Below are 121896 nucleotides of genomic sequence, written 5' to 3'. Positions count from 1 at the left end.
TATGGTATCAAAGCCATTTCGAACCTATCATAGCGAGTATTTGTTGGCCTTATCAGGCCAGCCGCTATCGGACCACCCAAAATATATAGTCCCACGCACGAGCTTCTATCTATCACTCTCGGCATGAGGGGGTTGAGTTAGACTTAAAATCCACTTCGTAATAAATTTATGATAAATTATATTTCGTAAGTTGTCAATAAGAAACTTTGTCGATACCAATGGTAAAAAGTGTTGTAGCAGATAAAAGTCTACTACAATTTGTCATTATCGATTTATTATTGAGAATAAAAAAAAAGTTAAGATCAAACCTTGATAATTTAAAGATAAAATAACGAAACTTTTAAATATTTTATGCAATTTACCAATAGCTAGTTAGCAAGACAACTCTCGATAATCTCAGAAAATAATGTTTTAAATTTGATTTTTTTAATAATGTGATTTTGATTTGGTAAAATATGTAATTAATTTATTAAACTTTATGATATAAATTTTCAATTATCGTAGTTTTATTTTACTATTGAAATTCTTTTAAGACACTTAACTTCTTCTTTTTTTATGACTTCTCTGTTCTATCTTTCTTAAAAAATAAGATTAAAAAATGACTTATTCTCTTATGTTCCCTCTGTCTCATATTGTCATGACAGAAAGAGTTTACTCTTTTGAGCTTAACTTATATTATACACATTGTACAAGTTATTTAACTTATTATCCACATTGTACTAATTATTTTGTTATTTAGTGCATTCAGTTTTGTTTCAGAGTATAAGTTTTTTCATTAAAATTAATTGAATATAGTCAATACAAATTTACTCTTGCAAAATAAATTAGTTTTATGTTTTTTTTTTCAGCCTAGATAGATCATTTAGTATATTTATTATTTGACAACCAAATAAAAAAAATCACATTTTTTGGTTTTATCGACCTATATCAATTATAAAATAAATATAATAAACCTTATTTAGTTGACATATAAAATCTTCCTCACAATTAGGATAAAAGTATTCATGATTTTTTTTTATCTCTTCTTCATTGGAGTTATATTTGTATATGCTCATTTAATGTTCTAAATATTAATCAAATGATTTTTTTTATAAAAATAAAATATACCAAAAAGATAAATATTTTATTTTTCTAATATTAAATATTAAGAAAGAAATTATAATTATATAGAAATCAAATAACAAAAAGTTAAATAATTATAAACAAAATAAAAATGACAAACATAACATATAAATAAGTTACTAAATTAAAAATAAAAGAATCACAATTATCAAAATTTGAAAATGTAATTTTATATTTTGTTGGAAGGATTTAAATGTTTTTAGCATGATGCCAATGTGACGTGTGTATGTTGTTTTATTGGAATTTATTATGATAAATTATTATTATTACTATTGTGTGTAATTATTGTGATAAATTATTTACTATTGATATCTCGATCAAAAGAGTTAATTATTAATTAAGTAAAAGAGATTTATGATCCTCTTCTTAGTATATGCCAGATTTTGTTGCGGATAAAATAATTAAAACGGGTAGTGGTGTATGATTAATGAAAAAGTATTAGTTAGATGTCCAAACTATTTAAATGTACATAAATTAAAACTTAACAAGAAATATACAAAAATATTTTTATAAATATTTAAAAATAAGGTAATATTTTATTTTATTTTTAATAAAATACTCTTTGCAACCAAATATGTTAAAAAATATTATTTTTACACAAACTTAGTATATAAAAATGTAGTACTATATATCACCAGTGACAATTTATTTGTTCAACAAAATAAGAGAGTACTTAAAAGAAAACAAAATCATTCAAAATTAATTAGTAATGAAAACTTATAATATTTTTTTTAGAAAAAGAGAGAAGTGATAACAAAAATAAGAAATAAGTAAAGTGTGTTAAAAAAATTCAATTACATATATTAGATTTTTCTTTATATTAGAAAAAAATACGCATATACAATTGTAAAGAAAACACACGCGGAGGGAGAAGTTGAAATGTATGTTAAAACAAAATATTTAAATAAAATATTAAATATTTCATTTATTTAAAGGGAATATGAAATATTATATCTTCTTATATAAAAACACAATCATCATATATATATATATATAGAAAACAAACACAATACAAACAACATAGTAATCTAGTTATTTTTAAATTTTTTAATATAAATGTAATTTTAAATAACAATTATCAATTGTCATAATATTTTTTTTCAAAATAATCAAATATCTATAATAATTCATAATTCATATTTTTTTATGTCAAACTTCTATTGACCAACATACATAAACATTTTACTCTTTACCTCTAGAAGACTTGTATTGACATAGATTTAAGAATTTAAGGATGAACTTCAATCGTTAATTTGATGAAAGAGGGGTGAGAGAAAAAAACATGTAAAGAAAAATAAAAACTAGAGAGATGATGATTACTTTAAAATGAAACTTAAATAAATATTTTTTTTTATTTATATATTTTTTTCACTTTAATAATAAAATATTCATATATAATTTAAAATATATCACTGGTACTCTAAAGCTATTTTTTAATCTTTACAAAATGTCATTTTAAACTATATTTTAACAAGATTATAAAAAAATAAAATAAGTTTTTCCTAAATTAAAATTAGATTATATACAAATTAATCTATAAAAAAGATTGTATAACTTTCTACATTCTTATTTCTGATCTTATAATGTATAAATTAATTTAAATTTTAAATAATTTTTTTAAATCATTATAAAGAAGTTTGTTAAATAATATTCTTAATCTTAATATAACAAAAGGGATGATACTTTAACACTATGTACAAGTAAAAAAGAACATACTCTAAAATATTAACATTTTACTTATATTTATTTTTTAACTTAAAATATTATAATATTATAATTTGGAGTGTAAAAGGAAAATTTTCCTATAACAAAATAGCTTTCTCCTCTATATAGTGTAACATAATAACTAATTTGACATTCCCTTGCGGTAGACACATTTACAATACCATTACTTATTGAGTTGGAATATTTTTCACATTAATTAATTTACGCGCGTTTATAGTGTGTGTATATATAGTAATTAATTCGAAGATTACTTTTAAATTATAAATGATTTTTTTAAGTTAAATTTGTTCTTTATTTTCTTAATCTACTAATTAAAAATGGGATACTTCTGACAATAATAACACAATAATAATGATGATAATAATAAAATAATAAATAGATTCACGTACACTGTGTCCACATGATTATGATAATTACCAAAACAGATACTTTTACATATAAAACAAAGTAGGTGAGGTGATAAAAGAAAAATTAAAAGTTGAGAAAAAAGAAACATTAAAGAAGAAAACCGTGATGCAGTTACCCAACTTTTTTATTAATTTCCCCGAATCTGAACCTTTGAAAAGTCCCCTCTCTCTCTCTCCATCACTCACACACACACTCTCTCTCCCTCTCTTCCATTCCAAAGTTAGCGCAAAGAATTTGACTTTCATCATTATCTCTATTTATATACAGACACACACTCTCTTCTCCATCTCAAGGTGTTCACATTCCCCTCGCCAAGTAGTGCGCCGAACCCAAACGCAGCGTTTCAACGCCCACCAACCATGTCGCTGCAAACTTGTTCGGCGGACCAACTAGCCCAGCTCTTTGGCTCAAACACAACCGACCCCCACGCCGCCGCCACGCTGATATGCGACCAGTTCGCCGCCGTCAGTAGGAACTTCACTGACACGGGCTACGCCATCGACAGCACCTACCTCCTCTTCTCCGCGTACCTCGTGTTCTCGATGCAGCTCGGCTTCGCCATGCTCTGCGCGGGTTCAGTCCGCGCCAAAAACACCATGAACATCATGCTCACCAACGTACTCGACGCCGCCGCCGGCGGCCTCTTCTACTACCTCTTTGGTTTCGCCTTCGCCTTCGGCTCCCCTTCAAACGGCTTCATCGGGAAACACTACTTCGGCCTCACAGACATCCACGCCCAGAATTTAGACTACAGCAACTTCCTTTACCAGTGGGCCTTCGCCATCGCCGCCGCCGGCATCACCAGCGGCTCCATCGCCGAGCGAACGCAGTTCGTCGCGTACCTAGTCTACTCTTCCTTCCTCACCGGGTTTGTGTATCCGGTAGTCTCTCACTGGTTCTGGTCCCCTGACGGTTGGGCATCCGCGTTCAACCTACACAATCTTTTATTCTCCACCGGCGTAATCGACTTCGCCGGCTCCGGCGTTGTCCATATGGTCGGCGGCGTGGCGGGACTCTGGGGCGCGCTTATCGAGGGTCCCCGAATCGGGCGATTCGATCACACGGGACGCGCGGTGGCCTTACGTGGCCACAGCGCCTCGTTAGTCGTGCTCGGAACCTTCATGCTGTGGTTCGGTTGGTACGGTTTTAACCCTGGTTCGTTCAACAAAATCTTGGTCCCTTATAACCCAGGGTCTAAGTACGGTCAATGGAGCGCGGTTGGGAGAACCGCGGTTACCACAACTCTGGCAGGCTCAACGGCGGCGTTGACCACGCTCTTCGGGAAACGGGTGCTGTCTGGTCACTGGAACGTCACCGATGTCTGCAACGGTTTGTTGGGCGGATTCGCCGCCATCACAGCCGGTTGTGCTGTGGTAGAGCCGTGGGCAGCTATCGTGTGTGGTTTTGTGGCGTCCGTTGTCTTGATCGCGTGTAACAAACTGGCGGAGAGGGTTAGGTTTGACGATCCGTTAGAGGCGGCGCAGCTGCATGGAGGGTGCGGCGCGTGGGGGGTGATTTTCACGGCGCTGTTCGCGAAGAAGGAGTACGTATTTGAGGCTTACGGGGGAGATGCGTCGAGGCCGCACGGGTTGTTCATGGGGGGTGGAGGGCGGTTGTTGGCGGCGCACGTGATTCAGATTTTGGTCATTGTTGGGTGGGTTAGTGCCACCATGGGACCTCTCTTCTGGCTGCTAAAAAAATTGAATCTTTTGAGGATTTCCTCCGAAGATGAACTCGCGGGTATGGATATGACCCGGCATGGAGGGTTTGCGTACGCCTATGAGGATGATGAGACGCAGAAGCATGGGATTCAGTTGAGAAAGGTTGAACCCAACTCCTCCACTCCCACCACTGATGAGTGATTATGATGAAGAAGACCATGGTAGCTTTTTGTTTGGATTTCGTTATTCTTGTTGCCTTCTTCTAGATTTTTCCTTCTACCCTTGTTAATGGTCCTACATTGAACTCCAACTGAAAAGATTAGCCTATTCCCTACGTTTCTGTGTTGGGTTGGTTTTCACTGCCCTTACAATTAGCTGTATAAATATTTTATTTTATTTATGCCTTTTATAATCTATTTTACTCTTTTTTATATGTAAAAAATATGTTTTTTTTATTATCTTCCGCAAAAATGCTATATTTCTAACCACTTTCCCATATTCAATTTTCATTTCTTCTGGCATAGTAGCCACTTTCTTTGACCTTTACCATGACCATCATGATAACCAGTTCCCATTATCCTTATGTTTGCAACATATAAAGCTTGTATCAAAACATAAATAATAATTATATTTAATATAGTGGGTTAACAACTATTTTCATTTAAAATTTATTGTTATAAAAATAAATATTTGTAAGATTAAGTATATAATTTTAGATTATCGAAAGTTGTTTGAACATAAAATAAATTTAAACTTAAAAATAATTCTTTAACGATGTATATGTAGAAGATTGAGCCAAACGTGTCTTCCACCTCCATCACACATGCATGACGATTATTTAGGACTTTTTTTGTTCGTCTCTTATAGATTTTTTAGTAGATTTTTCTCTGTCTGTACTATGGGAATTCTCATTTTTTATTGGTCCTGCTGATAAGAGTAAAGATTCTGATATTAAAAAAAAAGTAAGAGATTCTCTTAAAAGGTTTACGTTACTGTATTTGGTTCTCCACATGACAGGGAGTAAAATTATTTTATTTATGGGGTTTGTTTTCGTAGTTTTCTCAATTTAGTCACTTAACTGTTGGTATCTCTACACAATTTATAAAGAAAAAAAAGTTATATGTGAATACTATTTTATAACTTCAAATACTCATAAAATTATATAATATAGACATAAACTATTTAAGAGAAAATATATAATTGTTCAAACTTCAAAGACCAACTTAAGAGTTGACTTGTTTTTCGAAAAATAAACAAATAAAGAAAATTTCGTGTATATATACAGCCAAATTAAACACAGTATCTAGGATCTTGTCATCAATTATGAATTTTAGTTTTATAAGTAAAAATTCATTAAATTGATTCCTATATATAAACGTTATCAATTTAGTATATCTTTTCGTTTACTTCTTTTTATGTATTCTCTTAGTTTATTTTTATATTATTTATTTGGTTTTTTATATGAGCATTTGGTTATTGAATATAGGAAAAAAATTAAGAATATATATAAATAAATTAAAAATGGATTACATGTATGACATAAAATGTAAAATAATTATATATATATAAGGAATCAAATTAAAAACATTAAAGACTAAATCAATATTATTTGGTTGTAAATGAATCTATTTTTGAGAATTTTAATGTACAAGGACCACTGAGATCTGTAAAATAATTCTGATACTTTCACACTAAAAACATTCACTTAAGACTTTAATAAATTAAAAGAACTCTGACATTACAAACACTAAAAAAATTTCATTTCATAACTTTTTACAATAGTATAATAATATTTTACATATCTATGTCATGATGAAAATTTACAAACCATTAAAGTCAAATTTTTTAAAATAAAACAAGGTTAAATACACAGATCTCAGTGGTCCCAGTACATTAAAATTTTCAAAAATAGATTCCTTTACAACCAAATAATATTGATTTAGTATTTAATATTTTACATTCAGATTAACTCCTTTACGTATTTTAAATTAAAAATATTATTATAGTATTATATAGAAATAGTATTTGGTGAGTTTATTTCACAGAATGTGTTAAATGGGCATGTGATTACGTGAGTAAGGGTGGGTGGTACTGTTGCCTGTCATATTCCATGATTTTTGTTTTAACATCAAAACAAGTATTTGGGGGTTAAAGTTGCTTTCATTTCCAAAACTATTGTACCTTCTTCTTTATAAGCTAAATTGTTTTATGCTAAACAATGCAAATTCAAAGGTTTTGAGGTAATTAATGAAGATGGCTCCTTCATCATGCCACTTTACCAATATCTATGAGCTTCAAATGAAAGTCACTTCTTCTCAAAACCTTTCACATTCAAAATTCAAACTGATGTCTTATTCAACCACCCATAACCAAACATGTCCAAATTTTCTGTTAATTATGAAAATAACTAAAATTTTAAAAAACTACAGAATAAGTAAATAGTAATAATATGAACAAGTCATATAAAAAATATAAAAAATGAAGTCGTATTATATCATTTAAATTATAATCACTATCTTTCACTCCACACTTTCATACATTATTCTCTTTATTACGCATGTCACATTTCATAATTTTTAATTAAATATGTTTTTCCTGTGAATATGATTTTACCTATATGTTTTTAAGTCATTGCTGATTTAAGGCTGAAAATCAAATATATTAATTAATACAATTAGATAAAAAAAAAACCTATTTCAAATTAAGATGATTAAATTTTTACATTTGATACAAACTTATACTGATCATCCTTAAAATTATGTGAAATGACACAACCATTTTTCATGTTAAAAATTTTAAGGTCACCTTTCCTATAGGAATATACATCGTTTTGAATACGAGGTCTTTAAACAATTAATAGAGATAAATATAGGACAGAAAAAAAAAAATATTTGTATAATTTTACAGAACTTTTAGAATGATTAATATAACATGCGCATAGTTTTTGTATATAATAATTTAGAATTAAATAATAAGTAAAACATTCCACTCTATCAGTAATTAAATTCATTAAACAGACGTGAGTGCGTATAATCAATATTTCCATTAATTAGCAAGGCATTTGCTGTTTTCTCTTTTCTCTCAATCTTATTTTTTTATACAATCATTTTACAATCATTAATATTATTATTTTAATATTTTTCATATATTTAATTATAAATTTATCTTTTATTTTATATATATGTATATATATATATATTTATATCTAAATCCATCACATAAAAATTATATACACTAGTTATCAAAATATCATTTCTCTTTACCAATAATGTAATATATATTAAAAAAATGTTTCTTTGAGATTTTCTAATACTTTCACTTTACAACTCATTTCATAAATAAAATCCTATATTTAATTAATAAAAATAAATATAAAAAGAAATATTTTGAATTAAAAAAATAAAGATGAACTTATATCATGGTACCCTACACCGAATATAATTGGGGTATGTAGGCACAGAAAGAAGAGAAAAAAATAAATGAGTCATAAACTTACCCTTCCCTTAAAAAAGGAATATTTTATGAAGTACCTAAGCTAGATCACGTGCAAGACTTAGCAAGGTACGAAACTAGGTGCTTATTATTAAATTAAAGGACGCTTGGCCTTAAAGTTTAACAAGGTCTTCGTGGACAATTATTTATTAGTTTAGGATCAGAAATTAATTTAATTTTTTTAAAACCCTAACAAGACGTGTATCCCTAAATCTTGATTGTTTTTGGATCAAATCTGTGAATAAGTAAACTATGGGAAGAGTTTAGGTTAGACGAGTTTAGGGTTGAGATGTTTATTGAGTTGAGTTACTCAATCCAATTTAATCTAATTTAATCAAATATTGTTTTTTAATATATATTAAAAATAACTAAAAAGTTATTTCTAATTACACGAGAAACTAAAACGTTTATTTTTAAATAAATAAATATTTTATTAAATAAGTCAATGTAGGCGGCGGCATAGTCTATAAGGTTATTATTCAATATTTGAAAACATGGGTTCAAACATAAAGCAACTTTCCGTCACAAAACCAACCAGCAACAACTTTTGATAAGTTTAATAAAACGTACAAAGTACAACCATAAATAAGACATATATATATCTTTTGTTCTCAAAATAGTTTTATAATTAATTATAGAGATATGATTAAGTTTGCAAGTTAAAAATTATTTTCAAATATATAAATAATTTATTTTTTAAAAGTATTAAATATTTTAATTAATTAATAAAAATATAAAAAATTATATAAAATACAAATCTATCTAAATATTTCGGTTTATAAAATTATAAAAATTAATATTTCATTTCGACTACTAATTAACATTTTTATTTGGATTATTAGTCAATTTAAAAAATTTGAAAACCGAAAATAATTTTTTTTTTGACATGAGGTGATTTAACCTTTTAGCAATTAAGTGTATTTAGTCAGTTTAATCAAACAAAACTTACCACCTAATTAATACTGAATGGTCAATAAATACTGATTTTCATATATAAATTTATAACCAATTATTTTCATATTGATATGGATGAGTGATATCTAATATTAATATTAATTTTCGAAATATTATATGTGTGGTAGTTCATTACGTTAATGATAAATAGTTGGATAAAAGATTATCAAAAGAGGAGTTTTTAGTAGTGAAGTAAAAGAAAAAAAAACTATAAGTGTATCCAGCTAATACCAATTGTATAAATTGTTTTTATCTTATGTAAAACACATTAAAAATTAAAAGACGTTTAAAGTATGATGATAATATTTTGCTCTATCCAAAACTTAAACGAAGTCACTGTATAATCGTATTTTTTAAATAAAAAACAATATAATTGTTCATTTGATTTAATTAAAATTATTTAATTAAGTTTAGTATATTTTATATAAAAAATATAAAGTTGGGTTGTTATAGAAAAAGTTAGAAGTTAGTTGGGTTTAGTTTTCAAAAACTTACGGTTGAATTTTGTCCTACTATCTTTTCTTTAAAAATAAGTCGTTTAATGATAAAATCTATTTAATAATAAGATCTATTCACTGTTTTTTATCGACACTATATACTCACTAAATGCGTTTATTATTGTATGTGTTTCATATCTTCTTTTATTCACAATTTATTTATCTCTCCTTATGTATTATTTTGTGTTCAATAGACTAATGTTGAACTAGTTTCTATAAATTTGCATTAGATATTCAATTATGATCTATTAAGGATGAGTAGGTGGTTATCTATGATCAAGAACCTTTCTTTTGTTGTAAAGAAAATCTTTAAGGGAATGTTCAAGAAGATCGCCAACACAATCACGATTGAGAACTTTACGAAAAATAATAACTTTGGTCTGCGATGCATCAAGATGTTTTTTGTTGTTGAAAGAACATGACTTTTAATCACTCATTTCTAGTATAACGATACATATCTTTTAGCTTTTTTAGATTCATTTTTTCTTGTTTTGGATGCTTATCTCAGACTAAATGGAGGCCCAAAGTTGACCTAAATTTTGAAGCACAATTATGTCTAAAAAATCCAAAAAAAAAATCATAAACAAATTTGTACACCTAGACAATTTTTACAACACTAAGAATAAGAAGAAATTTCTATTATTCTACTCTACAAAGTAGTAGTCTTTTTCCTTGAAGTGTTATTTTCTTTTATCGTCTTAGCCATAAACCTTGTTATCATGTTATTTGTTAGTTAGTTACTTGAGGAGCTCAACATTAACATTATCTTGGTTAAGCAAGTATTGGAGTTATATATTTTTTTTTTCTTGCATAAAGTCTCAAAATTCTTATATTTTTTCTCAATCTTTTGAGTTTTTACAAAGAATTTTTGCTTCCTTTAGCTTGCGGCTCGATTAAAAAAGGCAATTCCATTTTTCACCTCTTCTTCAAAGTCAAATGGTAATTGTCTCCTATCATGGTTGAAATCTTATAAATCATGTTATTAAACTCATTTTGTCTTGATGAATTTTGATTACTGTGTTAAGAGGAGTGAAATAGAGAAGTAATTTAAACTCATTGATAACATTGTTGAGCTCCAAAGTCAGTTTAGATTGCTTGGGTTCTTTAATAGCAGCCCGATAACGGGTGATCTGATAAGACCAATAAACTTTCATTAGGATAAATTATAAATGACTCTGATACCGTATCAAGAAGTGGACTTTAAGCATAACTCAATCTTATGAAACCAACTCATAAGATGAGGTTTATATATTATGAAAACTCTTTATTTATAGTACACATGCAAATCTCCAACAATAAAAACAATAAAATAATTTTGTTAATGTTACTTGATTTGGACATGGTTGAATTTTAAAATGGCCATATGCATGTTTCAATTATCGAGCCCATTTTAGATGAGTTAAAGAATTAGCAAAAGCAAAAAAAGTACAAGGAAAGGCAGGTAAAGTTTTTTAACAATATTTTTCTAAATTGATTTTTCTCTGGGGATTTTGAATTTTGAAAGAACTTCGATTCTTTTCAATTTTTTCCAAAGAGAAAAAGTTGTAAGTTTTCCTGTTTCGTAAATACTTAAGAGGTTATGACATTTTTTATAAAAAAAAGTTCTCTAACTTAGTAATTTGAGAGCAGTGAGACATTGTACCTTTCCCTAATTTTGCTTTGTATTCTGCACAGTTAATTAATAACGAAGTAGTTAGTCTAAAAATTGTAGATAATATATCTTAGTAATGTGAAAAGAACTAATTATCCCACAATAGAAGAAGTCTTGAATGCAAACTTAAAAGAAAATGGATAAACTTTCATCTTCTTTTTTGGGAGAACAACATTGGGCTATGCTTAGAGAGTACTTTCAGTCTTGAAACAACCCATTATGTGTTAGAAATCAAAATATGTTAGAAATATCAATTCAATTATTTATGGCAAGTTCTTCCTTCACCATATCAATTTCAACATACACCCTATCATCTTTCAAAAGTTTCAAAAGTATATTCTATTCTAGATTTAAAAATTCAGAATTTAAGAAAATATAATTAAAAAATCAAAATTTTGTTTTAAAAATTCGAAATGCAAAAATACATTCTAGAAAAGAAAACTTGGAACACAAAATTTGAAAATATATTCTGAAATCTATTCTGGAAATCCAAATCCAGAAATAAAATTTCAAAATACAAAATCTGAAAATGTATTTCAATTTTTTTTTTTCGAAATTCAAAAATGTGTTTCAGAAATCTAAATCTAAAATATTTCCAAAAGAAAGAATTTCAGAAGTATTTTTTATCCATACTCACTTTCATTTAAAGTTATTTTCGTTATTTCGTAGGATATTTTTATATTTTAATGACATGCAGATTGAAATTGAAATGATGCAGTTAGAATTTTCCATTAGTTATACAATCAAAATATAATATAATAGATGCAAACATTACTTTAAAAATTGATTTTATAGAATTTAATTAGGCACAAAATCGGCTTATGGTATAAAGTTTATCTCAATAATTTTTATTAGGTGTATCATTTTATTTATTATCCAATCTTTTTGACTATTTGCAAATATTTTATTTATGTTTCAGATGTTCGCTTGTCGATTTAAAAAATATATTAAAAATTTCATATCGATTAAGTATATTAAATTAAACATAACCTCAAAGTTCTAAAAAAATGTGACATAGAGGGAATAAGAGAAGAAGAAAAATTGTTTCAGCATACCAGTGTTGTAGATTTTTCGGTATGCTAAAGTTACTCATTTCTAATGTTTAGCAGCAATATGAAAAGGTATTTTAAAGTTGCATTTTATTATGGTATGAAACTTCACACCTTCAGGTGCCAAATTTCTCATAACAAATTACATTAGAGTAAGTGTGCGTGATTCAAAACTCTGCAAGTGAAGAACGAAGCAATGTATTGGGCAATGTTAGTAGTATCAGCAAAAAATGTTAAACACAATACAACAGCATTCGGGTCAGCAGAACTTTTGAAAATGGGAGTAAATAATTTATACAATAATACACCACAAGAGATGAAAAGGAATTCCTCAGCAGATTGCAGCAGTTAAGTGCATCATGGCTGGTATGCTAGCATCCTCTTCTCATTTCTATGGCACCATTGTTCAACATCTCACATCTCATACTTCCCCACTTTCTATTAGCCTTGTGCACGTTTTCCTTCAGCCAAACTCACACGCATAGCCCGTCCTTCTAGTTCCTGTGGTGCACAATTTAAATAGAATCAATAAGCAAAATAACATTGATTTTGTGTATCTTATGTACCAAGTTCATATGTTAAGAAAAAATCTATACGTGTTGTTGAATAAAGATAAGAACATTTCATAGCATACAAATAGTTGCAAACCTTGTCTTATAAGCTGGTTTGATAAACCTTGAGTTAGAAGTTAATAAATGTAAATAATTTTACATTATGAGTCAATCACAAGCCAACCTACACAATGAGTTTGGTAACTTCTATAATAATTAGTCATATTAATGATGGTTTGTGTTTGAATGACCTTGTAAAACTGTTTTACTGGTTTTACTGAGTGCATGACCACAGAACTCTAACTTACTAGTCTTTAGATACACCCTTTATAGTGTCTTTTGTATTGGCAATACAAAAAATGTATGCTTTCACAATAAAAATCTCTCTATTGTATCCCTTAACCTCTGAACATGGAACATAAGAAAGAAAAAACTTAGATGTAGTTGCTCAAATGTTGTGTTTTAGGTGTTATTATTCCTGATGACCTATGTTGATCTTACTTGTATTATGTGGATTACAAGGAAAAATTTCAATTCTGATTGAAAAAAATAGCACTAAAATCACTTCTGTCTAATGTTTTGTCTATAGAAAAGCCATAAAATAGTTCTGAGTTTACGAATGCACAACCAGTACAAGAGTGAAGAAACGGGGAGTAAAATACCACATCATTCAAGGCTCCAAGGGCAGCTTCCATCTCTTCTTTTGTTGAAAAGCAAACAAAGCCATAGCCACGTGACCTTCCAGTTTCTCCATCATATAGGACCCTAGCTCCAACCACTGTTCCATATTCTTGAAAGGCTTGTGTCAAAATCTCATTAGTTACTGACCATGACAGATTCCCAACAAAGAGCTTATGTTCAGTTTCAGGGTACAAGGGTTCTTTTGCTTTTGGTTTGTTAGAGAAGTTCACCCTCAAGGTTCTGCCCAGGTATTCCTGAGAAGTTACATTCACACAATTCAGCATGCAAAAGGGTACGACCAGAACAAACCAATTGAACATAGCATGTGAGCTAATGCTTCAGAAAGAGCAGTAATCCTTACTTTTCCGTCAAGATTTTCTATTACTGCATTACAGTCTTCAATGCAACTCATTGTCACAAATGCAAAGCCTCTACTTTTTCCAGTGTCCCTGTCGTAAAGAACCTAAATATATATGTATATACATAAATCATCATCATCACTGAATCGTTACATGCAAGTTGGATGAATGAGTTGCAAGTTTGAGGGATGTATGCTACCAATGAATTGCTCTATGAAGTGACAACATACAACCAATTATGGAGGATTCTCATTTGGCTTTTCTTCTTTTACATCACTAAGATTTCTCTTGCTCTTGCAAATATCTTATCCATAAAAATGATCAAAACTTCAGTTCAAAAACACCCTGCCTAAATTGCAAATTTAGTTGCATGATTACATGTTTCACTTATCATTATTATGCACATGCTACACATTATAAGAATGGAGTGCAAATTTGATTAATAGAAGCTCACAGGAAAAAAAATGACCTAATAGATAAGGAGAATGAGACTGGTGAGACAAATAATTATTCAGAAACTGGAAATATCCACCAGATGAAGGAAAATCAAGACAGAACACTGTGAAGGCTTATCTAGAGCAGGGAGGAGAGGACAAGAACTTAAATTTTAAATCAAGAGTTATATAATAGATTAACACATTAATGAATTTAATGAATAGTAATTTAAATCAAAGAAATTTATAAATTTACTCCCAGTATATACAATCATATGGATCTCATGCATCCAATTTCAAGCTGCAGAATTTGCTCAGGCAGATAAAATTTTGAAAGTGTAAGAACAAGTATATAGTTTATGCCCTCTTTACTCTATCTTGCAATCATAGTGTAAATTTGCTGACAAATATAATAGACATCTTTAAAATCAATGGATAGCATAAATACCTCAATTAGTTCTGCACTACCATAGTCCTGAATTAGCCCTGCAAGTTTGGCACTATCAACACTATAAGGCAAATTCCCAAAATAAAGCTTGGTGCTAGCAAAGGATTCATCTGAGTCTTGTTCTGCCACCACTTCCTCCCCTTCATTCTCCTCCACTTTCTCTTCTTCAACCAAACCAGCATCATCCACAACAACCACCTCTTCTTGTGCAACAGCAGCAGAAATTCTAGGCCCCCACAACCTATGCGATGTGGTACCTCCGATGGACAAAGGTTCCACCACCAAGTGTGACACAGGTGCAAAGATACGGTTTGACAGCATTGCTGTCATAAGGGGATCCATCATGGAGCAGTGCTTGGAACGAAGACATTTGACACTGTTAATGGAAGAAGAAAACAATGAAGCTATGCCTGCAGCAGTAGCAGCCATGTTGTGATGATGAAACTCAAAAATGTTACATTAAAAGATGATTATTTGAGTGTTTATGACATGATGAGAGAGAAAAGGTGGATGGTGTGTGCATTGTGGTTATGCTTGCGTGGCATGATTGTGTCCACTGTCTAGTGTTGTAGGTAAGAATGGGATATGTGAAGATAAGATGAGTTCATATCCAATAGCATATGCCCAGATGTATATTTTCTGTGTGAAAGATTATTTTTCTTTCTATAAGATCAAATGTGTATAACTTGCTATATGCCTCTTATTTTAACTACAATATTTTGACTTCCTTGTATTTTCATTTGGAAAATATTCATTTCACAATTGCACACTAAAAAAATACTAATTTATAACTATGATACAACACAACAATGTAATTTCAAAATTATTATATCTTTTTACATAAGTTTACATTTAAAAAAATATATTTCTTTCAATATTTATAATATAAATGCAAGAATGTCAACATATCATAACTAGTTCATTTTAAAGATTCTCATAGATAACTTATCCATTTGTTCATTTTATTTTATTCTGGAATATTCATCTGTTATGGTAGATATTTTAAATGTATGGTAGATATTGTTGTTGTGTGGAATTAGAGAAAATTAAAAATAATTTGTATTGTTAGTTTATTAGTTTTAAGGTCAGGGTGAGAACTTTCAAAATCAGTGTGTGCTTCAAATTAAATATTAAACTCTAAATTCTAAATTTTAAATTTTAAATCCTAAATTCTAAATATTAAATTACTTTTACCTAATCAGATTTATTAATAATTATTTTTATTATATTAGACTTATTATTATATGTTATTATCCACTTTTCACCTATGATATATTTACATAGGCATATCATTCCAATTATTACTACTATTAGAATTGAATTCACCATTATGTTACTTAATAGCTTTGATCAATTGAATGAAGCATAAAGAGTGCAATTATAAAAAAGTGCATATATTTTTTTTTCTTCCGCATTATTTACAAAGATCCAAAAGTTTACAAGTATAAGTATTAACTAGAGGGTTTTTTACATCAGTCATTTTCTATATTCGCGTATTACTATTTCCAAATTAATTTTCTTTATTCACATAATGATATTATTATTATTAAATTTTTACGTTGGAGAGTTTTTATACATAGAGTAATTTCACAATCACCTAGCAACAAAGTGAAAAAATAATTGAAGTTTACTTTACTCAAATTTGGGCTTATTTACAAATAATAGACGAATTTTCACAACAACTCAACAAACTCCAAAGAATACATGATTAATACTATAGTAAACACTAAATTTTAAATGATTGACATATTAGTTTATGACAACCATCAAATACTGAAAACAATCAATAATAATGGTTATTTTCACATGAAGCATATTGTTGAATCATATCATATGTTAAAAAAAATGTTCAAAAAAAAAAACATCTTACTAAACATATCAAACTTCCAAGAAAAGGAATCCAAACAATAACACACATTCTTTTTCTCAACCAAAAAATTCACTTCCCATCTTGAACTTATTTCAATTAATGTTTAGGTTTTCTTGTAAATCAAAAGGAAACATGAAAAAACATTTTGAAAGCAATTTTAGCACATTAAATAACAAAAACACCAAATCTTCATCCAAGTTGAGGAAAACTTTATCAAGTCTTCATCTTCAAAGAGGTTGGAGGCATAAAATCCTATCTTTAAATCTATCACATGAAGGTTGTAACTAGAACATGTCTCCCCATCTTTGAAAGGCATCCCATATATATGTCTTTACACCTTTCAAAGGTCATCTATGTGTAAAACTAAGATTAGAAAATTAACTTTGCATTAAACATAAAATTATTAACATATCAAGTATAATTGTTAGCTTAATCATCATCATTAGGCTTGCGTTCAAACTAAATGTAATCATTATTTTTTGTGTTTCATACTTAAAATTTATCTTGTGTTAACCTTACTTGAAACACACTTGGAATTTCTTAAAAATATTGACCCAATGAACCACAAAGAATACAACTTTCACTAGATTTTTAAAAAATTATTATTATTATTGAAATTGTATTAAAAAATACAATTTTTTCTTTTAGAAAATTAAAAAATTAAATTTTTCTATAAGCACAATTTGTTTATTTTTTTAACTTATTCAATTATTCTCTTTTTTGTAATTTTTAAAAAAATCACTAGTTGGAAACGTCTTATTACTCCAAATCATGTAGTTATTTTTGTTTATGTGTGTGTATATAATTTTATCCTTCATAAAAGTTACTTCTATTTTTGAAAATCTTCACGAACAAGCTTTTCAAATTTTTTAGAACATGATTCCCAAAAAAATAATTTTTGGAATACACTTTTTTGAAGACATGAATCCGAAACAAACTTTCTAGATAGAATTTCTAAGGCAATTTCTCCCTGCACCATATAATGCACCCAATGCAAAATTTAAAACCTAACATTGGTCTTAATTTCATTTTTCTTACAGAGTCGATGCACAAATTCGAAATTGATTTTTATATATTTTGGATTTTGAAATCTGAAAGGTCATTTTTGTATTTCATTTAAATTTCTGAATAGTCATATCTGGAAGTGAGTTATGAGTTCCAGATTTTCATATACAGAATGGTGTGATGTAAATGGTGTTGATGATTGAGATCCAGAACTCATTTATGTTTGCTTACGGATCTTAACATCCGAAAGGTCATTTATGTTATCCTGATAAACTTTCGGATGATAAAATCTAGAAATGACATATTAGTTCCAAATTTGTATATCCAGAATTTTGTAATTTGACTCATGGACATGAATATCTGAAAAACAAAAACTTTAAATAATTAAGAACAAAACCAACATTTCACATAATCAGCCCTTTTCTAAAACAAACTTTTTAGAACATACATAATATACCTTTCTGAACAAGGTTTCCAAAAAACATGAAATGCGTCCAAAATCATATATGATAACTTTTTTTTCTGAATGAACTCTCTCTCCTTTTTCTTCCTGAGAGTGCAGACATCGTGCAGCAACATTGACAAAAGTGGTATGGTACACTGAGGTAGGGTATTTTTATATTGTTTTGTAAGTATGGGAATGCAGCTAGTAATAATGGGGTGCAAGAAGAAAAAACTTAAACATGGGGTGCAAGAAGAAAAAATTTAAAAGAACATACTTCGGGTAAAAACCGAAAAGAATATAATTCGGGTAAAAAAACCCAGAATCTAAAACCCTGTCAGTCACAGTTCTACCTCATTTGGCGCAGAGCCAGAGCCGATTACGGTTACTTCCGCCGTTTCTCGACGGTGGTGCGGCTGCGCTCGATGGACGGAGGTGACTGGCTCTAATTCTTCGAGTGGTGGGGCTCCGACCTCAGCGACGTTCACATCGTTCTCTGATCAACTTCCGGCTAGGGAAACGGCGTTGTTTCCGTCGTTGCGTATCCCCCTTAAAGTCCCTATCAATTACTGTTCTACCTCATGTGGTGCAGAGCCAGAGCCGGTTACGGTTACATCCGCCGTATCTCAACGGTAGTGCGGCGGCGCTCGGAGGACGAAGGTGACTGGCTCTACTCCTCCGAGTGGTGGGGTTCCGACTCCGACGACGGTCACACCGTTCTTCGATCAACTTCCGGCAAGGGAAACGGCGTCGTTTCCGTCGTTGCGCATCACTCTTCAAGACCCGTTAGTTTCCTCCCTTTCTCGACGTTTTTGTTTCCTTCAGGTTCTGTTTGCACGAAGCAATTTATGAGTTTCCAAATGAACTTAAAATTTCAGACACTAAAGTACTTACACTTCATTTGATTTCATTTTACTGTGTGACAAATTGTTCGATTTTATGTTTCGTTTTTTAAAAACACGGTCTTTTCAAGTTTTTTCTTTTTCTTTTCAGAACCCATTTGCATTTTTTGCAAGATTTTGACGATGAAATTTTGGGTGTTTGCATGGTTTCTAGAGCAGAATGCATTGGTCAGGAATGGAAAGATGGCTGCAGAAAAGGTGTGAGGAGGTGCATCCTGGATATGGGGATGGAGGGAAACTGAGGATACTTGGATACCAATGGAGGGTGCTTCGTTTCAATGACGTTACTCGCCAGAGCACGGCAAAAGTGATGGCAACTTACCGCGAAAACATGCCAGGAGTTGTCTACCTCATGCAGCAACCACGTTGTTTGGCTGTTCCATGTATATTTCCTAACCATTTAAAATGTGAATAGAAATGTGTGGTGGAGTTATGTCTCCTAGGGTTGGTTAGTTTGGTGTTTCAACGAGTGAAGTTTTACTTGAAAAACTTTATGTATGGAAACTTGTAGGGATAGTGTTTGTTTTTAGTTAGTGATTGCTATTATGTAATGTTGTAAGATTGTTAAGATTAGAGCTTCTGCTAACCTGCTAGAAGTGATACCTGTTCGATGATATATGTAATTAAATTAACTATTAATTTGAGCATCTTTGCTTGATTTGGGATGGATTTTGAGAACAAAAATAAGCTTTTTGTTATGCTTGATCATTGAATTCAAACAAAGAGGTCTTCTTCTGATAGCCTATTTTGTTGGGTCAAGGTCTTTGCACGGGATTGAAACCACCTATCCTCTTTGTATGTTCCCTTCTCTGTTTGTCCCATTAAAAGTGAAAGATAATACAAAATAAAAAATCTCCTATGTAAGGGTAGTTTCCTTGGTATTTTGTATTTGCGGTTAATTTGGAGGCTCCCCGCATGCCATTTGACGACAATTGCTTTGTTGGCTGCCTAGTTAAATCTTGAGCATATTGCTAACATTTTGCACTCTTAGGTAACTTATTTGTTTTATTACTCCTTAAAAATATTTGTTTTGTGCTCACCACCACTCCTTTACTTTGGACCATTTACACTGGTTGCTATGACATTGTGGATTTGAATTTTGATATTCTTATTTTGGCCACGGTCATGATTATAGTATTTATTAATGAAGTTCTTGGGGTAATTTTTGGTCATGATTCTTGATATGTAATTTTCGGAACATATCTATCCTTAATACGATTTTCAGTTCATGTTCAATTAATTCCAGGTATATATTTTTATTTGTTTAATGCCATCTTGCAGATGTGAAAAGTATGATATCAGCTGGGTTGACTACTATAGCCTCATGTAATTTTGATATTATCAGTGCACTACAAGGAAAGAAAAATATGCACATTTTATGCATTGGACATGGTGGAGGAAGTTTACCACTGTTTTTGGCAAGTCAAATCCAAGGTGAAAATAGTTCTACCTTTATGGGTTTTTTCTGGTTTTAACTGGTAGCTTGAAACATCCATATTAAAAGTTATTATTTTTTAGTGGAAAAATGAAAAAAATATCCATCATGGAAATGTATTATTTTGTTTCTTGTTATAGACATACTCATATCTTGCACTAGGGATAAGGCATCGAACCTTGGACATTGTTATTGTCACTGGCAACCAGCTGTAATGTCAACAGATATGAACCGAACCAAGATATTCATATGACTTGTGCCCTGATTTACGTGGATACATATTAACACGGACCATCATCAATTTATTCCTTTCTCCATCCCCTTTATGCATAGTCTAGTTCTTGGTCTGGAGATGCTTAGTGACATAAAGCATGCTACTTCTACTCCATTCTTTTTTTTATGATGTAGATTTTGGGATTTGTTAATGATTTTCTCCCTTGTTCACTTGACAAATTTATTTTTGCAATTAATCCTCATACACCTTGCTTAATTTTCTGTGCACTTTCCAGGTGCCATTGTTCATATAGTTGAAATTGATCCCCTTGTTATCTCAGCCTCAATTCGAGCTATGGGTTTCCCAGCTTGCTCACTCAAGACACAATCAGGTGACCAGGATGTTTCGAAACCTGAAACCATTGATGAAATTATGTGGAAAGGCACCCATGAAAGGATTTGCCTCTACGAAGCAGATGCTGAGGAATTTGTCGTTAATAGCACAAATATATATGATATGATCTTTGTTGATGCTTATGATGGTGATGATATATTTCCCCACAAGTTATGGCGCCCAGATTCAACATTCCTTAAAGCCCTGAGTAATCGACTCCATCCCAAACATGGCACTGTTGTGGTGAACCTGCATTCTGACTCTGATGTCTTGAATCTTGATACTGTTCCATCGGCACTTGAGCAGATTTTACCAATGGGAAAGTATGTATCTCAAGTTTGCGGAGCATACAAAGATTTGCTTGTAGGAAAAGGAGGTTCTGGTCTTGCTTTTACTGTTGCAGTTCCTTGGGTGTGTAATACTTCCCTGGTTGTGTGTAGAGGTTTTGATAAAGACAGCGAGTATTTTAACAGGGATTTTGTGATTAACACCCTCATTACCAAGTCCCTTGAACTGGAATATGTTATGGACTTGCCATTCTCATGCTTGGAATACTTAAAAAGAGGTTTTATTCTTGTCTAGTTTATCACAATCTTGTTGGTCGTCTACATTCAGCAAATTCTTAGCCAGTCTCTATTACTATATGAAACATGTTCTCTACTATGATCTGGTATTAATGGATAAACATAGTACCACTGGGTTCACTTGACGAAAGGAGTTCAGTGGCAATTTTTGGATAATGTTTTGAAAGACTAAACGTAGCAGTATGTTTTTGTTTTCTATTCTTTTCTCTTTAACAAAATTTCTTTTAACATCAAAAGAAAAAGGACATCACTTTGGAAACTTCCAAACCTACTGACTCAAAGGTTTCGTAGAGTGTTTGTAGTTTTTTGCTTGGGTTTCATCTGAAGCTAATGTAGGGACAGATGTAATAATGCATGGATACCAACTTAAACCATGTCCTAAATTTCATATAAAAAGAATAAATAAAAATATCTAAAAAATTCAATATTCCAAAATTTTCACATACTGCTATATCTAGATCTATATTCTAGATTGAATAATTCACAATAAAGCTTCAAATTACATAATTCTAAATATAACTCTAAACAATATAATTATTCTACATTTTATACTCTAATAGAGTTATAGATTGTATAATTCAAAAATATAATTTCTTGTTACATAATCCAAGTTATGGATTAAATTCAGAAATATTCAAATTAATATAATTTTGAATTGGTTATGTAGATATTATCTAGAATATTTTAGTTATTTAGTCGTTTTCTATATTATTAGAATTGTAGAAGAAAATATCCGGGGTGAAAGAAGAATGTGAACAGTAGAAGGAACATACATGAATGTAACATTTACTCAACTTATGCCTACCCTTTCTGCCTTTGTCTCGTGTATATATATATTCTTTGCAAATGCTTTTCAAAAGTCCCGTACTATCTCATTTTAACTCACTCAATAACCCTTCATTTCCACCATTTTCTTGTTTACAAAACTTGTATCAACTTTCATCACAAATCAATCAATAAAATACACATAATTTTCTTTACAAGTATAATCTCTCATAAAAAGGAGGACAATTTTGTCAATTTGTAATAGAAAACAGCAATGCCCCTAGTATTCAAAACTCTTAATGTACTTCCAGATTTACCATATGGAAACAAATGAGAGCTAAATGTACTTGCAGATTAACATTGAGCTGAATTATTATCCATTGAACGTGTTGTAGTCATGATACATAAACAGTACAATGTGAAAAAATGATCCTCCTTGGTTGAATACTAAAGATATGATTGAAAGTTAGAATAATGACGTACTCTAGACATAGTGTGAATTATGAGGCTTCATTTGTCAAAATAGAAAAATGCTTCAAAAAAAAGTAAGTGACAAGGAAGCATGATGAACGCACATGTTTGTGACGGAAGAGGTTAAGGGTTTTACAATGTGTATGAACAGTTACTAAAGCAGTGACACACCACCTGAAACAATTATTAAAGAAGGAGCCAAAATGACCGGTGAAGTCATGAGCTAGAGATAATCACATTCACACCGAAAAGCTAGGATAAACAAGATGGGATAATACAAGATAGTAGAACAAAAAAATCAAAAATACAAAAAAAATTGAATGCCACTATCTACTGTTCATTACGGGATTGCAAATTGAAGCACGTACACTTATCTTTTATGGCTTCACCCTCACTTCCAAACTCTTTAAATCTGTACTCTTCCTGCTTAAATGAAGAAGGCACCTTTCCCTCACTGTAGCATTGGTTACACACACTAAAATGAGATTTTATCTCCTTAAACCGAGAACCAATAACTGGGTAGCGGCAAACCGAGCAGACGGAGTTACCATGCCGGTTTCTATCCCCTGTCTCAAGCTTTGCTAGAGTAGGCATGATACCAAAACCCCAATCTGGATCATCAAACATTACAAGAAACTCGGAGAAAGACACCATTGAAGTGTCTGAGTCTCCACGAACTTCCATTAATTCACTAACTCCTTGGCTAGGAAGATATATGGCCCTTAACAGTTTGATGTATGCAGTGGCATCAACTTTCCTAATATTAGCACCATCTTCATTCATAGGACGCCACAAAAGGGCATCGAAGGCAACCCTTTTGCGTCTATCCGGAGGACCACCACAAATAGGAGCAAGAATTGCATAGAACATTCCCAGGTCTAGCCTGCCTGAACCATTTTCATCTAAAACAGAAAGAATCCTCTCATTTATGGCTTTCACAGCCCCTTGAAAAGTCTCTGGCTTCAGAAAACTCAGTAATCTGTGAAGGATTTCTTCCAAATTCGGCTTCCGGATGGACTTTTCAGGAACTCCACTACCAGAATAGGATACTGCCACATCACGTTCACTCATCTCCTTCTTCAAAAGCTCTACACTGCAACGGCTCAACCTAGTAACCCTCTGAAGCGCTCTGATTTGCAGAGCAGTGGCTAGCTCTTGCCTCCCAGTAGTCCGCTCTCCAACTACCTTAAACTTGGATGCTTCAACTATAACAAAAGAAGCCTCCCCGGGAACACCTCCATTACTAGCTTTGGTTTTCTTTTTCTGCAGCTGCTTCAAATGGGATATTGCATCATGCAACTCAACCCTATTCGTCATTTTCAACGCTTCCTTCAAAGCTTTTTTGGCCTCTTCAGTCTCTCCAGCTCCCAGCAGTGACACCGCCTTGTTCAGCTGTGCTCGCCAATGATTCGGCCACACAGCCAATACTCTAGTATACATCTCAGATGCCCTCTGAAACCTACCCAGGTCCATATAAAGCCCGCCTAAATTATAAAGCGCATCCACATGACCAGGCTTCAAATCAATAGCCTTCTGAAACACCTCAATTGCCCTCTCATCCTCACCCATGGCATGTAAAGCCGAGGCCAAATCGCAATGCGCGTCAGCATAATCCGGCTTCATGAAAATTGCCTCCTCCAACGCCTTCACTGCCGCTCTATACTCCCCCACGCCAAAAAGTGCACTACCTAAGAGCTTCAGAGCTCTAAAATGTGTGGGACAAAGAATCGCTGCCTCCCTATAATACTCACAGGCACTCAAAACCATCCCTTCACCCTCAAGAGCGATGCCAAGGTTCACATAAATCTGGGGGAGCAAGTAAGCCCATTGGTTGCCACCAGCCTCAGCCGACTCAAGAGCCAAGAGAAACTCCTCCTTGGCATCCTTGTACCTGCCAAGAACATACAAACAATTCCCAGCTCTAAAATGAGGCCTCACATCCACAGGTTGCAACTCACAAGCCCTCTTGAAACTAACTAATGACTCCTTAAACAACTGATGCTCATACAAAACTCTCCCAATTGCCATGTGTCCATCAAATGCCTCTTCTCTTGACCTAGCACCATCAGCCCTCCCTCTCAACCCTCCCAATTCCTTCAAAAACACTGCATAATCATGCCCTGACTCCTCCCAAAACACTCTCTTCTCCGAAATCTCGGCCGAGGGCCCCAATTCGCGCGACCACCCGGCATCTGAATATGCGTCGAAGTTGTCATTCTTCAATTTCCCACCTTCTTTGGACTGCTTCATCTTCAGCCTCTTCACAAGAAGCTCCAAATCATCCACAATCTTCCAGGTCTCGTCAAACACGATCCCGTGGTTTGGCGACACCGCCCAGGCCGCCGTCCGCTGCTTCTTCTGTGTCTCCACCGCGATTCTCTCGTCGACGATCGACGAGGATGATGCCTCAGACGCTGCAAGGGGCTCCTTCACGGCGTCTGCGACGAGGTCAAGGCCAAGCGCGTCGAAATCACGGTCGACGTCGCCGGCACCGTCGTCGTACGTGCGCAACAGACCCTCGTACGTGAGACCCTTGTCGCCATCGATGAATTCGCCGTAGGTCCGAAACACCTCGTCAAGGATCGCGTTGAGTTGTTCGTCGCTGAATTTCACCCTAGGGTTCACTGCACCCACTAGCGACGCCATTTCCTCGCGGTTGAGACCCCCATCACGGTTCGCGTCGAATTGGTTGAAAATTCGCCTGACCTTCTCCGATCTGGTGCCCCTCGTCGCCATTTTCGGAGTCAAAATCGAAGCTTGGTGGCGGCAGGTGTGATGGGTCGGTGCCGGTGAGGTTGTATTTAAGAAAATTAAAATAGAATAAAATAAAACAAAAACAAAACCTAATTTTTTTTATAAGGGCTTGAAATTGGAACCCCAATGAGTTGTTTTGGGGTCATTAGGATTTGGGATTGGAGTCAGAAGGCGTTACTTGTGGTTGATGATAATGATGATAGGTTGTTGGTTGTGTTGTGGGGTTGGGGTTACCAGTCAGAGGGACCATTTCAAAGGGGGCATGATTTTTCAATTTGGAACCCTAATTTTTTGTTTCAAATCTTTTGTTGAGATTTGGGGTTCTGCTAGGGTAGGACTTGATTATTGGTGATGATGATGATGATGGATGGAGGAGTGTGTGGGTTGAAGCAAAAGGGATGAATGATGGGACCAATTCTAAAGGCAGTGATTTTTTTAGGGTTTGAAAATTGAAACCCTAATTTGCTTTTTGATATCATTAGGTGTTGATTTGGGATTTAGCTTCCACCCATTAGCTGTGTTTATGGTTATTTTGGCTTTTGATTTGTCAATTTGGACTCAAGCTGTAAAGGGGGTGATTATTGAAGAAGAAACACAACTCTCTCACTTTCTCTATTTCAATCTTAATTCTTTTTTTCTTTTTTTAGTTCTTATGATGTGAGTATATTGGTAGGTCTTATTTAGTTATTTTAAGTTAAATAATGATGATTATGGGTAGGTAATGAATAAATACTACATCTGTCAACCAAACTTTCCTCTAAATTATTTATTTTATGCCAATCATTGCATTATTTCAATTAATGGGTTTTATTCTATAGAATATATAGAATATAAAGGTAATAGCTTTTGTCATTGTATGCAGAAAAGTTATTTATTGTTCTTTAAACTGCTTAATTTTATAATCAAAACTTATGTCTCATTCATAAATGACTGCATAACCCTCATTGTTCATAATTTATTAAGGTCAAATAACATTTCAAACGATAAATGTTAGAAAGAAAAATATAATAATAAATAAATGATGGGTTAAATCATTTTTTATTTTTATAATTAAACAAACTTTATCGTTTAGTCATGGATCACGACAACATGGTATGTTAAACCTTCAACTTTTATAATTCTATAAATAATTCTATTTAAATACCTTAATCGTTTATTATTCTTTACAATTTATTGAGTAGAAATTTCTTTCTTTATCCAAATTATCTTGTACTTAAATTAGTTTGTTAATAGAGATTTTTATATTTATTTCAAATCATTTTGTTTCTTTTTTTGCATTTCTGTCAAAGTGTATAAAGGGAAGGATAATTACAAATGATTTCTTTATGATGTTTACATAATTGAATTGGCTTTTGATAGTATAATAGATTCTTTTGAAGGTATTTTATATTAAAGTGGGCAAACAGAAAAATTAAGAAAATAAAGAAGTTATTTGTAACAACTTTAGATGGATCTCGAAACCGATGTAGTATAATATTAAAAACCAATATTTATTATTATTATTATTATATATATATACATACAATTTTTTATATCACATTAAATAATTAATAGTTGATTTTTTCTACATAACTTTATACATATTATATTCACACTAAATTTAATTCATAAATATAAATCGAAAAGAAAATTACATATAAGTTAGATATTAAAGCATTGTAAAGGAAGATTAACAATTAAGTATAAGATATAAAATAAATAAGTCTCAAATATAAAAGAAAAATGGAACATGCAGAACTTTTTTAATTTTACTTTATTTATACTTTTAATTTTTCAAGAATTTAACTCAAATTTAAAGGATTTTTTTCAAAACATAAAGTAAAAATGAGTAAGATGGACAACATATAAGTAGAAGAACCCATAAACTTATTGTCTTAAGGTTTTGCATTTGTTCGCAACCAATTGACAATAAATTTCAAGTTAAAATGATTGCTCTTCAACTGCTTAATCAATATCCATTTTGACAAATCAAGATATAACTGAGTAGTTCCTATACGATTTATGTGAATAAATAACTTTCTGTTAAAGTCCATATAATACTACACATTTGATAAATAAAAACTACAAAACCATAAATAGAAAACAAGCTTGACCTTTATTAGGTGAGCAAACCATCTAATCAACATTAACATTTTAAATGTCATCCAATAAAAGATGAAAAGATCATGGTGAAGCTTACTACAAAACACAAATTTAATTTGAATTTGTTGCATCATCTTAAGAATCCATCTACATGTAAATGCATACATTTAACCTTTAACCTTTGCTACGAGAACAAAATATTTGTATGCAAGTAATAATGATCTTATTCAAGATGCCTACAAATAAAAGTTTCGCCATGAAAAACAAACCGACGATGTCATGCAAAATAACAACTTATTTTTCATGCATTATTTGTTTCAAGTTATTAAATAATAGATCACAGACGGTCTACTGACTATCATCTTATGAAAATCTTTAAAATTATTTTTAAGATCTACTCAGCCACCTTTCTAGAGCTAACATATTTTTGGTAAAGGTTGTTTTTCCTTAGATAACATCAATAAAGACTTGTAATCTCATCATATTGTTGAGATTCTTTCCCCTTAGTGTCAATCATAGTGAGTTGTTTTATATGGTGCTCAATATTTTTCTTAGTAATATCAATACGATGTTTGACTTGTTTGATTCATGATTTGACTACATGATAAGATCAATGATGATTAGGTTGAACAAAAATCTTCAATTCATTGCATATAACTTGTAGCTCAACTCAATATAGGTTATTTTGTAAGTTGTAGTCAAACTTCCTCCCCTTTTAAAGCAAACATGTTATTTTTAAAGGTTGTTCTTCCTTAGATGACATCAATAAACACTACATAATTGCAGTTTGTTGTTGAAACTATTTCTCAGTGTCAATCATTGTAGGTAATTTTGTATGGTGCTTGATATTTTGCTTAGTAATATCAACATGATGGTTGACTTACTTGATACGATATTTCACCGAAGAGAGGATTTATGACGATCAAGTAAAAACAAAATCTTTAATTCATTGCATATAACTTGTAGTTTGACCCAATGTTGTTGTAGGAAAAACTCTAATTCGTTGGTTGTCTTTTATTATAATGTTGATAATTGGTGTTCATATGTTATTCTCACTTTATTATTGTATAGTTTTGAGTCTAGTTTGTATGGTTTCATCATTATTTTACAAAATTTTATTTCATGTGTGTTTTGAGGTTGCTAGATATGAAACTAAGGTGTCTCGAGGAATATGAGGTGATAGTCTAACTTTCCGTACAAACTATAAATTAGGGTGACTTGAAAAAAAATTTACTCAAACCCCATAGGAAACAAATGTTCTTACACGAAAAAAAAAAATCTTTGAAGAAATTTTGAAAAAGTGAAAACTTTGTATCAAGCTATTAAGTTCAAGAAAATGAAAGTGTCAAAAAGATCCATGTGCAAATAACTCTTTAATGTTATAATAAAAAAATTAAAAATAAATATATGTGGATCATCCAAAACACATTAGCATGACGTACTTCTCGTGTTTGAACCAGAGTTTGAAACCAAACTTAAGTGTCATTCACCCTATCATCAATAAAATATAAAAATAAAAGAAGTATGAGTAATAAGATAATACTACTTTTAATAAATACTCCTATCTATATTTTTTGTGTTTCCTAGATAAAAATAAATACAACAAAAATAACAAAAAATAATTAAATTATTTACTACAAATGTATAATAAAATAATAATTGAATTGTTATTCTTGACATAATTATTAAAATAGCTTATTAAATTACTAACTAATTTATAAATATTTCCAGAATTGTCAAATTAAGATTGCCACAATTGTAAAATGTTGCAATTAATACTTGTTATCACTCAGTACACACTACCTAAATATTTTCAATTGACATTATAAGACCATATATGTATAATTAAAATTATATGGACATTAAAAATGTAGAAGTAAAAGTAAGTTAATTTATCACATTTTCATAAAGCAGTAACGTAATAAAAATAGAGAAAAAAAAAATAGTGAAGAAGTCCTACCATTATAATCTTAAAGAATTATTTAGCTACTTTAAACTTGTTTTCCTTCATAACCAAATTAGATCAAGTTTTATTTTTCAACGACCAAATTGAATATTTAATTTTTTTCAAATAAATAAATAATTGATTTATTAGATCATGTGTGAAATATTGCATTTGTAATGTAAAAGAACAGAAATAACAGTACTATAGAACAGTTTTACCTTGTTATCCAAATGTAACATATTATCTATAGTAAATTTTTTCACTTTTACTTCAATCATTGATATTTCAATAACATTAATTTAGAAAAAAGAAAACTTAATATAAAAGTATATGAGGGAGGGTTGCAACTTGCAACTTTTTAGAAAGCATAAAGTGAATGAACAATTAAAAAGAGAAACGTGAACAGTGTAGAAAATAGAAAAAAAGAGAAATTTCTCACATGGCTAAAGGTAAAGTCCAAAATTTTCATCCACTGGGGTGCAAACAGTCATTCAGTTGGGTAATTTACAGTTACACCCTCGTGAAAAAAATATAACTTTCATGTTCTAATCACATTGCTCTTCCCAACAACAAAATATTATCTTACCAACAACAATTTCAGTGAAGCATTCTGTATTGTTTCTGTATGAAGCACCATCTATTTACCACAAAATTTTCACCCTTCATCCATCAACCAAACATGCAAAAACAATGCATCAAAAAGAATAGTTTTGCCTTCTCAGAAATCATATTCTTCTGTCAATAATCTGTTCAAAAGAATAGTAATGCAAAATGAGTAAATGAGAGAATCAATACACAAATATCAGTAAGAGCAGAAAGTATGTATAACAATAAAAGTAACAGATAATATATAATATAACTCATACCTTCATGTTTCTTCTTCAAACTTCTTGCAAATAACAAACATATAACCAGAAAAGTCACCCCAGCTACTCCTCCTAATATTATAGCAGCAGTTTTCCCTGGATTTTGCCCTGCATCACCAACAGGCAACATATCACAATAGCAGATCTAAAGATGATCATACTAGCAGGTATCTTTGAACCCTGGAACAACTAATTCAGTGCAGATTTAGGTAAGTGTTTGCAAAATTGATCATAAATCAAACAGAAGTAACTATGATTAGAATTGATTTTGAAGTGAAATAAATTCATGTTAAGTACTCAATAACTTTATGGTTGAAGCCAAATAAGTGAATGTTTATGTAATATATTCCAATACTTCAGCATGAATTTGACAGATAATTAAATTAAAAATGCACAGAGCATTTCAAAGTGAACTTAAGTTTATAAAACAAACAATGAAAATGACAGATTGTTCAAATTTTAGAATGATGTTAAAACTTAAAAATTGAGGCTTCTCTTTTGCCTTTACATTCATATCTGTTTGGTCCGGTGTGTGCGAGTGTGTAAGTAGGTAGCTTAGGGGTTTGACATGAATAGTGACGTCATCTAGTACCTGAAGAAGATGAAGAGAATGAAGGTGATGATGAAGATGATCTAGAAGGAATCCCATTTGGGTAATAGCTATAACTGATGAAACACTTGTGAAGAAAGACTTGTCCTGAAATAGAGCTGCCACATTCAACCTGAGCTCTCTGGACAGCATTTTTCACACACTCCCCACAATCTGAGTCACCAACATCCCCTTCACATTGCCCCATCACATACAAAGACTGGTAGCTGGTGGTGTAGAAGCCATGGCCACTGACCACCCCATTTTCCATCACAGATAATGCAGTGTCCCTCCTCTCCTCAAACCCTCTCCCAGCAGCATTTGTTGTCCCACAAGTCTTGTACAGCATCTGCATACCTGAGATTTGGGAGAACCCTGCAACCTCATAGAGAGCGTAGCATCCCAGTAGTTGGACCCTTGCAGCGGTGGTTTTGCCACAAAGTTTGTCACACAAAACTGGGAGCCTGCTGACACAGTTGTAGCAGTCAGAGTTGGTGAGATCCCCTCTGCATTGGAAGAGACCAGTTATGGTGTTCTGGCCAGAGCCAGAAGTGGTCTTGTAGAACTTGGTTTTGGTGGATTGTGAAACCAATGAGCCAAAGAGTGCAGAGAGTGCCTGGGAGTACACCCCACTTGGATCTGTGAAAGAATCCTTAGAGCAACCCTTGTAGACCAAAGTGGAGTAATCAGAAGCAGATTCTGCAACATGGGGTGACTCAAAACATGTGAACACAACCAACAAAAATGAAAATAACATGAGTTTAGTAGAAAACCCCATTTTATAACTCTGGAGTTGAGGAATCAAAACATGGCAATTTGAGGAAAACCCTCCAATGCTCAAAGGGTATGAGAGAGATCAAGATTTGGTGTAGATTCTTTGGCCTTTTTCTGCTGCTTTTTGCTTCATCTAGAGCTCAAAGGATTTGGCCTTTTTCCTTTATTGAGTGACTCAAAATTCTGGTTTTGTGGTTGTCGATAGAGTTGGGATTCACTTTCGATTGGATATCCTACAACCTCAGTAGATATGGAGATGAGTGAGCTGCATCTACCATCTTTATCTCTCTCTACAATCAGTACAATGTACAATTAAAAAGAAAAATAAAAGACTGTATAGTGTCTACTTTTCAAAACCAAAAACAAAATGTTTTACATGGCTTACTAGTTTTCATTTTCTTTTTATTATTATTTAAAGATAATGAAAATTGAAGTGTTTGAATTATTTAAATATTTTGTAAATTTAGATCCATACTTCTACTTTTAAATAAATATAATTCATCGAATTAAAAAGAACGATTTTGGTAAGTCCAATTAAATAAACATTTAGATTTAGGTAGATCATATATTACGTTAAATCCTTTAAAAAATTAAAATCTATAATTATGAACAGATATGTTTCTCTAATCTCAAAGAAAATAAAAATTAATTTATATTACTTCTTTAAAATTTAAAGATTTAATAATTTTGTAAGTATTTAGAATTTATATCACTAAAATCTATCTCATCACGAGAAGAGCAAATGGACAATATGTTTATCATGAGATTAATATGAGCTTTTTTTCATCTTCTATTTCAGAAATTTCAAGATCTTTTTATGTTAATATGAAACTTTTCTTCATGAAAAGCTTTTTCTCATTTTCTTGCTATGGCACACTAATTTAAAATATTGAAGTTTCTCGCATGGTTGTAAATGACATTTTTTTTTCCTTCAATTCCTTTGAATTATTATTTTTTTCTTTTTTCAAATCGTCCATTTTAAACTTGTACATGAAGAAGTAGAAGACATCTTCATCATTTGACTCTTTGGTGTTTGATAAGTGGTCTACTGCTTCTAAAGTCTGAACTTCTTTTCACATATGTTGTCTCTTAATGGAATTATATTTATAATTGGTCCTAATTGAAGCCTATAATGTATGGCCAATTGATGATAGAAGTTACTTGTTATTCATGGAATAATGAAATGAGTATTTTTTGGAATTGACTTTGCATGGAGAGCTTAGTCAAACAATGTTGAGACTTACTTTTGTTTGCAAACTTAGAGATGCACCTCGTGCACTCTTAAGATTCTAAGAAGTCCATTCACATGAACTTTTCCAAATCTCTAACATTATTAATGTATGTTGTTTTGGGATCTTGAACTTTTGTCATGTCATCCAACAACTTCAAGTTGATTTGAACCTTGAGAAACTTTGTCTTAGAGCTTCTAACCTATTTAGAAGAATCTACAATTTCATATCCTTCATGATGAAAGATTCTATTTAACGTGTGAGAGTTGCAACTTTTCTTATTTGCAGGTCTTCATTATCCCCGTACTTGATCTTTAAGGAGTCTCAAATCTCCTTGACCAATTTTAATGTGCAAATTATTCATATTTAAACAATGCACAAATTAGAATGTACCTTGCCTTTTTGAGTTATATCTCATCAAACAATTTTTGCATCGATCTTGATATCTCCTCTGGTCTTAATCTGTCATAGTTGATATTGTGTGGACTTAACATACATCCCGAATGATCTTTCTAGTAAGGAAAGTCTTCTCCCATAAAAGCTAAAGACCTTGTAAGGGATGCACCTACGCCTATTAGTTGTTGTTACATGTTTGTCATTATTTGGATATTTCCTCTAATCGTGGTGAAACGCTAAACCCTTTAGAGGTTGAGAGGTTGAGCTCTGATACCAATTGGGAAAAATAGGTCAAAACACAAGAAGGAAAGGTTAATCATGTTTCAAATCTTTTTTTAAAATATTGGAAGAAGTTAACTGATGATGTGCAGTCTGACAATGGCTTCTCTTGACAAACACATTATCAAGTCAAACACAACTTCAAATTTAATAGTTTGATTATCTAAAAAGCTTTTCAAAAGTAAATATCATAAAATTTAAAGAAACAAGAGATAAGAAGGATTATATTTTTAGATTGATTCTTCTATTAATGAAGACATTATCCAATTCTCAGTCAATAAATTGAGTTTCGCTAGACAACTATCGCTATAAAAAAACAAATGAGTATTATTTGGACCTTGATCATTTATTACTAAAATTAAGTATTATTTGGATCACAACAAACCTTCACAAGAAAAATACAACACTAATACATAATCTTTGTATTTCTTTTAATTAAGATGAAGTTGGAAGAAACTTTTATAAATCTTGTTAAAATAACTCATAAATATCTCTATTAACCCTTCAAAGTAATATTATACGTATAAAATAAAGAATAAGGGTTCTATTTATATAGTTTCTAAAATACTCATCAAAATCATTTAATCAATTATTTTAAGTTGATAATCAATTACTTTAGTAAAATATAAAAATCAGTTAAAAATTTGTAGATTATTTTGGCTTTTCATTAATTTTGAAAAATAATCTAAAACAATGTTAATTGATTATTAAATATTAATCGATTATTTTCTAAGAGCAGTTACAAATACAATTTTATGATGTACATAAACATTTTAATCAATTACATAAAATCCTAACAATTAGAACATTTTTCACATTTTAATCTTTTAAGAATATTTTTTTATTTTTACTTTTTAGTATTAAGTTTAGGTTGGGTACTAAAAGTGATACTCTGATAAAATTTGTGTTTATATTACCTTATGAAAGCTATAGTTATAGCATACAATATATTTTCAACATCAACATGGAGTCACTTTAGGCACGTCTTCTAAAAGATTTTAGATGTTGATATGAACTTTTAAGATACTTATGTGAGCCGAAGACGTTTTTTACAAATACATAAAATATATGTGTTTGTATGGTCTAAATCTGACGGGAAAAGTTTAGTCATAATCAATATGTGCCAGAAGTTGATACAACTGATGTTTCATTGACTTCTTTCAAGGATGTTCCAAAAGCAATCCTACAGAAGGACAATAATTACACAAACAAGGTCTAAAATTTTGCTTGCCATTCCAGTTACAGTACTAAATCAAAATAGGTCCAATGTACCATTCCATGTATAATGCTGATCAATAGGAAGAGAAGACCTAGAAGCAGGGAAATTCATAAACCAAAAGGTAGATGGGAATAATAAAATGCTTCTGTTATTGGCTATATAGTATACATCAATCTTATTATACTTTACACGAGTTAATTACCTAAACATCAATCTGAACTCTGGAGGTAAACATAAAAAAAATAGTGCATAAAATTTATAGTTAATTTGACTGCAAAATCAATAACCAAAATATCATCGTTATTATACAAAAGCCATTTATGTCAAGTTTCTACAACAAAAATACTTTATTTGTAGTTGTCCAAATAAACCTGCACTTCAAAATTTGGTTAACAAAGAATTAGAGCAAGGAAAATAAGACAATGTATCAATGCCGTGAATCACAGGAAGAAAACCCAAACGACATAGCATAAAGGTATAAAAAAGATAAAACAAATTACTTCAATTCTTTTCGAAACTACAAAACTTTGAACATGTCCTTGACAAAAAACATTGAATACAAGAAAAACAAGGCACTTGCTTATATAAATCACTGCTCCATGTATAGCTTTTCAAGCAACAGGGACCTCAATATCAGTGGCCAAAACTGGAGCTGGCCGGATGTATTCCTCTTCCTCTTTTGGAGGATGGATTGTGACAATATCAGGGAGGGGAGTTTTAGGACCCTGCTTCCCTTTAGGATCCCAATCAAGCATAATCTTCACCTTAATGCCAAGAACACCCTAAGGAGACACCAAGGAAAAAAAATAGTATCATGACAAAATACTTAAGTGAATCAACAACAAAAAAGATAAACTTTATCAAGAATCTATTAAAGATTGAAATAAAATAACCTGTCTGAGGAGAACGTGTCTGACTGCAGAGTCAATATAATCCTTGACAGGTTGCCCAGAAGAAATCATATAGCCATCCTTGAACTTCATGGATTTTGCCCTCTGGGCTCTCAATTTCCCACTCACAATCACCTGCTCAAATCAAACAAGCAAACCATCAGACAAAGCAACACCACAATATCAATACCTCAAATAAAAACACATGGATAACAAACCTCGCATCCTTTAGCACCACTCTCCATGACAAACCTCAAAACACCATAGCAAGCCCTGAAAGACAAAGTTCAAGAGTAAGCAGCATTACAACAAATCCAGTACAAAATTGCATTTGTTCAAACAAGTAAAAATGACATTCCGAGCATAGCAAAATAACAAAATTATCAACTAATCAAATTTATGTTTTTACAGACACAAATAGGTCTAAATGACAATTTTTTACTTATAAAAATAAATGGATCTCCATACATTCTTTAAAGAATAAGAATCCACATAGATACACTACAGTAAATAACAAAAGATTAATTTCTCCTAATAGTAAATTGTCAAACCAAATAAAATCAAGGTAGCTAATAAAATTCACATTTATCAATAACATTACGAAGCAATCAAGATTTTTAAAAACAATCCCCAACAGCAATTCCACAACAACAACCTTCTTGAACTGCAACTGGCATTGCATCTGTATCTTTAAAGCTCACAATACTAATTAGGACAGGATGCAATCAACTCTGAAAAAGCAGTACACAATTGCAATTCCAACAACAACATCAACGATCCTAAGATCTCCACAACTGGGATTACAACAGCACCATCTTCTACAACAATCCTTAATATCAAGGACTGCAATAAATCTACATGTTTGTAATAAGGGAAAAAGGTTTGGCAAAGAAGAGGAATCCCCAGTGGTACAGGGGAAACTTCAGACCAGTGTCATAATTGTGCGAAATATTGAGGATCACCATGTATCTATAAATGTTATAACGACAACAAAAATAATTGATAGAAATTACTATTTATACCTGCGTACGGCAAGTCCACCGAGGAGCTTGTAGCGGAGAGACTCAGCCTGAGCAATAGCGCAAAGTCCCCTGTTGTTGACTTTCTCGGCGTAGAGTTCAACGCCGTTCTCTGGAAACTTGAACCTCTTCTGAACCACCGAGGTAAGTTCCCTGATTCTCCTTCCCTTCTCACCTACACATACACAAAGACAAAACCTTCAATACCCAAATCGAACAAAAAACATAATACAACGTTCCAGAACTAAACAGAGGCACACTCACCGAGTACAGCTTGAGTTCTAGTAGCTCTGATGATGATTTCGGTGCGCATTGGTGTAACCCTCACTTCCACACCGGAGTAACCGTCCTCCGCCAGCTCCCGCGTCAGAACCTCATTCAGTTCCGCGAAAAACACTCCATCAGCCACGAACTGCAATGCGCATACGCAAATCGTTTAATTATCGACTATTGAATTTTTTTAAAAGCGAATCTTTAAATGAGAAACTAACCTTTCTCTTCTTGCTCATTTGAGTCGCCATTGTCAACAATCCAGGTGATGTCGAAAACAAAAGCAAGTGATGCAGAAACGAAAGTGCGGCTAGGGTTGGGATATGGCAATAAACCCTAGTTTCTGGGTAGGTAGTGGAATATATAGGTAGAGGCAGAATGGAAACCCTAATTTGTGTAGAAAAGATACAAATACAAATTAAACTGAAAATAATTGTAAATTATATATATTAGCTATAACTATTTCATTTTGAATTCTAAACCAATAAATGAATTTTTTTTTCTTATTGAAAGAAATAATATGAATGAAAATTAATTATAAAATGAATGCATTTTGTTTAATATAAAAATAGGGGAAAAAAGTAGAAAAAAAAAATTAAAATATTTTTATATTTCAAATTATGGATTTAATTTAATTTTAAGTTTAAATGTTTTACCTTAACCAATTTTACTTTAACATCTCAAATTTAGAATTTTATCATTTTTATTATTTTTTCTATATTATTTTCAATCAAAATAACACAACTAAATATTTTTTAAATTATCATCATTTAAAAATAAATAACATTTTTTCAAAACAAACAATATACTTTATTAACAGTTAATTATATTTTCAATATAATATAACTGTTGTACATGATCAGTCAGTTCAGTTATACAATTTTTTTCCATAAATTATTTAACACAATTAACACATGTGCGAGTTTAATTAATTGCTAATTATTATTTTAAAAAAAATACAAATACAAATTCTTTACAAATGTTTGACACAAGCAATTTATATAAAACTTATTTAGGAAATATTAACAAACTCGTGAATAGAATTAACTATTTCACTATGATTGAATCTTACCTTCTTACCCGATTTTATAATAAAAAATCAATTTGTCATTTGTGGAAATTTAGAATAAAATTATACTATTTTAAGAAAAGAAAAAAGAAAGAGCAAAAATATTCCTCACACTTCTCCGAACATTTGTTGAGGGTTTTTTAAATTGTTTTAGAATTGCACCTATTTAATAGTTAATATAATAACTAAACTTGTTGGTTAAAAACTGAATATAGCCTTCAATTCAGCTGAATCAATATAAAAATATGTGTGCAATTTGTTTTGTTATTTATGGTTTGAAGTCTGATTTAATTATTTTGAAAAATAATTTTATAAACTATTGTTTGTTTGTTTTCATTAAAAGATTTTCAAAGTAGATCTTGAATGTCGTTACTCTGTAAAATAACAGGTTGCAAACAATCTATTCACTTCAATTTTAAAAAACTTATAAATTCTTCAATGACGGTGAATAAACTAATGCAGAGTTTTGATCATTTGGTAAAATTATTCTCACGCTAGACAAAACACATATTTGTCCTATACTTTAGTTTTAATTTTAATTTGAAACTTATTGAGTTGAACATACCGAATTAGTAAGTGTTAAAGGTAATTTTTTAAATAAAAAATATAAAAAGTAAAAATCAAGGGACTAATATTTTAAAAAAATTAAAGACTAAAATTACTAATTTTTTGAAATATAGAGTAAGTCTGTTTTTTTTTTTATAAAAGAGGAAAATCTTATTCCCATAAACTTTTTAATAAAAAATTCTGGGAGAAAAAATAATAATAAATAATTTGTAAAAAATCTCTTATTTTTTTAAATTATTTTATTTTATAAATGATTTAAACTTAGTTTAGAGGAAAAACTTATTTTATATTTGTTTCATATTTTTAAAAAATAAAAAAGTTAATTCTTGAAATAATACAATTAAAAGAAAGCCTATTAAGTTTGCTTTATAACATAAATAATTATACTTTTCAAAAGAAATTATATTCAATCATTTTTGTTTGATTTGAGATGTGAGTGGAAAAAGAATAAAATAAAAGGAAGAAAAAAAAGAATAAAGAGTAATGTTACTTGGATTCAGCAAAAATAATAGAAAAGTTAAAGAAAAAAAGTAAAAAGTGTTTAGAAAATTTGACTGATGCAATAGAAAAGAGTAAATAAATAGATTAAGTGATATTGAAATATAAAAATATTCTTGATATAGTTTTAATAAGAATTAATATAAAATAATTTATGAAATTGAAATACTAAAATTTATTTTGTTAATAAAATTTCATAAAAATAAATTTGTAGTATAGCATTATATTTGTATATACTTTTAATTTATCTTATCAATATTTATTTGAAAAAAAAATAAAAAAATTACTAATATCAAATTAATATTCAATAAAAACTTAACTTTTTTTGAATTCAAATAAAAAACAAGGATGATTAAAAATTGTAAGATCAGTCTAAATTAATATTAAATAAAAAAATTATATCAATGTGGGACATTTTTTTTATTATATTTAATTTTATGATACTTCCTAAATTCGCTAATCTTTCCTTTTTTTATTTATGTAAAATTACTTAATTTACTTTACCTGTGAAATACTCATATTTGAAAAAATTATCCCAAATCTTATTTTATTTATTTGAAAAAGTTGTTAAGGTAAATAAAGAGTGTTAGTGTTGGTGTAGAATGGAATTGGGCTGGTTACAAAGAGGCCCAATGATATTAAAAAGAGGCCCAATAATGCCCAATGATTTAAAACAGACCCAATGATGCGGATAACATTGATAGAAAACCCTAATTAGGTGTGTATAGCTGTTGTCGTTGTTGTCGTCGTCATCATCGTCTTTGACAGGGAGAAGGAGCTGAAGAAGAAAAATGGGGCGTGTAAGGACGAAGACAGTGAAGAAGTCGTCGAGGCAAGTGATAGAGAGGTACTACTCTCGGATGACGCTCGACTTCCACACTAACAAGAAGGTTCTCGAAGAGGTCGCTCTCATCCCCTCAAAGAGGCTCCGGAACAAAATCGCCGGCTTCTCCACCCATCTCATGAAGCGCATTCAGAAGGGTGCCGTGCGCGGCATCTCCCTCAAACTGCAGGAGGAGGAGCGCGAGCGCCGCATGGACTTCGTGCCCGAGGTCTCTGCCATCCGGACCGAGCAGATCGAGGTCGACGGTGAAACCCTCGACATGCTCGCCGCCCTCGGAATGTCCGAAATCCCCGGCGTTGTCAAGGTCGATCCTGTCCCCGTACAGGCGCCGCTTGCCTTCGGCCGTGGCGCCGGTGGAAGGAGGTTTTAATCCCGACCGCATTCTTTTCGGGTTTTTTTTTCGGTTTTTGATAGTTTTGGTCATGTTGTTAATGAGATAACTAATTGTTATGCTTTGTGATTTGGATTATTATATATTTTAGGGTTTACGCTTCTGTAGCTGAGTTGTTTTGGATGGTTGGATTCATTAAACTTTTAATGAAGTTTGGTGTTGCTTATGATTTGTATGTTTATAGTGTTTTTATTGTTTGAACTGGTTGGCTAATAACTTAGTTTGATTTATGTCCTAAAATTATGGTAGAGTTGTACCATAGAGTTGATCGTAGTCGGATTTGGGTTCTCATTTGATCTTCATGTCATTGCTAGACAAGGTTTTGATCTGTAGCTGGCTTCTCCAAAATTCACTCAGTAGAGAATTTCTAGTTTTTTTCTTGCCTAACAGCGTGTAACGTGGTTACTGTGAGAATTGGGCTGCTGCAATAAACCAAGGGGGAATGGAACCACAGCCTTTGATTATAAGTGTTCTACCATGAAACCAAAATTGTTGTAGCATGAGTGATTATACAACACCTACCTCTAATTTAGCCGTAGCCAAAATTGTCAGATTTCGTATTGTGTTCATTTGTCTCTGATTTGCCTCATTCGAAGTCTTCTATTTGCCGCTCTCTTGTAAATTACCTCTGCCATTTGTCGTTACATTTAAGCATCCTTGACTTGCAGAAAACAACTTTTAATCTGTAAGCAGGATAATGCATGCAAAAATAGTAAAACTGGAAGTTTTTTTTTTCTTTCGCTTGTCAAACAATAGTGCCAATGGCTTGAAAATTTTCATAATACATCTTGGTGTTTGGAAAATTGATATGATTATATATAATTTGGTTGGATTAAGGTTTTTTTATCTTGACCTAAACTGATTTGAAGAAAAAGGTTGGGTTGTTATCAAAGTGCACTTCAATGATTATCTATTTGAGGCCATGAATTGAAACAGAGGTACAAGACAGAGTGATCTTCTGTCTCCCCATTTATTTGTTTTATAGATACTTTTGTTTGATAAACTTTGCAGATCCAATTTTTCTGTCTTTTTTTGTTGTCTTAATTTCATATTTGGTGGCGTGCTGATGGTTTTCTTATTTAAGATATTTTCGCACAGCCGCTTCATGCTTGGATAAATTTAGGTTTAATAATTTTTTTCCTAGCTAAGATAATTTTCTTTTATTTTGTTTCACTATTTTAAATATTTCTAATTTAGACATCATGTTTTTAAAATGTTAGTATAGGTTTATTTTTGTAATATATGATTATATGATCAATTATTAAACTTTTATATTTTAATTTGAGTATATGTAAATTAACTGACTATGTGAACTAAAGTTATTTTGACCGATTTCGTGATTCATGGCAAAATAATAAGTAAACAAGTAAAGTTTTAAAATATTAAAATTAGTTTTTAGAAAAAATGAAGGTGTTATCACAGTTTAAATTAACACTAAGTATGTTTTAAGAAAATATACAATTTTTAAAAAATATCAAAAAGCTAACATTTTTATACTATTTTTTCGATTCATACGTCTAATGCTAAGCGTTTCACTAATGATAAATGTAGGATTAACTTTCACCTCCTTTATTTGAGAGCATGAAAATGGACATTAAATTAATTTTATATCTCCTATGCGTTAGATAAAGGTGTGTTAATTTTAAGCCTTTTAAAAATGTTCATTAAACTAATGATTTGGACACTTTCTCAATAAATCTTTTGTGTCAAGCTTCTATCATTCATCTACCTCTTGAATAAATAATTCACATTTATATCACAGAAATTTCATATAATATGTCTAACTCTCTCATAAGAGTGTAATAAACACTTGGCACCACCACCAATGCCCACCACAATTAATTTATTTTCATAAGGGTAATATTGGAATTTAATTTTACGGGGCTGTAGCTTAAAAATAAGGGGGATGCAGGAAAACAGGCCTCATCGAGATTTGGCCTGTTATTGAAATGGGCCTTAGCCCATATTGAAATTCTGCTGTTTGTATATTTTTGGGCGCAGAAGAATATCTTCCTTTAACTACAAAAAGTAAGTGAATTCAACGATGGCGTGGTTGTATCCGCCGACGGCGAGGCAAGTGGTTGTGAGTGGCGGCGTATTCATCGTCGGCGGTTTGTTCTTCGGCGTGGGAGCTTATTTGTCGTTTGTTAACGTGGCTCCTCAACAGGAGCGGTTGAAGGCTCGCAGGGAAGTCATGAGAAATTATCTGAAGAAGCGATACGGAGATTGACGCCGATGCAGGGTTTCAGACTCCAATTATTGGCGTTAGGGTTCTTTCTTTGTTATGCATTCTGGGTAGGGATAGTTTTGCGTTTTGCTCAATTTTGATGATTCCTGTACAAATTCTTTTGTTGGAAAACAATTTTAAAACTTTCAATTTAAATAAATGAAAATTATATTACAAATTAGATGAAGTGATAAATTTTTGTATAATAATAATACCGTATTTAACAGCTTAATGTTAATGATTTTAAGGATGACTTTGTTTTCGCAATTGAATGTGTATAAATGAAATTTACACGTCTTTAATTACTTTTATTATAACTTTTGAATAATTTAAGGTAATGTAATTCAAAAGAAATTCTAAAAATGTTTTGAAGGAAACTTTCTTGAAAATTAAGGAAAAATTTAAACATGAATTGTATTCATAATATCTTACATCAACACAAATTAATCTATTGAAAAGAAGGAGATACGGTGAATTATTAGTTTGAAACTCTTTTTATTATTTAACGAACCTTGAAAACTTCTATTTAAGGCAATTAATTCAATGAACGTGATTTTTAAAAACATAAATAAAAACAAGAAATATAAAAAATATTAGAGGAAAGGATATGTACAAAGTTATTTAGACTTGTTTGAACCAAATCCTATTATAACAATTTACTCAATCTTAGGTATAATGTTTCCATTATCTTATAAATATCATAATACAACCATCACAAAAATGCAAAATGTTACAATATATGAACCAAAAATCTCTTCAACAATCTTCAAAGATACTAACTAAATGCAAAAACCTATTTCAGCAAATGCACCTTAGAACGTGTAATGAAAGATCACACAAAATAAGGAGAAAACGTCATCTTTCTATTTCATATAGTTTAACATTGGTATATCTTCAATTAATAGGGTAAGAATAATATAACAATATATTACTTAATTAAGAGATAAATTAAATGATTAAAACATTAATTAAAATATAAAAAAATTAATCACTTAATAAAAAAATATTAATAAATACTTAATTACAAATATTTAAACTTGTTTGATATATTTCATTTTATTAAGTGTGAATTTATTTAATTGAAAGTAGTGTTTTAGATTATCATTTTTACATTAATAATTGTTTTGGTGAAATACTTATATTATATTATAAGTGATATGATTTTGTTGATAAACTCAAATTATAGATGAATTTGAGACTCTTGCCTCGGAAAGATTGGATGTTATTTTTCGAATGAATTGATTCCTTATCAATTTCATTCTTATATTTCTAGGAATAGAAAACAATAGTTTCAAAATCTCAATAAAATAAAATGGATAGTTAGCTAATAATTGTAGAGCAAGGGCAAGTTAGATTTAGTTGTGCCATGGTTTAGTTTTAGATAGATATAAGTTATGAGGAGTAAATAAACAGTAGGGTGAAGGTTCAAAGATTTAAGCATGTGTTTCTATAAGGAGTAGCTAAGTTCTAAGATAAAAGTAGAAATTTTATTTGATCTAGTGTTAAGTTTGGAAGATGTTATTAGTGTCAATAATACAACATAAGATGACTCTAGCTGAACGACAAAGCTTAAAAGGAAATTTGAGATTTAGTGGAAAAAGAAATAGAATTATTTGAACAAATAAATTTTGATTTATTATCATTTTTATTCTTTTCTATTTTACACAAGTTAGAATAAGTGTATATTTTGGCTATTTATTTTTAGAAAAACGAAGATATTGAAATTAAGTGTGTTTTTTTATTTAACAATTATTGTTTGACTTATTATTTATCATTTTTTAAGTTAAATGATTTATGTAAATAGTTTCACATAAGCAATGTCATCTCCAAGAAGCAAGGTAATCAGAACAATTTTTTTAATATAAGAAACTTTAATGTTATTATTTAAATATAATTTAATGTTATTTAGGGTTTGTGAAAGATTATCCATATTTTAGACCCTGCGTTACACTATTAAGTAAAATAGTTTCTTGTTCATACAATTGTAACCATTGCTTTAAGGGCTTAGCAATTGAAATCTATTTATATATGCATTATGATTATCAATATAATGTTGATATTTTAAAACAATGATGGAGTGAATGGAATCTAGAAATTGGTCTTAGGGTCACATATCTAGCTGTTGCAAAATTGGCTTTATACATGTTGGGGTTCATGGGGTCAAATCGATGACCATTGAGGTGCACTTTCATATTCAATGAGATCAAAATGTCCATCAATTTATAGTCAAAATCAATATTGCACAACAATCAATTTATCCTATCAATTAAAAAAATTCATTAGCGCAGAAATTAAAAGGAGTGTTGAAATAAACTCTATGACAAACTCTACCATCGTTTTAGCGCAGAAATCAAACATAGTCATTGGCCAACCACTTCAAACAATTAAAACACTATCAAGATAGAAATCATAAGCAACACCAAAAAAACTCCATTCCATTAATAAGTTTAACGATTCCAAGCATCCAAAACTCAACTAAAGAAACTACAGAAATGTAAATTAGTCATCTAATTAACAACACGAAAAAAATCTCAAAACCGAAATGACGGCGGTGGGAATTAAAACCTCCTTCCACCGGCGCCACGGCCGAAGGCAAGCGGCGCCTGTACAGGGACAGGATCGACCTTGACGACGCCGGGGATTTCAGACATTCCGAGGGCGGCGAGCATGTCGAGGGTCTCACCGTCGACCTCGATCTGGTCGGTCCGGATGGCCGAGATCTCGGGGACGAAGTCCATGCGGCGCTCGCGCTCCTCCTCCTGCAGCTTGAGGGAGATTCCGCGAACAGCACCCTTCTGAATGCGCTTCATGAGGTGGGTGGAGAAGCCGGCGATTTTGTTACGAAGCCTCTTTGAGGGGATGAGCGCGACCTCTTCGAGAACCTTCTTGTTGGTGTGGAAGTCGAGCGTCATCCGAGAGTAGTACCTCTCTATCACTTGCCTCGATGACTTCTTCACTGTCTTCGTCCTTACACGTCCCATTTTCTTCCTTCAACTCCTTCTCTCTGTCAAAGACGATGATGATGACGACGACAACAACAACCGCTATACACACCTAATTAGGGTTTTCTATCAATGTTATCCGCATCATTGGGTCTCTTTTAAATCATTGGGCATTATTGGGTCTCTTTTCAATCAATATCATTGGGCCTCTTTGTAACCAGCCCAAATTCATTCTACACTCTGGCAATTACTTCCTGCACCATATAACTGCACCCAATTTCATGGGAAAAAGACGAAAATGTCCTTTAAAAGGTACATATAAAAATACACTCTGGACCTCTTTTTCGAAACACAATAATCTCTTCCAAATTTACTTTTTAATGTATTATTTTCAAACATAATAATTTCTTCTAGATTTTCTAGATTTACTTTTTCAAAATGTATTATTTTTAATTTCATATTTCATTTTCGAAATAAAAGACATTTTCGGAATTTGAAAATTTTGTTGGTGCAGGTTCAAAAATGTTGAGTGTAATAAGTCTTTGCCCAACTTTAACACTTTTAGACCCTGCTCTTTATTTACCTTAGCAACTTCTTCAAATAAATAAAATAAGATTTGGGATAGTGGTGGAAGAAGAGAAACAAAAAGAGGGGTGAGTGAGGTAAAATGATAAAAAAAAATATGTGAATATGTGTATTTCATAAAGATGTAAAATAAAATAAGTAATTTTACATAAATTATAAAAAAAAGATGAGCGAATTTAGGAAGTATCATAAAATTAAATATAATAAAAATTGTCACACATAAAACTATTTGGATATAATTATTTTATTTAACATTAATTTAGACTGATCTTACAATTTTTAATCATTCTGGTTTTTTATTTGAGTTGAAACAAAGTTAAGTTTAATTTAATATTAATTTGATATTAGTGAATTTTTTATGTTTTTTTATTTCAAATAAATATTGATAAAATAAACTAAAATTATATAGAAATATAATGCTATATTAAAATTTTCATTTTACGAAATTTTATTGAATAAATAAATTAAATTACTATTTTCTATTAATTTTAGAACCTTTATTTTTAATTATTTATAATTTATTTATTTTAAAAAATCCTTTAATATGAACGCTTACTAATTAGGTATGTTAAACTTAATAACTTTCAAATTAAAATTAAAACATAGGAGAAATATGTGTTTTGTCGAACGTGACAATAATTTTCTCAAATGATCAAAACTTAGCATTTGTTTATTCACGTCATTGAAGAATTTATAAGTTTTTTAAAATTCAAGTGAATAGATTGTTTGCAACCTGATATTTTACAAAATAATCAGATTCAATATATGGTTTGAAATACATTTAATGAAAACAACAAGCAATAATTTATAAATTTGTTTTTGCAAATATTTAAACCACACTTCAAAGCATAAATAACAAAGCGAATTGCACAAATATTTTATATGTATTAGATGCTATATTCAAGTTTTAGCCAACAAAATAAGTTATTATTTAACACCATTGTCAAATAACTTCAATTCTAAAATAATTTAAAAAGCTCTCAACAAAGTGTGAGGGATACTTTTGCTCATTTTTTGTGTGTGGAATATGAATTATTTGATTTTGGAGATTTACGGCTTCGTTGCAATTTCTTAATAACACATTCACGCATACTTAATTTTTATCTTCATCAATAATTGAGTCTCTAAAATGGTTACAACAATTAGAAAATAAAAGTAAAAAAAAAATATTGGGAAACACACATATATGTATATAACAATTTTTAGAAAAAAATTTGTTTTAACCATTTTAAGAAAATAAAAAAAAAGTATACCAATTTAAAAAAAGAAAAAAAAAGTATACCAATTTAAAAAAAGAAAACTCTAAGAAAAAGACATAAAACGAAGTTTGTACAATAGAGCTTTTTTGACTAATGTATAATGTTGTGGCTTTTGAGTTCTTCTCAGCATTCAATGAACTTTATCACATTTTATATCAGTAGTCATATTCAATCCAGCACAAGATCAAAAAGCTACTCAACTTTATATATACACAACTCAAGAAGTGTCACATACCCAATTTTCCTTTTTTGCTTTGCATTTAGACATTTTTTCATTCACTCTCTTTTATGAATCCACACAAAATAATTACTTTAATTATATATATAGTTCACTTGATTCAATTCGACCAACCTTTGTGTATGAATATGTAAAAACCATATTTAATATAAAAATGTAGCTAGGTATGCATTATAATGCAAAAGAATAAAAATGGGTCATATATTTATTACATATATGTTTTTACATAAAACTTATTTAAATGTATTTATAGAAAGAAAACTTGAATGGATGTGATGAGAGACATAGAGAGAGTAGAAAAATAGGTTGAATCTTCTATGGAGTCTTCAACCAATTGACTCCATTCAAAAGTTAGGCCATAAATGTGACTTCTCTTTCGTCTCCACTCTCCAATTTCTTGTACCCACATATAATTAATAACTTTATCCTTTTCATAATATGTACACCTAGAAACATATAAATTTCAATTTAAAAATATACTTTTTGCTATAACTTTTGTTTCAATAATAAGAACTGATTTACAAAAAAATTGCAGTTGTAATTTTTTGGAATTAATAAGTGAACAAATTAAGTTAATTAGTGATCTTTTATGTTTTGGTTTGCATTATATATATACCTTAATTTTATTCTCTTAACTTTCACAAGTATATGAAAAAATATGTTTTTACTCATACAATAAATGAATATTACATTTTAGTGTGAGGAAAATTTTGTGTTTGTTTTTTATAATTGAAATTTACGACTTTTAATTTTAGTATTATATGACACTAATTAAATGCAAATGAATACCAAGTGATCTATAATATGTTGGAGATTTGACACCTCTAAAATAATTTAAAATTTACAAAATAAATTATTCATCTAACTTAAAATGAATATTAAATACTAAAAATTATTATTTTATAATGACTAAAAAGAGTGTTTGTATATTTTACAAAATGAAAAAGAAATAAATAATTTACTAAGACGACAATAAAATTTGCTTATTTTATAATTTTTTTTATATTTAAATGTTTATTAAAAATCAGAAATTTTAGTGTTTCGTGTTTCTCATTAATTAATATTAATTTAATTTTAATTTGAATTTATTAATAATTTTTTATTAATAAAATAGAGTGTGTTGTGGTATAGCTTAGCATATGATATTGAGACAAAAAAAAATAATTTAGAAATAATTTGTTCCCTTATCTCATTGGTAGACGATGAAAAGATAGAAAGGGAAGAAGGTGTTAAAGATTGCATTGGGTTGGTGGGCCAAGGTATTGGGCCTTGTGAGACCTCCACCCTGTAGAAGAAGGGATGGTCCCACATCTAAGGCTAGATTCGCCCCTATTATCCTACCCTATAAAGGCACAGTAATCACATGCCACGTGCGATTCCATCACCATTCTCTGTGACCCTTTTGTTGTGCCATCAGAAGATATGAGAATTGAGAAATAGGCATGCCACTGCAACAACAACAGAACAGTGAAGAACAAGGACTGTTGACAAAGGGGAAGAAAGGAAAGGAGGAGGTTAAAATAGTACCACTTTGGGCTTCTGATCCAGTAGGCCCCAAAACCACATGCATTGATTTTGTGGGCCCCTTTTAGGCTAGCCCTACCTCCACCACCACCACTCCGCGTGCCTTCTTCCCCTTTTACTTGTTGTACACATTTAATTCACCAACATGCTTATTTATTTCACAAAATTCACCTACATCTTAATATTTTATTATTATTATTATTTATTAACCTCTTCTCTATCTCTAGCTAAAATCATCAACGTCAACTTTTGTTACATGAATTATTAAATAAAACTGGAATTTTAATTAGCTAATAACAACAAGATTAAAGTAAAGTACGGCGCCTAATTTTGTCCACATTTATTCACGACACCACCACACACATGGCCCTTTTGTTCTATATATAAGCTGTTTCGCCACCCACTGTTATTTTTTCACCGTTTTCAGAGGCTTCACTGTACATATTTTAAGTAACAATAACACCGTTTCACCACCGCACAAAGTATTGTCCCAGTTAAGTCATCTGGTTTTGGACCACTCCATAAGGATTTAAAAAGTAAAAAATATACGAGAAAATTCCAACAAAGTAATTTATAAATGATTTAAATATATTTTTTTATTATATATTATAAAGTTAAATTGATTTTTTTCCTAATTTAAATTTATAACCTAAAGTTATCTATTTATTTATATTATGTATATTTGTTTGTTTGGTTGTTGGTATAGGTATAGGTATAGGGTAGGGTTTTTGGTTATAGTTTGCATGCGTTAGATATTTGGAGGTGTGTGTGACTCCATTATGCCAGATATTCAGTTGTCTTCATTCAAGACTAGCTTGCTTTGTAGGGTGAAATATAGATTTGGAAAACCTAAGAAAGGGAGAAGAAGAGAGTGAAAGGTCACATAAAATTGTTATTAATAGAAAGAGGAATAAAAAATGAGTAAAAAAAATTGTAATGAATGTAATTGATGGTATCAAATAAATTTAATTATGTAATAACATATTTTATAAAATTAACTTTTTTAAATAATTTAATACAAAATATAACTTTTTAAAAATTAGATTCCAGCTTTTAAAACAAAAATAGAAAATTAAAAGTTATATTTTAAAATAATAAAATATATAAATAATTTATTTAAAAAGTAATAATTTTATTTATTTATTTATTTATATGTATAATCTATTATATAATTACTGATAACATGTACGAAAATTATTGTATTTTTCTTAATGTGAAAAACAAAAGTAATGCTTTAATTTATTTTCCCACTCCTTTTATTTTCTAATCATTAATATCCTTATAACGAAGGTTAATAAATTAAAAGTTAATGTTTTTATATAGAATATTATGCATTCTTATTATATTTTTAGGTTTAAATATATTTTTAGTCTGTTTTTTAATTTTGGTGATTGTAAAAATATAATTTTAAAAAAATTTGAAAGTTGGTAGTTTTTGATCCCAAATATCACGTGAAACACGGTTAAAATTAATCTTTATTTAGTGATTTATTACTAAAATAGTTCCATTATAAAGCTTCTTTTTATATCTCTTCCTTATTTAATATTTATATATGTTATAGTGTTGCTTTAATTTACTTTCATTTGGTATATAATATATTAAACACAACATAAAACTCACAAGCTATAACAGCTTCGATAAAAAAGATATGTTTAGAAACTAATATGCCCTAGGTCTTATATACTCTGGTGAATATTTAATTAGTTAAAGTTGATGTAACATATTTTGGTCACACACATGTACTATTTCCCCCTCTTTCCTAACATTAACTATTTACACCCTCTTTCATAGTGGAATCATGCCTACCATTGAAATTAAGAAATGTAATTAACCCTCTCAAAATCATGATTTCAATTCATTTCTACGTCACATCTACTACACTTTAGAAATTAATTACACTACAATATAACTATGTTTTCCTCATACACAAAGAAAGGAAAATAATTTTTTATACTACCAAAACACTTAACATTTTCATTACATTAAAAAAAAAATATAAATAATTAATTAAAAAATAAAAGAAATATATACATATAATTATAAAAATAATATAAAAAATTTATAGTTGTTTTAAAAAAAATAAGTTGTTTATTTATTTTGAAATAAAGAAAATTTATTTCATTATTTATTCTATTAAATAAATAACTAATTAATTTTACTAAATAAATAATTTATTTATTTTATTAAATAAATTATTTATTTATTTATTTATCGAGGATAAAATTATTCAATTAAAAGATCACACCAAACACAAATACTAAATGATATAAATAATATAAAATGAAATAATCATAATTTTTTTAAAGTTTATATATATATATCATTAATTATATATATATATATATATATATATATATATATATCATTATCTTGTAATGAATGTGCATCCCACATATTGGATATCACTACAAGAAAATCATGAAATAGAAATCAATTTTAGAGACAAAAAATAATTAGTTGTTATAGTGACTAAATTAAAGACAATTTTAGAAACTAACAATTTTGGTTTCTAAATTGAGTTTCTATTATTGATAAATAATTTCTAAATTGGTATTTAATTAACTATAAGGTTTTAACTATCATGTATTTAGATTCTAAATTTGGTAGCTAATTAGATACCAATTTAAAAACCATTTAGCAATAATATAAACTATTTTATATTTTTTTTAGTTTTTAAAATAGTCTTTAATTCATTTTATGATTTTTTTTCTAGTGTATATATGTAGGTGGAGAAAGAAAAATTCCGACTTTTTTTAATTTAAATCCGTGCTCAGAAAATTGATCAAATTTATAAAACTGATACAATTTACAACTTATTTAAAATGTATCACATTTCACTAATGTAGTATTTATAATGTATGCATTTAATATTATTAAGATATTTACGGATATTGGAATGATTCAAAATTTAATATTTATAATAATCACGGAGATATTATTATATTATTTATCTGCGAAGATAATATTATGACTCAACGTTATGTTGACAAAATTTATTTTCTTTGTTAAAATTATAAAATATAAGTTTATTTGATTTAACACCCAATGTCAATTAATATAGATATTGTTTGAGAAAGAAAAAAAAAATGTCAACTAAATCAATATTATTAGAAATTAAATTAAAAAATACAGAATCAATAAAATAACATTTTTGAATTGAATTGAACTCGGTAGTAACCAATAGAAGAAAAAAAGTATTGAATTTTGAATTGAATTGAAGTTGATGATAACTAATAAAAGTGAAAAGCATTCACGAAGTTGGGTAGTAAAATGAGTTTAATCCTGAAATTATGTAAACCAAGTATGAAAAAGACGATTAACCAAAAGAAGAAAAGAAAAAGACTTTATGCCTACAATAGAATTATGTTAACTCATGATTAGTGTTACTTTTCATAAGTCAAAATCATGGGTATATGTCCTAATCAAACATCCATTTCATGATCGACAAGGGATTAACAGCAAATTAAGCCACTCATTGCCACTTGACAATATCTAGATTTTGAATTTCAATATTAAGAAATATAATAATTAATAAGATAATATTACTCAAGATAATCAAATTTGACAATTACCTTTTTAAAGTAAAACATTTTTATAGTTACTTTAAAGAAATTTAATTTTTAAAATTAAACATAATATATAAAAGTAAATTTGTATCTTTTGATTATTTATAATTTAAATCATTGCATCACCTAGTTACCTAGTTGTATAAAGTGAACTATTGTATACATATTTTTAAATATTAATATAAATAAAACAACTAATTAAAGATGACCGGATAAAGACAACATGCAACAACTCATAACGACTCAAAGAACAACTCGGACACATAACAACAATCCAGAGGAAGTAATTCCAATTCATATTTTACATTATACTCACTATATTGCTCTTTACTTACTTGAGCATCAGAGTATCTTCTGTAGGTGGAACCCCTCATTTTCTTTGAGTCAATCCATGAAGCTTGCAAGAATACGACAATCTCAGAGTTTAACCGATTTCAACTAAATGCTCTAATTGAGAGACATCCCTCTTAACTACAACATTTATATTAAAACAAATAATTAAAACTTTCATAAAAGTTTAGCCTTAATAAAACAGTCGTAAAAACTCTGCTCTCAACAAATCAATCCGTGATAAATCGACTTAATTCAACTCATTCATCCTTAAAATGGAAAGGTAATAGTCCACTTTCTTATATAAAATAATTAATTGAATTTAAAGTTTGAGGGCTTATGTGTATGTCCACCTTCAACATACTCATATTAACATATGCCAATTTTATCGATATTAAAACTACATACGATTATTTATTAAAAACTCAAATAATAAATTAGTGAACTAAGAATGAAAGTCAGTATTGAAGTACTTATTTAAAATTAAATATATTTTATATTATTTAACTTTATTATCAAATACTCAAAAACTTATAAATATTGTTAAGAAAAAATTTGATAGATAAAATTTTCTTTAAAAAGTGAATTTTAAGTTTAACTCGATTTTATAAAATTAACTCACTAACTCTAACTCAAACTTATAAAACCGACTCATAAGATGAGATTTGCACTCACTTATATACTATGAAATGTTTTCATCTCTAATTGATGTGGATTCTCCAACACATCTCTCATACTGAGACTTACCAACTCGTGTGTGAGACTATATATTTATGGATGATATGATGTAAGAGTCTGATAGTTGGTGGTCTCATAAGTCCAACAAACTCTAGTTAGGATAAACTCTAGATGACTATGATACCATATTAAGAAATAAATTTTAAGTCTAACTCACACTTATAAAACCAATACATCTAAGATGTCTTTATCTATCTAGTGGATTTGGGATCTGATACCTCATCCATAAACTTTATTCCTTGAAAACCTTTCAAAACCTCCCAAAGCAATGTTCCTTGTTTTATTAATGTACATAGCTTTGTTGAAATGTGGGAGTGTTGATTGCCCTGACATTTGGCGTGCAGAAATGCAATGCAACTTTATGGTTTCACTCGTGGGTATTGGTCAAATTAGAAATACTTGGAGTGTATTTGATTAATTGCTCCATTGGCTAGGTTCGCCCCCACTTTCCTCGTGGTCTTCCAATAAATGAAATCCAATCTATCTAGCTGGCTAGTTAAACCCGACCCTCCTGGAACTAATCACGTTCATAAGAATCATGATTAATCTCCAAAGACAATGAAAAGGTCAGTGCCACTTCAGTCCCTACATATGTAATCAAAGTCTAACATATCGTCCACTTTGCATTTCTGCTGCACTATTACCAAAGTTAATGGTCCATCAACAACGACAACAACTATAGCTCAACTCTGTGTATATACACTTAATAAGGACTATGGTCCCCACTAATTAATTATCGTCAAGGAACAATTGCACCAAATTGGAATTGCGTGAGCCAAATTTTATTGAAACTTGGCATCAACTTTAATTTCTAGTTTCACATTTCGTTTGGTTGTGACTATACCTTTCAATCTGCTTTACTGCTTTTGTTGGAGGTTTAGGGTCACATACATATAAATAACTTGGAAAGGACCACATGCAATGCAATGCTTTTGTTAACATATTTCTATATTTATAATCATTAATATTAATAATTTCTATAAGTGAGATCGCCCCCAACTAATTGCCTTACCCTTTTGCCCACAGGTGCTTTTAATTTATTCTAATGTTTTGAAATTTGATAATCTGAAATTCTAATGGCATATGCATGGTGTGTCCATCAAGACTGGTCAAAGAATGAACTCGAGTTTTTTTATATGGTTAATAATTTTGTTTTGTAATTTAAAAATGAACTAGATTTGTTTTGAGGTGAGTAGCTGTTGTTGTTTATTAGTCTCGGAGTGCGATAAACTGGTGCAAGATGCGTATCAAAGATAATAGATTACGTACATCGTTCTTGGCCTTTTGTTAACAAGTTGTTTTTGGAATACATCAATGCTTCAATGAACTGTTGCAAATTACAATCTGGAACGGTTTCTCTGATCTCATACAAAAGACAGTCTATAGTAAAACCAATCATCGCATCTCTATGACAAAACCATGTTCTCTTGCTTCGATCCTCCAAATCACTTCAAAACGATTCTTAATAGCATACTTTTTAGTGCACTTTTTAAATATACTTATAATATTATTATTCATGTTCTTTTTCCAATCAAACTTTGAATGCTTTTATCAGATTTTGATGTTTAATATGTTTTACAAAATATTTTGTGAGTTTCACTTCTCATATAATAAGTTTAACCTATAAGATTGTACTAGAAAGAGAAATGCAAAATATGTAAATATTCATGAACACAATTATCAAAACAAGTTGGTGTGGAATTTTACTTGGGGAAAGAGGAATCCCCAGAAATGGAAAATGTTAAAGATTCTGTATATATGTATGTATGTATTAATTATTATTATTATTATTATGAGTGTTTTGGTTTGTCTCTTGGAGTGCCTAACCTAGTTTCCTTAAATATCTGATTAACTTTGTCTTGTTCTCCATCTCTTCCCTGAAATAAACAAGAAGATGGCATGCAGATTCCTCACCACCCCAGCCTGTGTCTTCCTTCATATTTAAGAATTCCTGCAGTAGGCCAAACAACATCTTTGCGCCAGTAAAATAAAATTCCAGGTTTCGGCATTTAGATGTAAGAGAGTCGATCTCATCATTTGCAGAGCCTGCAAGTGCAATTTTCAAGTTTCCAGCTTCTGGGAATTAATTGCAGTCCATGTGTGTGTGATAAGATATTTTTGTTGGTGTGTTGTGGAGCGTCAGATCCAAAGGGTGATGATGTGAACGAGATTATGGAGCGTGTATATATATACCTGGAGTAAGATGAGACAGTGATGGTTGTTTGTATTAGAGAATTAATTAACAATGAAGGGAAATATACATAAGAAAAGGCCAAAGGAGGGTCTATAATTATGGGCGTGACTCTAAGATGTACTTAAACTAAAACAGCACACAGTTCAACCTTTGGTGGAGCAGAAAAGGGTGTCTGAATCTACCTGGAAATTGAGGTGAGTTTTGTCTTGGAGTCATGGAAAAGACGCAATCTAACTAAAGAAGCCAATAAATATGATGCAATACAAGTATATTTTAATAGAAGGGGTGCATGGGGTAGACAGCCAAGGGACCGGAATGAGTAAACAAATAGAGTGTGTATGTGTTGGTTTGAGAGAGAGATTCAAGTGTGAGGAGAGGATTCAAACACCCTTTTTCTGTCTTCTCTTATTGGACAAATCTTATCCCATCTGCGTTTATTGGGAACCCAATCCTCATTCATTTTCTCCTTCTTTTTTCCTCCAAAACTCATTTTCAGAACTTCCTAATATCATTCAAAACTAGGACTGCCCTAACACAAATAATGCACTCTTTCTCATCTCAGCATAATGCCACATTTTTTTATATACCTGAATGAGTTGATTACACCTATATCTGCGCACACACATGCCCATCATAAGGATACAAAAACCAAAGGGAGAGGACATGGACCACTTCATCAAACGCCCACCCTTTCATCCATCTCAACCACAAACACATCACACTCAATTTTAATATGTTTTACATTTTTACCTCACCCCAAAACTTCAAATTCACGAGCTTCCTTCACTTCTCAAACAAACATATAATAATTATATTTAAAGCAAGAGCATCTTCAAAACCAGAATTCAATGAGTCTCTATCTCTCTTTTGTTCTCACCACACCATTCACTCATTTATGTCCAAACGTTTTTTTAGATCATGACTTCAATTCTTAACTTTATTTTACTTCATTAATTCTGTCCTGTAATCCATTTACTCACACACACAAGAAAAAAACCCTGAAAACTCATGACAGGTAAACAAAGAAGGTTGTAGGTATTTCTGTGAAGAATCAGAATTCATTATTCCACTCTGATATTATTCCAAGTTGCTTAAAATAGCTCCTGCAAAACTACATTAGAACTGTTCTAATTTAAGAAATGAAACCTGGAAAACTTTTGTGAAAAAATTACAGAAAACAGTTTACCATTTTCAGTGTCCCTTTATCGTGATTTGAGTTAAGAACTGTGTTGTTACTACTTTTTTAGTCAGCACTTTTGCGTCAGTGATGAAGTGATAATGAAATAAAGTGAACAGTGTTTAATGAAATTGAGGGAAAATGGAATTCGGTGTAGAAATAATTAAATGAGTAAAGAGTAATAGGTAACTAACTAGGCCGGCATGGGATTGAGAGAAAAAAAAAAGAAGCATTGGAGAGTGAGGGAGCATATTGAGATTATGATGATTACTTAGTCTGGGAATGAAGAAGAGGAAGGGACCCATCTTTTTTTTTTATACTTGATTTGTTTGCCAATTTAGTAACATGGGATGTCCCTAATTCCACGAAATTACCCACCTCTACAATCTCTTTTTCTTTCTCACCATTCATAGACATAAATGTTCGCCCCAATTCAGCAATAATTCACTTTTATAATAATCTCACTATGCTCACGTACTACTATAACTAAGACTACTATCACCACTCACACAAATTTCACAAACTCATTACTCCTTCAAAACTATGGATTTACAGTGATAAACATATAGAAAGTCAAAAATGTTGTTTTCATTAATTTAAAAATACGTGTCTAAAGATATAAAACAAAAAAAGGACTATAAATAGTTGTCAAGAAGAATATTTACTATTTAATGGAAAATAAGTTATCATTGTCGATCCTTCGTCGGGATATTGTAATGTACTTTCTGAATAAAAAAAATGTGATGTACTTTTTCGATGCAGTAACGCATTTCGCACGTAACTTAAACCAATAAGTATTACGTGTATGGCGGGGTATTTTCAGAATTTACTGAAATAAAAAAGAATAAGTATTGGTTTAAAGTAAATACAGATTTAAAAAATTTGAGATGACATGTCCAGTTTTATAAATAAAATTTATATTGAGAATTTAACTTTTTTGCGCTTTTTAATTGGAAATAATAAGTAAACAAAAAGTTGTCTTTCTTGAAAGAGGATATTTTTGTCCAATTATTGTATATTTAATGTTAGAAAAATTGAAAAAAAAACTAAGATAATTGATCTTTCTTTGTTTCAGGAGTACATGTTTTGTGTTTCTCTCTCTTCGTCACATCTTGCCTTGCTAGCTCCATCAAATAGTTCCCACAGTTCTCACATCAAACCATAATCATCACGCCTCTTTCAAAACCCTTCTTTTTCTCTCTTTCTCCTTCTCGCAAAATCATCAATTCCCCATCCACCTTTTCTCTCTCACTGGAGAGAGAAGTGAAAAACGTAGAAAATGTCGATAAACCACTACTCCATGGAACTTCCCGAAACAGCACTGTGGTGGCCCCAACAACAGCAACAACCCATCCTAATGGAACCAACCCCAAACCCCTCCTCCACTTCCTGGCCCTCTGCAGACCCTCTGTGTCTCAACCTCAACAACCAAAACGATGACGTAGAGGAAGACGAGGAAGAGGACCGAACAACAACCACTACACAGCAAGAAGAAACTGAAGACGAGAAGGAACCCATGTTCGAGAAGCCTCTGACTCCAAGCGACGTGGGGAAGCTCAACCGCCTCGTAATCCCCAAGCAGCACGCCGAGAAGTACTTCCCGCTCAGTGGTGGCGGTGGCGGCGACTCGGGCGAGTGCAAGGGGCTGCTATTGAGTTTCGAGGACGAGTCGGGTAAGTGCTGGCGGTTTCGCTACTCCTACTGGAACAGCAGCCAGAGCTACGTGCTCACCAAAGGGTGGAGCCGCTATGTCAAGGACAAGCGCCTCGACACCGGCGACGTCGTCTTGTTCGAGCGCCACCGCGCCGACGCTCACCGCCTCTTCATCGGATGGAGGCGCCGGCGACACGGCGAGACCTCGCCGGTGCACGTTAGCAGCAGGGCGGTGGGGCACGGGAAGAGTGGCAATGGGAATAGTAAGAATGAGGCTGCTGCGGCTACTGGAGGTGGTCTCGGGTGGACAAGAGGGTTCTATTCTGCGCATCCTTATCCTACGCATCAGCAGCACCTGCATAACCATCAGCCCTTGCCATACCAATACGACTGTCTTCATGCAGGTTGCTCTATCTCTTCAACACAAATAAATAATTAATTATCTCTTTAATTTCTTCCTATTTTTCTACTCTGGAAAATTAATAATTAATCAACGTTTGTGTTTATCTTTGCTTTCTTCACTCTCACCAATTTTAGTTTTTTTTAATACTTTTTCTCATCCCCTTCAGGTTTTGCCGAAGAAATACTATATAATGAGATTTAAATTTTTTTAAAAATATTATCTTCTTTTCCAACACATTTTTTTTTTATCTTTCTTATATAATCTTTGACGTTATTTTAATGAATGATAAATATACGGTAAACAACATTTAATACTTGATTAATATTGTGAAAAAAACAAAACATTTTACACCGAAACATGAAACAAAATAAAGAAGTAAGATAGTATTAGAAGTGAAGAAAGAATGTAAATTGAATTCATCCCTGGCATATAAATAATAGTGGGTTTTGCTTAGGGATTTCCTTGATTAGAGTATTCTTTGAATGAATGAGTTGTTTGAGTGAAATAAATAAAAAAAAGGAGAAGATGATGAAATAATAAGATTGTTGTGGAAGTGCGTGAAGTTTAGGTTCCAATTTAATTGGGAGAAATGTGGTTTTATATTGGGATTTGCGAGGAGGGGAATAATTTGTTTAGATTGGTGAAAGGGACGTGAAGGATACGCGCGGATAGTGTATATGTTTGAAAAAAGAAAAAGGAAAAAGAGGTTTTTGGCATAAAGATGGGTGTGTGAATAAGATTGATATAATGAAGTGAATGGTTAATTTGATGGACGTGTTGCAATGTTACAGGAAGAGGGTCCGAAGGTCAGAGGGAAAGGAGGAGAGCAGTGGGAAAGAGTGGGAGTGGGAGTTCGAGTTCAAGTTCTAGTTCAAGAGTACTTAGGCTGTTTGGGGTGAACATGGAATGCGAAGCTGAAGATGATTCTGGACCCTCCACACTTGAATGCTCCTACAATAGTACCAACATGCCCTCCACACAGGGCACACAAAACCCTCACCATTTCTACCATCCCCACCCCCCTCAACCTCAACCTCATCAAATCCTACGTCACCAACCATACTACTACTACTAAATATATGCATTCCCTTTTCTTTTTCTTTTTCTTTTTCTCTTTCTCTACTCTAAGATATATGTATCCACTTCATTAATTAATATATATCATCTCTCTTCTGCTTCATGCACGCAACTGCAACTTCTTTCTTCCATCGCTTTATGGCGCCCATGCCACTTCATTTCAGGCAAAGGAATATTAAATTAACTACCTACACTTCAACCATATTCATCGGATTTTTAGTACTGCCTTTCTCTTCAACTTTTATCTTCGAAAATTTAATCCTATATACACAAAAACCTTGTTTTTATCTAAATCTATATTTTTGTTAATTTCTTAAATACGTCAGAGATGATGCAAATTGAACACGACCAAGGAGTTTATGAACTTGTGGGGAGAGAAACTACTTGTCAATTTTCATAATTAAATGACTACTTGTCAATTTTCATAATTAAATGAATTGGTTTGGATGAAGCTATTTCAGTTCTACTACTCTTGTAGTTCTTTATTTCAGTATGTATAATGTAATGGAGTAATTGCTGATAAAAAAAAATGTAATGGAGTAATTAATATAATGATTGGTTAATTAAGTTTGAAGATGAAGTTCGAAGAAGAAAACTTTTCCTTCTCCGTTTTAGGTTTTGGAGCATGTCCTCTAATCACTTTAATTGTTTGGGCTTAACTAAGTTAATAATATTATCCGTTTAATTTTTACAAGTAGTAATGAGTTTTATGATTCATGCTCCTTCACTTCAAAATTAAGATTTTAATACCTTGAGTCTATTAATAGATTTTGGTAGATTAAAAAGGATGGGAAGTGATGGTTTCCTTCTACCCGACATGTAAACTTAGCTCTTTCTCAGGTTTGTGGTATCATCTTGCACCACTTTTTCTCTCTTTTAATAAAATTTCTTTTATTTCCTGAGCCAAAAAAAAAAAAATTTGGCTTTCACTCTTTACCAATTTGAGAGTGATGACCGTCACTTTTTCTATTAAGGTCTAATTGAGCTGCAAATATGGAAACCCGTTTTATAATATGTAATTTTTCTGTACGAGTTTTTCTTTTCTTCAATTAATATGGATACAAAATTGACATTTAACATTCGTTATTTGTTAATATTGATATTATTTTATTATATATTACAAATATATAATAAATGTGCCATTTTTTATATAAATTATTAAGCTAATGTAAGTACTTAGGATATTACACCGATCATGTTCAAAATCTATGAAAACTGTGTTTTTTTGCAAGCCACTTAATGATGTCAAAAAAACACATTATATTGGTTCTTTTAACATAATTGATATAATATTTGTTACAAATTACATAAGTTATTTTAAAGAACTGATTATAACATGTATTTCAATAAATATTTCATTTAATCACGATATTATTTGACATTAAAAAGAATAACACACAAACTAATAATCAAACTTAATAATGGAATGTTCTTAACTCCTAAAACAGATAAACGAAAACACTCTGGAGTAGATATACATAAATTTTAATCAGTTACAAAATCACTGATCTATGCAAAAATGAATCCAGAAACTAACTTGGGCTGTGCTTTCTCGCAACGTCACGAGAGCAGAAGCTAGAGGTGCATCAATATAAATGGAGGTGTTGTTGTGGTGCAGGTCCACGAAGCTTGAAGATGAGCATAGATTATTCTAACAAATTCCCAGTAACAAGTTCAATCTGATGTGAATTCCGTTTTTGTTCCATAACCTGTAGTGTTTTTGGTAACAAAAACTTCCATGTATGTGCACTGTGGGGGGTTCTTAGGCGTTGTAATTAAGCATCATCACTTACCATAATGAATAATCTTCAAAAAATAGTACTACCTTTTCCAACTATAGTTATTAAAACTTTCCCCAAACAATTTCAACAAAGTTTGTTGCATATGATAGTAAATTATATATCTAGGTTTGAAAAAGCCTTTCAATTCTGGGAAACCCTATTATTATTCCTCCCACTTCAAATCACTCCCAAGTGTTTTATATCTTTTCAGAATCAAAACATTAACATGGTTTTTTATAAGTGAATATATTTATAGAAATGAATGAATTTTTCAGAAAAGTATGTGTTGTAGAGATTGGTGCAGAATGAGGAGAAATAATTGACTGATATAATAAGAAGTGGAAAAGAGAAAGAATATGATGAGCATTGAAGGAGGTGATGTGTGGATGTGTGTGATTGCAACAGGGTGTGAAGCAGATAAGAAATAGCCGAGGATAAAGATATGTGGATGTGACATCCGTGAGTTGACCTAATTAAGAAGGGCAGTGTGTCAGTTAGGCCTTACCAATTGGAAAGAAAAATGATGATGATGATTATGATGAGAAAGAAATGTAAGAAAAGTTTTCACAAGAGAGGGTGAGGGAAGAAATGAAATCCCCGATTTTCATACCAAACTTTCACAAGAGAGTGTTAAGTAAAGGCAAAGGAGGGTAAGTGAGAAGTAAGTTGTGGCAGTGGGAAAAAAGAGCAGAGACAGAGAGAGTGAGACAGAGAGAGTAAGGCATGGGAATGGGAAGGTAGTAGCGTAGGACCCATTCAGAGAAGTGTGTGGCGTCAGGCAACTGCCACCAAATGGAGAATTAAAGTCATGCACAAATCAACAATGAGAAATGGGGAATCTATTTGGCACTGTTCAGATTCTGCCTGAAGATTTTATTTTTTATTTAGTTTTATAGGAGGGTTCGTGGTAATTAATGTGTTTGTTTCTGTGTGTGTGTGTGGGAAGGTATGGTTGGAGTGATGGAGTTGAGTTGAGTTGAGTTGATGGAGGTGATGATATGATATGATAGAAAACACCAAAATGGATGGAGCAACTTGTGTCTCTTCTTCACTTTTTTTCTGCAATACCTCAAGTCACATCCATACATGTGCACAATATCATGCCTCACTTTCACCAATAATTCCAGCAAACAAAGCTCCTTTCAACATTACTTAATCACATATTTCATTTTTTACCTTTTTTCATTCCTACCATGGGGTCAAAACCACCTCCTTCATTTTCCTTTTCAACTCAATTGGTAATTCTGTTAATTGATGCTTAAAAAAAATGTTAAAGAAACAAAGATGAAGATACCAAATAGAGACAAATGTCTAGTAGGTAAATTTAAACTTAAACTATTTGTGTTACGAATGAAGTTTAATGTTCTAATTACGAAGGAGATAATGTTGAAGTAAAATATGAAGAAAAAATTGGTAAATTTATGATACACTACAAGAAAATCATGAAATAGAAACTAATTTTTATTGACCAAAATAATTAGTTGTAATAGTAACTAAATTAAAGACCATTTTAGAAACTAAATAAAAAAGTGGTTTCTAAATTAGTTTCTATTACTGTTAAATAGTTTCTAAATTGGTATCTAATTAGCAACCAATTATTTAGTTTCTAAATTTGGTCTTTAAAACCTTGGTTGCTAATTAGATATCAATTTAGAAACTATTTAACAATAATAGAAACTAATTTAGAAACCAATTTTAAAATGGTTTCTAATTTAGTTACTATTGCAACTAATTATTTTAGTTTTTAAAAATTGGTTTCTATTTCATTGTAATGATAATTTTGAATGAAAATTTTTGTCGTATGATTTTTATTTATTTATATATTCTTTCTTATTAATAATTTTTTTTAAGATTCAATCTTGCAAAGTAAAAATTCTAAAAAAAATTAGAAGTCATAACAGAAAAAAAAAGACATAAGATTTAATATAATAAATATATATAGTTGGATTTACCTCTTTTCTCATTTTTATTATTAAACATATTGAATTTTAACTATTTTTCTTTATTTAATGATGTTTTTAAAAATATTTTAACTTTAATCAATATTTAATATTTGGTTACACTACTATAATATGTATTTTTTGTTTTATAAAAAGAACATTTTAGGAAAAACATATTGAAAGATTAATAACATTAATCCAATTAACTAATTTTATAAAATTAGTTTTTGTCCTGAGATCGAAAATATTGTTTGATTTTTACTTACATTTCTTAAAGAGATTTATTTTGAAAAGTAAAAAAAAAAAATTTGTGGTATTTACTGATAATACATCATCACAAATAGTTAAATAAATGATAATGATATACTTTTTAATGGTATATAGCTGTAGTTTTAAGGAAATAAAAAAAAAAATCAAATTGATGTTTTCATCTTTCTCATGATGACTATAATTATTTTTTATATCCTCAAATCAATTTTTTTTAACTTCATAATAATATATTTATAGAAAAAGTGAGTTATTTCAATATTTTTTTTAAAAATAGTATATTTATTGTTGTCCTTAATATCTCTTGTAGTAATTGTGAAAAAGGAGGTACTACACCTTTTATAATTACTACTCAAAAATCACAAAATTGCATGCATTTCTTGGATTTTTTTACTAGGATAAAGAAAAACTATTAAATGGATATAAGAGAGTAGTAATTTTACAAAATTACAATCACTTTATCATTAATTCATATTTTCACTAATTTATTGTCTACAATATATCATTAATATGTAGTATAAGTGGGAAAAAAATAGATAACATTACATTGCAAAATTAAAATGAATCTTATTTTAAGATTTTTGTTTGTCTTTATCAAAAAATAATATGGGATGGAAAAAAGGGTTAGTCGTGTTGGAATCCCATGCCTACCATATTCTTGAACATATGATCAAAATATGTGTTGCTATAAACATGATTTTAGGATAATTATTATATTAAATTAACAAACTTCTATATATATATAAATATAAACAGTAATTAAAATAATATTCCTTCAAAATTAAAGAAGACGAATGTGTTTAGAAATTGATTGTTTGAAAACTGTTTTGTTTGTTTGAATATAAATTTAACCTAATAGGTGCTAGAAATGGATATTCACAAGTATTGAGTTTTGAACATAAGAAGGGTGTTGTGTTTGGTTATGTGGGAATCTTAATCTGCCATGAAGATTGAAACTTGTGGATGAAAAAAAGCTGAATAGAGCAGGGCGTGGAGCCCCCAACCCCACTTCATTGCTGCCAAATCTGTTTTATGTGAGATTCTCATTTGGCCATGCTGTAAGCTTCTGCAAAATACGAACAAGACACCTAAGAAAACAATAGTGAGGGCAAAGAGGAACAACGTTAACAATATCGCTAACTGGGGTGAAATGTTTAAGCAAAAGTGGGAAAAAGTGAAAGAAGGAGTTGAAAATGAGTTGATCTTATCTACTTATCTGGTGAATCATGGGTTCTAAATTGTGATGAAGATGTTGTGTGATGTAGTATGAGAGCATGAGGGAAACTGGCATGCAGCATTTGTGGCAACCTGAGTCTTTGCTTTTTGGCTGATTAGCAGAGTGGGTGAGCCAGTTTTGGACCACTTCCACATACCCATTTCAACTCTTACATAATAATACATACAAAAAAAGAGAGAATACTTGATTCATTCAACTTTCCTTTTCACCATTCAAAACCTCTCTCTCTCTCTCCAAGTTAATGTGGTAGTTCAATTCTTTTTCTTCATTGCAAACTCCTTCTTTCAAATAAATAATACTACTTAAACTCATTACATACAACACTTAACATTGCATACAAAACATCATTATATATTTAATTTTGTTTCATTGTACTGAACATGTATGTGATATAAACAGTTAAAATATTATTTAAGGATATTAATATTTTTTAAGCATGATATTGGTATGAATTTGTGTTGTCCGGATAGGTCAATCAGGTCAGTCAATTGATCAACCTATTATCAAATAAGGTAATTATTTAACGAACAATGACTTGATATGTTATGTTGAGATTTCTGAGTAAGTCGGTATATAAATTGAATTAAAACATTATTTAGTAAATATATTGTTTCAATAAGCATCATGAAAGAAAATATTCGGAATAAAACATCACTCTAAGAAATCACCGATAAGAGGAACATTTTCAGTGAGGAGTAGAGATTATTTGAATCGTAAAATAGAAGATGACTAAGTAAGCGATACTAAAAATGACGTGGGAACATGTCTGTAACGACTCATTCCAAAATCGGGACAGAGGAATTTCATGAAGAGAAAAAGGACTATAAAAAAAAAATACATAAAAGAAAAGAGATAGAAGAGAGAGTGACAACAGATAATAGAAGAAAAAAGAAAGAGAAAAAAATCTATTAGATTTTCCAATTCATAACTTGGTCAGAATTATTCAAAATTAATCATCACCACACTTCAATGCATTGAACATAAATATGTTTAGTATTTATTTTTCTTATATATTTATTTGATATTCAAATACAAATATTAATTATTTAAGATTAATCTATCAATATTATATAAAGGATAGGATATATAGATTTATTTTTTATAACTACTTTCGATAATATGTTTTATTTAGACTATTTTGTGATTGGATAAATTGAAGTATTTTTTTAAAATAATGTCATATTTTTTCATTTTATGCCGACGAAAGGTCTTTCCACTCTTCATATAACTAATTTCACTTTGGTAATCACGAATAAACGTAGAAAGGGATTGAATTAAGGGTGGAAGAATGATGAAATGTTAGAAAGCGTAATTCGATAATAAAAATGAAGAGAAAAAAAGTACAATAGTTAGCACACTAGTTGTAATTGCTAATTACAAAATTGAATTATCACAATATAATTTATTGCTATTATTATATTTCGTGTCACACGATTATAATTGATTATTTATTTTTGTACTTTACAATTTGTTTTTCTTATTTAAGTCCTTTTCTTTTTCTACTTTCACTTATTTTACTTTTTATTAATTTGTCTAATTCTTTTTTACAAGAATATATTTTGTTTCATTATTCCAAATAGCATGCATAATGAAAAGAATGAAAAGGAAAGATGGATATAATGTAAACCAAAGTGTGAGGAGCCAGTGGAACACCTTCCACCCATTGCTGTGTTTATCAAACATATGTCAATGTCATATCATAAATCATCATGCAATAACCACAGTGTCTACTTTGGTACTTGGATTAACCATAAATATATAATTAGGATCTATATTTTTAAATATATAAATTTAAATTAATTATTAAATCTTTTTATGTAGTTTTTTAATGTTTTCATTTTCAATTTGTATATAAAATAATTTTAATTTTTTTTATTTTAAAAATATTTATTGGAAGTGTATGGAAATATATGATGAGTTTAGTGGAAAAGGTGAGGAAGTGGGAAGGTCCCCAGGTATGTGGTTGGTAGCATCTATAATAGCCAATCAATCAAACCAACAAACAAACACATTTGACTTCACCACTATACAAAACTTGGATTGGATTTGGCTCTATACTAAATAAAAAAAAGGCTAATTTTCATCAAAAAAAGTTTGATTATAATTTTTTTGTTTCAAAGTTCGGATGATTTTTTTATTTAAAAATGTCATTTTAGTACTTCAATATTTAAAAAATGCATTTTTAGTTTCAAATAAACTCTTACAAAAATGTTAAAAATATTATTTCTGTACTAAGAAAAATGTTAAAAATATTCTTTCTATACTAAGAAAAATGTTAAAAACATTCTTTCTACACTAGTATAAATATATTGATTTTATCTATATATAACATTCACTACTTTCAAATAAACTATATTGATTGTTAATAAAGTGTTGATAAATATGTAAATACTTTCTATATAATTATTGAAATTATTATTATTAATATTAATATTAACATTAACATTACTATTATTATATTAATAATATTATTGTAATAATTATTATTATAATTATTAATATTAACATTAATATAAATATTAATATTATTGTAATTATTAATAATATTAGTATTATTATGAATATTACTAAGATAAATATTATTATTATTATGGAATTTACTTGATGAATTTTAATTTGCGTCTAGTTATCGATAGATATTAATAATAAATTTTATTAATATTTAATTGACGAATTTTATTAATAGGTATTATTTTTTACGTTTAAATTATTTTTTAAAATTTTAGATTCGTTGATAATTATCAACGGATAAAATTTCGTTAGTAATAAAAAATTATCAGTAAATATAAATTTATTCATAATTTTTTATTAATAATAATATTTGTTCTTATAATACTAATATCTCCTTATGATACCAAAGAAATATAATACAAAGTAGATTTTAAATCTAACTCAACTTCATAAAACCGGCTCATAGGATTGAGGTTTGCACCCACTTATATCCAATGAAAGGCTCTAATCTCTAGTTGATGTGGGATCTTCAACAAAATATTTTAACACTTAATCTCTCTTATCTTTATTATTATATAATGTGAAGGGATGGGTACATATTCCTTTCCTCTTCAGTTGGTTGTGACTAAGATATTAAACTAATTTGTGAAGTTTTAAACTAAAGTAACCAATTGTGCTAATTTTATGTCAATTTCAAAAGATTGTTACTTGAGGGAGGAATTTCTATTATATGTTTCTAACACTTACATTTTTTCTTTGATTTTTTTAGTATATTTTACATTTGAGTCATGATATTTTAACACTTTGTCTATCCTAAATCAGTATACAATTGTTGTATTTACCCACCCCAACTAATTAATAAAAATAATAATTAAGTACTTTTAATATGACTAAAGACTAAATATTACTCATTTAAGTCTTCTTAGCTCACTGTTTTGAAGAAAATAAACTACGAAGTGCAAATGTTAGATTTTGAGATTGAAAAGATTTGAAGTGATTTGAGTGATTGTTGTTTGTTTAAGAAAATACAATGCTGGAAGGGTCATAGTGGAGGGCTACTGGTGAGGAAGACTGACCAATAATACTCAAAAGTTTATTTATGAAGAAGATTTTAAAAAAAGAGTCCATTGTTAAAAATTCAATAATTGCTGTTATAAATGTATTTTAAATTTATTATTAATTATTGTTTTTTAATAAAAAAAGATTTTAAATTACATTTTACCTTCTAAATTAATAGTGTTTAGCCGCCAACATTTTAGTCATTGCACAACACTGTATGAATCCAGTAAAAACCAATATTAACAGGGAAATCACAAAAATATTAATACTGGCATAGTTCACTTACATTGGTTTAGTTAACATTGGATTTTCATATTTAAAACTAAATCAAATTGAACCAAAAAAAACATACCTCCTCACTTATATTAGTTTTTTATTCTTTTCTCAAATACCACTAAAAAAAATCATTAAATCATAATTAAATTTAAAAATTAAAAATAATTAATAATTAAATTAAATATTAATTAAAAAATTAGTAATATTCAATATGATTTCTATTATTAATAAAATATTATAAAATAATTTCTAAATTAGTATTTAAATTAGATAATAAAATTTTAGTTATTAATATTTTAAATTCTAAACTAATCTTTAAAAAATTAATAAAGACTAATTTAAAAGTTAGTAGCTATACCTTACTAACTAATCTCTAAAATTACTTTGGGGTAAAATATGTATACGAGAAGATGAATTGAATTAGTCAAAAGAAGAATCTCATAATCAGGGAGAGTTTAATTAGTGTAAAGGCAATTAGCTAGACTGGGAAGAATTAAACAAAAGCTCTAGACTGTGTGCTTCCTTTTCTTATGGATCTTCTTCAACTACTCAAAGAAAGAACCCTCAAAATAAACACCTTAACCTTAGATTACTTTTTTAAGCCTCACGTAGTTTTAATAGAATGTGAAAAATGAAGAAAGAATCAACATGGGCACTCTATTTTCTTCTTCTCTTACTAACATCCATATTCCTCTTCAATTTCGTGTACCCTTTTGATCGACAGTTTCTCTCTCGTTTTGCTTTCTTATCATCATCATATTTCGCTCACAAGAAATCGCCGTTCATCGGACCCTGTGATTACTCCAGAGGTCACTGGGTTTGGGATGAAACCTACCCACATCGGTTATACGATGAAAACTGTCCCTTTCTGGATCCAGGATTCCGGTGCCACCAAAACGGACGCAAAAATGAAACCTTTCGTAAATGGCGATGGCAACCTGATGACTGTGACATTCCCCGGTATGTGATATATGTTGCCATTCTCTCATGCATGGCTATGTATATATGCTATCATTCCTTATCAGTGTAAGAGAGAATTGGGTGTGAGTTGAGTGAAATAGTAGATTTTTGTTTTGAGGTTTATGATTGTCGAATTGAATTAAGGAGCATAATCTGCATTAAAAGAAAAGGGTTAAATACAATGGTTGAACATGTAGCATTAATTAAGGTTCTGACAGGTGTAATTTGTTGAAAGTAACTAGCTATTGCACATTTGTTATAATTTTGTATGGTACTTCCTAAAAGTGACGAGTAGCTGAAAGCAAGTTCTCTTGATGGGGTATGGTGATGAAACTCAGATTCAATGCAAGTGTGCTGCTAGAGAGAAATCGCAATGGACGCATTGTGTTTGCGGGTGATTCTGTGGGAAGAAACCAGTGGGAGTCTTTCCTATGCATGCTGACACAAGGGGTTTCTAACCTGTCAAAAATATATGAAGTAAATGGAAATCCCATAAGCAAACACAAAGGGTATCTGGTGATGAGGTTTGAGGAATACAACATGACAGTAGAATACTACAGGACACCCTTCTTGTGTGTTATAGGTCGTCCACCGCTCAACTTATCCAATAATGTAAGAAGGACTATCAGGCTTGACGAGTTGCACTGGTATTCCAAAAAATGGGTTGGTGCTGATATTCTTATTTTCAATTCCGGACATTGGTGGAACCCAGACAAAACTATCAAGTCGTAGGTCAACCGCAACTATTTCTTTAATAAAGTTAGTCTTGCCAAATTTCTTATCAACTTTCGGACTTATTTGAAAGACCTTTTTTTCTTTCTGAAAAAAAAAACGCTTAAAAATGCTTTCTTCTTACCTTTTAAACAAAGATTCTTCAAAAACAGCTTCTGTATCTCGTAAAGATATCCTTTCTAAAATGATTTTTACTAGTGTTACAGTAAATAATGTAAAAATTAAATCTTCTACAATCGAAAATAACACTCTTACAAGCTCCTTAACATTTTGCAGGCGCAACTACTTCCAGGAAGGAGGGAGGGTAAACATGATGAACGTGAAAGAAGCATTTAGGAGATCCTTGCAGACCTGGAAATCATGGGCATTGCACAATCTAGATTCTAGGAGTTCCGTCTTCTTTCGTAGCTTTTCCCCCGTCCACTTCAGGCAAGTGCATTCACACATTTTTTTCTGGGTCTGACACTCAAATAAAAACCCTCCAAGACAATCTTTGATACGAAACACGAATAGAAATCTTTCTGCCACTTTTTACTTACCGCTTGAACAAAATTCTTAATGCCCCCAAGTCACTCTACAAAAGTTAGTTTTCAAGGGTCTAGAGTGCTTGTAACAACATTCCACACTTCTCATTACGTGACAACAACATATTCAATCGGAGTATATGTACATTAAAGACTTATGTGAACCCAAATGTATTAAGATGGATGTAAAGAACAAATAGGGAGTAACATCTATAGTTCTTATGAAAGGAGGAAGATGCAAGGAACACAGTTTTCTTGTAATACCCGTTTGTGACCAAATAACTAAAGAACGTCTGTTAAGAATTTTTCATATAAACAAAAAGAGATATTCATATTTGTAATAAACATCTGTAAGAACATGTTTCATGTAGCATGACGTTTATAATTTCGGCCAAACAGTTAATTAACTCACTTCAAAATTATTGCTAAGTTTTGTCATTCAATAGTTTTTTGTGATTTCTTATGATCATCCACATCCACCGTAAATTTACAAATAAAATAACAGGTAACCACTTGAGATTATAACACAGGTGTGTTTGTTTTTCCATTTGAAACCTTTAAAACGAACGTTCGATTCAAAGTTACAAAATTGTAACGAAGCTTTGGAACGTGTGCACGTGTATCCAAACATGCACAACTTAACTAGAAGTTAGATATCAATTATGAGAAATAAGTTTATCTAATTCACCCCCTCCCCCATTTTTCCTTTAACAACTAATGTTCTGAAATTTGTTATAGTAGATCTAAAATAACATGTATTTGGGGGAGGGAGTTTGGGATGACATGATGCAAGCCTTACATTTTGGACAAGTGTTTACAAAACACTGAAATTGCAGGAATGGCACATGGAATGATGGAGGACGGTGTGACAAACAAACAGAGCCAGAAAATGACCCTACAAAACTTGAAACTGAACCATATCATAACATATTTATATCTGGTGTTGTCAAACAGATGCAATACGAGAGCCGGAAAGCCCACTTTTTGAACATCACATATCTTTCAGAGTTCAGGAAAGATGGTCACCCTTCAAGATTTCGGGAACCAGGCACCCCACCTGATGCCCCACAGGATTGTAGCCACTGGTGCTTACCAGGAGTGCCAGACACGTGGAATGAACTTCTCTATGCCCAACTCCTATCTGAGAAATTTGGCACGAACAAAAAATTTCCAGAAAGAGGATAACAAAGCAGTCCAATTTTCATCAGATCACAAAGAATAGTTTTGCTAGCTATACATAAATCGGCCTTGCTTCTGATCATTTATCTTCATCTACTTCCTCGTCTGAGCCCATATCATCGGCTGTCATTTGCTTTACTTTCTCAAGCTGCCTCAAGAGATCTAACCTTTCTGGTGCATAAGTGGATGGAATCTGCAAGAAATAACGCATAGTAAATTCTCATGGCGTGATTGGAGATGTGATATCTGAATAGGAGATTGAAAAAAATGCAGCCGTAAGTTATAGTATGCATACTAGAGCTGGTACATATCTCTGAATAGCAGCCAACATTGCAGCATGCCCCACGGCAGTAACCTGTGCAATATAAGCATTTCTTCTTAGTAGGTTACACTGGACAATTACACAAAGAAAAGGACCAGATCTAATGTGGGAAAATGATAATTTACCAGTCACACATAAAAATAGCAATAGGTTTTTAATCTTCCATCTTTTCTGCATTTCCTATAAGCAGTCGCTCTTCATCTTATATTTCCAGTTAAATATTTTATAAGAGAAGGGAGAGCTAAATGGGTAAAACGAAGACCATGCCAAGTTTAGCAGACTCAGTCTCAGGAAAAAAAAATGGAGGAAACAAGAATCTGTCGCTTTTACAGGATCAATAATTAAATTTATTCACCATTGATTCAAAAACAGTACTAAGCTTAGAGATATATTTCACTTGAAATATGGCGGAGAAGGATTCTTTTGAATATTATTTGATGATACCCAGAAGGAATATGCAATATGGATATATTAGCAAATCCTAATAAATAATGAGACTCGTATGGCAATACAATATAATTATAATAATGCCCAGAAGGAATAGGCTCTAATATGGATATTGGCAAATCCCAATAAATAATGAGACTCGTGAAATATGGCAATACAATATAATTACAAAGATTAATTGGATATGTACAAGAAGGAGAGAAGTTATTCTACCCCAAATTGGAGCTATTTACATATTTCAACACTCCTCAAGTTGATGAGAATATACAGACCCACCGCAAAAAAATTCCTCCATTAAGGGGGTACATTTGGTTAAGAATAGGAAGAATATTAGGGTTCAAAGGTGCTAGCGAAGAGATATATGAAGGCCTGAAGGTACCAACCAATTGGTGGCAGATCGTACTCAGTGAAGAAGCAAAAAAGGGGTACAGTGAAGGTGCCAAATGCTGCAATAAAGGCAGAAAATAGGTGCCAGATACTATTCCTTGTCATTTATAGGCAACATGCCTTATTTCTTCAACCAACAATCTTAAATATTTAGGTAACTAGCTAACTAAATAATGGATATTTATCAAAGCTTTCACCTAATAGCATAATTTTTAGTAGTTACTTCTTGACATTAAAATTTTAGCCTCTATGGTACAAATGGGCTTGCGCATTCTCCATTTTCACTGGCATCAAGGGGTGCACCCAATGTGTAAACAGACTTCACTAATTAATAGCTCTATGTTCTTTGTTGCACATGGTAACTTCAAGCTAAAACACTTGCATGAGGAGAACAATGTGCTTCTCTACGCTAGAGATTAGAAAATGAGTAATAAAGTGTGTTCAACTCACTGGAAGAAGCATTAAAACACCAATAGGAACAACCGAAGCCATGTCAGTCAAGGTTCTTTTAAGTGTTTTCTTCTCCTTCTCAGTCAATTCATCCCCTATGAGTGCCCTTTTAAGTAAACCCATGGCCGCGGCAACATCAATAGCAAGAAGCTGAGTTCCTTGCCACACATCCTGCTTATTCAAAAGTAGGTTTCAGATGTTTATAAAGAGATAACAGATGATGTAATTCTAAATATTTTCAGAGGCACTAATGCATATTGTGCCCACCAATTTCTTAGTCTCCACAGAAAAAACAGGGTAAAAACTTGACTAAAATATGCACAGATGCAAATGAATAAAATTAAGATAATATTTCCAAGAAAGAAAAGCCAGGAGATTAAACCGTACTGTTCCGGTTTCTTTCAGTCTGACAATAGATTTTTCCAGGATATTTTCTTTCTTCTCAACCCTGGTAATCTGAACAACCCCAGCCTCATCACTATAACGAGGACCATCATCAGTAGCCAGTGAATCCTGTAAAAGTGACATTCAATGCTTAATCTAAAAGAAAAGTCAGGGCAAAACTCTTAGTTCAAAGGACATACAGACAGTAATATTGACCAAATGATATCATGGTCATGGACCTTCAAAATCAGTGAGTATGGAACAAAGTGATAGACCAAAATCGGGTTTAGGCAATTATAGTTCTATATTAAGAATTTATTAGTGTGAAGGATGATGATGACGTATATAATTGAGAATATGAAGATAGTGATGCAATGTTTTAATGAATACTTCACACTTGGAGTAAAGAAAGACTTGGTGTTAGTTTGATACTTGTAATTTTGTGTTCATCTTGCTTGAAAGTTTAGATATTGAGCCTACTTAAAATCAACTTAAAATTCACAAGAATTGATTTTTGAAATTAAAATTAATCATCCGCTTAATAATGAGTATGTAAACCCCATGGAGGATTTAAGGTTTGTGATAAGTGGAGAAAGCAGGATATGTCGAGGGAGAAGATGCTATGGGGTGGATAGGGAAGGTAGAAAGATATATCTGATTGAGAGCAAAAAGATGAGAAAAATGAAACTCTCATGGTGGTGATGGAAGGAAATGCATATCTTGGTTTTAGTGGTGGGAAATATGCAATCGAAACCAATCTTGGATAGGTCTCAAGAATGCACTCAGCTAGAGGCTTCAACCAAATATTATACTGATGGGAGATCCTTTCGAATCGTGTTGTCAATAAGGCAGGAGAAGTATGTGAGTGAATTCATCATGTAGTTTGAAAATTTTGCAAGGGTTATTAAGGGTTAGGTGAACAATATTTTATGTGAATTTTTTCCAATAGGTTAATGGAAGAGACCAGAGCAGAATTGGAATTGTATAAAGTAGAAAATCTTTTTGAAATGATTTCTACTCAAATCTGGCCTGAAAACTAGATTATTTTATGTTTTTTTCGAATTCAGTGTGTTTATACTTGAGTCAAATACAAAGGCTTCAAAAACAATTTTTTAAACCTCAAACACACTAGAACCTATCCAGTTTGATATCCCACATGTGTGGACTGTCAGTGGTTGGCCTTTGCATTATTTGTTGATACAAAGACTATAAATCAAGAATAAGTAACTGGTGGATCAAAAAGAAAGATGAATAAAAGATAAAAAGAAAAGATGACTAAAACAACAAAACTGTATGTATCCCCAGCAAAAAACAACAGTTAAGTTTAAAAAATCTTTAGTTTTTCAGCAGCAATCCACACAAAAATTGCAAATGAAGCTTACAAGGTACGTAAAATTTTTAGGACAGAGATAGAAGTAGGATGAGGCAGCAGTACAATTAGGGTGATTATTGACAACAACAAAGCTTTATCATACTAGGCGAGATCAGCTGCATGGGTCACACAACATCATTTGGCACGGTCAAAGACCAAATTTTCAGAATTATTACCAATGCACTTAGTAAGCAAAACATATGAAAGAAATATAAAATCATAAACTTGAAACTTATTGAATGTTTAAGACATACTTCATTATTTTCTGATTGATAGGCACTTCTTTGAACCCGTTTCTCAAGTTCTATTAGCTCATTTCGCAGAAGCTCAAAGCGGTGGATTTCATTGGGTTCTTGGTCCACAACCCCAACGTTTGGTGCAGGCACTTCAATATTATTTTCCTTCAATCAAGATAGCAAGTCCATGTTACTCAAGTTCCACGCAGTATCCACTCACTAATTGTAACAGAACTATTTTTACAACTAGACCAAATGAAGTACAGGCCAATTCAAGATACGAATTAATAGGCAATACAACTCATGCAAAAACAGGTTTAATCTTAGCATTTCAACATTGTAAAAATTTGAAGCTAAGAATAGTCAACCACTTTTGCAAGGTCTAAGCAAAAGGTATAAAAACAGAGGTTTTTAAATTCTTAAGATAGGCTTTTTGAGGTCAACCTTCATTTCTGCATATGTGAGCTGCAGCAGTTTTTTTTTCTGTTTCAATAATCTAGTATATAACTGACCAGCAAAATTGGGCTACTCCTCCATCCTTGAATGGCCAGAGGCAGGAGACAAAGGCTCATCCTCAAGTGGCCTGAGAGGGGTGGGTTGCATTATGCAGTGCCAGACAAGGCTGCTTCCTAAGTCCAGAAGAAGGGTGACAGAGACTTGTGCCTCAAGTGCCCTGACACAGGTTGGGTTGCAAGATCTATGCAGTGGTTATTTCTCACTTAATGCAGTGAAACAGCTTTAACAAGCAATTGTGGCAAGTTGACCCAATTATTCACACTAAAACACTTAGTAATACCTAATAGGTATCGAATCTAAAGGGGTTTTAACTCTTATATCTAGTCAATAATTTTAATTGACTTTGCTATTTATCACCTAAACATTATATTTAGACATAACCAGATAGAATCTTTATTGTGCTACCAATCAAACATTGACTTTTAATTCCCAGTTAAATTAGCAAAAGTGATTATATATTAGACAAGATTAGAGGACAACTGAAGAACATATAATAATAATAATAATATAACACAATTACAATGAAAATATGCTTATACATTTATGATAATAAAAGCAAAACCATCATGGACATTTATGAGTTATGTTGCACTAAAGCCACTAAAGATATGGAGAGCATATTAACAACATCAAATTATAAAGACAACAACGCATACATAAGGATCCACGTCAGACTCCAAGCCAGGCTTTTTGGTGACAGGACTTCCAAACAAGCTCCAAAATCCACGAGATTTTCCAACATTTCTGGAGAAAAAACATGTTTATTTTTATATAAATATAAAAAAAAAAGAAACAAAACTCCAAAAAATAGAAGTAATAGCTGCCACTTGTACTCAGAAATAAGCAACTAGATAGATATTCATACCTTTTGTTCCTGTCCACCCTTACATTAGCATTCTTTCTGCTTTTCCCTTTTATATACTCGTCTTCTTCAACTGGTGTGTAGGAACGGCCACTGTTAACCCCCTGAATGAGTACAATAGAAATATTATGGACGGTAAAAAAGATTCTCAAAAAGCAAACAGTATGTGACTGGTACTAGGGAGTCAAGCAACACAATGAATTATTGTGCAAGGAAATTGTTACATTGTTACAAGTACAGATATAAGGATCATATCTTTATAAGTACAGATATATGAAGATGATATCTCTGTAATTAGAAATATCAAGATAGGAGATCCTGGATTGACCAAATTGCAGAAGATGGTTCCAAGTTTAAAAAATTGTCTAGTTTGAATTATGAGAAGTGCAAGTCAGGGAAACACAGTTGACGGTCATTCTTTATAGCATCAGTAAACAAGCTTTGTCTCCGTTCTCTTTAGTTCACTTGGATATTTGGTTTTAAATATTTGTTTCCTTAATTGATGACTATTCTAGGTGTATATGGATTTGGTTTATGAAAAATTGATTGGAGTTCTTTTCTATCTTTCAAATATTCTACAGCCAAACACAATTTTCATAGTGACAATGCTCGTGAATATCTGTTTCAACAATTACAACTCCTAGAAAGTATAATTTTATCTTAACTCAACCTCATAAAATCAGTTTGGTAAAATGAGGTTTACACTTACCAATACATTATAATTTGACTATATCACTAGTCGATATAGGATCTCCAGTAACAACAATACACAACATCCATTGTGATGAGTGCATTTGATAACAAGTCAACCATGAGCCTTGTCCATAATAATTCAATCCAACATGATAGGACAAAACATATTAAGATTAGAAGGCATTTCATCAAAGATAATCTTGACAGGCCTAGTAGTTACAACTTATGTTCCTACAAGATTTTAGATAGCACACATTTTCACTAAACAGGATCTTTTAGGCAAGTTGGGAATAATCTATATTCATTCACCAACTTTAGGAGGAGTGTTGTAAATAGCATATTATTAGAATAAAAAATATTTTCAATATCTCCATAATAGTTAGGAAAAATATCTTCCTATTTCTTTGAACATATTTATATTTTCTTTTTGAAAGGTTTTGGTTGATACAAATAGATATGATGAGAATGTAATTGAAGTGATTGATATCAATAAAATAATTCTTTATATTTCAAGTCCACTTATATATTATAATTTGATGTATCTCTACCTAACTTCGGGTCACCTACACACCTTCTCACACTAAGGACTGAACATCTTAAACGCAGAACTAGATATTTGTGAGTGGCTCAATATCAGCTTGATAACAAGTGGCATCATAGGCCCAACAACCTCTCAAAATTGGCTTAGTAAGGTGAGATTTGCATCCACTTATATACTATAATTCAATCTTATCTCTAGTCGGTGTGGAATCTCCAACAAACATCAACATATGAAAAAGGACAGCGTTGTAGATTGTGTATTTCCATCATTTAACTTGTATATTATATTATTATCAAAGTTTACTTTGTTATTCTTTCACAAAATTTAAGAAGATATATTTCCCCGTTATATGTAATTAGGACTGATTTTCATTTTTGTAGTAATCAGGCAAGATTTGTTGGCCGGAATTCTATGATAGTTTTTATCATCAAAGGCTTCTCTCTTTACGATAGTTTAGAAGTGTAAGCTAGTTACAGGTTAGTTTAACAGTTGTCCCCAGCCTAAGCAGTTAGTTGTATTATAATATCTCATTACATCATTCACAAATTAGAAATTGATATTCAGAGAAAGTCACAGAAAAAATTTCAAGGTAGTTATTCATTATGCAGAGTTCCAAAGGATTGATCAAGAAGGTTAGGGAGGAGTGGAAGGTGTACCTCATGAAGAGAATCAGCTTTTGCTCTGAAAGATGCCACCAGGAATTCAGCTTCTTTCCAAAGTTTTCGAATTTTCTCCAAGTCAGAACAGGCTGCTTTCAAATGCTCTTTTCCAGAACTAGAGCTTGATACATGCAACTCTTCAAGCAGCTTTTCAAGTCTTATGACAGTTTCTTCAACACTTTCCAATGCCTAAAATTATATGCCAAATAGAATGCGTAAACAAGAATGGGATACATGAAAACAAAAGGTTTGAGAACCATCTAAAGTATGAAGCAAGAATATTGATAAAGATATCCTTTGTATATATTATTCTATTTTATAGACAGGATATTGCTATATACTATTGAATAATTAGGACATAATTATTCCGTAATTAAGTGCAGATTTCATTATCTAACAGATTTGATATTTTTTAGTGATTTGATTTGATTTGTATAGCTCTAATTACCTATTATTTCTTACTTTCATTACCTATTACTTTTTTTCTTAATTAGGTTGTAAACAGTCTATAAATTGAGACTGTAAATATGAAATATATTTCATCTAATTCTTTCAACTTGGTATTAGAGCTGGAGACTCTGCTTCTGCAATCTTTTTTTTAGCAGTCTTCATTGCTGCAATTACTTTGGTAGCCTTAATTGCTGCAAAAAAAAATTCTTCTCTTTTCTCTATTGACTACCACCTTGCACCATTGACCGTCACTGCCACCAACATTGACTGTCGACCGCCGACCACCGCTTCCGACCGCCGGAACCTCCACCAACCACCAGAAACCACCGTCGGAGAATTTTTCCGAAAAACTCTTTTTTGTGAACGGAACCAAATTTTGCCAAACTTTCCTTTAAAAAATGTGCTTCATGTTCCTAAATTATCCAATAACCTCTTGTCTATTCAAAAATGTTACCCAAGATTTAAATTATGCAGTGGTATTTTTTCATTCCCATTGTATTTTTTAGGATCTTGCCACGGGGAAGACTGTTGGAATTGCTAAAGAGCAGGGCGAGTTATATTATTTACAGCATGAAGAAAATAAAAAGTGCTAGACTACAGGCACACACTTCTAATCTTCAGCAAGGCCTTGAATCTTGGTCATCATCTCAGATATGGCTTCAACACAGACGTCTTTGTAAAACATACTCTGTTTATAAAACATTCTCAGAATGGTAAATGCACTCTACTTTTGGTCTATGTAGATGATATGATTATTACAGGTGATAATGAGATTGAAAAACAAACTTTGAGGGAGAGACTGGCTGCTCAATTTGAGATGAAGGATTTTCAGATGTTGAAGTACTTCCTTGGGATAGAGGTTGCTTACTTCATAGACAGGGCATCTTTATTTCTCAAAGGAAATACATCCTTGATCTCCTCAAAGAGACTGGTAAGATGGGTTGCAAGACCACTGAAGTGCCAATAGAGCAAAATTATAGGATTGAGAATGATGAGGAAAACCCTAAATCCTAAACCGTAAATCCAAAGGTGGAGAAGATACAATATCAAAGACTTGTTGAAAAACTCATTTATCTATCACACCTAGGCCAGACATAACTTATGCAGTTAGTGTGGTTAGCCAATTCATGCATGATCCAAGAGAAAGACACTTGCAAGCAGTAAATAGAATTATTCAGTACTTAAAAGCCTCTCCAGGGAAAGGATTGCTATTCAAAAAAGGGGAAAACTTATCCATGAAAATATATACTGATGTTGACTATGCAGGATCAATTGTTGATTGGAGATCCATCACAGGCTATTGCATGTTCCTGGGTGGAAATCTGGTGACATGGAGGAGCAAGAAACAAAATGTAGTTGCAAGATCAAGTGCAAAAGTAGAATTTAGAGTCATGGCTCAAGGGGTTTGTGAACTATTATGGATGAAGATCATGCTCGATGACCTCAAAATAAAATATGAAGCTCCTATGGGTTTGGTGTGTGATAATAAGTCCGTCATCAGTATTGCACACAATCCAGTTCAACATGACCGAACAAAGCACGTAGAGATAGACCGACATTTCATTAAGGAGAAGTTGGATAATGGTCTTATAGGCACCGAGTACATCCCTTCAAGACTTCAATTGGTAGATATGTTTACTAATGGACTTCCCACAAAACACTTCAAAGATCTTACTTGCAAGTTGGGAATGATAGATATGCATTCACCAACTTGAGGAGGAGTGTTGAATAATTAGGAGATAATTATTCCGTAATTAAGTGATATCTTTTAGTTATCTTTTATTAGGATAGATTTGATATCTTTTAGTGATTTGATTTGATTTGTATAGCTTTAATTACCTATCATTTCTTACTTTCATTACCTATTATTTATTTCCTTAATTAGGTTGTAAACAGTCTATAAATTGAGACTGTAAATACATCTCAAAAATATAATTCATCTATTTCTTTCAACTTATACTATTTCCTTTTATACACAAGAATCAAATTCCATAACTAGTAGAGTTGATTATCTGAATGTTTTGTATTTATGCATAGGAATCATTGATCCTTAATTACACAAATTGAGAGTGGGTAAAATGATGAAAAATAATTTATTTTCCTTTTTTAGATTATCTTGTATACTATAAGAGAACATTTCTATATACATTGTTTGTAGGGAACAATACTGCATTTGCATCACACAGAGAAAGACTAGATATTGCAAGAGAGAGAGAAAGAGTACAATTTCTCTAGTGAAACTGATTGACTGTACAGTACTTAGGCTCCAAAGAACAACTATCTATCTACAAAGTCTTAACAGACTACGTGGTTATAGAGCATCTATATTTATATATAGACTCTTCATAGACTAAGTGACAACTGTTATTAACTTGGATGCGGCACTTAGATCAAATTTGAAAGTGGGAATCAAACCTCGTCAAAAGAACCTGACTCTTTTATAGTTGACTGAAGTGTAGATCTATGTCCCTGAACTATTTCATTGGCTTCACTCTCCAGGGCTTTTTCCCTGCATTACATTTTAGAAAAAAAAATAAGTGATACAACCTTTGGAATAAGAAACTCTATAAAAATTCAATTTCACAATTCCTGGAATTCTAGTAATGCTATAAAATATAAAATACATTGTATAAACTATCTTCAAAAACCTGTTGCCCCATACAAGCAAATTAGTTCAACATCACATGGTATCTGCATTGTTTGCATGTGGGTCCCAGTGTAAAACAAACACACTAGTAGGTGACACACTGTACCATAATATGACCATTCAACCCATATACCCTGCCCTTGGATAGGATTTTCATCCCCCCCTGCCCTCCCAAGTGAAAGGATATTTGGTAACCAAATCTAACTGACATGACTGTGACATGTGTTAGCTATTTCTGAGAGAGCCCAGATGATTTATTTATTTGAGTAAAAGAAATCAATATAATAAATAGAGGAAATTTGGTATATGCTAATAATAAAGATATGATATGGAAATAAATAAAAATGTTCCTAAGAATAGATATATAATCTAGATATTCTTGATTATATATAATTTACTTCTTGTTTCTATAGTTATAACACTTCCTCTCAAGCAAGATCATATAAGCTGTATGTTCCCAACTTGCTGCAAATATATTTGATCCTTGATCCTCTAAAAGACTTTGTGAATATGTCAACCACATATTCATTAGAGTTGACAAATCTAGTAATGATGTCTCCAAAATAACAATCAACCTCAATATGTTTCATCCTCATGAAAGACAATTAGAGGTAATGTGTAATGTTGCCTCATTGTCACAAATAAGGTAGGAGTTGCTTTAGTCATATGAGCTCACAAGTGACTAATGTCTTCGTTGTGTATTCTAATTCTGCACTTGATCTTGCCACAAAATTTTGCTTCTTACATCTCCAAATTATTAAATTACCTCAACAAGAACACAATACCCTAAATCGAGAGTTTATTGCTAGGTAACTCTGCCTAGTTAGGGTGAGAATACCCAACAATTTGAGTATGTAGAAATATAAGATAGTGTTGAAAATCTCATATTGACTAGAGATATGGTGAAATTATATTATATAAGTGAGTGTCAACCTCACCTTACAAGCCAATTTTGTGAGATTAGGCTTAAAGTTCACTTTCCAAGATTGTTATTCTAGTCTATAGATTCAACTCACGACCTTCCATTTTGTCTTCATTTATTGCAGAGATTCTAGTTCTGGAATGAAAAACTAATAAAAAAAATTATCTTTAATACAAGTGTTAGGTTTATCTTGGAGCAAGTGTACTCATGACATTCGAAGACGAATGTCCTTGAAGAAAGAGGGAATGATATGATCTAGACTGGTCAATATGATTTTGGGATTTCTTGTAATTTTTATTGTTTTTAATTAAGAGTACACTTGGAAGAATATCAAGAATAAAGAAGATGGAGTGATTTGCATGATAGGCTCATGAAAATATATCATCTAATGTTATTTTCTACATGTTGATGAAGACTTTAGCAAAATTTGAAGACAAGATATGACAAGCCAAATTCACATGATCTAGAAGAAGCATTGATGGGCTGGAGTCTAAGTAGTTGGGCTAAATAATTGCTTAAGCCCATTTTTCTTCCTTATTAATGTAATTTTCGCATTTATTTTTATTTAAATATTTCAAATGTCTTTTACGATGGTCTAGGTCATTTTTTAGTGTCTTATTAGGCCTCCTAAACCATAATGATAAGTAGTAGGATAGTGGTGGGGAGTCAATTATAGTGGAAGATAAGTGCTAGTGGGAATTTATTTCTATGTGGAGTCTTAGTGGGCATTTCCTACTAGTTGCTATCTAAGCTTTGTAAATATGAATATTTGTAAGAAGTTGGGACATATATATGAACTCTGTAAGAAAAATAAGTTTTCTCTTTGTGAGAACTTTACAAATAAAAACCCAAATTTAATCTTTTCAGACCACCTATGCCGATCAAACTGATGCCTTAGCAATCACCTTCTCATCTTTCTTTGAGTGTAATGACAATATCCTTCCCCAAACTGAATATTAGAACAGTCCCCCTTCCATCTTCTCATCACATATTCAACTCCTTTTATGTGATTATGGTTGTTCATTTTTGTTAGATATTATTAGATATAATTAGATATTATTTGATATTATGAGATATTATAGATATTGTTAGATATCTCATATTTATGTAATGGGTTTAGCCCATATGTTTCTTTTTCCTATATAAACATAACCCTATGTGTTCAATATACACAAGGGATTTACCCTATTCTTTCTTTTCCTTTAATATGGTATCAGAGCATAAGGTTAGAGTTTAGGGTTTAGGGTTCAAATTTTATTGATGAATCCACTATTCACTGGAATTTTCCAGCCACCACCCCCACTGTCTCGCCGGACCTTCGCCGGACCTTTGCCGGACCTTCGCCGGACCTTCGCCGGACCTTCACCGTACCTCCACCGGACCTTCGCCGGACCTTCACCGGAACTTCGCCGGACCTTCGCCGGAGACGCCGCCGGAATCTCGCCGGAATCGCTGTCGGAGCCTTCATCTTTGTTGCTCCCGCCAATTAACCGGTGACTGGATTTGTCCTTATCTTTTATGGCTTCTTCCGCTTCCGCTGCCACTATGGCTTCTTCTTCAGTCATTATGCCGGATTCATCTATTTATACTAATTACGTCAATGTTCATCTTTCCATTGACAAATTGGATGGAACCAATTATGACACTTGGGCATCAGATATTAAATTATGGCTTAAGAGTCAAGGTTATGTTGATCATCTTACTCATCCTACTCTTGCTGAAAATGAGGTTGTTCGTTGGTCGAAAATTGATGCTCAATTATGCATTGTTATCAAATCGACCATTCACTCATCTTTAAAACAAATTTTTCGTACCTATGAAACATGTTCAGAAGTTTGGGAACAAGCAAAATTATTATACACCAATGATACTCAACGTCTTTATGGTGTGTGTCAAAATCTTCTCACAATTGTTGCTCCCAAACGTCTTGATGGTACAATGGCAGAATATCTAGGTAAACTTCATGCTCTTCTTCATGATTTTAATGAGTTATTACCTCCTGCCTCTACTCCTTCTCAAGAACTAGAACAAAGATCCAAGTTCTTCATGTTATTGGGTTTACATGGTCTTCCTGATGATTATTCTCACGTTCGTGATCAAATTTTGGGATCTCCTATTGTGCCCAATTTTACTTCCACTTGTTCTACCCTTTTGCGCGTGCCAGGTAAACACACCGCTGATATAACGTCTCATGTTGATGACTCTTCTGCTTTAGTATCTCAGCATAATGATCGTACTCGCCCTCACAAGCCGGGCAAAGGGCGTCACAAGTGTGACCATTGTGGCAAACTTGGCCACAAAATTGACAGATGTTATGCCTTACATGGTCGTCCTCCTAGATCTGTTGCGGTTGCTCAAATTGCCCCTGTGCAACCTTCTACCATGGACCATACTTCAATTGATACCCCAAGCCAGCCTGCTATTTTCAATGAATTTCTTAAATGGTATGAGGATCGTCAGAACCCTAGTTCCACGGCTTCTGTTGCACATTCAGGTACATCTTTTGTTGGCCTCACTCACTCCACTTCCCATGGCCCTTGGGTTCTAGATTCAGGTGCCACTGATCACATTACTGGTAATAAATCTTTTTTCTCTTCCCTATCTACTACGGGTTATTTACCTTCAGTTACCATGGCCAATGGATATAGGGTACCATCACATGGTGTTGGTACTATTAATCTTTTTTCATCTTTATCTATTGATAATGTTCTTTATGTCCCTGGGTCTCCATTTAACTTATTATCCATTAGTCGTCTCACTCGTTCCCTTGACTGTGTTATTTCTTTTACCAAAGATTCTGTTACTTTACAGGACCGGAGTTCGGGACGGATGATTGGCACCGGATGTGAGTCTCATGGACTTTATCAACTACAGATCTCTGCACATGTTGGCGCAATTATGGATTCTCCATCTCTCATTCATGCTCGGTTGGGTCATCCTAGTCTTGCCAAGATGCAACAGCTTGTTCCAAGTTTGTCTAATGTGTCTACTTTATCGTGTGAGTCGTGTCAGTTAGGGAAACACATTCGTAGTTCTTTTCCTCGTAGTGTCTCACAACGTGCTTCATCTCCTTTTGCCTTAGTTCACTCTGACATTTGGGGACCAAGTCGTATTAAGTCTAATTTAGGATTTCAGTATTTTGTTACTTTTATTGATGATTATTCAAGATGTACTTGGGTATTTTTAATGAAAAACCGTTCTGAGTTGTTTTCTATATTTCAAATATTTTACAATGAAATTAAAAATCAATTTGGAATTTCCATCCGAATTTTGCGCAGTGATAATGGACGTGAGTATCTTTCTCATTCTTTTAAAAATTTTATGGCTTCTCATGGTATTCTTCATCAAACTTCATGTGCTTATACACCTCAACAAAATGGGGTAGCTGAGCGCAAGAATAGACATCTTGTTGAAACAACTCGTACTATTTTAATCCATGGTGATGTTCCTCAGCGTTTTTGGGGTGATGTTGTTCTTAGTGCATGTTATCTCATTAATCGCATGCCATCTTCAGTTTTAGATAACAAAATTCCTCATTCTATTTTATTTCCACATGACCCTCTCCACTCTTTACCTCCCAAAGTTTTTGGGTCCACATGTTTTGTTCATAATTTTAGTCCTGGTCTTGATAAATTATCTCCTAAGTCACACAAATGTGTCTTTTTAGGGTTCACTAGATCACAAAAAGGATATAAATGTTTCTCACCGTCTTTAAACCGTTATTTTATTTCAGCAGATGTCACCTTCAGTGAATCTTCCCTTTACTTTAAGTCTTGTCCTTCTCCTTCACTTTCTTCATCTAATCAAGTTAATATTCCTCTTGTTGTGCCTAGTGCACCTAACAATTCACCACCGCCGCCAACTCTTCAGGTGTATAGTCGTCGTCAACCGTCTCATCGTCCATCAGCAGACTTTATTCTGGTGCCAACACCTCATCCCCCTCCGGCTCCTATAGTTGAACCTCCGACTGTTGAACCTGATCTTCCTATTGCTATCCGTAAAGGTATACGTTCTACTCGTAATCCCTCTCCACATTATACTGCTTTGAGTTACCATAGACTATCTCAACCCTTTTATACCTGCCTTTCGTCTATTTCTTCTGTATCCATTCCAAAATCTGTAGGTGATGCCTTAGCCCATCCTGGTTGGCGTTAGGCCATGCTTGATGAAATGAATGCGCTTCAGAATAATGGAACTTGGGAACTTGTTCCTTTACCATCTAGGAAATCTGTTGTTGGTTGCAGGTGGATTTTTGCTATCAAAGTTGGTCCTGATGGTACTATTGATCATCTCAAAGCTCGTCTTGTAGCTAAGGGTTATACCCAAATTTTTGGTTTAGACTATGGTGATACTTTTTCTCCAGTAGCAAAGATGGCCTCTGTTCGCTTATTCATAGCTATGGCTGCTCTTCAACAATGGCCTCTTTATCAACTGGATGTTAAAAATGCTTTTCTTAATGGGGATTTGCAGGAAGAAATTTATATGGAGCAACCTCCCGGTTTTGTTGCTCAGGGGGAGTCTTCTGGATTGGTATGTCGTCTTCGCAAATCCTTATATGGCCTCAAGCAGTCTCCTAGGACTTGGTTTGGAAAATTTAGCAATGTTGTTCAACAATTTGGTATGACTCGCAGTGAAGGCGATCATTCAGTTTTTTATCGTCACTCGAGTGCTGGGTGTATCTATCTTGTAGTATATGTTGATGACATTGTTCTTACAGGCAGTGATCACCATGGCATCTCACAAGTAAAACAACACCTTTGTCAACACTTTCAGACCAAAGATCTTGGCAAACTCAGATATTTCTTGGGGATTGAGGTAGCACAATCCAATACTGGTATTGTTATCTCTCAAAGAAAATACGCATTAGATATTTTGGAGGAAATTGGGTTGATGAATTCGAAATCTGTTGATACTCCCATGGATCCCAACGTCAAGCTTCTACCCAATCAGGGGGAGCCTCTTTCAGATCCTGAGAAGTACAGGAGATTAGTTGGAAGATTGAACTATCTCACTGTTACTCGTCCTGATATTTCCTTTGCAATCAGTGTGGTGAGTCAATTTCTTAATTCTCCATGTGAAGATCATTGGAATGCAGTCATTCGTATAGTGAAGTACATTAAAGGCTCTCCTGGAAAAGGTTTGTTATATGGTCATAATAACCATACTAAAGTCGTTTGTTATTCAGATGCTGATTGGGCAGGATCTCCATCTGATAGAAGGTCAACTTCTGGTTATTGTGTCTCCATTGGTGATAACTTGATCTCTTGGAAGAGCAAGAAACAAAGTGTTGTGGCAAGATCTAGTGCAGAAGCAGAATATAGAGCTATGGCCTCGGCTACTTGTGAGCTTATTTGGCTTAAACAGTTACTTAAAGAATTGCAATTTGGAGAGGTTACTCAAATGACACTGATATGTGATAATCAGGTTGCTCTTCATATTAGCTCAAATCCAGTTTTTCATGAAAGGACAAAACATATTGAGATTGATTGTCATTTCATTCGAGAAAAGATTATATCAGGAGATATCAAGACTGAGTTTGTTAATTCAAATAATCAATTAGCAGATATTTTTACTAAACCCTTACGAGGACCTAGGATTGATTACATTTGTAACAAGCTGGGTACATATGATCTATATGCACCAGCTTGAGGGGTAGTGTTAGATATTATTAGATATAATTAGATATTATTTGATATTATGAGATATTATAGATATTGTTAGATATCTCATATTTATGTAATGGGCTTAGCCCATATGTTTCTTTTTCCTATATAAACATAACCCTATGTGTTCAATATACACAAGGGATTTACCCTATTCTTTCTTTTCCTTTAATAATTTTCAATAAAAAGAAAACTCTCCTCTAATAGAAGAGCTTCTTTTTTTCAGATAAAATTTAGCAATGCAATAAGAATTTTTTTATTGAAGAAATGAAGTGTTTATTATGAAAGCTAAAGTTGACAAAATACCCATATTTGGCCAGTTACAAAAACAAGAACAACCAAGCACCTTTGATAATCCAAACATTCTTGGTGAATATTTTGACAAGACTATAAAACAAAAGCATATGCAACTGTAACATGCAGTTACTACACTGGTTTCTTTCGGTTGTTCTTATGAAGCTTTCAGGTATCAATTAATATCCTGGCCTTTATTTAACCCCAAAACTGTATGGTTTTGATGCCTAAATATCAGTGTTGATGAATATGTGAATGCAACTATTTGAGTGAAAATACATCATAAATGCAGAATTTCTTTCATAGCTTACCTAATCATCCCAAGTTCTTCCATACATTCCATCAGCTTCTTGTGTCTAAAATAAAAGAAAAAACATATAAGAATTTATTAAATGGGTGATGTTTTGTCAAACCATAAACAAACATTGTTCAAGTTACCCTGTTGACAGAAACTCAGCTGCTTTCACATTTGAAGGGCTCTCTGGCCATGTACTGTATTTAATAAAGCTCTGAATCCAATGAGAGCAAGCATCAAAAACTTGGGGCACTGCATCAGAATTTGGAGGACCTTCTTGTTTATTTCTATGCATATGAGACTGTTTTGTAAGACTGGTGATTCCCGGATAAAAAGGAAGCCAATCCAACTCTTCACAAACTACCTACGCAGTCAATTGGCCTTCACCAGTTAAAATAACTAAATGATTAAGCATGTCTGCCAATTTTAATGACCATAAATACTAACCTCCACATACAATTGATATGAACTAATTGATGAGAGCTGAGGGTAGTATAAAATACTGCCTCCAATAAGATACCTGCACCAAATAGTCAAAAAATAAAGAAATGCATAAATATTCATAGAAAGCATAAACAGAGTTGATAATAAATATTTGAGTTTGAATTTGATGGGAAAGGAGAGAAGACATACTCTTACAGTGATATGGTGTATAAAGTCACTAACCTAAAACACTTATTATTTATACTAATCATCTAGGCCAAGTACTAGTTTAGTACTCTAAAAGAAATTAGTTGTCTAGTGATATCTACTTCAACTATAAAGAAAGAAAATCATGTCAAAACTGATTTGTTTTATGTATTCTGAAAAGCCTATGCTGGAGTAGGTTATCCCAGTCTGAACCTATCATCTCAATCTTCTTTTTTACTCTTTTCTGCAATCTATACACACACATACTCACTGCTGCTGCTGAGAGAAATACTCACTCAAGCATTCTTCACTTAACCAAATATTCAAGTAGTTCAAGCCCAATCTAAAAGAAACTAACATGATAAGACTCCTAAAACAATAAGAAACATAATGTTTTAACAACAGGGATAACATATAAACAAGTTGTACCTGATGAAATCTTCGATTGGATCATCTAGAGTTTCAAAACCATTTGTCAAAAGAAATGACCTTGTACTTCTGCCTAAAGCAATAAAGAACCCAAAAACAGCCAAATCCTTCTCCAAGACCTGCACTGAGCTAACTTTCAATTGAAGCTTTTTGTAAGAACAAAGCACTAACATGAACGAAAGAGAAGTTATTACACTCAACTAAACTCATCTCTTCTTTCCCTTTTTATTCCATTCATTGAACTATTTCCCTTGAAACATTTTGATGATTATGTGATAGATTTTTATTCATATTTGCAGATTCCTTCCATGTTTCCATGTTTTCCCTATACGATATATCTTACTGAGGAGATTGTTGTAACATATGGAGATAATAGGATGCAGAAAAAAATTGTTGATGCAGTTTTGCTACAGGTGGAGCAGTGACCGTTTGACACATGGGAGGCAATTTCACAAATGAGAACACAGGGTTTGACCGCTAACTTTTTCTAGCAATAACCCAGTGAATTCAAATCCTGATCAAGCCCTAGAACAATATTGATCACGAGTATGGTATACAAGTTGATTTTTATAGGTTTTGATGTGACAGTTTCAGTGTTATACAAGTTGATTTTCACATTTGTATGAGGTAATTAAGAAGTGACATTGTTACTTCTAGTGTTTTGATTGAAGGAGAAAAATCCTTGTTATGTGAAATTCCTTGTTTGTTGATGTTTGTACTCAAGCTGGGCCTAAAAATCACAGTTTTCGATAATTTATTCTAAATTCAGTGTTCCTAGACATTTAATCCAGTATCGCCTCTCTAGAGTGGACAAAAGCAAGCTCTCTTCAAAATTGAAGATAACTAACCTCAATACTTTCAGATGTTGTCAATCTTGACCATATTTTCTCCTTATCAATGGCTTGTTGCAGCTGCCTCTGAGCAAGATTTACCCAGAAAACAACCTCTTCCGAACCCCACTTCTCTTTAGCTCTACATGATGAAGCCCGAGGACCCAAATGTACAAGAAATTCTCTATGTAGACCGATATTCTTTATAGAATTATATGCTTGACTTACAGGAATCAAACCAACTAGCATGTGCATCAAACTACCAGTTATTTCTGTGATCATTGAAAAGAATTGTGAACAAGAAACTTTTGATGGACCAAGTTTAGCAATTGCAGCAATACACGTTAGTGCCAGCAGAAGAAGTGATATGTCACTTGCACTGCTTAAACCCACATTTTTTCCAGACCTGTGAATTCCGTTAAAAGATCATTAATATGCATTTGCAATAAATAATAATAATAATAATAATATCAAGGAATAAGAACTGATCAGTAGCAATTAATATCTCAATATATAGATAAGTTAAGAGAAAACATACAATGCAATGGCAGCAGTAAAGCGTCCATTCCCTTCTAACTTGTCAACAAAGGATGTCACTACAACTGGAACTTGCTCAGACCAAAACCATTCATATGCTTCAGGGTGTTTGGCTGATAATTTCTCTCTAGTTAAACTCTCCAGGGGAGAAGATAGCCTTAGCAAACTGAAACAATGCAACATTTGCAAAAGTTTTATGCTCAAACCTATAGGGAGTAGTATAAAATTCTAAAACTAAACAAATATAAAAACAGAAAAAATATCCATGAACGGTTTTGGTCAATCAAGCACAGTAAGGCAATCAAATGGTTTAGGAAATTAAGTATACATACATTTTGCTTAATAGAATGTTGAAGTGATAATTAAAATTAGATGTTTGATTTGAAACTTCCACATGAAAGTTACAACATAAGTTACTTACTACCTTAAACTTTCATTAAAAAATTAGAACTAGATGGTTCTGTTATAGACAGAAAATCTATACATGGGTACTATATGTTTCTTGGAGAAAGTCTAGTGACCTAGAGACGCAAAAAACAAGAGTATCTCGTTCTAGTGCAAAAGCTAAATTCAAGCCCTTGCTAAAGGCGTGTGTGAAGGACTCAAGGATGAAGATCATACTTGATGACCTTAAATTAAGGTTGACATCCATATGCAATTTTATTGTGACAATAAGTTAGCCATGAACCTTGACTATAATCCAATCCAAGATGATAGGACCAAACATATTGAAATTGTAAGGCACTTCATCAAAAAAATTATCTTAAGAGAGGCCTAATGGCTACAACTCATGTTCCTATGGTATATCAAATAGCATACACTTACACTCTAAAGGCTTCCTCAAGGCGGATTTCAAGATCTTGTAGACAAGTTGGGAATGATTGATATTCATTTACTAACTTGAGGGACACGGTTGTAAATAGCATATTATTAGGATAAAAAATATTCTCAATATCTCCATAGTAATTGAGAAAAAATATCTTCATGATCTTTCTATTTATTTCAGCATTTTTTTTATTTTTTTTTAAGGTTTTTGATATTACATATAGAGATGACAATAATGTAATTATGGCGATTGATATCAATAAAATAATTCTTTATTTTTCAAGTATATTATAGTTTTAGCTTGTGTAGAACGAACATCTTAAGTGTCCAAGTTTACACAAATATTTTATCAATTTGACACCTAGCAATAAGTGTCTGACACGTGTTAGACAGGTGTTGAGGACATGTGAGTGTCATAAACGTTTCCAACGGCACAACAATTCAAACAAGAGAGTTGTACATGCTTCATAGGGAACTAGATCCCGAAATCACTTTTGAACAACATGAGATATTGTTGGAGATCTCACATCGACTAAAGATGAAGACACTTCATTGTATATAAATGGGTGCAAACCTCACCTTTAAGCCGGTTTTATGAGGTTGAATTTAGCTTAAAGTCTATCCTAGCGAGTGTTTGGTGGGTTTATCAGGTCACCCGTTATCGGGCCATTATCGACTACCCATAATATGTTGTATCATGCACGAGTTGTTATAAGCCGGTTTTATGAGGTTGAGTTAGGCTTAAAGTCCACTTCGTAATAGATACAGTTATAAATCCAACAGTGAGTAGCCTTTAAACAATTTTTCCATGCTTTGCTTCAATATGAAAAATAAGGTAAAGTACCTATCACTAAAAATTAAATTCAAAGGATCTTGATCCACTCATAAATTCAATAAAACTTAGATTTCATAAGAAAAACAAAAATACATAATTTTAAACTTTAGAATTTAATAATAAGATGTAAAATAGTTGTTGAATCAATGATATAAAACATAAAATGACCGAACCACTTATCTTATGATTTCTGAAATAATTCTGGTACATCTATCACAAGTTTACACAACAGATAAATTCAAGCGTAGAATTTTATTTCCTTCTGATGAATAAGTTTGACATATTATTGTTTGCAAAGTTCAATGGAAACAGGTAAGAATAAACCAAAATACAAAGCAACATGCTACCTCCTTTGAACAAATATATTGACACTTCTGTCTCTACCATCGCTTTGAGATGAAATTTCACTTGCAGCATGCAATAAGGAGTACACAGCAGCCTGAGAGAATTTATGCAACCTGTTTCTCAGTTGTTCTAGAATTTTGAAAATTTTAAAACAATGAGCTCAAGTGACTTGTGAGTTATGTTTTGACTAACGAGGTCACAGCATTCTTGTAGCAAAGGCAATAGAAGAAACATGACTCAGATTTATTTATAATGAAGCATAAATATTACAGCAATATATAATTAGTTTCTATCAATGCAAATGTTGTCCATCAGGAAGATAATTTTAAAAAAGAGAAATAATGAGGATGAAGCCAAATTCTCAAAGTCCTAGCCTATAAGAAGACAGTATGTTAAATTATCCAAAGACTCAACTACCTAACACTTCCAAAATATTGAAAAATAAAAGACAGAAGTATGTTTAACATACAAACAAAGAAATACTATCCCTTGAAAATGAAAAGTGTTCTCTTTATAAGTGATATCAAGAAAGGAGTGAAATTGATAGGACTGTTCCTATAGGTAAATAATAGAAAGTAATACATAATGACAATGATTAATAACTTTTTATAGTAATATCCAAGAAGCATGTTTTTAAACAGAATTTTCATAATTGCAAGTATAATTTTCACATGTGCGTGTCTAATAATGGAGAGTTTCTTCTAGCAACCATAACTGTGCTTATTTTGTTGACAAGTGTTGGTGCATATTATAATCAGAATATCAACAAAGGCAAGCAACATAAAACCCATTGTCCACACTTCTTACTTTTACAATTCATCTAGCTTGTGTTTGTCTATGCTCACATGAATTAAACAATGGAATAAAATGCTTTCAAAAGCCTATTAGTCAAAATTTCAGCATTCACAGATGCGTGTTGAACTTACACGTGATATATGGCCCAAATACTGCAACCTAACAAAAGTCATGGTAATATCTGACACGATAAATGTCATACCTGACAAGACAGTGCCTTCACCCATGCATTTTGGTCAACCCCAAGCCAGGCTGTTGAAAACCAGGACGTTCGTGAGAATGATTTATGTTCCTTAATTGCTAGTTCATAAACCCTGGCTGCATCATATAAAGCTTGGACAAGTCCATCACAAAACTCTTCATCTTCCAGTGACCTATTCAGTTTCACCCTCGTTTTTTCTAGGTCAGTACCGGTGCTAGCTGGAAGGCTCCCATTGAAAGTTACACCGTCATCAGAGGAGGCAAATGGTAGCAGGTGCACCCTCCTTCTAGATTTAGAAAATACCAAATAACACTTTCTACAACCTAAACCAGGATTACTGCTCGATAACAAATCATATCGTATGAGGCATCCCTTTCTTGAACTCCCACATTTACTCAATAGTAGGCAATGTAAGTTGGACACTTTTTTCCCGGCGAAAGGGGAGCCATTTGAAAGCAAACAATTCGAAGAGCTGCCAGTCGATATACAATTAATACCAGCACATAAACGATGAATTATATACAAAAACTCAGCTCAAAGAGAATGCAATAAATACGAAAACATAAAGCACGCGTTCAACCACACCAAATACACTATGTCTTGCAGAGGTGGTGCAACAAAGATAGTAATTACGCGTTACATCCTTCTATCACTCAAACTCGATAACATAACATAGCCGTATCATTATCACCTAAAGAAATTGCAATAAAACTATACATTGCAAGCCATAAATAGTCTCAAACTACTTCATTCTTCACCCGATTGAAAACACTCGTTTCAATGCTGCAACAGGCAAGAGAGTTAAATAGGGAAATGAAGAAGCACTTCCCGAACTATAATTACTGTCACAAATTCGCTCAAGCAACTTCAAAGAAAGCTATATACACAACAAGCAAATGTTTCAATTTAGAATTTTAATCTATATGGAAAACCTAGGCGCCTCCAGACTCAGCGAAGAACCATAATTCGTAACCAGCCAGAGAAAGAAAGAAAGAAAGAGAGAAGGAAAGAAGGGGAAATCGATTGTCACCTTAACGCGAGAGAGCTATTGCTGCCGCGCAATGTTACTGCCATGTAGTGTGGATGCAGAATCCGAGGGAGGATTGAGTTGTGGTTGGCGCAGAGAAAGAGAGGGAAAAAAAAAACAGTGAAATAAAGCGGTGGAAGAGGTTATTTGGCGAAACAGACACGGAAGAGAGAAGAAAGAAAAGATGACGTGGCAAGAAGGGTGTTTTATCCGTTTACGTGGAGAGTCCGTAAATCACACACCAGTGGTTGCCACTGGTTCTTTACACGGACCATTCGGTCCATATAAACATGGAAAATGATAAGTTAACAAAAAGGCATGTTTCTAATTAGATTAATCATATGAAATTTGAAGATTTGGAATAAAAGTGAAAGAATGAAGTAAAATGTAAATTGGATATAATATTTTTAAATCAATTGTTCATTTTATTAATTAAATGGAATATATATATATGTGTGTTTTACATTGTAAGGAAATTTATAAAAAAAAAGTTGAATTAAAATTATTGTAAAGATATATTTGAACATAATAATTTAATTTAATTATGCATATCCATAAATTAAATGACATTTTTTACATGTTTTTCTATATGTTTTATTTTATATGAAAAAAATTAATTTCTTCCATATGCGAAGTTATTAATAAATATTATAAATGACATTACTTTTAATCATTATAAAAAATTAATAATAATAATTCACAAATATTATGAAAATTATATTTATTTTTTTATTTTAAAGTTCACAACTTGTGACCCTAAAATTCAATTATCATATCTTATCATATGGACTATTACATAAAAGAAAATAAAAAATATAAAAAAACATGTGGACCAAATCAAAGTTATGTTCCAAAATATATTACTAAACTCCAGGAATAGTATGGGCTAATAAGAATCTATTTTCAATCTTAAAGTTAGTAAGACTATTTTGTTGAATATTTTAAGGATTCAATTTGAAGTCATGTTGAAGACTTTTTTGTATTAAGGATTCAATTTGAAGTCATGTGGAAGATTTTTTTTATTAAGTGTCTGGTTAGTTTAATTTTTATTTTGTATGTCTTTGATTTATCTTTTACTTTTACTTTAAGAAACGACGATAAATTTAATGATAAGTTTTTTTTTTTAACTGTTTTTTAAAAAAAAGTTTTGCTTTAAAAAGTTTTCAACTATTTTTTTTAATTGTTTTTTAGAAAGTTATAATTTTTTAATTTATTATCTTTTAAATCAATTGATTGGAAAATAATTACAAATTTTAACTTTTCCTGAGATATGTTATATAATGTCTTAAAATGTAAAATAACAAATGTTTTTAGATAAGTTATTTTTATTTGAGAAAATTTAGTTTTCATGGATATTACATGTGAAATCAATAAATTGTTTTGATTTCTTAACAGGTTGAATTTACTTACCTTTTAATCAAAAAAAAATTATTAAATTTCTATAAAAGGGTATACACTGTTATAGAAAAAGGTTGTTTATACATTTTACAATTTTATATATGTGAGAGTCTCTCTAATTCAAGTTTTTGAAAGATCTTTGAGGTTTTTTAGAGCAAAAATTTAATCATTGAGGTTGAGGTTAAAATATATTTTTACTATTGTTGTGAATTTGAGGAATCATGTTGTATTTCTAAATTCACTTTTCAGGTTAATTCATAGTAATTGGTTTATGTTTACAAAGTGTTAAAAAATTGTTTTGTATTTTTGTAAAGATTTTGTGTTAGTTTTAGTGAAATCCACTGAGATGAGATTGAATATAGTTATGTTATGAGTGAATCCGTATAAAATATTGTGTCTTTTACGTGTTATTTATCTTTGTTTTATAATATGTTTACATAATATTTTGTTATGATATAATTAATTGGTTGTTTTCAAAAATCAATCTCTTATTTTTGTTCTCTACAAATTTGTTTGATTCATCAATTTAGACAATTTATTAAAATATTTATTCAAACTTTATTTTATTTTTCATTCTCAAAATCTCTATTCAGATACCAAAGTTTTAATATTCTCATATTTGAATCTCCTTCGAAGTATCACATATTTTTTTGACTATTTTTTTCACTATTGTACTTGAAAATATGGCTAGTGAGATTTCAATCGTTAATTACTTTATAATTTTTCACTCTTCCTTTTTGTGTAGTTTTATTAACCTCATCTTCATACTCTATTTTATGAATGAGACATCTAAGGAGGTAGACAAAGTTTTCATTTTTATAGTCCAAAAACATAATTTTTTTCTTCAAATTCAAACAAATGAACTTGAACATTGCTATAAATTATATTGCTAACTATTAAAGTATTTTTTGATAAAATATTTTTTATATATTTTTTTACAAAGATTTAGAGTTCTGATACTACTTTATTACAAATTTGGTAACATAGAATTTAAAGTAAAAGAAAAATAATTTAGAAATTGAATTAGTCTCTATTTTGATTATTTTTCTTTGTAATTTGTGCTTATTTTGTAGCACATTCAAAAACATTTTAATGAGTAAACATAATTCTAAAATTTTATAATGGGACTCTCATAGTTACAAAAGTGACATGAGTATCATTAAATGCTCTAAATACACATTCGATAAATATTAAATATTCCTTAAACACTTATAATAATACTTTATTAACAAATATGAAAATAAAGACATATGGATTGGTATGTTTTGGTTGCATGAATATAGGCAAAACAAAGGAGTGAATTACTAACACAACAATTTTTTCCAGTGCCAAATTACACAATCAGATTATTACTTGGTTTATCCTCTATCAACTATCAATAGTTGATATGTTCATCAAATTTTTTCTAGTGCCAAAATTATAATTAATACCTCTATATGGATACCCCTTTTTACATTTATACTGTATTCCAGAAAGTTGTTGGGACTTAGTGTTGTCAATACATATACAATTGACATCAGGGCTTGCGTCAATAAATTTCGCCTTTCCGTTCAAATCAGTGGCGTAGAAAAAAGTGGATGAAATTATGCAGAGTTGACCTCCTAGAAGAGTAACAAGTGAGAAAGTGACAAAGAATTATGTTGGTTTAGTTTAACTTCCATATTTTTTTTTAACTATGGAATTGGTACATTTTCAAATTTTAAATATATTTAAAGTTTAAAAATAATTATAGAAATAAAAATATGTAATATATAATAAATTAACATATTTAAACCTTATAAATAAATATACTTTAATGATATAAAACTTATTTATTATAATCTTTATATGAAAAATATATAAGTCAATCTATTTTAATAAGAGTTAAATATATATTTTTTTCAATGTACTATAATACGATTTATTCCAATTATTCATACTATAAACACATAGACACATAGATGATTTAAAGTTTAGATTAATGATGAAAATTAATTTCATATTATAATACATAGATGAAAATTATATTTAATTCTTTTAATAATTATTTTTTAATTAATCAAACTTAGTTTAAGTAAGAAAAATTACTTTAGTTAACTCTTAGCTAGTAAGTTTACGATACAGTCCCTCACTTGTGAAGATTTTATGGCATAACAAGTCTAGGATTCTAAGGTCTGGAGTCTTGATTTTTGGGTGTAAGAGTAAAATTATTTAGTAGAAACTAAAAAACACTTGTAGTACTTGTATTTAATGTTCTTTAGTAAACTAAAAACTTGTCCTACTTGTATTTAATGGTTATATCCGCATCAGATGCTCCCTAATTGCATAACATAACTGACGAACATATTTTACAAGTGCATGTGATGCTCTTCAGTATTATAGAGAGGCTCATCAAATGTTTTTATATGGAAACAAAGAACCATTAGACAAATTGTTAAGAGACTTTCAACCAAATAAGTTCGAAGACGATATAAAAGTATTGAATGAAGATTATCTAAAAGAAAACTCTCAAATAATAAATTAGTCAAACAATAAGTTAATAAATTTTAAAGGAAGAATGGGTTCACACATTCAATGTTCAAATAATAAAATAAAGATTAACAAAATAATAACTAAAAGAGATAAACAAAAAATACTAGTAAATATATTGTTTAGTTTAGAATTTATGGTTGTTTTAATAATATATTTTTGAAAATAAATACACGAATATACGTTTGTTAATAATTGATTTATCAGAATTAAATATATCTGATACAATCTATATATGTAAACATATAAAAGAAAGAGAGAGAGAGTTATTGTTCTACTAATTTAAACATTATTTAGCATGCACATGCTCTACCTGCAATTGCATCATTAAATTGATATAGTTCTCATTTAAAAAAGAAGGATAGTCATGTTTGCAAGATGGAATGCTGATAATTATATTTTACTAATACTTTTATTATCATTTATATCTCTTTCTATTATATTCTAACGTCGAACTTATACTTTTTTTATGAGAAAAGTTTCTCTGATATCCTAACAGTAAAAACATACATAATAATATTTTAAATCAATCAATAAATAAAATGTTAATTCATTGAAATGTGAAATATATGGTTTTCTATCAGTACTCTTCTTCTCATTGGTGTGATGGTTGTCTAAGAATCATTTTAAGAAAAAAATTCTTATAATAATTCTTTCAATCGTTTTAATACATTGACATAACATATCGAAAGAAATATAATTTAAGTATAAACCATGACTTGTGTTTTTTAAATTATAACCATTTATTAACTTTTGAAACATTATTATTCAACTAACTTTCTCAGAATAAATTGACGGAAATAATATTTATTTGTCTCTTTTTTATTTTGATATTTTGTTCCAATATGGAAGGATTTCATGTCCCTTGTTGGTTGGTTTTTGAAACAAGCAAATTTGTTATTTTTCAGTCAAAAATCTTGGTTAAGGCACCATAGTAACCTTGTGAACGGTCAACGAACCTGCCACGCCAGCGAGATTCCTTTCACATTCACGGTCCGCATTCCCAAAATAACCTCCAAGACCTAATAAAAGGATCAGACCAATCACACCAAAGACCATTGATCTTTTCATTACCAGTGCATCGCATCGCTCTCACTCAACCGAGCTTCCATTCCAGCGTTTCTCGTTTTACTTCAATGGCCAAGACCTTCAAATACATCATCGTCGGTGGAGGAGTTGCCGCTGTTAGTTCCTCACTTTCTCTTTTCATATTCGTTTTTTTTTTCTCACTGTTACCTTGTGTTTCCACTCTATCGGTTTTTACTTTCTTCGATTCGCTTTGAGATGCACTGATATCGAAATTCTACTGTAATTTGCGTTTATCTCCGTGTTCTTCTTGATCCGATTGAGTTTAGTAATGGAATCGAATAATTGAGTTTTAGAATCCGTTAACAGAATGCGAATAGGTCGATTCGCATTTCCGGTGGCTTGCGTTAGCTATTGAATGCTGTGAGCTTGGATTGCGCTATTCCAGAATACGAAAACATTTATCATTGTGAAGACGCTTTGATTTTCTCTTGTTTTGATTTGTGGATATTGTTGCTAATTAGTTTTCGAAATCGCAGGGTTATGCGGCGAGGGAGTTTGTCAAACAGGGAGTTAATCCAGGGGAGTTGGCTATCATATCCAAGGAAGCGGTATATAGTTTATTCATAGATTATTAATCTGTATTTTCTGCCTTCTATTTTCGCAAATCTCAGTAGTTCATTTCGCCGTAAGTTGATGCTTCTATCCTGCACTGTTTGATTTTCCTTTCACTTGGACATATTTTCTATTTGTCTTGTTTTAGGAAGGTTATCAACCTGAAATTATCATTACATATATGAATTTTACAATTTCATAGAAAATGACCGTATGTCTCATGAACAAGTTCAAAATCGTAACTGATTATGTGAAGTCTCTGTTTTAGAAGATTGAAAATAGAGCAATGAAATAGCCAAACAGTGAATGAGTAATGCCTATGCGATGTCTTCAGAAGAATTAAAATGAAACATTTGAAAAATTTGTATTTTTTTAAAAATTTTGTTTAGTTATTCAAGCTTATCAAACTTCTCAATTTCTTTGATAAGAAATGGTAAAAATAAAATAAGAAAGGAAAAATATTGAACTATGCAATTCATATCAATGATACGAAATCGCTCTGATTCATCCATGCATATTCTTCAAATGATATGAATCCTTGGGAAGTCAAATCATATCGAACTGTGTGATTCGAATAGTAAATCGTGTGATTCTAATAATAATTAGCAAGTACAATCTTGAATTGTACATCTTATAATTAATATAGTTGAATATTCGAATAGGAATGGTTCTATTTTCAGTTTAACGTGTCAGTTTTATTGAGATGTGTTATTGCCATTTCCTTGAATGCTTATATCTGGTTGTAAGTTTCCAATGGCTAAAATGGTAAAGCAAACTTCATGCATAATCTCTGTAGTATCTCCACTGATGATACATTATTCTTGTCAATTTTTGTATCATATTTTTATCCATTGAACCTGTTGCAATTATTTTTTGCTTCATATTCCGTTATGTATAATGTATATGTTTGCACAGGTAGCACCTTATGAACGTCCTGCTCTGAGCAAGGCTTACCTTTTTCCAGAGTGTAAGTTTGTAATGCTATTAATTCGTACATCTCTTTTTTTTCTCAATCCATTTATGGGTTTTATATTGGTAGCTAAAATGTTGTATTAGTGTTCTGTTAATTTTATCTCTTAAAACATATTGTTGGGTTGAATTTAATCGAGGCTATGTCTATTGTTTATCCTGGACTTTTCATCTCTGTTGAATTCTCCATTGAAATTTAAATATCAGTTGGCCTTGCTAGTCTCACTGAGTATTACCTTGGTGTCACAATTTAATTTTGCAGCCCCTGCTAGACTTCCTGGGTTCCATGTATGTGTTGGAAGTGGAGGAGAAAGGTTGCTTCCTGAGTGGTACACAGAGAAAGGTGACTTTGGCTTTTACCCACATTGTTTTAGTTCAGCCTTGTTACTCGATGGTGTTAGGAATCAATCGTTGACTATATATTAAGTGAAGCGGAAGTAAATGGAAGAATGGATCTTAACAGTTTTCTAATACAAAGTTACAAATTGTTCTGATGATTGCAGGGATAGAGTTAATTCTTAGCACTGAAATAGTAAAGGCAGACCTTGCTGCAAAATCGCTGATCAGTGCCGCAGGAGAAACATTCAGTTATCAGACTTTGGTTATTGCAACTGGCTCAACAGTAAGGATGCTAGTAGATAGTAGAGATGTTGCATTGTCCCGGTTCGTCTCGTACTAATGCTAATACTATCATATGCCAGGTTATAAGACTGACAGATTTTGGTGTGGAAGGAGCTGATGCGAAAAACATATTTTATTTGAGAGAGGTTGACGATGCTGACAAATTGTACGAGGCAATCAAGGCAAAGAAGAATGGCAAAGCTGTGGTTGTTGGAGGAGGATACATTGGTCTGGAGCTTAGTGCAGTGTTGAAACTAAACAATATTGATGTTACCATGGTCTACCCGGAGCCTTGGTGTAGTAAGTGGATGTTTCTTTTTACACCACCCACTCTCGTGTTACCTGCATGGGGAGTATTCACACACACACATATATGAACTAACACTGTTATTTGATGTTGCAGTGCCACGACTTTTTACTGCCGACATTGCTGCATTCTATGAGGGGTATTACGCAAATAAGGGCGTCAATATTATTAAAGGAACTGTTGCTGTTGGATTCACTTCTAATTCCGATGGAGAGGTATGGTTGTTTGTAATCTCGAACCCTGTCATGGGATAGCATTATAAAGTTCGTAATCAAACTTAGAATAACTCATCAACCATTCAGGTAAATGAAGTCAAACTAAAGGATGGCCGAGTCCTGGAAGCTGATATTGTTGTTGTTGGCGTTGGAGGAAGGCCACAAACAGCCTTATTCAAAGGGCAGGTTGAAGAGGATAAGGGTGGAATCAAGGTGAGTGGTAGCATATCCAGAGACTTGTTGGCAGTGTCTAAAATGTTATCCTAAGTGAATAGTGATTCTTGTTATCAATATCAATGACAGCATTTGTTTTGGTTACAGACTGATTCCTTCTTCAAAACTAATCTTTCCGATGTATACGCTGTTGGTGATGTTGCTACTTTCCCTTTGAAATTATACGGTGAATTGAGAAGAGTTGAACATGTTGATCATTCTCGCAAATCAGCTGAACAGGCTGTGAAGGTAAGAAGCTTCTCTAAATCACTGGCCCATGCCCTCTCGATCCTGATATCCTGTATTGAAAGCATTAAATGGTTCCTTTAACCTATTTGATGTATATATGCTTGCTGTTCTGTTTCTCACGCTATGATAACGTGTTTTATGTAGGCCATCAAGGCAGCTGAGGATGGAAAAACAGTTGAGGAGTATGATTACCTTCCATATTTCTATTCCCGTGCATTTGATCTGTCATGGCAATTCTATGGCGACAATGTTGGTGACACAGTGCTATTTGGAGACAACGAACCAGCGTCACCAAAGCCTAAGTTTGGGACATACTGGATTAAAGATGGGAAAGTTGTGGGGGTGTTTCTGGAGAATGGAACTCCTGAAGAAAACAGTGCTATTGCTAAAGTTGCTAGGGTCCAGCCTCCGGTTGCGGATGTAGACCAGCTTGCCAAGGAAGGCCTTTCCTTTGCTAGTAAAATATAATGGTTATGTTAGGAAGGAAATGATGCTTGCTGATTTGCACAGGTTGTATTTGAACTAGCTTCAGTTTACTATGGATTATGTATTTCGGGAACTTTATTGTGTGTTTTTTTTAAATGTGATTGCAAGGGATATGTTTTACCGTATCTATTTCTTTTATCTTGCAACTTTCTGGTTCTGCGTACGCTTTCCACACTTGATAAGCAGCAGCTATCAGTTATCTCACTTTCCTTCATTCTAACGGGAGGATGTCATATTCCTACGCAATAAGAATCTTTTGGGTGACAAAATTCTCCATCTTCTAGTACTCGTCACCAATCATCGTTGTTTACAACCACTCGCCATCTTTTAAGTGTCTTTTGATTAAGTAGGGCGCAAACATGTTGGTACAATTGTTTATTTTCTTGTTTGCCTAGCAATTTGTAATTAAGTATCGAATGCCAGTATTAGCGCTCCATTCAAGCTATAAAATTAGTGTTTTTTTGTTCACTTTTTAAAAAATAAGATATTTTGTTCAAAATTAAATAAAAATAAGTACTACAAATAAAGCGATAAAAATAAGGAGATGAATAAGAAATCGAAATTGAAGTTAAAAAAACTTTTTAAATAATTAAAAAATGAAGAATGTGATAAATAACAGTATAAAAATATTAAAGTTTAGTTTCAGAAAATTACCCACTTATGAAAATTACCTGAAAATAAAACAATCATTGATAAATCTCAATAATATAGTAAACTCATTAAATTATTTAAATTTTAACTTTTATACAAATAAATATAAATTAATTTACTGTAATTTCATTCCTTTACAAATAAATTTCACTCTCAATGTATTGTATTGAGAGTAGAAAAAATATATAATTAAAATAAACCTTTTCTAAATTTAAAATCAAGTATTTAGAGAGTTTAAATATCTTTTCAACCAAGGCTTATTAAGAGTAAAATTAGTCACATATTCTCAAGTATTTAGAGAGTTTAAATATATTTTCATCCAAGCCTCAAGAGTAAAATTAGTCACTCATATTCTCATTATAAAACAATTCCTAATGGTTGAAAGTTGTAAGAGTTCTAGATCTATTTTGCCTAGCCAAAAGTTATATAACTTTTCCTGGTTTTTATTTAGAAGAATACCAACAGCTCCAAATAAAATATATTTATCATCTTTGCAACTTTTTGCTTAAACGATCAACATGTTATAAATTTCATAGTATGAAATCAGCATTAACAAAATAAAGAGAATTTTCAAAATGACAAGTTTTTTTATAAACTTCTTTTGACAACCTGTTTATCACTTTAAAAACTTGCATATGTAATAACTATTTGAGACCCAACTTGTTAAAAAACTGAAAAAAAAATAATACATAATTTAATCTTCCCTTATATTTGACATATTTTTCATATGAATACAACTTATATACCATGTATACATACATCATAAACCTTAAATTCTAAATTCTAAATCCTAAACTATTTATCCTAAACTATTTACTTAAATAATGCAACATGATATATCAAGATTGAAGAGGTACAATATTAGAATTAAAACAAAAGAATCAATATGAAATTTTTTCTACAACAATCATATTTTAAACTGTTATAAATGGAAGAACAAGATGAAGGTAGAGAAGATAATGCAAATATTATTTAACTTCATGAACAAGCTTGTTAAAAGCTACTTAGTATGTATAAGAAAAAGAAAGGTGAGGACACAAAAGATAAAAGTCTATATAAAAGAATGAAGTGTTAGATGACTAAATCCAGCTTAGATGATGTTACTTGAAGTGTTCAACATTATATAAAGTCCAGGTGATGCTACACATAGTCTAACCAAGAATCGAAGCGACTAGACACACTATAAACATAATGATTGCGTGCGTAACTTAAGACTAACACTTTAAAAACCTAAGCGAAGACTAGATGTCATGCTAAGATAAGATGAAATTTAGAAGATGTCAACATTAGAAATATATGCAATATACATGTGGATATCACAAGACACAATTTTAAATTAATTAATCATGTTGTTATAAACAATGACTTACACATCCTCAAGATTATTCGTCAAACAGTAGACCAAATTTCTGACTTTGTATGCTCACTTTGATAATGCCAATACTATAAAGGAATTTATAGAAAAAAAATATTATCTTGCGTATAACATAGTATTACAAAACAAGTTGTCAGTCAAGCTGCAATCAAACTGACACAATGAGAAATATTAGCAATGAAGATCCAATGGTGGTATTCAAGAACACTATATATAGAAGTTTCTCCTTTCAAAAATGACAAAAAGGATTTTAGATGATTCTACATGAGTTTATTGTTGTGTGCACAACAATTTTATAAGAATTTTACGTATTAAATCATAAAATCGTATGCTATAAAACTTAAAGAGAGTCAAATTTATTAGTAAAACCTTTATTAAGTGAAGTCATTCTTTAATATAATGAGATTATATCCTCTTTAACGAGTTTTGTTGTAATCACTTTCAAACAACTTTTGTTGCAAGGCTAGGGGTGACATTGAGTACTTGGTAAAGTTAGAAATGACTTAATGTTAAAAAATACTTGTGTTTTATCTCAAAAGAAGATGGAGATGAAAAGATAACCAAAAATGAATTTGTCTACTTGAATGAGCCAGAAATGACAATGTATAATACTTGTAATCAAGTGTAATTTGTGTAACATTTTACTATTTGTAAAAGGGATAGGACATAGCTTAGGTTGGGAGAATTAGTATAAAAATTGGAAGTGTTACATTTTACGTCTATTGCTCATGCACCAACTCTTGGTTGTTTTAACATCTAACAAAAATATTTGTGAATTGTTTTAAAATTATTAGACAACCCTCATTGAACTTCTAATTAACGACTTATTTTTAAAAAAAATACAAAAAGCATTTGATAAACTTTGTTCAACCTTATATATAGAGTTAATATGGTATTTCATTATAAACATTTTTGTAAAAGATTCCCAATACCATTTTTTTCCTTTTGAATGAGATAGTGAAGAAGGATATAGAGTTTTAACATACCAAAAAACAAGAAAATGTTTTTCAAAGACTTAATAAACGTTTGATCAATGCACTCATCCTAGCATTACCCAATACCAAATCATTTGAGATAGAATATGTTGCTTCTAATTGTGAGCATTGAGTTGTCTTACTTCAAGAAGCACACCATGTAACCTACTTTAGTAAAAACTCAAAAGTAGTCAAATCAAGTACTTTACTTGTGATAATGAATTTGATGCTCTTATTAGAGCAATGCGAATTTGACCATGCTACATTTTGCCTAAAAAATTCATTATTCATAGTTATCATAGGTATGCTTGAAAGGTTAACGCAAGCTTAATAAGATAGATGTAAAGTGGGTATAGTTGATTGGACAATTCTTTTAGATGATTAAACATAAGCAAAATGTGATTATAGATGCTCTTTTAAGAAGATATACATTGCTTTATACTCTTAAAACAATTTATTAGATTTACTCATACAAAGAAAGTGTATCAAAATGAGGATAACTTCTCCAAGGTTTTCCATGAGCGCTCCAAAAGGTCATGCAAAGATTTGTGTACCCAAAGGATCTTTAAGGGATTTACTCATACAAGAGCAAGTGGATAATGAGACATTTAAGAACTTTGAAAACCTTATATTGCATAATTATTTCTTTTGACCAAAAGTGAGGAAACATGTAATTTTTTTTTGTGAAAAGTGCATTATCGGTAAAAACGCCACATCTAAGGTTTAACCCATGAATTTTATACTCCTCTTTGTATCACTAATTATCCGTGGATGGATGTATCAATTAATTTTGTATTTGGGCTTAGAAGAACAAGAAAGGAACATGATCATTTTTTCCTTCAACTACTTTAATACATGATTCATGGAAACTTAAGAATGAACATTTCAAGCGTGTTATTAAATATTCAGTTCGTCACAACAACTTTAGAGTTGTCGATGATTGATATTATAACTGTAAGTTTATGTCTGAGTTGCAAGATGAAATTTATAACTGATTTATATATTACGATTTAATGATGTCTCTAATTGATATGAGATTTTGAACATATTCATTCAACTAATACGTTTTGACCTTCTAAATTTTCCAAACTTTAACTTTACGTGATAGTTTTGAAAAGGTTCAATTTGTAAAAAAATTGCACACTAGGGTCAAAAAACAAATTGAGAAGAATGTTTTCAACAAGACAAGTCTATAAATAAAAGAATGTATTCTATATCTCTGATTTCATATTATCTTACATTGCTTGAATTCATGCATCAAAACTTATAATTGATTCACTTCATGTTCAAACAAATATGAGATTATATTCCATGACTATCTTAATACGATGTTAAAGAGATTACTGAGGTAGGTAGAACAACGAACTCGGCATACTGCGTTTGGAAAAACAATATCAACATTTATTAGCTAGTGTGGTTCAAGAGAAATGGCTTCCAAAATATTAGAAACATGTTAACATCCATCTACCCTTAGTGCAACCTAACATTTAATAATTAACATTTTTTGCAAGTAGCTAGTGAACCTAACTTCTCCAACCGGTAAAATCACCTCATCCACTTAATTTCAACTGTACTAAAATAAAAACGTTCTATGTTCATTTCAACCTGAGAGAATTTGGGATTGACTTCATTTTTCACCAATAAGCATTTGGCAAGAAATTTAAATAATCAGAATCCTAACAGTAATATCACTTCTAACTTATGATGATAGCCATAGTAAAAACAAAAGAAGAAAAATAGATGAACTTTTCCTTTGATGCCAAAATAAAATTCCATAACATCAATAAACTAAAATATCAAATAAAATTCATCCAACTTGGTTGGTCACTGAGATAAAACACACTAAATACTCTCTAGAACAAAAATTTGACAAACGCAGAATCTCTAGTGTCAATTGAAAATATGTTCTGGACAAAGCTGAATAGACTACACCAATTAATCAAAGAGACTGAAACCCATATCCTGCAAGACAAAATAAAAGTGAAGGATAAACAATTAGAGAAATCAGATTACCAAAAACGTAAAAGCTTGAAATTTGCAAGTTGTACTAGATATTATACAGAGCTAATTAACCATATAAAAAAATAATATATAAAGTTTAGGGTTTATGAACTTCAAAGTTCATAGTGGCAATATGGAAGTTCTCTGACACTATTATGTTTTGAGAGAAAACATAAATACAACTTATGTGATTTTTAGCAATGCTTCCCAATTCACCTAATAAAGGTTTGTTCTATAAACTAAAGAGACCAAAACTCCAATTCTGATTAAAGAATAAAACTAAAAGTACCATAAAAAACATGTATCTAAGTTGCCTTTTGCTATTCTATAATCTACAAGGAACCAAATTAAGAACCTTTAGAGGATTGCTACAGCAGAAATGCTACTCAAAATAGACTCACATGCCAACCATAATTTAGAAACCATTTACAGTGAGTGCATCACAACTACAATACATAAAGACAAATGAAGCAGCTAGGGTATAAAACTTACATCATCGGATTCCTCTTTCTCCTCGACTTTCTCCTCTTTCTTTGCCTCAGCGGCAGGAGCGGCAGCAGCGCCACCTCCCCCAGACGCAGCAGCAACAGCAACACCACCACCACCACCTGAGGGCACTGAGGCAAGCTTTTCCCTACCAGCAGCAATAACCTCAACAATATCCTTCCCCTTAACTTCAGACAAAAAGAGTTCTATCCTATCATCATCTGCTTCTGCACCAACTGCAAGTAAAAAACAAAAAGAAAAATTGATCAATCCTCAGCTACAAGAACCTCTCCACAATAACCACGTAACCAAACAAAAAATCACAAGCCCTTTCACCTATTTTTTGTACTGTAAAGAAATTCAGATGGGACAACGAATCTCAACTCAATAATCATGTACAAACACAACTCAATAAAGGAAACTCCCTGACCAATTTCTGTACTAATGATACAAAAAAAATACGGAGCAACAAATCTAAACCTAAACTAAACTAAGAACATAATAATATTGTCATTCATAACTAAACCTAATTAGTTTACACATGTTTAATTTGACAGGTTGAAAAATAGAAATAAATAAATGATTGAAGAGAATAATGCAGCGCACCGGAGCCGAGAATATCCTTGATGACAGCGGCGGACGGGCTCTGGTTGCCTCCGAGGACGGCAAGTAAATACGCAGCAACCACCTTCATCTTCCTGGGAATTTATACAGTATCAGTAACACTAGCAATAACTGTAACCATACAGAAAGAGAAAAGGAGAAAACCTGAGAGAGATTTGGAGCAAGTGAAGATGCAGAGAGTAAACGGCGAATTCTAAGGGTTATGATATGTTATGGCGCTGTATTTGAAGCAGTGAGTGTCATACTTCTAGGGTTTGGTTTTGCAGAAACAAAACCAAAGCTTCCTGGGCTTTGTGGCCATTTCTTTTTGCATCCCCACAGTTTTTATGTTCACTCCTATATGGTAATTAAAAGATCAAATTGCCCTCCTTATAATCGCTACCTGGGAAAGCTTTTAGATTATGCATTTCAAAAGTAAAAAAAAAAACTTTTAGGTTGTATAATCAAAAATCAAGTTTTTTTTTTAAGAATCTACAATTCAAAAATCATTTTTTCTTCAACCACAAAGATAAAATAAGAATTTTCATATTTATGGGAATAAAAAATTTATAGCGTGCAAAAAAATATAGACCTATATTAGGCCCATTAATCAGCAAGTACGGCCTTTATGTGTGACTTTGGGTATTTACTATTTATATCGTCCTGATTTTCTGTTTACACTTCCCCTTCCTTTATTTTAACTGTTAATGTCAAAACTACCCTTTTATTTAAAAGAATGTATACACACTACTCTGTACCCTTTACTTTATTTGTATCCTTAATCATTTCCACCTTTTTTGTTTCTTTTTCTATTAAAGGTATGGGAAATTTATTTTAAATTATTATTATTGCAATTTATTAAATTTAGTTATTCATATAAAATATTTTCATTAAATTTGTGATATTGTACAGAAATTTGAAATATATGTCATTTTTTTTATATTCCAGAAATTATCATTTGGATAAGTTCTAAATATTAACTCTCAAAATAGTTTTAATAAGTAATTTCCACATAGTTCTAGAAAATGCTTCCTTATTTGTGTTGAAAAGTTGTTTTTGGAATTTTCCTAAAAATAATTTTCAAAGTTGTCCCACGAATTACTTTTTGAAAATTTTCAGAAAATACTTTTTAAAATTATATATAAGAAAAATACCTTTCTGACCCTTCAAATTTTATTATTTGTTTCATTTAAATTGATTTTATGTATAGATAAACATGAAAGAGCATGCTAGTAAGGTGGTAAATAATTCAAAAGATGAGGCAACAAAAAAATTGTTGATTACAGTGGTACACTACGAATTAAAAAAGATAAGTAACTTAAAAATTACTTTCTGTTATATTATTATTGTATGACTACATTTATATTGTTACTTTTTGTTCTTCTAATGATGTTACAATGAATTGGGTTACATATGTGGCAAAGATAATGAGTTTGTCCTTATTATTTTTAAGTGTGTGAAAATAATACATGAAATGAAAATAGAAAGTCATTTATAGGATAATTTCAAAAAATATTTTATGATTTTTTTTCCAAAAAAAATACTTTATTAGATTTTATTTTCATAAAAAATACTTTCAGAGATGATCATTTATATATATTCTCTAAATTTATACCAAAAGTTTTTTTTCCAAAACTCCCTCCGAAGATACTTTTCGAAGTAGTGAAAATATTACTTTTGTGATATGAATATGATAATAAAAATCTCAATTTTCATTTATATTTTCAAGTCTTTTATCTCTAAGATGTCATGTTGAATTAGGGTATAGATGTTGCATAATAGAATGACTTTATTCTTACTATTTTATGTCTATAAAATATACAAAATAGAGAAGGCACTTAGAAAATCTCATAAAGTAATTATGTGACAATTCAAAACATTTTCTGTAAAACAATTATAGAAAGTATTTTTAGAATTGTCTCAAAAGTTCCGTACAAAAAAAATTATTTGTAAAGTACTTTTTGAAATGGTAAAAACACTAACATATATTTCAAATTTCTATGCACAAAATTTAGAATTTCGTATAAATATTTTATAAGAATAGCTAAAATTAATAAAATTGTAATAAAATAAAATTAATGTAAAATATGCGTACCATTAGTAAAAAAAGTTGCAGAAAATGGGTGGAAAGGGTTAATAGTAGGGGTGGCAAAGCGGGCCAGCCCGTCCCGCATTGGCCCACCCCGCAAAGTTATTGCGGGTTAGAATTCTTGACCCGCCCCGCATAAGAGCTGGTCTGCGAGTTTGCGGGCCAGCCCGCGTTCTTTTTAAAAGTAAAATAAAATTAAATATATATTTTTTTTTTACATTTTGTTCTTAAAAAATTGTCAAATTAAATCTATATATTTGTTACTATCAAACCTAAATGTTTTTTCTTCCTTTTCAAACATAGTGAAACATCAAAACATTAAGATAAATATCAAATATCATTATTCTCCCACTTCCAAAACATTAAAAATACCTAATTCCAAAACATTAAACATAAACATAAACATTAATTCAAAAATATTAAATATAAACATTATTAACGCGATTGTATTGGGTTTCTTTCTTTGAATTTTTGTGAAAACCTAATTACGTTGCCCAACTGCTATTAAGTGCCAATTTTTTTTTCTTGCGGGTTAGCGGGTCAGTCCGCCCCGCTGCTGGCCCGCGTGGACTGTGGGCTAATGTGGGTTAGCGGGTTGAAAATGTTAGTCTACCCCGTATCAAAACATTAAGATAAATATCAAATATCATTATTCTCCCACTTCCAAAACATTAAAAATACCTAATTCCAAAACATTAAACATAAACATAAACATTAATTCAAAAATATTAAATATAAACATTATTAACGCGATTGTATTGGGTTTCTTTCTTTGAATTTTTGTGAAAACCTAATTACGTTGCCCAACTGCTATTAAGTGCCAATTTTTTTTTCTTGCGGGTTAGCGGGTTAGTCCGCCCCGCTGCTGGCCCGCGTGGACTGTGGGCTAATGTGGGTTAGCGGGTTGAAAATGTTAGTCTACCCCGTATCAAAACATTAAGATAAATATCAAATATCATTATTCTCCCACTTCCAAAACATTAAAAATACCTAATTCCAAAACATTAAACATAAACATAAACATTAATTCAAAAATATTAAATATAAACATTATTAACGCGATTGTATTGGGTTTCTTTCTTTGAATTTTTGTGAAAACCTAATTACGTTGCCCAACTGCTATTAAGTGCCAATTTTTTTTTCTTACGGGTTAGCGGGTCAGTCCGCCCCGCTGCTGGCCCGCGTGGACTGTGGGCTAATGTGGGTTAGCGGGTTGAAAATGTTAGTCTACCCCGTGTTTTTTACCAACGGGCCGCGGATCGGCCCGCACGATCCGCCCCGCTTTGCCATCCCTAGTTAATAGGCAACTAAAGTGTAAACGAATAGGGTTTATATATTCTTTTAGATAAAAGGGTCTTCTCGGTAACAATAATACAAATGAAGGAAGGTGGCAGATAAGAATGTATGAGAGTGTAAACAGTAAAATCTGTGAATCTAATGGGCCATTTTTTAAAATCTTATGAAATAAAGTTTTTGAAACAAGTTTTTGAAATAAAGTAGTATACTTGGTTTTTTTTAGAAAAAAATTTAAAAACAAATTTTTGAACAAAACAAATTATTTTAATCTTTTTGTTGTTAGTATGAAGGTGCAATTAATAATCATGGAAGTGCAAAAAACAAAAGGCACTCATATTACGAGCAATTGAAAGCAATGAAACCGTCGTAAGACCATTACTATTTGCACTCCAAAATATTATAACCTCTCCCTAATTTAAAACTTAATTAAGCTTATATTTTATTTACAATTTATTTATATCATTAAGATAATATAAAAAATTTGTATTGTAATTATTAAGTATAATATTATATAGTTTATTTATAAATATAAGAAAAAAATTAAAATTATAAATATAACAACGATCATATATTTTTTACACAATATCTCTCTATTAAATACTTTTTTATTATAAAGTTTAACAAATTTTTTTATAACAAAAATGTTTTGTAATCACTTTGTAAATGTTTAATAAATTTCTAATGATAAAAAACATAAAACTTAATCCAAACTGAATTTTATATTAAATTTAAATAAAATTGAATTTAAGTTTTATGTATAATTCACATAACTTTTAATAAAAAAAACAAACTAAAACGAGAACCTCTCATTATAGCAACTCTTACAGATATAGATAAATAGATTAATTGGTGACTTTAAGACAAAGTAAATAACTCATTGACAGCTACATAAACATTAATTTTTTTTCTTTTGTTCTTCACTTTCATTAAATCAAAGTGATTCACTCTTTCCTCTAATCGTGTCATCTAATTATTATTATCATTTTCTTATGTCCCTATCAATGAATAATTAAAAGGTACTGGGGTGTTTAATTTTTGTGAAGAGATGAAATAGCATTGAACTTGAAAGCAACACTCTAAGAATAAAGAATTGGAATTCAAGAGGAGACAAGATCATTGAAATAGGTTTCACATGTGAAGGGTGTTATTTGACTTACGAGGAACCAAGAAGGTGCAAAACTAATTCAGGTAGTAAAACAAAGACAAATATAAACCTAAAAACAGCATACTTTTGACTATAAAGTAAATCCTATGCGTGATACCACATGAAACATGCATGTGTGTGAAAAGGGAGTGGCATACTGTTACTCTATATTTTTATATAATTAATATAATATAATAAACTATGTTTCTAGACATTTCCTTCTCTAAAAGTTTTACTATAATCTAAAAATCAGATAAATTATAATATTATCTATCTTAATTATTATAAATTTCACATTAACTAAATATAAAGAGATTTTATAATATATAAATGAATATAAACATATTGTAATATATAAATAAATATAAATTTTAATTTATAAATTAAATTAAATTAAACTTAAAGTTTATATATTTTATTATTAATTTTAATTTATTAACATGTATTTTAAAGTAATATTCAAACTGATTAAATTAGTGTTTGATCATAAATCTTGAATTATATATATATATATATTAATGTAATTTAAACAATAAATTATATTAAATTTGTTGTATCTTGTTTTAATATGTTATTTAGAATAGAAATAAACAATTATATTTAATTACTTTTTAAGATTTTTGTAGTGAAGCTATACCTTATATTATGTTAAGTTTTATATGAATAAGGACGATGATAATTTAATATGCATGATTCAATTGTTGGGAAAACTTAATTTTGATGAAAAGTTATTAAAATATAATTTTATTATGTTTGACATTTGATCACACACATGCCGACACGCGTGTGTGGTTTGAGAAGGAAAGTATGTTTTCAAGATAAAAAGAAGGGAGAGCTTTTAGATAAAAGATAACATTTTCATCAAAAGTAAACTATAAAAGACAAGTTTAATAAAATCATTCTATATAATTGTGTTATATACTAAAAAAAAGCTACCACTAACAATTATTATGTTAAAATATCTTCACCTATACTCTTAACAGATTATTGCTTAAATTATTTTGCTAAAACATTTCTACACAATACTTAAAATTACTTTTACAATTATTTCTTAATAATCAAAATAATTTTGTCTAAATTCGTAAAAACAACAATAAATATTATAATGTAATATAATCAATTTTAAATTTTAAAAAATGCGATATTTTTTTCATTCAATAGAAGTTTATATATATAAGTATTTTTTATTTATATACTATCAAAGTAATTTTTACATTTTCGTATTTATAAACAATTATAAAACGATAGATTAATCAACTTCATTACATATATTTTATTCAATATAAGTTTGTTTTTTTTTCATTCTCAACACCTAGATCTCAGTATATTTTTAGAAGTGTGGGTGAAGTAATTAATTAGTTGCATAAATAAGAGTAAATATGCTATATATGTTTTCTTAGCTACAAAATATTAAATTTATTTATGGTCTCTCACTATATATAAATTAGAATAATTACCACGAACAAAAATATTTTTCGTTATTACTTTTAAATGAAAGTATTTACAAAAAATATATTAGCACCTCATTCTTTTCAATTTACAATTTTCAATATTTTTACTTATAACTTCAATTTTAATATATTTTTAAAAAAGACTAATGACATTTTAATTTTATAAATTTAAAACTTGTTTTACATATTAATAAAAGCTATTTCTTATAAATTAACTTATACATTTCACATATTTATTTATATATGTGGTTAAATGGTTAAATTATTATTTTTAGATGAAACAACTAAATAATGTAATATTGAATTTAGAAGAAAAAGAGTGGTGATTGAGACAAATACCAAACTAGTGTAAAACAGATACATATTATATAATATGCATGGTCACATAGTTAGAGCTGCATTTACTAAATACATATTCCTTTGTCTATAATTTTGTACTTTCCATCTTCCAAATGTCTTACCTATTAATTGTCCACTGTTTAAAACCTATCTTCTCATTATTATCATTTTCTTTCAAATTAATTTTGATCATCCAGGTTTTTAAAAACACAGATTTGATGGGTTTTAATAAAGTTTGACTTACTTTTCATATCTTTCAATTTAAATTAAAATTTATAATATTTTTAAATTCATATTTTAGTTATTATTAAATAGTACTATCCAATGCATACCAAATAAATATTTACTAGATATAATTAAAATTAATAATAAACATAGTCATTTTAATGTATAAATTATATTTTTTATTTATGATAAATAATTCATACTGTGATACGGGATTATGTAAATAAATTCAATTTACAAATAAAAATGAAAAGGATAAGGTAAAATAAATAAATAAAATAACAAATATTTCAAAGTTACAGAAAAAGTTACTCAATATTGTGATGTTTCTCTTATCAATAATTTAAAAAAAAACACATCAAAATTCAATTTAAAAATAAAGCTGAAAATAATATATTATAAAAAGCAAGAGATTAGAAAAAGAAAAAATAGAGTACGCACTGGTTTTACAACCCAAAAATATTTTTGTTAAAGAAAAAATCTCAAGAGCATTTTCAGAAGAATTCCTAAAAACAAATAATTTGACTTTATATAGAAAAAAAATATACAAAATAAAAGTTTAGCTAGTGATAATCTATTATTCTTTTCTTATCTTACATTTACATTATTATATTATATTTGAAAAATATATTAATTATAATATATAAATTTAATTCCATACTTCTTTAATTAATATTATAATTAGAGTAATAATATGTGAAAACTACATGTATTATATATGTAATTTTTTTATAATATTATTCTAATTTTTAATCATTTTTAATTCTGGGAAAAAAAAAATAAAGATATGTGCTTGGAATATTTGAAAGTTATATATAAATAAATATGGATATTACTTTATAATTATAAATATTTCATTTTATTTTATTTTACATAAATATGTATCTTAAAAAATAAGATCTGATTTCTCTATGCGGAACTTACGAGACTATTAAATAAAATTAGTAATATTAACCTTTCATTAGTTAATATTATGCATGTATATAAATTGAATCATGCATATATTATGCATATCTATTTTAGTGTTACAATATGTATTATGATTTTAACCGGTTAACACTGAGAGAAATATTTTTTTTTTGTCGGATGTTTCTCTTTTACACCTTGAACGACTTTCTTTTCTTCTTTTCTTGTCTCCTCTCCTTTATAAACTTATGGTCTGAATGATACCTGCAAAAGACACTTTGACATTCAAGTGAGATCTTGATATTCGATGTTCGGTGTAGTTAATGCGTGATGATGACATACATTTTTTTCTCAAAACTTGTAATTATTTATATGATTATTATGGACCCCTTCTTATTGGACCGATTTAGTGTTTAGGTTATGATTAAGAGCATATTACCTAATGTGGCTTGTTAATCATATGTTAGACTTAATGAATTTGATCGTGTTGGTCGACTCGAACCGGACGTTGAGACTTCATCCTTCGTCCAGTACCGACCGATTCATATTACAATATCAACACTTTTCTCAAACAAACAATCAAGATTATTACTTAATCCAAAACTTATTGTCATCTTTTTTTTTTTCTTTCAAAAAAAAGGGCATCAATTTGACTAATAAAAAATAGGAAATCAATTTACCTTAGAAAACCTTAAATGGGAGGACTTATAGAGTTACCTCTATTTTTATTTTTACAAATAAGTAGTTAAATGACAAGCCTTCTCAATATTAAAAACATATTTTTTTAAAGATTAAAAAATTATATTGTTATTATAACCTCACTTTATAAATTGGTTTTAGAAAATTGAGTTAAATCTAAAGTTTATTTTTTATTATAGTATCAGAGTGTAACCTAGTGAAAGTTTGTTGAGCTTATAAGATCATTTACTATTGAACCATCTATAATATATAATCTCACATACGAGTTGACAACCGTATGAGGAATGTGTGTTGAAGATTCTACATCAACAAAGATAAAAATGTTTCATATTATACAAGTAAATGCAAATCTCATATTATAAGTCGATTTTGTAAGATTTAATTAAATTTTTAATAATTTTCATAATAATTTTCATTTATTGTAAAGTTTAGGAACTTTAATTATTTTGCAAATAATCCTACACCAGTATCAATGCATATGTTTACATCAACATAATTTACATTAATGATATCTTATGTGAATCATTTAATATATGATAAACCAAATGGACAATTGAATATTTAGATTTATGAGTAAGGTGGACATTAAAATCGGGGGACAGTGTCACAGTGGTTACATTTGACTAATACGAAAGTGGAACATTTTGTGTTCATATATGAACCTTCTCAGCACATATATTAGTCTAATTAAAATCAAATGTAAATTATGTGATATAGTTATTGGCATAAAAAAGTTGGTCCATGCATGCATGCAGGTACCTAATATTAGTTATTGTTTGGGTGATACGTCCTTTCTCTGTAGAAATAGGAAACATGTTATCAGTTCAATCTCTAATAATATTAATGACAGTTTGATCGACTGTACCTTCTGAAACAAATATTAAATTTTATTCTATAAAATTCAAATGAATTGCATACCAATAATGTTTTTATTAAAACATTTATAAAACGACTTACTTAATTAAAATTGTTTCCTTTGATGACGTATAATTTATACACTTATTACGTCTAGTAGATAAATAGATTCGTTGTATATCTATTCAGTGAAATTTATTTACAATATCTCAATATAATAAATTTTTTAAAAATGGATTATTAGCTAAAAGCATGTACTTGTGCTAAAGCGGATCGGCTCGCTCCGCATAGACCCATCCCACATACAAAATACGGGTTGGATTTCGTGACCCGCCTCACATGCGGGTTGGTCTGTGCACTACAAGAAAATGATGGATTTGCGTGGACCAAAAACGGACGCTTATGCCACATGCGGCGGCTTTTGCGTGGGCCTATCCGACGCATAATTACAAAAATTTATATTATATTTTTTTATTGATGTTGGAAATCCAGTGATCCAGGGAAGCATTAACCACTCGACCAGACAAATTCTTTGATCATATTATCATTTTTATTATAGTTATTATTAATATAATTTATACATATTAATATAATTATTATTATTAATAATAAAATAAATTATACTCATATTATTAAATTATTATTAAATTATTATTAACATTATTATTAATATTATTATTAACATTATAATTAATATTATAATTAATATTATAATTAACATTATAATTAACATTATTATTAATATTATAATTAATATTATTATACATATTATACATATTATTAATATTATTAGTATTAATATTTAATAAATTTAATATTATTATCATCAATTTAATAAATTTAATTTAACTAATTTATATCATAATTTCAAAAATAAAATAGTTATGACAATATATAAATAAAATAAGTTTAAAATAAATAATATTTAAAATAAACAAATATTTTATATAACATTTAAATAATTTAAATATATATTTTATTTTACTCAATTAATTTTAAATCAAACGCTTATTTAATTTAATAAATCTAATTTAATTAATTTATATTCAAAATTGATAAATTAAATAATTTATTATAACATTAAAGAAATAATTCTAAAATAAATATAATAAAGAATTCAAAATTAAAATATTTATTATACATTAAAAATATTTAAATTTTAAAATTCTAAACATGCGTGGGTTCTGTGGACAACGCAAAACGGACGCATATGCGTGGATCGTGACCGACGCAAAACCGACGCCTATGCGTGGGCCGCAATTTTTTTTTTTTAAAAATTAAATTAATATATGCGTCTGTTTTGCGTCCAATGTAAATCTTGCGTGGACTTTTACTCATTTTGGCCGACGAAAGTAGCGTCCGCAAATGACCCACGCAAAAATTTGGAAGCTAAATCAAGTTTTTCTTGTAGTGGCGGGTTTGCAGGCCTGCAGCAGCGGGTAGTAGCACGCGACAGTTGCAAGCGAAGTCACGCGGGCTCACAAACA

At 30.9% G+C, this 121896-nt stretch overlaps 13 protein-coding genes across 15 annotated transcripts; 6 read left to right on the top strand and 7 right to left on the bottom strand.

Moving 5' to 3' along the window:
• The first annotated feature begins 834 nt into the window (after positions 1-834).
• LOC137830369 (ammonium transporter 1 member 1-like) lies at positions 835-5551 on the top strand. Its single transcript, XM_068637659.1, has one exon. It carries the CDS (start codon positions 3615-3617, stop codon positions 5115-5117), a length of 1503 nt encoding a protein of 500 aa, XP_068493760.1. The 5' UTR covers positions 835-3614; the 3' UTR covers positions 5118-5551.
• Positions 5552-12741: 7190 nt separating this feature from the next.
• On the bottom strand, positions 12742-15595 carry LOC137830368 (28 kDa ribonucleoprotein, chloroplastic). Its single transcript, XM_068637658.1, has 4 exons — positions 15033-15595; positions 14153-14254; positions 13773-14045; positions 12742-13060 (listed from the first exon to the last, which is right to left on the bottom strand). The coding sequence occupies exons 1-4, from the start codon at positions 15459-15461 to the stop codon at positions 13001-13003; spliced, it is 864 nt and encodes a 287-aa protein (XP_068493759.1). The 5' UTR covers positions 15462-15595; the 3' UTR covers positions 12742-13000.
• Positions 15596-18677: 3082 nt separating this feature from the next.
• LOC137830367 (uncharacterized) lies at positions 18678-21885 on the top strand. 2 transcript variants are annotated; one of them, XM_068637656.1, is made up of 4 exons: positions 18678-19134; positions 19406-19634; positions 20533-20685; positions 21196-21885. In XM_068637656.1, the coding sequence occupies exons 1-4, from the start codon at positions 18931-18933 to the stop codon at positions 21873-21875; spliced, it is 1266 nt and encodes a 421-aa protein (XP_068493757.1). In that variant the 5' UTR covers positions 18678-18930; the 3' UTR covers positions 21876-21885. The 2 variants fall into 2 exon arrangements, with proteins under 2 accessions (XP_068493757.1, XP_068493758.1); XM_068637657.1 differs by having other exon boundaries at positions 18686-19134; positions 19411-19634.
• Positions 21886-23317: 1432 nt separating this feature from the next.
• Positions 23318-26516, bottom strand: LOC137830366 (uncharacterized TPR repeat-containing protein At1g05150-like). The gene has a single exon (XM_068637654.1). The coding sequence runs from the start codon at positions 25847-25849 to the stop codon at positions 23444-23446; it is 2406 nt and encodes an 801-aa protein (XP_068493755.1). The 5' UTR covers positions 25850-26516; the 3' UTR covers positions 23318-23443.
• A 3822-nt stretch (positions 26517-30338) lies between these two features.
• On the bottom strand, positions 30339-32454 carry LOC137830364 (plasmodesmata-located protein 2-like). The gene is made up of 3 exons (XM_068637652.1): positions 31353-32454; positions 30761-30868; positions 30339-30640 (listed from the first exon to the last, which is right to left on the bottom strand). Exons 1-3 carry the CDS (start codon positions 32125-32127, stop codon positions 30633-30635), a joined length of 891 nt encoding a protein of 296 aa, XP_068493753.1. The 5' UTR covers positions 32128-32454; the 3' UTR covers positions 30339-30632.
• Positions 32455-35686: 3232 nt separating this feature from the next.
• LOC137830365 (small ribosomal subunit protein uS3x) lies at positions 35687-37839 on the bottom strand. The gene is made up of 6 exons (XM_068637653.1): positions 37647-37839; positions 37420-37567; positions 37159-37330; positions 36355-36409; positions 36140-36271; positions 35687-36028 (listed from the first exon to the last, which is right to left on the bottom strand). Exons 1-6 carry the CDS (start codon positions 37674-37676, stop codon positions 35858-35860), a joined length of 708 nt encoding a protein of 235 aa, XP_068493754.1. The 5' UTR covers positions 37677-37839; the 3' UTR covers positions 35687-35857.
• A 2511-nt stretch (positions 37840-40350) lies between these two features.
• Positions 40351-40773, top strand: LOC137829433 (small ribosomal subunit protein eS17-like). Its single transcript, XM_068636235.1, has one exon. It carries the CDS (start codon positions 40351-40353, stop codon positions 40771-40773), a length of 423 nt encoding a protein of 140 aa, XP_068492336.1.
• A 4658-nt stretch (positions 40774-45431) lies between these two features.
• LOC137830362 (small ribosomal subunit protein eS17-like) lies at positions 45432-46099 on the bottom strand. Its single transcript, XM_068637651.1, has one exon. The coding sequence runs from the start codon at positions 46000-46002 to the stop codon at positions 45580-45582; it is 423 nt and encodes a 140-aa protein (XP_068493752.1). The 5' UTR covers positions 46003-46099; the 3' UTR covers positions 45432-45579.
• Positions 46100-58622: 12523 nt separating this feature from the next.
• On the top strand, positions 58623-60819 carry LOC137830361 (B3 domain-containing protein At5g06250-like). The gene is made up of 2 exons (XM_068637650.1): positions 58623-59631; positions 60422-60819. The coding sequence occupies exons 1-2, from the start codon at positions 58854-58856 to the stop codon at positions 60703-60705; spliced, it is 1062 nt and encodes a 353-aa protein (XP_068493751.1). The 5' UTR covers positions 58623-58853; the 3' UTR covers positions 60706-60819.
• A 9530-nt stretch (positions 60820-70349) lies between these two features.
• On the top strand, positions 70350-73119 carry LOC137829432 (protein trichome birefringence-like 8). Its single transcript, XM_068636234.1, has 4 exons — positions 70350-70678; positions 71017-71325; positions 71687-71839; positions 72771-73119. Exons 1-4 carry the CDS (start codon positions 70350-70352, stop codon positions 73117-73119), a joined length of 1140 nt encoding a protein of 379 aa, XP_068492335.1.
• Positions 72448-96964, bottom strand: LOC137830359 (uncharacterized). Of its 2 annotated transcripts, none has more exons than XM_068637647.1 (18): positions 96712-96964; positions 95682-96153; positions 94687-94778; positions 92681-92845; positions 92161-92548; positions 91313-91431; positions 90701-90773; positions 90397-90617; positions 90270-90314; positions 82848-82941; positions 79980-80171; positions 78093-78193; positions 77884-77971; positions 76730-76876; positions 75107-75232; positions 74720-74890; positions 73409-73468; positions 72448-73306 (listed from the first exon to the last, which is right to left on the bottom strand). In XM_068637647.1, exons 1-18 carry the CDS (start codon positions 96753-96755, stop codon positions 73193-73195), a joined length of 2712 nt encoding a protein of 903 aa, XP_068493748.1. In that variant the 5' UTR covers positions 96756-96964; the 3' UTR covers positions 72448-73192. The 2 variants fall into 2 exon arrangements, with proteins under 2 accessions (XP_068493748.1, XP_068493749.1); XM_068637648.1 differs by having other exon boundaries at positions 94687-94813; positions 96712-96843.
• Positions 96965-101459: 4495 nt separating this feature from the next.
• On the top strand, positions 101460-105440 carry LOC137830358 (monodehydroascorbate reductase). Its single transcript, XM_068637646.1, has 10 exons — positions 101460-101798; positions 102180-102251; positions 103171-103222; positions 103487-103567; positions 103728-103846; positions 103926-104145; positions 104249-104367; positions 104455-104580; positions 104689-104829; positions 104974-105440. Exons 1-10 carry the CDS (start codon positions 101751-101753, stop codon positions 105295-105297), a joined length of 1302 nt encoding a protein of 433 aa, XP_068493747.1. The 5' UTR covers positions 101460-101750; the 3' UTR covers positions 105298-105440.
• Positions 105441-110045: 4605 nt separating this feature from the next.
• LOC137830360 (large ribosomal subunit protein P2z-like) lies at positions 110046-111768 on the bottom strand. Its single transcript, XM_068637649.1, has 4 exons — positions 111571-111768; positions 111409-111500; positions 110809-111038; positions 110046-110277 (listed from the first exon to the last, which is right to left on the bottom strand). The coding sequence occupies exons 2-4, from the start codon at positions 111494-111496 to the stop codon at positions 110251-110253; spliced, it is 345 nt and encodes a 114-aa protein (XP_068493750.1). The 5' UTR covers positions 111497-111500; positions 111571-111768; the 3' UTR covers positions 110046-110250.
• Positions 111769-121896: the final 10128 nt, after the last annotated feature.

The sequence above is a fragment of the Phaseolus vulgaris genome, chromosome 7 (genome assembly GCF_000499845.2).
Source record: "Phaseolus vulgaris cultivar G19833 chromosome 7, P. vulgaris v2.0, whole genome shotgun sequence".
NCBI classification, from domain to species: Eukaryota; Viridiplantae; Streptophyta; class Magnoliopsida; order Fabales; family Fabaceae; genus Phaseolus; species Phaseolus vulgaris.
This window is presented reverse-complemented; position numbering and strand designations above follow the sequence as displayed.

Excerpts from the sequence above, each read along its gene's own strand:
- LOC137829433 (XM_068636235.1), top strand. The coding sequence starts at position 40,351 with ATGGGGCGTGTAAGGACGAAGACAGTGAAGAAGTCGTCGAGGCAAGTG.
- LOC137830360 (XM_068637649.1), bottom strand. The coding sequence starts at position 111,496 with ATGAAGGTGGTTGCTGCGTATTTACTTGCCGTCCTCGGAGGCAACCAG. Across the intron at positions 111,039-111,408 it reads CAAGGATATTCTCGGCTCCG|TTGGTGCAGAAGCAGATGAT; the intron begins GTGCGCTGCATT and ends TTTTACTTGCAG. Across the intron at positions 110,278-110,808 it reads AGAAAGAGGAATCCGATGAT|GATATGGGTTTCAGTCTCTT; the intron begins GTAAGTTTTATA and ends TTTGTCTTGCAG.
- LOC137830359 (XM_068637647.1), bottom strand. The coding sequence starts at position 96,755 with ATGGCAGTAACATTGCGCGGCAGCAATAGCTCTCTCGCGTTAAG. Across the intron at positions 90,774-91,312 it reads CCAATCGAAGATTTCATCAG|GTATCTTATTGGAGGCAGTA; the intron begins GTACAACTTGTT and ends TATTTGGTGCAG. Across the intron at positions 76,877-77,883 it reads AGTCTGACGTGGATCCTTAT|GAAAATAATATTGAAGTGCC; the intron begins GTATGCGTTGTT and ends TCTTGATTGAAG.
- LOC137830367 (XM_068637656.1), top strand. The coding sequence starts at position 18,931 with ATGTGGTGCAGAGCCAGAGCCGGTTACGGTTACATCCGCCGTATCTCA. Across the intron at positions 19,135-19,405 it reads CGCATCACTCTTCAAGACCC|AGCAGAATGCATTGGTCAGG; the intron begins GTTAGTTTCCTC and ends CATGGTTTCTAG. Across the intron at positions 20,686-21,195 it reads TTTGGCAAGTCAAATCCAAG|GTGCCATTGTTCATATAGTT; the intron begins GTGAAAATAGTT and ends TGCACTTTCCAG.
- LOC137830369 (XM_068637659.1), top strand. The coding sequence starts at position 3,615 with ATGTCGCTGCAAACTTGTTCGGCGGACCAACTAGCCCAGCTCTTTGGC.
- LOC137829432 (XM_068636234.1), top strand. The coding sequence starts at position 70,350 with ATGAAGAAAGAATCAACATGGGCACTCTATTTTCTTCTTCTCTTACTA. Across the intron at positions 71,326-71,686 it reads AGGCTTGACGAGTTGCACTG|GCGCAACTACTTCCAGGAAG; the intron begins GTATTCCAAAAA and ends AACATTTTGCAG. Across the intron at positions 71,840-72,770 it reads TTTTCCCCCGTCCACTTCAG|GAATGGCACATGGAATGATG; the intron begins GCAAGTGCATTC and ends CTGAAATTGCAG.
- LOC137830362 (XM_068637651.1), bottom strand. The coding sequence starts at position 46,002 with ATGGGACGTGTAAGGACGAAGACAGTGAAGAAGTCATCGAGGCAAGTG.
- LOC137830358 (XM_068637646.1), top strand. The coding sequence starts at position 101,751 with ATGGCCAAGACCTTCAAATACATCATCGTCGGTGGAGGAGTTGCCGCT. Across the intron at positions 103,223-103,486 it reads GGCTTACCTTTTTCCAGAGT|CCCCTGCTAGACTTCCTGGG; the intron begins GTAAGTTTGTAA and ends TTAATTTTGCAG. Across the intron at positions 104,830-104,973 it reads CAGCTGAACAGGCTGTGAAG|GCCATCAAGGCAGCTGAGGA; the intron begins GTAAGAAGCTTC and ends TGTTTTATGTAG.
- LOC137830368 (XM_068637658.1), bottom strand. The coding sequence starts at position 15,461 with ATGGCTGCTACTGCTGCAGGCATAGCTTCATTGTTTTCTTCTTCCATT. Across the intron at positions 14,255-15,032 it reads GTAGTGCAGAACTAATTGAG|GTTCTTTACGACAGGGACAC; the intron begins GTATTTATGCTA and ends ATATATATTTAG. Across the intron at positions 13,061-13,772 it reads TTGGAGCCTTGAATGATGTG|GAACTAGAAGGACGGGCTAT; the intron begins GTATTTTACTCC and ends TGTGCACCACAG.
- LOC137830365 (XM_068637653.1), bottom strand. The coding sequence starts at position 37,676 with ATGGCGACTCAAATGAGCAAGAAGAGAAAG. Across the intron at positions 37,568-37,646 it reads AAATGAGCAAGAAGAGAAAG|TTCGTGGCTGATGGAGTGTT; the intron begins GTTAGTTTCTCA and ends TGCGCATTGCAG. Across the intron at positions 36,029-36,139 it reads GACACGTTCTCCTCAGACAG|GGTGTTCTTGGCATTAAGGT; the intron begins GTTATTTTATTT and ends GTGTCTCCTTAG.
- LOC137830366 (XM_068637654.1), bottom strand. The coding sequence starts at position 25,849 with ATGGCGACGAGGGGCACCAGATCGGAGAAGGTCAGGCGAATTTTCAAC.
- LOC137830361 (XM_068637650.1), top strand. The coding sequence starts at position 58,854 with ATGTCGATAAACCACTACTCCATGGAACTTCCCGAAACAGCACTGTGG. Across the intron at positions 59,632-60,421 it reads ATACGACTGTCTTCATGCAG|GAAGAGGGTCCGAAGGTCAG; the intron begins GTTGCTCTATCT and ends GCAATGTTACAG.
- LOC137830364 (XM_068637652.1), bottom strand. The coding sequence starts at position 32,127 with ATGGGGTTTTCTACTAAACTCATGTTATTTTCATTTTTGTTGGTTGTG. Across the intron at positions 30,869-31,352 it reads ATTCTCTTCATCTTCTTCAG|GGCAAAATCCAGGGAAAACT; the intron begins GTACTAGATGAC and ends TTGGTGATGCAG.